Source organism: Scleropages formosus, chromosome 9 (genome assembly GCF_900964775.1).
Source record: "Scleropages formosus chromosome 9, fSclFor1.1, whole genome shotgun sequence".
NCBI classification, from domain to species: domain Eukaryota; kingdom Metazoa; phylum Chordata; class Actinopteri; order Osteoglossiformes; family Osteoglossidae; genus Scleropages; species Scleropages formosus.
In genome coordinates this window covers 28649518-28774921 of record NC_041814.1, presented here as the reverse complement: position 1 = coordinate 28774921, position 125404 = coordinate 28649518, and the positions used below count along the sequence as shown (strand labels likewise).

Below are 125404 nucleotides of genomic sequence, written 5' to 3'. Positions count from 1 at the left end.
AGGGAAATATCCAAACCACTCAGGAGTGGAGCTTCGCTTTCACCGTTTTTAAAAAATACTGTTTACTTTGGGATTTATCTGGAAAAGTAAATAGGCCTGAGAGCTCGAGCCACGAGGCAGCGTGCCGGACGTGTTTGCGGGGTACTTACTCTAGTAACCGGATGCCTGCTTGTTCCAGCACCGAGACAGACACCGCTAGAGTTGCCATTTGGCCCAAAAGGCACGTGAGCAGAACGGGAGACGGCGAGAAAGAGACTTTTCTTTTGTCCGTTCCTCGTGGGCCTTATTACTTAATCGCAATGACATCGCTGACCCAAAGGATATTTAAATGAAAACACACGAGAGGTCACATTTCAGCATAATGAATCAGGCCATAAATTACCTCTCCGGTAACTTACTTAAGACGTTCATACCAGGAATGGAGGTATGGATCAAGTCTTCATCATCTGCCACACTTTTTAATCATGTTACAGCACAAAAGTGCCCTTTCGCATATTTACCCTAATGGTACCGTCTCAGAGAGAGACTCGCAATCATCGACTCGGGAGGTTATGAGATAGCATGTAATAATCATCATCACCATGGTTACACTTCACAGAATGTCGGGTGACCACCGAATCAGGGTCACGTTACACCGTACGGAACGTTGGTCGCACAAAGGGAAAGTTTTACCACGCCCCCCCCCCCCCCCCACACACACACACATGTTCTGCAGAGGATTCGTATTAGAAAAAAACACTAAATAATGTCTTGTTTTACCAAACTCATTCTTGTAAGTGAGAGTCGAGTTCATTACTATGAATTACTATAATGACCTTGATTTATTGCTTCAGACGGTGCTTTATCAATCCTCGGCCTCTTTTAGGTACATGCAGGGGATGCGGCTGCCAAATGATTTCACTCACAAATGGGACAAACAAACAGCGGCGGCAGCCCACACCTCTCTCCGGAGACGACCTGTCATACGAGGTAATAAATGCCGCCCTGCCGGGCCACTAATGGCGCTCCACCTGAAAATGGACTGTCTCCTTGGATATCTCGCTTGTCCTCCGAGACGAACCTCCGGAGGAGCCGACGCACGGGCAGGGGGCTCGCTGTCACGCCGGAGGGTTCCGGGAAGGGCTCCGTCGTGGTACGTTTGATGTAAGGATCATCCATCCATCCATCGTCAACAACCGCTTGTCCGGAGCGGGGTCGCAGCGAGCCGGAGCCTGACCCGGCAAAACAGGGGGCAAGGCCGAAGGGGGAGGGGACACACCCAGGACGGGATGTAAAGGGATCGTTTTATCTCAGTTTCTCCAACTGGAGTCAAGACATGTAAATAAGTAAAAAGTTATGAGGGCTTCTTTTGAAAAAATAACCTTCTGTAAGATGTTAGAACCTCTGTTATCGGGTTCAGTGAGGAATAAATTCGGTTTCCTGCTGCTCTTTGTCTCAGTTAGTTTACACTTGTCTCCAAGGTAACTTGCATTTACATTACATTTATTTATTTATCAGACACTTTTCTCCAAAGCGACTTCCAATGAACCCTCTGTAGTGTTATCAGCCCACAGACCTTATTCACCGCGATGATTTACACTGCTAGATACACTACTTACAATGGGTCACTCATCCATACATCAGTGGAACACACACACTCTCTCTCTGTCACTCACACACTATGGGTGAACCTGAACAGCATGTCTTTGGACTGTGGGAGGAAACCAGAGCACCCGGAGGAAACCCACACAGACACGGGGAGAACATGTAAACTCACCATGTTGGGACTGTACACTAGACCACAGGTGGTCCTCCGCTTCCAACATGTTCGACTTACGACCAGCTGGATTTACAAGAGCCGTCCCCTGAACTGCATTGTAATATTTTCAAGGGCTGATGTTTGGCCATAACGTCTAACGGCGATCGTTCCCTATGCAGAAACCGCACTGCCGCAAGGACCCACATTTCTTACTGACTTGCTGAGTACACCTGTTACCAACTGTATTTTACTTACAAAAATGTGCTTTTATCCACAGAACGATTTCTTTGTGATTCCATTCATGTTACTTCTTACTTAAAATGCCAGCGAGTAAAAATGTGGGAACTCTGGTGGTGCAGGAAACGAAAAGAAGAAGGAAACACACTTTCTCCACACACAATTTACAATTATTTACACAGCTGGGTCATTTTTACTGGAGCAACTAAGAATCAGCACTTTGCTCAAGGACACTGTGGGTGGAGTTGGGACCGAAACCCACAACTTTGGGGTTGAAAAGCAGCAGTTGGGACCACTATGCCACCAGTCTTGGCTACTGGTCATACCAGAATATTTAAATAATAGCACAGCATGGAAATATCATCATAATCCTGTACCGTACTTATTCAGATAGTATTATAACAGATTGTATGTGTGTTTATTGTTTAATTGTCCGTTTCGTTTATATGTAATCCAGCGTAGGTACATTTGCAACTTGCAACCTGCAACAAAGTCATTGGAACGGAACTTCATGGTAACATGATTAACCTGTTTATTTTCACCGCATCAAATGAGTATAGAACCTCTCTCAAGGGTACAACAGCAGGAGCAATTGCTGTAACCACTACGCCACCTGCTGCGCCAGGCACGTCATCACATCCCCTTTTTGTTCCAGCTGTAGCCCTCCAAGAAAAGCAGGAGCACAGCAGGAGAGACCGATCCGTTTGTTCAAAGAACATCCTGTCATTGTGACACGACAGAAATTCCTATTAAACTGGAAGGTGAGTTTCGCTTTTGACGACGATACGTGGGTAAGATGAACGTATGTTGATTATTTGTACATTTCTGGAAATAAAAGTGGTCTTATTGCTGTCTTAAGCTTTTACTTGTACCTTTATGTTCCTGGGGTGTGGGTTCGATCCCCGCTCAGCCTGAGTGGAGTTTGCATGTTCTCCCCGTGTCTGCGTGGGTTTCCTCCGGGTGCTCTGGTTTCCCCCCACAGTCCAAAGACATGCTGTTCAGGTTCCCCCATAGTGTGTGAGTGACGGAGAGAGTGTGTTCCACTGATGTATGAATGAGTGACCCAGTGTAAGTAGTGTAAGTCACCGCGGTGAATTAGGTGTGTGGGCTCATAACACTACATCGATTTCACTGGAAGCTGCTTTGGAGGAAAATGTCTACTAAGTAAAAAAAATGTAGATGTAATGTGATGTGTGCAGTGAATCCTGGTACCCCTTACCATGCAGCCATCAAAGAACTCACACACACACACACTTTAAACATACCAAGCTGTAAAACACTCAAAGAGATTCTCATCATTTTCATTAATCCGAAAGTGATAAAACAAAATATTTAATTAGCAAATCACAGCCCCGCAGTGGGCTGCTGCTCCATCCAGGTTGTACCGCCTCTCTCGCTCCGTGCCCATCCAGGATAGGCTCCGGACCACCGCAACCCTGAACGAGACAAGCTATTAATGACTACAAATTAATGGTATTATACAGCATTAGGCAGCACGTAAGAAACACTGAGCTTGACTAGTTTGAAAAAAATAAAACAAAACTGCCAGAACAGCAGAGATAAACCACTGCCTACTTTCCACCAACCAGAGCTCAATTATTCTGCCCAATTAGTCAATCCGCTCTGTATTTCCCCATCAAGTTTCCATCTGTGAGTGGAAATACGGGCGGCGGTGGTCAATACAGAGGGGCATCCATCACGGGGGACCAGTCCATTTAGGCGGATGAGAAAGGCCAGGCAAACACAGGGCCATATGTGCCTCAGTCATTGCTCTCGGCGCTAATTGAATTCGTCCCACATGGAGCAGAAAGCCACATCAGGCTGATCGTGAAAACATTGCCCTTCGCTTCTTTTCACTCCGCCCTCGACGGCCTTGCGGACCGCAGTCTGGCGACAGCTCTCTCGGCACACCTTTGGACACGCAACCTGTAAAAGGTGCTGCTGTCACACTTGATTCCCGAGGCCCGTGAGGAGGAAGTCCTCTCTTTCCATACACGTTTGAGAAGAGCACGGGAACACTGCTCCGTTGCCGGATCTGTTCTGAAGGCTTGTGGTAGAAGGACAGGCCCATGCGTTTCACCGCAGTCCTCCTGGAGAGCTCGACAGACCCCGCGCACTTTTGGGCTCACGCGATCGCAGGCGTTTGTGCATAAGCACAAGCGCTACGCTGCGGATGAGATCCGCCTCGCCATCATATTCCCCTTGAGAATAAGACCCGAGGTTAGTTTTCACTAGAGGGAATCATTTCTGAAGTTGGTTCGAACCCAGTGACCTCAATGGCATCAAAGTCCAGAGCTCACCTGAGGAGCCGCTTTGCTTTTTCATCTCACAGCTCCTCACGCTCTCCATACACGTTAGTCATTTCTTGCAGCGCTCGTCTCACCGGCAGGAAGGAAGAGGAGAGCTGTCGGTATGGTTATCGGCACCTACATTTTCTTTTCTCCAAATCAACGCACATCTCGTAGAAAATACAATGTGTTCATTACATTAGCAGAAAGAGACACTTGGATGCAGATGCGTGATTCTTAAGTGCAGTTAGTTTGTTTCTTTCCACCATATGGATCAATGTTCATCACACGAGAAGCTGCATAAAACTTTCTCAGAATATCAATGATTCCTGATCACCTTCCTAGTAATTTTTTTTGAGATACATATAAACATTTATGTTACATTACAGGAGTAGCTGTGTAAAGGTTCATCTGGACATGATAATAAAGTTATGGTGCACGAACATTTACACCTTACATGAACTTGAGAGATGATGGGAGAAGTGAGTCTGGAAGAGGTGAGTTTTAAGAACCTTTTTAAATGTGGACAGAGATTCAGCAGTTCTGAGTGGGAGGGGGAGGTCGTTCCACCACAACTGAGCCAGAACCAAGAACATCCGTGCTTCACCTTTCATGCATGGAATCACCGAGCGGGTAGAAGCAGATGAGCGAAGGGGTCTGATTGGGGTATAGCAGTTGATCAAGTCTTGTAGATATCTGGGACCACTTCTATTCATGCATTTGTAGGCCATAACCAGGGTCTTCAATCTGATCCGGGCAGCTATGGGGAACCAGTGCAGAGAAATGAGTAGAGGAGATACGTGGGAACGCTTTGGCAAGTCAAACACAACTCGGGCAGCAGCAGCGTTCTGTATCAGCTGCAGAGGTTGGATGGCAGTAGCAGGAAGGCCGCACAGAAGAGAGTTGCGCTATCCAGACAAGATGTGTCACCATGGCCTGGACAAGTAGTTGCGCAGAGTCCGTTGTGACAATGAGTACCTTTCATAATCGTCGTGAGCCGCCGTAATTAGCACCTGAACTTTGGACGTCTGTATTTGCCCGAAGTCTGTTTTACATAGAATTTTCATTCCCCGTCTGTTTTTGTGCCGTCGCATAAGCAAATATTAGCAGTGTGATGTACGGTCTGACCTACCGCGCACCATTCAGCCCTTCACAATTATTTATCAGGGCTGAAATATTTATCAATAGCACAGCACACATTGTTTCATTTGTTCATTTTTCTCAGCTCGATGCTTTCTAAGGAAACCGGTGTGAGGACACACTCAGGTGTACAAGAGAAGTGCCTCTCCCAGGATTTGAACTTCCAAACCCGGGTCGCTTGTCTAACTTTCCATGCGTGAGTCAACATTGCTGCTCTTGACACATTCTTGCGCTCCCCTCGTAAGTCATTACTCTAGAGTCTAAAATCCACTATTATTCAAATAAAGGAGGGAAAAATGTACGGTAAGATATACAATCCGACGGTCGCGCCATTAGGGCAGCAATTAGGGGCAATATAAAAGAGGAATGGCTGAGAGGCTCTGGAATCGTGGAGCGCTGTTCATTAGCCGGGGGGCCGCTTACATCAGCCCTTCTGCAGGGAGCGCCGTTGGAATAAGACACCCTTGAGTTTTTACCGGCCCTTCAGGGACACGGGACCCTCTCTGCTCTCGTCGGCGTTACGCTGCTCTTCGGCGGCTGCGGTCGCTGGGCTAAAAGCACATCCGGTCGTAACGTTGCTTGCTGTGCTGCATTAATTTGCTAAGAAATGCGTGTATTTCAAAAGGGAGCACGTGCATAAAGGAGCGTACCGACGTAGCTTACGAAACACACGGAGAGTTGCACAGGACGGGCTAAGCAACGTCCGGCACGTTCGCGCTGCCCCGATTATAAGTTCCCCGGCGAGCGGTCTGTCCACGAGAGCTGTTATTAATCTGAAACCCTGGTTCGCAGCGTCTGGAGTCGCTAATAACCTCAAGTGCAAAACCCTGTAAAGCCAAGGCGATTGGTTTGGATTGCAGCTCGCCCTGACTTGTCGAATGAATAAGCATTCCTTAATTAGCCCATCGGGTTAAGTGCAGGTTCTAATGGGCCTCCCCCAAACTCCAGCATGACACGCTCTCCAAACATGGCCAAGAAGAAAGCTCCATTAGCAATATTAATACAAGCTTAGTTGATCATTTTCATTCAATTAACTTCTTTCAATTAAATAGATAGCTCGACAATAGCGGTGATAAAAGATCCGGAGGGAACGCCGATGACTCGGACCAAACATTAGTGTGTTAGGGGTCAGTGGTATTAAACGCACTGTAAATCCAGCATTCAATTTGGGAAATGCATTTTCCCTGCTCCTACTTCTTTAATGGGTCGTTTCAGCTGACAGGAGGCGTTTGCACCGATCTTTTATGAAATTTCAGCAGCGTTTATACACCTCCAGTGAAGCTCTATTCACTTCCTGGTCGCTTAACAACTTTCACTGCCCAGAACAAAACGCCTTAATTGCTGGGAGGGGGGCTGACAACTAATGACTTAATGTGGCGTGGTGGCTATCCGCCTGACTTCCTCTGCGCAAACAGTCTGGCGCTTTCGCCAGCTCGGACCTGCACTTTGCCACCTGAATGTTTGCGTCCCTGCTCTGCTCAAACACAGAACTTTACCCAGCGGTCGGCTTTGTGAGTGTGAAAACATGCAATAAAAATCCCATCTGATGGAGGGGAAACACGTCCTAAGTACAGCTTGTCACTGCATGGAGTTTGTATGAGTTCATGTTAAATGAAACGCACACAAGTTCAGCTGCGCATCAAGAAAACTAAGCTTTGTTTTTTTTCTCATTGCAAAGAGGGCATTTTCAGTGTCTGCCAAACTTTTACATTGGTTGACTAATGGAAAGGAACTTCCACCTCCTTCGGATTTGTTTAAAAGAACCCCAGGACAACATCCAAGGACGTGGAGGCTTTTCTTGCATTAGCTCACAGTCAGGGATCATGACTCCGCAATACTAAAGACACTGTACAAAATGGAATACGCACAGCAGTGGCAAAGTTTAAGCTCACTAGAAAGAATGTGGAAGCTTGTCGGCAGTCAGTCAAGAAACACTCAAAGGTCCCTCAAGATTTGTTCAACAATGTTTCGTGGTCTCATGACTCTCAAACAGAACGTTTTTGCACAATATGGACAATGTTACACCTGGCAAAACCAAATTTGGAAGTTACAAGTAAGAAACTTCTACCAGCAGTTAAGCATGGTGGTGTCAGTGTAATGCTCTGGGGACAACTTGCCGCTGCAGGACTTGGGCATCTTGCTATCATTGAAGGAGCCACAAATCCCTCTTTGTATCTGAGAACTCTAAAGGAGACTGTCAGGCCATCAATCTCCAGACTGACGCTGAAGTGCAGTTGGGTCATGCATCATGACAATGATGTGGAACATACCATCAAGTCAGCCACAGAACGGTTGAAAAAAGCCAAGTTAAAGTTACGGAATGGCCTGGTCAAAGTCCTGACCTGAATCCAGTGGAGATGCTGTAGCAAAACCTAAAAACTGGCAAATTTTGCTGAGTTAAAGCAGTTCAGTTTGAGGAAATAGACCTGAATTTCTCCACCATGATGTGAAACCCTGGTCAATAGCTAAAAGAAAAATTTAGATGCAGCAGAATTGTCCAGCTCTGATCTTTACAGAGGCACGGTGCTCTGACTCTTTCTGTGGATATTTCCATTTCTCAACCCAGAAAACCTGGGTCTTTCACAGTGCCACTATCATTGAGCAAACAGTGAGGCAAATGTGTACTGTGGTCTTAACAGAAGTCATCAGGACCTGAGCTTCCCAGGCACCTTGCATTGATAACAGCCAGTTACCACGAGAGGCACTGGTGTGACATTTTGAGCAAATGGACGAAAGGACGGATAGAGGGAGAACATACGTTGGACAGTAGATCCAACACATGCATTCAGATCAAAAACATCAGATGAGGAGGTGGATAAAATAGGGGAAACAGCCTAATGAGGGAGTTTTTAGCTTTACTCCTTCTTGCACTGCTGAAGAAAGAGCCTCCAGTTATGCGAGGGATGAGGGAGGTGGAAATCGGCTGCCCTCTCTGATCTAAAACTTCCCATAAAGGTTCAGTAAAGTTTCGATTTGCTGATTAGATCTCTCAAGTTGGCTTGCACACGATCAGCATCCTGCTCATAAAGAGACTGCGGCCGAATTGCATCTTACAGTAAACGCACTTACAGATCTTGGCATTATATGGCTGTTATTGACTTTATTGGTATTATTATTTATATGGGTTATACTGATTTTGTTTGTTTTTTTTGGTAAAAATAACAACAAACAAGAGCTGAGTTTCTTTAAAAGAGTTTATAAAGTTCAGGGAACATGTGAGTGATTGTGTACGGACATTTTTACACACCCGTGTGGCATATCAGTAACATTTTAAATGAGAATTAAACCTCAGTATGCGTGTCGCTAAGTTATTTGAACAATAATATAACGTATTACTTCTTCATATAAAGGAATCCTGCAATACTGTTGGGTGAAACGAACAGAACATTTATAATACTTCTTCAAAGTAACAAGGAATATATTACTGTACACAAACAGTGTACCCCAGAACATTTTTCGGTGAAAAACAGTAACAATGATCACATCACATCACATCACATCACCTGAAACCACATGTCCCACACGGGGTCTCGGCGAGCCAGAGCCTAACCCGGCAACAGAGGGTGTAAGGCTGGAGGGGGAGGGGACACACCCAGGACGGGATGCCAGTCCATGACAAGGTACCCCAAGGGGGACTTGAACCTGAGACCCACCAGAGAGCAGGACCTGGTCAAACCTGCTGCACCACCACACCCCCCAACAGTACATTTCTGAAGCTTTTGTCCCTATATGGGGTTGCGGGGAACCGGAGCCTAACCCGGCAACTCAGGGCATAAGGCTAGAGGGGGAAGGGAAATACCCAGGACGGGACGCCAGTCCACCGCAAGGCACCCCAAGCGGGATTTGAACCCCAGACCCACCGGAGAGCAGGACCCGCTCCAACCCATTGCATCACCGCGCCCCCCCGACAGTAATAATGTAGAATTAAATATCTCAGTAGTTGGACATTCTCTGCTCCTACTGGCTGCTGGGTCTGGGGGGGTCACCTTTGAGACCTTCAACTTGTGTTCAGCAACTGAGCTCCCTCACCTGCAGTCTATCTACACGAAGAGGTGCCGGACCAAGGCCTGGAGGACGGTGAAAGACCTCAGCCACCCGAATGACGCACTCTTCTCCCTGCTGCGGTCAGGGAAGCGTTTTCTCTCCCAGAAGACCAACACAGACAACGAGGAGGAGCTTCTGACCGCAGGCCATCCGGGCTCTTAACCAGGACAACGCCACGGAGCAGAGACTGGACCGTATGCCCAATAATCACTACCTGAGCCGAATATTGCACAGCATTTTTTTTACACAACGTTGCACTTTATTGTTATTTAACTTCTAATATGGGAGTTTACATTCACTTTATTTATATACTTGAATACATTCTGCATTTTTCCCCTCATATATATTCTATTTCCCTGTTCATTTCTATTACATTTTCATTATACATATGTATATATATATTTTTTTTTTAACTATATTACTATATTTCTAGATCATTATATTTTTCTCCTACTTTATTTTAATTTAGGGGTTGCGGTGGCACGGAGGGTTTGACCGGGTCCTGCTCTCTAGTGAGTCTGGGGATCGAGTCCTGCTTGGGGTGCCTTGCAATGGAGTAGTACCCCATCTTGGGTACGTCCCCTCCCCACCCGGCCTTGTGCCCTGTGTTGCCAGGTTAGGCTCCGGTTTGCCGCAACCCTCTTTGGGACCAGTGGTTTCAGACTGTGTATGTACTTTACTTTATCATGACATATTCTCTATATTTCTGCAGTATGTTTCTAATTTCTTTTATTTATATTTCCTTAGGGTGCGGTGGCGCAGTGGGTTGGACCGCAGTCCTGCTCTCCGGTGGGTCTGGGGTTCGAGTCCCGCTTGGGGTGCCTTGCGGCGGTCTGGCGTCCCGTCCTGGGTGTGTCCCCTTCCCCCTCCGCCTTATGCCCTGTGTTGCCGGGTTAGGCTCCGGTTCCCCGTGACCCTGTAAGGGACAAGCGGTTCTGAAAGTGTGTGTGTGTGTGTATTTCCTTATCTGTATTATCTCTACTATCAGTATGTATCACGGACAGTCGGAGAAGCATTTCACTGCACGTCGTACAAAGTATGGTTGCGTGTGTGAGAAATAAAATTTGAATTCGAACTTTCATTGACTGAATAAAGTTATTACACCTTCTATCCGATGGTAAAAATTAACAGCTGGCTGGAAAGGGGAGCAGTTAGCAAATGAAATCCAGGCAGGTACTTTAATAAGCGTAGCGCTCGGAGACCACGAGTGCCTCGGGACCCTGTGTCCCTCGGAGGACGCGACTGCCCGCCCCTCTTTAAATAGGGCAACTGTTCTGGGAGCGGAATAACACATAAATGCAACTTTACGCCTCGTTTCTTGCCTCTGTGCATCGGTTCACTTTAACAGAAGCCTTTGCTTGTTCCCTTCGCCAAGAGGACACATAAAAGAGGAAAAGTGCCGAACGGCGCGTAGCACAGGAATTCCAGTGTCCGCCGTCCATCCTTTCTCTGCTGCAGGAGAGGGCAGGAAAAAGATTAAATGAGCCATTAAGCTTTATTTAGGTGAAGCCCCTTCCATTAGTAAACTGGGCGCCGTCGATGACTGGCTTCCTGGGGGTCGTAAACACAACTGGGCTTCCTACGGCGGCCGTTTCATTTAATGATGAGGAGACAATGGGACGGCCGGGGTCCACGCAGTAGGACAGGCTTGACCCGAGTCGGCCGGCACGCTTCGACACTTTCAGGGAATTGCGAAGGAGGTGATGCGGGTGGGGAGGGGTAGGGAGGGGTAGGGAGGGGTGGGGTGCCGGACGGCTGCACTCAGTTCAACACGCTGCGGTTCTGCGGTCCGGCGCCATCAATGCACGCCAGTGATTTACTGGACGTTGACCCCCCGAGCCCGGCCGATGGGTCGAGAGACCCGGACGGGCGAGAATAAGCAACGGCACGATTTGATTTCCACCAGGAACCGTGATGCTCGGCATAAGCTTCAGCGTGAAGGTCAGAATATTTCATTTTTCCGCGTTCACGAGGAGAACAAGAGTCGGAGCAGTCAGCGATACGTCCGAGAGATGAAGACCCCTCGTGTGCCGTCAGCTTACCGTGCAAATTGCTGAGTGTGTGTCAGCGTGCGTTTCTGCAAATCTAATGAACGAATGCTAGTCCCCCCCCCCCCACCCTTTTGCAGGACGGTGGTGGGTGTTGGACTGAAATGAGAAAGAAAGCATTAAAAAAGGCCGACTGGCTGATTTACGGCCGGTCAGGCATAAAGTCCCACTTCAATCCCGACGAGAAGCCCCAGTAAACAGGGAGAGGTCACGGGGCAGGGGACAGGGAGCAGGGGGCCGGGGGTGCTTTGGGGGAACGTGTAAGCGCGCGATAAAAACAACCTTGATGGAAGCCCATGGTCATTTCATTCAAAGGTCACCGAAGAATCATCCGGAAAGGTATTAACAACAAATCACGTCCCTGCTGCTGACTGACTGGTATCTCTGTTCCTTTACGTCTTGTTCTCTTTTTAGAAGATTCACTTTGCTGTTATTGATCCATGCACTCCATCGCCTGAATAACTGCTCCATGCTGTGAGTAGCAACCACTTTTCTGGAGATGCTGCGCACTACCCGTGAAGCGTCTCACAACATGCGGTGAACCTTGCTAACCAGACGTCTCGGGTTTGGGAAGCTGCGATTAAGGTGAAGGGCGACTAGAGTGAGAAGTCTGATCTGACTGGGAAATGAGCTGTCCGGATGTACGATGACTTATTTAAAGGCCTTTTTCTACAAGCATTTACAGAACCTTACACGAGGTGTGGTAGAGTTGTCAGTTATGGAAAAAATAAATTCCGACAAGTGTACTCAAACTTTTGATTACTGCTGTATGTGCGACCTATAAAACACAACACAAGGAATACAGTTCACACCGACCTGCTGCACCTATACTGACATGACCCTCCGCTCTAACAGCCTCTTTCTGAAGACCAGAAGGGAGGGAGATCTACCAGAAGGTCTTCGATGGGACTGCTTTTCCATGAGCAGTTTGGCCAAATTGTTGGGAAGAAGAGGTTGGGTGGAGCGAATGTCCACAAGACGTGAGCGTTGCTCAGCTGGAAGCTTCTGGAAATAACCCGTGACACCGGTTCCTCTCGGGTAGCGAAAGTGAGCCGTTACGATCGCGTTCAAACGTCCTTTCGAAGTTTCGCCCTAAACGAGCGACGACTCGGAGTAAACAGGAAAGACCTGAGAGCTTGAGATCTCCGACCCGAGAGCAAACAAAGCTTCAGTTACCACATAGTGTCCTTTAGCAGAGCGGTTGTAGTGAAATGCCGTCGATGTGATGTTAACTCTTAGCGACCACATGTATGGAGCTCTTCCGGAACGTTCTGTCCTTCCTTTGGTGTTGAAAGGGGAGTGTCCTCTGTCACCGTGGTTGAGTCCATCCATCTGGTTGCTGCTTCTATGTCTTCATTCTCGTCCGACTTTGTCGTGTGTCACCATCTTTTTGAGAGAGTCCCGTCTTCTCACGACGCGTCCAAAGTTTGACAGCCGAAGTCTCATCATTTTTGCTTTAAAGTTCTACCCTGATTTGATCCAGCATCCATCTGTTTCATTCCTAGCTGTCCATGATGTCCTTAAGGTTCTCCTCCAGCACCACAGCTGACAAGGGCTCCATGTTTTCCCTGTCCTTCTTCTTGAGTGTCCAACGTTCATGTCCATATTCAGCACGAAATCTGACCTAAATCGATTACTGAAATATCCAGCTGTAGGAATCTGCAAAGGAAATTGAAAAAACTGTAACCGGCGATTCCGGGATAGGCTCCGGAGCACCGCGACTCCGATCGGGACAAGTGGTTCATGAAAACGGATGCGTGTAACCACGTCCGTCCTTTGGACAACGGAGCCCCGCAAAGAACCTAAATGAATAACGATTGTTGCTCACTTTCCGCCTTGAAGGCAGCGAGTCAGTAGGACTGCTTTATACATCATTTAGAGAGATTATTCTGAAATCAGCAGGTTCCAAACTCCATTTGCATCCCCCTTAGTAGCAACGCACATAAAACAAACAATCGTGGCATTTCTACTGCTTCGGATGCGGCGGAAACCCGTTTTAGAAGCTTATTTATTAAATTCGTCACGAAGATGATGGTACTTTTTGAAAAAAAAGGAAGGGGGGAAAAGGTTATAAATTACGGAGGAATGCAATTTGCTCCCCCCCGCCTCTTGTAAAGCTATCCTGTCCACTTGTGCAGTAATTAATCTTCTTCAGTGAGCTAATTATTTTGTACAGATATCCGATAATGATGGAGGGCAAGGCGGAGGATTTATGGTAAAAGCGTTAGCCCCGGAGAAGCTGTAAAAGGAGGGGATGGTGTATTCGAGCAAGTGACTTTGCTAAGCAGAATCCAGGCTCCTCCGGAGCTCCGATTCGATTCGTCCCTTATCGATAACCGTTGGCCCGGCGCAGGGCCGCGGTGGCGCGGAGCCTATGCCGAAAGCACGGGGCCTGAGGCCCGTGCCCCCCGGCTGGCATGCGGCGGCCCGTCCCAGCCGGAGCTCCCACGGACAGGGGAGGCGGCTGCGATTGCGGCACCACGACCTCCCCGTAAGACCCCCCTCGCACCCAGGCGTCAATTGGGACGCCGGGGCCGCGAGCAAAGTTCAGGGGATGCGGTGGCTTTCCGGAACCGACTGGACCTGGGGGCAGCGAGAAAGCCAAACGCAGACACGCACACACAGACCCGTAAAAAAGCAGGATAGGTGCACGGTATTTTTAACTCTGTTTTTACTTTATTGTTAAATGTTGTCATGCGAAGGAAGAATCAGCTTTCCTTTGTTCGGACAGGAATTCGGTTGTACCTTTTTCCATTTGTTAATTTGTAATATAATTCTGTTAATAAACAAATATTAAAGAAACAATAAATAACAATAAAATTATTATTATTATTATTATTATTATTATTATTATTATTATTATTATTCCTCCTGTCCAGGGTGTACCCCAAGCCTTGCACCCAGTGCTTCTGGGATAGGCTCCAGATCACCATGATCCTGGTTATTATGATTGGTTGGATGGATGGATTCATATTTCTGTTATTTCTGTTTATTATTTCTATTATTATTAATAACAATAGTGATTTATCTGACACCTTTCTCCACAGCAATTTACAATGCTAGATAATGAAATTTACAATTATTTACGTTTTTTCACTTCAGGGTATTCTTATGGTATCAGTTCAGGGTAAGTTTTCACTTATTCGGCCCACAGTTATTAATAGCACTTACTTCATTTACCCCGACATTTGCGACATTTTGCTTGGCTCAGAAAACTCAGAGCACTTCTGGCAGTTGTACCAAGCAGCTGTGTGAGGGGCTGTGACACACACAGAGAAGCTTCACGACCAGAATAAAAAATAAAAAAGAATTATTTTAAAATCATTTTTCGGGAACAGACTGCAAAAAAGTGTAGGTGGGTAAAAAAAAAAAAAAACAGGTGAACATGAAAGGCACAACAGGTAACGCTACAATGTCCCTACAATGGAGTATCGTGTTGTAATGTGAGATTCGTCCTGTTTGTCTGGAACGGGCCTGGAACAGACCAGCTTTCCTCCGTAGGGAATAATGGAGTAAATCATTTCATTCACTGCGTTTTTACGCATCCGCTCCGTTTTCCGCATCGATTTCGGACACATCCGTGGGGGGTGGGTGGGTGTACCTTGATCATGGGTACAAGAGCAGGAGGAACATTAGAAAACTCACAGCCCTTTAAAAGTCAAAAAGAGACAGAACATGAACGTCAACAATGGGGTAAAAACAAATTAATTATACTTATTATAGTAAATGATATTGTAATATATATAATTATACTTATTTTTATGCTACAAATATATATTTCTTATCCCTTTAAGAAACATCAGGGTAAATTGTTCTGCATTCCTGGGACAGGGCTCTAAATCAGACCTTCGGTGTGGTACAATGGAAGTCGAACTTGGAGAGTCCCCCCCCCCGGGCTGCCCCCCCCCCCGGGCTGCCCCCCCACCTGGACCGCTCAGTGACCAGGACCTCTCCATCTCTTGTCCTGCCCTAATGCAATTAGCCTAATCGAGCACTGACAGCAGCACTGACAAGCGCTTCCTCCAACAGCCATAAATGCCAGAGAGTGAAGACAGCGGCTAATTGGTTTGATTCCCCTTATTTACATTTGGGCCTCGATTCCTGTGAGCTTCGCCATCACGTCCTGGAGTCCAAACCGAGCGGCTCAACTTCCTGTCCCACGTGAGGCCATGTAACCCATACATTTCTGCTTAGTGTGATTTGTTATTCTTATTTAAACAATTTTTTTATTCATATTATGAAATATTATTTAATTTTATTTATTTTATTTTATAGCGGGTTTGGCCGGGAAGTGCTCTCCAGTGGGTCTGGGGTTCAAGCCAAACTGGGGTGCCCTGCAATGGACTGGCGTCCCGTCCTGGGTGTGTCCCCTCCCCCTCCAGCCTTGTGCCCTGTGTTGCTGGGTTAGACTCCGGTTCCCCATGACCCCATATGGGACAAGTGGTTCAGACGATGTGTGTGTGTGTGTATTATTTCAAAAGATTTGTTGTGACAGATTCCTAAGCCACACACACACACACACACACACACACACACACCTCTTCATACTTCTCAGCTAATGTGTCTGCAGCAGTGACGTATACGTATGCGAAATGTGTGAGTTTCGCCACTTTTCTTCAACGTCCAAATTCCCCTTCGGGAGGACAAACTGGGCGCAACACTAAGAATATTTACCACGGTAAGAAGACGGCCGCGTGTCTTGCGGGTTGGTTCCTCGGGGATTTTGAACCACTTCTGCTGCTCGCTGCAAATGAGCCCGTAACATCCGTCCTGGAACCGGCAGGACAAGGAGGAAGTCGGTGGACAAGTTGTCGGAAGTGCTTTGTCTCGAGCCGAGATTTGTCCCCGCGGGCGGAGGACGGGGCCGCAGCAGCCTGTCTTTGAAGGGAAGTTTCTCTGAGATGAGACCGCGTCTCTAGACCTTAAACATCTCGGAGCAGAGCAGTAGGTTTACGGTGGGAGCCAAGGCCAGAGTGTCTTAAGCGTTAAGTGTCATAACGTCATACGTGCGCATATACAGATACACACATATATAAATAAAAAATATATCTGTTATCCATAGTGTATATATACTGTATATGTGTGTACAGTCATATGTATGCAGAAATAGATATATATTTAAAAAATACGTACTGTATGTATATTTATAAAGTAGAATGTCTCAAATATATATATAAATATATCTATTATATCTATTATCATGTATATATGTGTGTGTGTACTGTATGTACAGTCATATGTATACATACATAGATATATATTTAAAAAAACATATATAATTAAATTAAAAATATACCTCTATTATGCACACTATGTGCGTCTGTGTGTGTGCATGTGTGTATGTACAGTCATGTATACATATATATTTAGAAAAAAATTATATATATTTGTAAAATAGAATGTCTCAAATATATATAAATAAAAATATATCTATTATGCATCGTGTATGTGTGTGTATGTACAGTCTTATGTATGCATATATAGATAAATATTTAAAAATACATATTGTAAATATATTTCTGAAATAGAATGTCTCAAAATATATATATAAATAAAAAATATATCTCTATTATCCACCGTGACCCTATTAGGACAAGCGGATGGATGGATGGATGGATGGATGGATGGATGGATCTCTATTATGCACACTATATGTGTGTGTATGTACATTGATTTATACATAGTATACAGTACATACATAAATGATTAGTGAAATTGTGCGAGAGCCCCAGCGAGGACGGAGCTGACACCCAAAGCTCCTCCTCGCTCTCGAAAGTCAACGTGTCGCCTGTTTGCACAGCAGGAGGAATCACTCCGAGTCCGTGGTGAGATGCGGCGCTAATTTAATGAGAGGAGCACATCGCACATCAGAAAGAGGACACGCTATTGTCTCCAGGGCCTCCGGCTCCACTCAGCAGGGCCCGTCTTTCGTGACGAGGATCTCCGTTTTGGCCTCCCTGGAGACGGAGAGCGTGGTCAGCGACAAATAATTAATAGTGCGGCTTAAACAAATCTTATTAATGCAGCTCAGCCTCATTTATACTTCGTCTCTGGAGAACATTACTTATATTCCCCCCAAGGGAGGGGGGGGTGTCATATATTTTCAAACAAAATGTTGAGGTAGTAAATGATATCTGTGTAAAGAAGACACACCCAAATCCTTGGCTCCCCTCCTCCTTCCCTCTGTTCTGTCCACGATGTACCCAGTTTTACAATATTTACTGCAACTCCACACCCAAACACGATGGTGGTGATTCGCGTTGGGCTACATGTGATGTCACCCAGTTACTGCGGTATTGTTACGGTGAGCCTGAGAGACCACGGTAAGACTGCGGGTGGCTCTCGTGTCTTCTTGCCCACGGACGGAGCGGGGGATGGGGGGCAGGGCACTCACAGTCTCCGGAAGCAGAGCGCGCACTCGTTGGCGTAGGTGTTGCCGTCGGTTCCGCACACTGGGACGTAGTTAAGGGGACACGCGCCCACCTTGCTCATGTCCGAGCAGACGGGCTGCAAACACAGGCCCATCGGTCATTCTGTGCTTCTTCGTTCATTTCACAGCCAGCCATTCACTTTTGTCCACTCTAGAGGACAAGTGTCTCCCTACTTGTTATGACGCTCCTTACAGGATGTTCCCTGCTTTTAAACAACAGCCCATGAGTGGGTGGGGCTTGGACAGCTTCCTGGAAATCATGGAAATATATCCAAAAACCTTCTGTTTTTGCTGGGCCTCAGGAGGATATAGATTATGGATAATACAGTACACATTATGGACAATGGACTATGGACTATAGATTTTAACTTCAGTGTCCTCTACAGTACATTGATCACATTGGACAAAAAAAGGCGGAAACTGAATTTACCAGCATGAAGAAAACTGGCAATTATTGCTGTCAGAAAGGGACTCGATACGATGGAAAGAAAGATCTTTAAAATACTGATTAGCCGCTAGGCGGCGAATACGGAAACAGCTGGCGGTACGTTTGCAGTGGGAAAGCGACCACCTGACCTGAGGTTCGCTTCTCAGAGTTGCACCTTCACGTTTCGAGGCTGAAAAAACAGTGGGTTGGGGTCGCTGCCCACTGGAGCCGTGCGGGGCAGGGCCGGCCGTACCGGTTGCAAAATAAGAGGAGAAAGGGGCGGAGCCTTATTATGCAAATAAAGAAAAACAGCCCACGTTTACCTTTCTGTACAGTCCAGGCTTGTCCTCCGCATCTAAAATAAGTGACAAGTTTGAAAAATTAGATCTACCGGATGATGTTTAGCTGCCATGTGACATGAAAAGTACTAATAAAAAATTTACTTCCGCCCACCACGGAGAACTGAGGTGGTGCATTTCTACTCCCGCTGCTCTTTCTTACACTTGCTCTTCTTTATACTACAGTTTGGTTACTGTCCACTCTAGAAGGAGACAGGAAAGAGATTTTTTTTGGTCTTTACCTGATGCAAAGGCGGCGGCCAAGGTGCACAGCAGCAGCACTTTGAAAGCCATGGTATTCCAGGAGCAAGTAGTTTCAGCTCTGAGATCAGGTGTGGGAAGTGCACCAGGTGATGGGGACGGCTCTTTATTGTCCCATCTCGATAGCATGGGTCAAAATCCAACAGCTTGGGCTCAGCCAATCAGATGTTGCTTTTGAGCACGTGTCCTGTTGCTGCACTGCTGGAGCTTGTGGTGAACGTTCACTGCGCTTCACAACAACGTTTCACAATGATCGTAAAGCAGATGATCATACAAGGCTGAGAGATGGAGCTGAGGGTTGTGGGTTCCAGTCCCACCTGGGTTGTCATGTCCTGCTTCAACCTGAAGCCTGTCAGGGGTTATGATGTCGTGTGTGTGCTTTAAGTACCATCTAATATGTGACATACTGGTAGAGCTGCAGATTTGAGTCCTGCTGCATTACCCTAAAACAAGGTACTTACCCCGAGTTGACTCCAGTAAAAACTACCAAGATGTAAAACCAAGTGAAAAATTCTAAGAAGCTTAACAGTGAAAATTACGTTGTCAACGTGTCTGATAAACAGAAAGGGTAAAAGCCTCATAATACAGACATCGCTCTGTTCACTCAGTTTACTCGCAGATCAGCTTTTATTAAACCCTTTAATATACCCTTTTTTCAGCTTTTTATTCATTTTTCTGATGCTTTTCTCCAAAGTGACTTTCAGTGTTACCTTTTATACTCAGCTGCTTACCATGATTTATTCATTTATATAGCTGTGTATTTTTTTTTCTTTTACCACATTATCAGTATCTTACTCAAGGTTACTATGGCAGGAAGTAGAATTTGACTCCAACTGTTTCATTCTGGGGGGGGCATGGTGGCACAGTAGGTTTGGCCAGGGCCCACTGTGTGGAGGGTCTGGGGTTTGAGTCCTGCTTGGGCTACCATGCGGCGGACTGGTGTCCCGTCCAGGGTGTGTCCCCTCCCCCCTCGGCCCTGCACCTTGCGCTGCTGGGCTAGGCTCTGACTTGCCACAGCCCCACTCGGAACAAGCAGTTGTAGACATTTTGTTTGTGTGTGTGTGTGTGTGTGTGTGTGTGTGTGTGTGTGTGTGTGTGTGTGTGTGTGTTTCATTACCAAAAGCCACTTCTCCAGTGCTGCCTCACAGTGGTCTAGAGTCTATTCCAGAAGCACTGGGGACAAAACAGAGTACACCCTGGACAGGATGCCTGTCCGCTGCAGCGTAACTTTTTCTTTTACGTAACTTCAAACTGCATTGAAATAAAACTACTTCAAAATGAGTGTAAATAAAAAATTTAAAAAAAAACAATCTTGTGTTCAATCCCTCACAAGTGTGTGTGCAGTGGTCATCAGCTTCACTGGGTCACTTTCACTAAGGTTTGTAAACCACTTCTCATTGTCAGGGTCATGGTGGTCAGGACCCTATCCTAGAAACACTGGGCACTGGGCTAGAACCTACACCAGAAAAGCCCAGAATTACCAGCTGTTCCTTATTATCAACCTAATCAATAAAAGGTATTAATAATATAAATGTCCTTTTATGCATTAGGTTAAGATATAGATAAATCTATATACAGTATATATTATATATATATATATATATATATATATATATGTATATGGTAAAGTTATGGTCAGGTTATTTAAAAATATTGGCTATGGTTACAATAAAAAAAAATACTTCATAAGACTCTTCACGGGAACACTTTTAACTTCAAGCAGCATTAAAATGAAAAGTAATTTATAATTACTGATCACAGACACCTGAGAACAGACAGGAGCTGTAAACGCTGCGGAACTAATTTTCATGAGGTGCTTTTGCGTTCCAATCCCCTTTCGCGTTTCAGTGCGTTTTACTGCCAACTACCGGCTGGATGTGGAAACGCAGGTCGCTTTTTTGCTCCGCGAAAAACTGCGATTTCGGAAAATAAAATTGTAAATAGAATGCTATTTAAAATTATATATAAATATTTTATAATTATAATTATATTATATTATTGATTTACATATATATATAGGATAACGTTAATAACGTATTATACTTTCAGAATTAGGCTTTTTTCATGCAATATGAATATGCCCCCATTCTTTATTACAGAAATATTGGCTACAGAGACAATTCACTGCAAAACAGCTTAAATGATTTAATATATACACACGTGTGTATGCGTGTGTATAGGGCTGACACGCTCATGGAAGCATCTGTCTTACATGTTAAATTTTATTTCACATTCATTTTTATATTCCACGTGCTTTTCCTCCATATTGTAACGGTATTAAAACCATTTTAAGGAATCATATTAAACTAAATTAACTGTAAAGGATTTTAAACGTGACATCCAGTAATTTATTTTCACAGCTACATTTTTATGTGTTTATTTCATTAAGCTTTTCTCTGTTGGGCATTTAATTATGAGCTGTGATTGTAAAAGCTAGTATTCGGGTGTTGTGATTAGTTATTTGTAACGACACGTATTAGTGGTAGCTGTTTTATTAGTTATTTATAAAGAATTCTGCATTTTTATAATGTATGGAAGTTAATACACTTTTGGTGTTTGGAACAGATTTTTGTTGTTGTGTCTTGATTTTGTGATTGCATTCAGTTATTAATTTCATATAAAATTTATAAAATGTTATAAAATGTATAATTCATTATATGCTAAATGTATTAAATTGCATAAATTGTATAAGATTTTAATTTTCTATATTAAACATATTATAATTATATACATTTTTATTGTAAAACGGTTGAAAAATAAATGTGTATTAACCTGAAACGTTAGATTAGTTCACGATACGAGTATGGGTCAAAGCAGCGAAGTGATATTAAAGAGGAAATTAAATTAAATTAATAAATGTTCGTGAAGAAAAATAAAAAGGCGTTGAAGAGTGACTGTATCGCAGCTGTTTCTATTGCTGGCAATATAGTTCGACCAAAAGGTCGCAGGTTCGAGTTTCACCTCCAGCTGTAGTTACCTTGAGCAGGGTTCTCGCCCTAAAACTGATCCAGTAAAAACCAGTAAAACCTGCCACGTTGTATAAAAGGGTAAATCACTGTAAGTGGCTGAACATGGTCATGGTGAGTCACTGTTGGAGAAAAGCGTCAGATAAGAGAATAAAAGCAAATCTCCACTTTTTTCCCATAAACTTTTTGAGAGCCCCATTTCTCCCTGCACGTGACACCCGGAAATGGAGCATCAGAGGGTGTGTGAGGGTGTGCAGCGCTACACACTTGGGACCGGGGTGCCAATTTAATCGAATGTATTTATTGCAATAAAAGAGACAGCGCGGATCGTCTTAAATTGCCTTTTTATAATGAACACATTTAGCTCGGGTAATTAATATATAAACTATTTCGATTTGTCACTTTGATTTGTATTTCAGTTAATTGTGAAAGTAATTATGGATCAAATTAACGGCTTTCAGGAAAGGCCGGGGTTTTGGGGTCTATTTCCATTGCAGGCAGTTATATTAATTTCCCCCTTGTGTTGATGTGATGAATAAGAGCCATAAATCGCGCGTGATCGGCGCGGGCCACCACTAAATGGCTTCATATTTCACATGTGCTTTAATAGAAATATTCATGTGATCTCTTAATGAAATTAAATTGGAGGAGAAGGAGGAGGAGGTGGTGGTTGGAGCGCAGAGCTGAGAGAGTAAAAGCAGCGAGAAATGCGAAGGGAGGGGGAGCTAAAAAAAAAAATGATAACCTCCCGAGAGGAGAAAATGAGAAGAAAAAAAAAAAAAAACATAAATTCACAAATAGAGACAAAACAGAGAGGAAAGTAAACAGGAGCGGAATAAAAAGAGAAGAGGAAAGAGTAACAGTAAAGAGGAGAACAGAGGAAATGAATCCAAAGGACATTCCGACACATTTCAAATTTTTAAAAACCTGTACATTTGTATCCACATATACACGTTTCATAAATGCATTTAGATACCTATATATATATATATATATACACACACACACACACACACACACACACACACACATTTTACATTGTATAAATGCATTTCTATACAGCAAAGAAACTTCACATGTCAAAAGGGTGTATTTTAATATGTCATTAATGTCATGAAAACAGTATCACCACAAACAGAACAGGAATGCGCGTAAAACATAAGTTATAAACCACTCGGTTTAAATTGCTATTATTAATGTAATTATTTATAATAATAAATAATGACAGCGAGTAATTAAATAACGGGCCTAGCAGCGAGCGCGCGGCTCCCTTTGAAGAGCGACTTCAATCAGCCGCCACTCATATCTGAGCTCCAAAGTGTCCGCCTCATATTTCATAATTGCCCTTAATACGATCCGATCCGCGGCTCCTCACGGACCGACAGCTCGCGTCCGACTGCTGGGGAATCGCAGTGAATCGCGGTGAATTCGTGGTGAATTCGTGGCGAATTGTCGTTGATTTCCCCCGAGACGGGTCATCTGATAGATTGGCTCGAGCTAATCAGCTTTATTGGGAGACGGGTTAAGGGCAACAGGGTGTCAATAATCCTCATCCGGAGCCCTTTTTGTCCATTAACTCCGAGTGGCTCGTTTAGGGGGAATTTCCACCGATACACAGTCTCTCCTCTCGATTGCTTTAATTAATTAATTGATTGCTGGATCAGTAAACAATCAAACATCTATCTATCTATCTATCTATCTATCTATCTATCTATCTATCTATCTATCCATCCTGTCCAAATCCTGGCCGTCGCGCGCCACCTTCATCGCGCATTTTCGTTGTAACAGCCTGCGTGTCGCGCGGTACGTGTCACGCGCCAGGGCTTTGACTCGCGACGACGCCGAGCGGTGCCTTTCAAGTGGATGTGCAGCTATAAATTGTCGGAATAATGTCGGTCGGTGGGAGACGGAGCCTCGACTGGTGCTGCTCCTGAACCCCCCTGCGCTGTAAACACAAGTGTTTATGAGATCATATTTAATGCAGTCGTTTCCTCCCGTGTAAACTGTGTTTTGCAGCAGTTTATAATATATTCATCGCACAGATGCGAAGAGAATTGTTCAGCCCAACATTTCTCAAAAAATACTCTTTCGCATTACACTATAAATTATAATATCACTTCTGATATTTTACTTGGTTTATCTGGTGAAACGCTTTTGCGTTCTGAAATATTACTTCTGCTCTGTACTGTACTGCTGCGCTACTGTATCGCATGACATTATTTCACAGTATACAGTGAAATATAAAAAAAATACAGTTAGTCCTCTAAACTGTGAAATGCATGTATTTCGAGATATTATTTATTGCATCTATTTATTGTTCCGGAGAGCTGGTTCCAGCATCATATGTGATAGAATGGCAAAATTTCAAATCTTGCATTATTATTATTATTAAAGGAGTATTTCTGCAGCAATAGAGGAGAAACTGTTGCGACACTTTGGAAAAGGATACATTGTATCTCTGCAATCCGTTGAGATGGAGGGTGATTGCGCGCGCGGCCACACACACACACACACACACACACACACACACACACAGAGCAGTGTATAGTGATGTATGTATTACCTCACACTCCGCGGTGTGTTTGTAAAGTGACGCACCGAGGCTCTCAGCTCCGTTTCCCAGCTGCTTATTTTAATCACTTAATTGCTCACATTACTTCTTCGAGCAACAATTGCTCTCCTGACGCCTCGAGCTCCCATTAAATCCCCGCACTGTGTGTGTGTGTGTGTGTGTGTGTGTGTGAGAGAGAGAGAGAGAGAGAGAGAGAGATTTAGGTATTGAGAAAATATGATATTATAATTTGGTGAATATTGCTTGTACCGCATAGGAGTGACGTAATATTAATATGAGTGTTACTGCAGTGGAATCACGTTTTTTTTTTTTTTATAACTTTTTTGTCGCTTTTGTTCCGTAGGACAAAACTTACCGAAGGAATTTCGCGCGAAAGAGTAAATTGTTTTATATAAATCTGTTGCGGCGAACACTGATTTACCCTTTTGTACAGCACATTTTTACTGGGATTCAGGGCAAGCGCCTTAATCGAAATACTGCAGCAGGAGGCGAAAATGGGTTTCGAACCAACAACTTTGAAGTTGTTAGTACAGCTCCCTCCCAGCTCCATTATCTTCTGTTAAAATAATATGACATATTTTAATAGAAATGTACACACTCCATCATAACCTCGATCTGTGCACCTCTGTCCAAATAAGGGAAGACTTCCGGTAACAGGAGAATAATTATAACTCCGAAAATACATTTATGTGTGTGTATAATATTTACATCTGCACAAGTACATAATATATAAAGTTTTATATATGTATATACGTAGCCTATATCCGTATTTATACGTTATATAGAGAGCATATATTTCCATATACATTGTGCGTGTGTTTAATTTCAGACAGAAAGTATTTTTATGTTTTTTTTTTCATATTCCACATGACTTTCTCGTATCCAGATGAGCATCTTTAGCGGTCAGTCCAGCGCCGCAGGAATCTCCAAATAAACAGCAGAGAATGAAGCCAATAAACACACACACGCACACACGAGCCCACGTGGGACCACCTGCAGGGCTCGAACCCTACACCTGTCCTACTCCATTCCCAGGTGAGCTGCCAAACATGGCGCGCGCTCTGGGTGGTCTGTTGGCGGCCACCTGCCGTTGCCATGGAAACGGGCGTCAACCCTCCCCCGGCCCGTCCTTTCATGTCACCGTGGGGGTTGGAGCGTCGGACCCCTGGAGGTGATGAAGGTGACGACGATGGACACGATGACCTCGGTACAGGAGTCAGAACACGTAGATAGAGGTATTGGCGGGGAGGGGGGGTCAGAGCTACCCTACTTGAACCCCGCCCCCCCCCAAAAGAACACAAACACACCTTTGGAAGAGGAGGTGTGAATGTGACACGGTCCTTCCCCCAAGACAAACTGTCAGTGAAAACATAGTGTGAGCCGCGGGTTTCGACCCCACACACCGTCACGCGCGCAAAGCTCTATACATTCAAGTTTGCATGTATATACACATATTTATATATATATAAAACATTAGAGACACGTGTCTGTGATGTAGAGCACAAGCGCAAGTACAGTACAGTGTACATAAAATGTGCTTCTGCAATATCTGCTGAGTAACATGCTGACCCTCCACACACACACACACACACACACACACTTCGGACGTGTCCTACAGCGTGACCCGCTCTACACAACTTTTGCATATTTTTTCTAAATTCGTCACTAACTTTCTGCTTCGATGCCACAAACCAAGACTCGAAGAATGAAAAAACAGGCAAAGCAATAAACGCGGAGAAAAATCCGTGCTGTTTCAATGTACAGTTATATGTCCCCGAGGTGCTGCGCTTTTAACGAAATAAACAGGCAAATACAGACATTCCAGATTGTTCTCCCTCCCAAGACAGTTTACAACCCATAATAATCAAGTGCACATAACCTGTGATAACGGGGTAAAAATAAAAATAATATCGTGGCTGACTGAAAGATTCTCGTCTTCTTATTATTATTATTATTATTATTATTTAGCAACTATAATTGTCATTTTTTCTTTTAATTACAATTATTATTATAAAATTAATAAAACATTTTCATTCACTATCATTATTGTTATTATTATTATGTGGAGGAAAATTAATAAATGGAAAAATCGAATGAGCTCCGGGATCCACTTTGAGCTGCTGGAAGAAAAACAAATGGAGACAGGATTGAGCGAACGGCTGGCATTTCAGTCTAGGATGGTTAAAGCACAGAGAATTTAAAAAAAAAAAAAAGAAAAAGAAAGGGATTAAAGGGGCTCGCTGTGGACGCGCACGCTGCTGACCAATCGGAGGGCGCCCGCGCGTGCACGCGCGCCGCCGGTCCTCCCGCCGAGAAGCGTTGAAGTGAGGAGCAGGGGGCGCGCGGCGCTCAGTCCGCCCTGGATCCACTGCAGGAGAAGAGAGGAGAGGAGAAGAGGGAGAGCGCAGGCAGGAGCGCGGGGACGAGCGGCACCGCCGACACCACCGGGACCACCGGGACCACCGGGACCCGAGGCCACATGGAGAAGTCCAACAACTTCCGCATCGACGCCCTGCTGGCCGTGGACCCCCCGAAGGCGCAGACCTCCCCCCTGGCACTGGTCACCTCCCTGTCGTCCTCATCGCTCTCGTCCTCGGGGGGCGCGAGCGCCTCGGACCTCACCTCCGCGGCCGACTCGCTGCGGAGCGAGACCCCGTCTCCCCCCCGCATCGGCCCCTGCGCGCTCATCCCCAAGCCGGGCTTCCTGGGCGGCCCCCACTCCGGCGTGGTCGGATTACCCCCCCCCAGCTCGGCGGGCATCCCGCCCCAGGCGCTCTACGGCCACCCCATGTACACGTACTCGGCGGCGGCGGCGGCGTTGGGTCAGCACCCGGCGCTCTCCTACTCGTACCAACACGGCAACCATCACCACCAGCACCAGCACCACGCCGGCGACCCCATCAAGGTGAGCGCCGGCTCCTTCCCGCTGGACCACTGGCTGCGCGTCTCCACGGCCGGCATGATGCTGCCCAAGATGTCCGACTTCAGCTGTGAGTACCGGCGGGGGCGGCGCGGGTCGTCTGAAGGGCCCCTTCGGCCCGCGCGCGTGTCGGGTGCGCGTTTCGGCCGTCCTCAAGGCCGCGCGCCAACGGGGAGTGATGCTGCTCACTGCCCTGCTGTCCTCAAAGGGCTCTTTAGCTCTCTGCTCCTCCCAAGGGCAGCAGGTAGATTGGCGCTCACACCCGTCCCCTTCAGCTCGAAGGACGTGGGGTCGAATCCCGCTCCTGCTGCAGTACCCTTGGTCGAAGCGCTTTACCTTTTGTGCACCGCTCGAAATGGGTAAATGGCTGCGAGGAGCTCAGGACACAAAGCAGCCACTGTTAGACACTTGTACGAATACATCCTGATGTGGTGGCCAGACCATGTAAAATGATGGTGAATTACCGCAGTGCTGTGTCTGCAGTCAGAGGCCTCTCGCTGGTCGAGCAGAAGCGCAGAGGAAGAAGGAGCTCTTTGACGGAGTGCGTGTGTGTGACCACATGACGGGCGGTGGGAAAGTGGCAGCTCCGTGAGACATTTTCGGGCAGCGAGTGTTTGCCCACGGCAGACTGGCCCTTTTGTCCCCCTGCGTTCCGGCGCTTTCTCTCCAAGGGGCTGGTAAACAGGCCGCCGGCGTGCCGAAACGCAGCGGCCGCAGCCGCCGACCGCCCTGTGACTAATGGTCCGAGCATGACTTGGCGTGTGTGTGTGTGTGTGTGTGTGTTCTCCAAGGGGCTCGGGGGACACCCTGCTTCATTTTGAAATGTTGGGAGTTTGCATCTTACAGCCAGGAAACAGACTGAACCCAGATTCATTATTATTATTATTATTATTAGAGGCACAGCAACATGTGATCAACACTTTTAATGAAACCACAAAAGGCAGTAAACACTATGATCGCAGGGAAGGTCGAACCCGTGACCCCTGAGCCCTGCCGGGCTGTAAACCCAGTGTGTTCCGGCACTTTCACGGGGTGCACATACAGAATTTCCCTCCCGCTCCAAACGCACCTGCTGTCTGCTGTCAGTGGAGGGGTTTCACACACTACAGAAGGGTGTTGGGTTAGCACTCCTCCAGGGACACTGACCTAAAACACTTGAGTGCTGAGTCAGCGGAATATTCAGTATTGCTCAGATCTTATAAAGTTCAGATGTGGAGTCCACTGATATAGAAACACATGGCACGTGATCTCCAATGTATACATTGTATAATAGCCACTGTCATTATGCAAATGAAGGCGCATCGCGCTCCTTGCTCGCTGTTCCCGCAGCTCAGGGCCAGTCCAACCTGCTGGGGAAGTGCCGGAGGCCGCGCACCGCGTTCACGAGCCAGCAGCTGCTCGAGCTCGAGCACCAGTTCAAACTGAACAAGTACCTGTCGCGACCCAAGAGGTTCGAGGTGGCCACGTCGCTCATGCTCACGGAAACACAGGTATGGAGAGGAAAAACAACGACGTGGATATTTCGTCACGCAGCTTGCAGTGAGCGGTGTGTTCCGCGCGCGCGCGTTAAAATAGGGAGAAGCAGTGATTTAAATACGGTAACTGTAGGAATGCATACATTAATATTTACACGGGCCAGTCGAATTATGTTGATTGTCATAAGATTTGCGTTTACACACTTTATTGTTTTATATTTCAAAAATGTAGCTGCAATAATAATAATAATAATAATAAAAGTGCATGCTTAATATTTACCTAAAATATTTAAGATATTTTAGATTTAAGATCCACAATAATATAACAAACATCTAGATTTAATTAATGCACTTTTATATAATAAATTGGAAATAAAGTAGAAAAAGTAAGTAATAAAATCGAAATAAATCTGGACGACGGGAATAAAATCAGTGCAGATGCGAAACAGTAAAATTGTGACTGGATTTGATGGCGTTGCTTCCATGCATCATTCTTCTAAAACTGTGTCTTTTTTTAGGAAGCTCTACACCTCATTAATAATAATAATAATAATAATAATAATAATAATAATAATAATACACGACTGTACGCAGGTGAAGATCTGGTTCCAGAACAGGAGGATGAAGTGGAAGCGCAGTAAGAAGGCCAAGGAACAGGCGGCCCAGGACGCCGACAAGCCCAAGGAGTCCAAAGCGGACCTGCGCGAGAGCACGGACTGTCCGCGTGCCGAGCCGCTCAAGAGCTCGCGGGTGCGCGCCTTGAGGGACAGTGACGAGGACGAGGGCGACGAGGGTTACCTGTACAACTCGTCCGAGTGCTCCTCGGAGGACGAGCGGGGCCCCAGGAGCCCGCGGGAGTAAGACCCCCAAACCCTCCCCCACCACCACCACCACCACCCCCCCGCTCCTCGTTTTTTTATCGGTAAAAATAACACGAGCGGACACGTCACACACTGTCCGTCCGCCACGTGCGCCGAGCCGCGCAGCGAAGTGTCCGTCACGGCCGGAGCGACACATCGGCGCTTCACGAGACGAGTGAGTCAGTCGTGTGACAAAAATGTGACAAAAATGTGACAAAATGTGCATAAACTGAGTGTAAACGCCGCACGTGTGACACAGCACTGAAGAAAAGCTCTTTACCGTGCTCTAGGAGTGTACCGTACCGCACTCTACTGTACCGTGTATTGTACTGTGCTTTACCGTATTGTACTATACTGTACTGCACTCTACCGTATTTGTACTGTACTCTACACTACTGCACCGTATTGTACTGTACTGCACTCTATTGTACCACATTGTACTGTACTCTAGTACACCGTACTGCACTCTACCGTGCTGTACTCTGCGGTACTTTGTTGTACTCCACTCTAATGTACTCTGGTAAATCGGACACTTTGCATGATTTCCACTGGACATGTTGTGTTTTACTCGCATCTCCGTGTCGGTCCATGAACCCGCCGACGGGTCACGAGCTCCAGTTTTGATACCAAACTCGGGATCCGTTGCCTTGGTAACCACTGCATTTTTTTTTTTTTTTTTTTTTTTTTACATTTTTTTTTTTTTATTATTATTTTTTGTGCGTGTGTTTGTGTTTGTTTCACCAAACAAACTGTGTGGTCGCACATGTGTAGTTGTGTCAAAGGCCCTTCACGTGTAGCAAATAAATGATAATATGTAACGTCTTTATTTTTGTATACGGTATTTATAGAGGGGGCGGCTACACGCGCATGGTAAATTATTGTTCAGCGTTTCTCATGGTGCACATGGCATACAATAAAAATGTTTTATTAAAAAAAGACCGCTGAACCCTGGATGGATTTCTGAGGAATTAGGCTATTTTTTGCATGTTCTTTTGCGAGCAGATCCTTAACTACGTTCCGCGCGCACGGCTGGGGATTTAAAAAGCCCTGTGCGATCATTATGTACATTATTTTTACACTGACCATCATCACTAGCAGTTTTAATTAAAACACAAAAAGCTCCCATCACCAGGCCCATATTTACTCCATTTTATTACAAAATGTTGCCATGTTTTTAAAATGTTAATTATTTCTAATAAATTATTTAATGTTTATTATTACTTCAATAGCACGCTGACTGTGCTGCTATATAATGCAGTATCCATAACAGCATATTTATTGATACAGTGAGTACAAGGCCGACTTGGATATTCGAACGTTGCCGTTTCGCAGTCCGCGGCGCGCGCCGCGCGGCCCCGCTGCCCTCGGTCACCCGCATCTGCGGCGCGCGCTCCGGGTCGCGGCGCGGTCGTTTCCGTTAATAGCGATCTCGAACCCGTGCAAATGTGCGCCGGAGCAAACAACCATCTCACACCACATGGGCAGTAAGGCAGCTATTAATAAACCCCTAAAAGGGGGGGGCTCAATCTCGGCGCGCGCTCCGGTGCGCGCGTTCGGCTCGAGAAAGTGGCGCAAACGCGAGAAAATGTGCAAAGTGTTCAATCAGTGCGACCGATTTTATTAGAGACACGGGGGGGGGGGGGGTCGCCAAAGCCTATTATTAGAATTAAGAAAAATGTAGCTCATATAATCACTGTCATTGTATATAAAAAAACACAGAAAGACATTTCTTACAGCGGAACGAGTGCACAACTTACGTCATATAATCTATTAAGAAATAAAATATTTCAGAAGCGCAACTGTCGTAGAGAAGAGAAACAGATTTTTTTTTTTAATTAAGGCAAGGATTTTTTGCACACAAAAACTACTTGTAAGCTCAGTATAATAAGCATCGTCTAAAGTCTCATTTTACATTGAAATTATTGCTGTTATCACCGGTTCAATAGTAGGAGCCGAGATTTTCTCGACCTGAAAACGATGACAGCAGGTGCACTTGGACTAATAACTCATATTATAGACAGCATTGCAGCCGGAAGCTGTAAAAACGGTGTAAACTGCGAATGTGTGAATTATATTCATACTGAGAAAATTATAACCTACGTTCAGTTTTTTTTTTTTTAAATCAATTATGAATAATGCAATAACAAGCAGAGACAAATGGGTTTATTTCCCGAAAATGAAACACACATTACATTCACATCACTGAACACGGCCGGCCGCCTGTACAATTGATCTCTTTTCGTTTTTAATTGATCAACGATTGAGTTTTTAATAAATTCATCAAATGTGTGTCGCTTTGGCATCTCGCCATTCTCTGGAGTTAAGTGGAATTTTAATGCGTTTTACTGCAATTATTATTGTACAGGATTGTGCACGAGTGCAAAATTTTCATCTTGTCATGATACGTTATCATAATATATTAAAATACATACGCACTCCAATATATTAAAGTGAAAGGAACTTCCTGGGTGCAGATGTCAGATTTCCCTTAAGTGGAGAAAATATAAAACAAATATAAAAATATTAACCTGTGAAATGTCAGCACACACAGCAGTGGCAGGATGTTCCCTGAAAGACTGAAACACTGCAGTGAAGAGTTGAGAAATACGGCGCAGATGAAGGTACACAAAATTCAATAAGTCAGTTGAAATATTGATAATATTGATAAAGCAGTAAACGGTTATTGCCACATAAAGAGTATATATACATGCATGTTTATAAATATAAACGATACGTGTGTAATGTAATTTAATTTAGCATTAGAGTTCATCTTGTGCTGCCCAGAGGGAACTTAATGATATATGTTACATATTTCATAATAAATTTGACAATATACAGTAAGTTCATTGAAGGAGAGTCACACGTGACCCAACTGTGACCAAAGGGGAGCTGTGATTTCACTGAGGTCACCTCGTGGACCTAAAAAGAGGGAAAGGGACTCGCCGCACTGTGTTCCTCATCAGTGTGCCTGGGGGGGGGGGGTGTAACATCCGTGGGGTTCGAGACCTGATCCCCCTCCTGCTCCCGGTCCGGACCCGCTCCGGCTGGAACCGGACGAGTCCTCGGGCCGGCTACCGGAGCTGAGGTTCCCGCCACGCCGGACGTGGCTGGAGCCAGCAGGGGCGTCACCACAGCTGGTTTGAGGAGCATCAGGTATTGATGGAGGTGCGAGTTGCCAAACAGGGCCTTGGTTTGCCCAGCTGGGGGAACACAAAGAGGGCGAGGCGCCGCGCTCCGTCGACGGAAAGCTCGGCCTTCGGAGGGCCGCGCAGAGTCAACAAGGCCCGAGCGCCTCCCTCGGGACCCAACCGGACGCGCACGTCCCTTACGGCTCGCTGCCGTAACACGTGAGGAGGTCACGGTGGGGGCGGCGTCAGTCCTTTAAGTAATTACACAGCAAGGGGGGGAGAAGGAGGGAGGCCGGCAAACAATAGTCGCAGCGCCCTCTTCATTTGGATACTTGTTTATTCTGCTGATTTATCTTCACAGGCCACTGTCCTCTTGCCACCTGACAATGTCCTCTTTGTTAAGGCTGAGGGGGCATAAATTACAAGGCCCCGCCCACCCATTGGGTAATTTGCCCAAGGTCCACGGAGCACATTAGCGCCCGCCGAGCCCGTGCCCTCCGCGACCAGTGCCGGATCTCCCCCGTAGCGCCTGGGGGATACGCGGTTTCTAGAGCCTACCATAGAGGGGAAACATTTCAAAGCAAAAAATCTTTAAGAACAATATTTAAAAATGAGGGAAAAAATATTGCGGGATAGAAATTCAAGGAGGTGAAAATTTTAAAACTGTTTTAAAACCATAATTCCAGAATTTCAAGGGATATCCCAAGAGAGTTTTGCTCTTCAGCTTCTCCATCGATCGAGCGGTTTAAGCATCGGAAGTTTAAAGAGCATCACGTCAATCGATTGCATGGCCCACATCACAAGGTCTTTTGCAAAAAAAAAATGCGCAGTAAGCAAAGGCTCAAAGCATTTTACTTTACAAAGGAACAAACTTCAACAGGTACATTCGTCCGAGAACCAACGCTGAGCCGGATTGTTCTTACAAACACACGCATTCAGCGAACACTTTTCTCTACAGCGACTTGCAAAGTTAAGATACTTACAATTATTTGTCAGTTTATACATCTGGGCAAATTTTACTGCAGCAATTTAGGGAAAGTACCTTGGTCAAGGGTACTACGGCTGGTGGTGGGATTCGAACCTGTGACCTTTGGGTCCAAACCCAGTTGAGCAATACAGGGTAAGCGAGAGCTCCAAAGCAGACGCACGCAATGCAAATTATGCAGCTCCATACAGCGATTAAATTAATAAAAAAGTTAAATCCTCAAACCCAACTGCGGCTTGTAAGCAACAGCTATGGAGCAGAGCGCCCGTCGTCTTTACCTTGTCTCACTTTCGCACCCCTTGCCATTACAAAATACGTGGGGGATCCGCAGATGAATCACAGCCCATGAAAGACCTTCCCTGACCTTATTTTTTAAAACTATTTAAACATTTAATAAAGTCGCGCAAAGAAAAACATCCCCAGTCGAGGTGCAACTAGTAAACTGAGTGAAGATGCAGTACGTGGGTTTCGATACAATCTTCTACGATGATATTGACGTTTCTATTGTCCAATTACAAATACATTTCAGGCTTCAGAAGAGTGCTGGGAGGGGTTTTAAAAAAAAAAAAAGTAACAAAGAAACCAGTGTAAAGTATTCCAATATTTTATGGTTGGTCAGGAAGTGTGTGTCCATTTACTCTTCTAGAATCGAAATGAAAAATGATTCAAATATCGAAACATTCCACCCAACAACTTTGACTCTACAGTCACTGAATTAATGACAGTGAAAGAGGACCAGTGCCTGGTACCCACCCCTTGGCTGTATTTACCCTGCAGAAATACATGGACATAAGTAAAAAAAATATATATATACACACACACACACACACACACACACACACACACACACACACATATATATATATATATATATATATATATATATATATATTACAATGTACTGAAAAAGGTCAAAGTCTTCACATGGTTTTGTGCTTGTGTGAGAAAACACTATATATGAAGACCCGGGGTGGGCGTGCAAGGAGGTGGCATCAGCGGAACCAGCAGCCATCTGCAGCTCCCAAAACCACTTTCACCTTTTAAAGATGCAAAAGAGCTGTAAACATTCACATGCAGAACATTAATTGTCAGTCTATATATATAAAAGTCATAAATGCTCTACAAAATACCGGAAACATCCTATGAAATATCTCGTGCTTTCTTTCTAAAACCCACTATAATTTTTCAATACGGTAAAAGTAGCTCCGCAAACACATTTAATTCTCTTTCAAACCTGTCTAGTGAACCTTAACTACCGTTTGCCTGAAACTTTTCTCCAATACGACTTAGCGCAAGGGTTTCACACAAAGTCAATTGGGGGGGACTCTTGGCTACACCTCTGAAGCCATTTACATCGATTTACTCAACTATACAGCTGAGTCATTTTTACTGTCCCCCCCCCGAGGATGAGTACTGTGACCAGGGGCACTACAACTAGAGTAGGGATTCGAACCACGATCCTTTCAGTGCAGGGACAGCTCTAGAACTACAATATCTGACATTATTCCAATACTATATTCACTCCAAAATATTATTTCTGTATGCAAATATGTACAAGTACTTTGTGTTATATAAATGCACTATTTTTACATATTCAACCCAATTTATTTTATTTTTATAGAGCGCTCATCAAAGTTCCAGAGATACAGTACAGAGTTGCAGTTCTAGTTCACTCTTCGGATAAGGCAGCTGACAGTCGAGGAGAGGAAAACAAAAGAAGAAAAACTGCAGAATGGGAGAAAATAAAAACATTTGGGGTTCATAGAAAATTTAAAAGAAAAAAAACTATTTACAGGTCAACGCATTTTTACGCATCGACATCCATTTACAGGACTTTATTTTTAGCCAACGATGCAATGAATCCTGCCTCTGGGACAGACTCTGGGCCACAGGGACACAGACTGTACATGTGCTAATGGAAAACCGGTGGCTCTATGGCACTCTGCCCCCTACAGGCCAGATGCACATGTCACCCAGCAGTTTTTAAAAGGGATGGAGGTCTCTCTGACTCACAGAGAGACAGGACCAGAGTCTGTCTCCCACACACACACACACACACACACACACACACACACACTCTCTCTGTAAACGGCGGGGCAGCAGGAGGGAAAGCAAACAGGAAGCAGCGGAGCACTGTGCACAATGGGGGCTGCGTGTGAGGAGAGGATGTTTGCTCTGGAGTGCGACTTCCAGCCTCGAATGCTGCAGGGGGGAGCGTGACAGGACCTGCTTTGATTTACTCCAAGCCCACCCTGGTAAACACGGTTTTAAAAAAAAAAAAAAAAAAAAAAAAAAGATTGATCACTAAAGAGATGGGCAGTGGTGTTTGCAGAGGGAGGGATGGTGCCCCCCACTGAGGAACACGGCCCTGGAGGGTGAAGGGTGTCTATAAAGGTGGAACAGCCACTGAAACAGAGCTTCGGTTCACATGTTTGACGCGAGTTGAAAGTTTTACGTATGAGGACACAACTGACCCTCATCTGGTGGGCACCACGCAAAAGTCCGTTGACCTCACGTGACCCCACAGGTCTGTACCTGCGTGACCCTTGGAAAGCTGTGAGTAAACGAATTTCGTTCCGTGTGGCGGAAGGGGCCCAGTTCCTTGGGACGGGTGTAAAATACTAACACTCTCAGTGTAAAAGCACGGTGAGGAAAAGGTCGACTTTCTTTTTACCCACTGCTCGATGACACCGGGCCTCGTCCGTTCTGGGACGGAATACCACAATTTCGCCTGGTGTACAGTGTTCACTTCAAAACAAAAGTACAACCCTGTAACACAGAACACACATAAAACACAACACTTCTGCTGATATCTGAAAACATGAGCTAATATTATTATGCATCACATTTCTGTAGTAATTAATGAATAAGAATTAATCCAACAGGTGAAGTTTTCTGTACCTGAGACCCATGAAAATATGGGTGTTTTAATTTTTACAGTAATTTACCTCTATGAACGACCAGTTACTTTAACTATATCCGCTGTCTGTGGACTGCTACGTATACAGCACATTTAAAAAAAAAAACATCTGTCGGCTAAATGAAATTAATTGTATTAATTACTGCTGATCAAACAAAGAAGCGCAGCAACTTCAGTTTACCACGGTAACTGTAACCTGTCTGTTTAGTGTCTTAAGAGGTACAGGCAGGAGTCCGTAGATGATACGTTCCCACTGTGGCTCGGCGATGGATCCCGAAAGCCGACGGGTCACCGAAACACTTCGCCCTCCAAGTCGGGCCGCTTCCCTTCATGGAACAAAGTCCTAGGAGTGCTTTCTGCTCCTCGAACCCTTTCACACCATCTGCGGAGCACCTTACACTTTCAGCTGCCAGAGTGTGCAGAACAACCCGGTCATCGCAATTGTGTCCTTAGCCCCTCCCCTTGACCATAATACAGTTTATCATTTCATTTCAGTCCTTGGCCCCGCCCTCAATTCATAGTACTTTGCAGAAATTGAATTTGGTGTCTTTGGCCCCACCTCCTAGTCCATGGTGCAGCTCGTAATTTCATCTCTGAGTTCGCACCCCTACCCTTGTGGTGTGTTGGATATATCGAATTTGGCATCTTTGGCTCCACCCCCATCCCTGATACAGCTTATAATTTGATCCTGGAGCGTTTGGGTCCACCCACCAATCATGGTGCTTTGCATAATTTGAACCCCATGTTTTCGGCTCCGCCCCCGACCGAGGCGGATCACAGCTTGAGCTTCGAGTCCTTGGCAACCAAGGCCTTGATGGCGACGTCCGCTGCCTTCGCGAGCCGCTGTGCCAACTCGGCGTTATCTTCGGGCGGCGCGCTTCTCAACAGGAAGTGGCCGATGAAGAGCTTCAGGGCCTCGCGGAGCATTGCGAGCTTGGGGATGCCCGAAATCCTGACACACACACACAAAAAAAAGAAAAAAAAAACCCCACAGGTATTCATATTCAAAATAGGGTCATGAACTTGTAACATGACGGCTGTTGGTTCAAGCCAAACAGTAGAGAACATGAGCACACAAATAAACACCCTACACCACACGAATATTGTCAGCAAATTTTAGTTTTCTGATTCATTCTTAGAACTGTGTTGTAGTTCTTAACATTAATTAACATTAAATGTGATCCAATGCGTTTTTAACTCCTTGCGTACAAATTTTATGAGTCGCTCAAAGGGTCGGGATGCTTCTTGTTGGTATTTGGATTTTTTTTGTGAAGATGATTTTAAGTGTATTTGGTTTCATAATTATATTAAAATTAAATTTTGGAGGGAAACAATGCGTTTATCAAAAGCAGTTTCCCCGGTTAACGTGGAGATTTTTTTAGCGCCGATTACCTCCCAAATATATCGGCGAGCTCTTCGTGCTCCGTTTCCGTCAGCAGTTTGCTGAGAACCTGGCGCAGGAACCGCACCTTCACCTTGTCCAGCTCTCCAAACTCTATCACCTGTATTGCAGGACCACCGAAATGAGCCGTCGTATGGATGTGGGTGGACGTGTCGCTGTCCTCCAATGTGCCATGAAGCCAGTGGTGGGTGAGCGAGCAAACACACACACACACACACACACACACACACACACACACACACACACACACACACACCACAATCCAAGAGCTAGAAGAACAGCAACATGATGCATCCCAACCTGTGGCCCAATATGCCCAGTAAGCAGTTAATCATAGACAGGGTGTCCCAAATGTCTCGAACCATAATGCTCTCTTTTTTAAAAATTTTTCTAAGCCTATGATGTCTAGATAATTCTGCTCGGGGGGAGTCAGGAGTCAGAAACTGGTTGCCGCGGAACAAAAGCATTTGTTGTGCATTATTGTATTTGTACTTTTTATTAGGCTGATAGTCCTGTTATTCTGGGACATCCTGTATTCATACCTTGTTATGAATAACTTCAGAGTCATTCATTTTCAAAGACATATAAGCAGAAAGATTTCGTAACAGCAGCATTTTTAAAATTTGTTCGAACCATGTAATTTACTGTAGCTACATCCAAGACTTTCACAGACCATAACCTGCAAATACATGAAGAATATCTGTCCCGATTATAACTTATGGAGTAAAAGCGATTTTGTATTTACACACAAAGTGAGGTACGAACAGACTTCTGCTGCCAGTTGCGTGTGTAAATGCCAGCATCCGTGTCACCCTCGCACCCTCTCCGGTGTCACCAGTGGAGAACGGCATTACATAGGTGTGGAACACAAAGAGCTCCAACCATCATTTTCCCATTTATGATTCTGAAAAGTCAAAGTGACTCTAATGAAGCGTGAGAAGCGGTACGAATGACCTTGAGGATGGACGGCGAGAGCGTCTTCTTCTGGAGCAGGCGCACGAGTAGCTGGACGAGGTTCCCGAACGAGCCGCTCGAGAGGCTCTGCAGCTCCTTCAGCTTATCCCACAGGCTGAACTGAAGGGTCATCTGGAGGGAGAGGTCAGGGGTTAGAGGTCACTCGCCGTTCCTCATGACCGCTACTGCCGCCTGCTGTGTCTCGACGGTCCCGGTGGGTTTTGTGTCGAACGCTAAGCTGCCAACCGCTGCCCCAACTCCCTCCCGCGCTTCCCAAGAGTTGGGGCACGATGGTCAACCCCTGACATTTTTTTTTCAATTTATCCCCTACTCAGCTTCGAAAAGTCGAGTCCTGTCATTTAATTATTTTATTACATTTCATCTGGACAAAGTGATGCATAATTCTACGGAAAGCGAATTATATTAGTCATATGTTCTAAATCTTGGTTTATTTTGTGCGGAACATGGTGACCAGGATGAAGACTTGTTCACGCTAGTGCATGTGGAATGCTTCCAAAAAAAAAAAAAAATCAAAATAATAAAATAAATGTAAATATCATGACCACATAATGGAATGTGTGTCCTGTTTTACGGCGCTATTTTTGTTGGCTCCTAAATTTATGAACATTTATTAACTAGGAGTCTCATCATAAATCACTTTGTTTACAATTCCAGAGTCACTTTTAACACTAAGACACAGAAAAATTATTACTAATACAGATGTCCTTTGATTTACTAGGGCTAGGCTCTGCAAAAAAAAAAAAAAAAAAAATTAGAGATAGCTCTATAATTAGTAGCTACAGAAAAAGTGTCAGAGTATTGTTCGGTTCAAGCCGTGTTGAAAATAAAATAAGTTGTAATCACAACGGAATAGATTTGAATTAATGTGGTTCTGTAGTCCTGCTGTGACTGGGAGCGCAAAGTTAAGGTACCAGTAATTATTTACCCATTTACAGAACTGAATAATTTCTACCAGAGTAATTTCAGGGTAAGGACTTTGCTCAAGGGTACTACAGCAGGAGGTGACAACTGAACGTGGGACCTTCAGATATTAATACAACAGCTCTAACCACTATACTGACCCGCTACCCAAATAAATTTGATTCATTTACATTCATTTTTAAATATTATTATTTTTTTTTAAACGTTTTCTTAAACAATACAGCTTGGCTTGAACCAGCAATCACGGCATTAGGAGGTCATGACCTCAACCGCTGCGCAATGACTGTACGAACACATCCGACATCCTGCTCATAAAGACGATGCACCGGAACGTCACTTGGATTGCAATACATAGCTATTTTATTTATTTTTTTTTAATTTTACCGAAAATTAAGTGATTTAAGTGTCCATTGAATGAAATCAAAGCAAAACCACACATTACCTTTTCACGGAAAATCACACCACAGTACATCCATTTTTCACAGTGACCGATAATATATTATACATATTAAACTTAAGTTTTTAATTAAATTTTCACTCATTTGCGGCAGCCAGCATATAAAATACATTTTTAGTGAGGCGCCTAACCGGAGAAGCTTAATGAACTCAATTGTATGAATTGTAGTTAATTTTATTAAGTGGCATTTTTCTATTTAATTCTTAATGAATTTTAATTTTCATTAACCCACCACTGACATCAAGTTCTAAGGATCCCTGATTAATGAACGAATGAATGAAAGAAAAACATTTTTCCCCATTACGGGACGGACTCAATTCGGCGACTCATTCATTCACGAGTAAAGGACCCCGAGGTTAGTCGTTACGAGGCCGACGATGCGACGCGGTGGCGACGCGAGCGATCCTGGGCGGACCGGGCCGTACCTGGAAGCGGCGGTCGTGAGCGCAGAACTTCTCCGTCAGCACGCTGTAGAAGGCGTTGAAGACCTTCTCCTGCAGGCAGCAGTCCAGGAGCACGCGGATGATCTCCCGCTCCTGCTGGTCCTTGAGGCCCAGCCTGCAGCCGCGTGCGCGTGTGTGGGGGGGGGCAGAGAAACGGGAGGTGCCGAGAGGAGCAATCGTCATGAATCACAGTCATGGAGACAGTAAAATAAATCAGCAGTGAGGAGAGCAAACAGACAGACACACAAAAGGATTTAAACGACATGGGCGGGGCGTCTTCCTTTGTTGTCTTTTTTGTTTTGCCCCCCCCCCCCCACGGTTCAGCAAAGGCGTGTTTGTCTCTGTCACACGCTAAGTGCTCTTTATCACGGGGCACCGGCTGCTTTGTTGTTGCCCTCGGTACGAGCGACGGGTAACGAATCCACGTCGCCCCCCCATCGACTGCTTAAGGAAGCGGCGTCAGCGCTTCACTCTCTATCTCTTCCTTCCTTTCCTTCACTCACTGCACTCGCATCGCACCCCGATTATGTTGTGCTCCCGAGCCCTCGGGCTTTACCGCACACTTTCCTCCTGAAGCACTCGCACTGTTCTGCAACTTACAGCAATTTACCCAGGTATACACAGCTGGGTCATTTTTGTTTACTGCATAAACTCGGGGTACGGCGGTAGGGGCTCGGATCCGGGTCCACAACAACAACAACAACAACAACCTGTATTATAACAACAACAAAAATAATAATAATAATTATTGCTATTACTACCAACTCCTCTGTTCACATTATTACACAGCTACATAATCAGCTATACAGTGATTCACCCATTGATACAGCAGCATCGTTTTTACTGTATCGATTCAGGGTAACTAGTGTCATCAAGGGCAAGACAGCAGGAGGCGGGATGCGAACCCAAAACGGTTGCACCCGCAGGGTCACGGCCCCAACTACCGTGGCACCTGCCGCCCAAGTGGTTTGTAACAGACGACAGCAGCTCTGAGTACCCGGGCCGACAGCGCAGCGCAGGTGCCACGGGAGCGAACGGCGCCCCCTAGGGAGGTGGTGGGGGGAGGGGGTGCTCTGGGAGACTGAGGGCTTCGCAAGTTTGTGCTGTGCCGCACACGTCTGGCAGGAATCACCTGAGCGTTCAGTTTCGCTCACAAGTAAACGCTGCGAGACCCAAAGCGCCTGCAGTGCAAGAGAGCAGCTCGGCACAGTTCTTTTTCACCGGATGAGTGCCGGTGACCGCGGTACGCACGGGCCCACCGGACCCCCCCCCCCAGCGAGGGGAGCGATTTCTCCTACCTGAGGAGCTTCTCGAAGGCGTCCAGGTAGTCCTCGCTGGTCATGATCACGCAGAAGATGTTCCTCCTGATGTCCGTGTTCATGCGCTGTTTGCGGGCGAGTTCCAGCACCTTGGCACTGAACTGGGGGGGGTTGGGGGGTATAGTGGAGATGATAAACAAAAAAGAAGAAAAAAAAAAAAAACCCCACACAGAATTGGGGAGTCGCCACATTGCTTATTTAATGGAAACGTTATTAATAATGGAATATTAATCAACAACTCCCTTATTTGCCTTAATTAAAAAGCGTTTAAGTTCCCTTTAACACATTTGATACATTGTGACCCCGTTTGTTGGCGTTTTCAACCCTCCACACTCAAACACCACGAATATGACAAAACACTGCTCTGATCACTCTTATTGATCGCGCTCTCTATATTCTAGTGTTTTTGTGACTTCGACAAGAAAGGCTGAGGCTCTTAATAGTACTTTCACCCCCAAAATAAGGCTCACTCACCCAACGAGCTCATATCAGAGAGTAAATTAATAGGACTGCATCGCGCACACACGCTGTCTGAAACTGCTAGTCTCATACGGGGTGGCGGCGAACCGGATCCTAACCCGGCAACGCAGGGCGTGAGGCTGGAGAGGGAGGGGACGCACCCAGGACGGGACGCCAGTCCATCGCAAAGCACCCCAAGCGGGACTCAAACTCGGGAAGTCGACCGTATCGCTCGCTTCTTTATTAAACTGCTGAGACGTGACCGGCAAAGCTGCCTAAGTAACACTAATTTTATTCATTAGAATTTTACTTTAAGACAAGGAATCATTATTTTATTTCTATCAATTTAATTTTTTTATATAAAATAAAATTAAGAAATAAAATTGTAAGTGTTGCTGTTTTTAACGGAATTTCTGAAATTCAGACCAAATTATTACTCTTATTATTATTATTATTTATTAATAGATTTCTGACTAATGTTTCTGCTTTAATAAATTATACACGTGTTTAACAAACAGCTCCACCAGTGACTATTAGGAAATGAGCTCCGACAAACAGGGGTTGCATACAGGGCTCTGCCACAATTCCAGAACCAACCAAACCCAAAGTTCATCCATCTCCTCATGGTGTTTTCTGGTGGGGGGGGGAGGCTACACACCTGTCCCCCGGAAGTGCTGGGCTCCCGCCTGCCGCCGGTCTCCTCGATCATGGGGGCTCCGCTCCAGGAAGAGCCCACGATCCACCAGCGGCCCACCTGCTCGGCCGCCAGCAGGTTCTCTAGTGACACGCGCAGCTTCACATCGCCCCCCCGGGAGCTCTGCTGCACCTGTGGGAAGGGGTTGGAAGGGGGGGAGCGGGGAAGCGGCCAGGCACAACCAAGGGCAGGTTCTCACTTCATGTCTAGTGAAACAGACGAAGGCCCTTGTGAGTGGCCTAGTGGCGCCCCCTAGTGGCGCACACTCGCGGTTCTCACCAGGCTCCTCTGCAGTTTGCGCAGCTTCTCCACAGGTTCGGGGTCGTAGCCCGGAATCTTCCTCATGTCGTTGTTCTTCAGAGCCAGCATGGTCTCCAGCATGAAGCGCACCTGGCAAGCACAGGTGTTACTTTTATTAATTATTATATTACTAATTAAAGAAAACTGCTGTGAGCTACAGTACTACACCCTGTGGCTGAAAAAATGCGACTGAAAAGCTACAGGAAGCATAAAGTGCATCTAAAATTTATTCATTTATCTGACACTTTTCCCCAAAGTGACTTACGATGTTAATCTACCTACAATTATTTACCCATTTGTACAGCTACCTAATTTTCACCGGAGCAATTCAGGGTAAGTACCTTGTTCAAGGGTACTGCAGCCAGAGGTGGGAGTCGAACCTGCAACCTTTCGGTCCAAAAGCAGCAGCTCTAACCACTACACTACCAGCTGTTTCTGTCCCACTTTAGAGCTGACACTAATGGTTCTTGGTTCGAATCCACACTCCTGCTCCAGTACCCTGGATCAAGGTACTTACCATAAACACAGTAAAATTTCCCCAGCTGTATAAATGAGTAAATTAGTGCAAGAAGCTGCGTATACAAACCTCACACTCCAAGTTGCTTTAATAAAAGTAGTTATAATAATAACAGTAAGAGGTTAAAACCGACCTCACTGGCTGCATTATGGATGGTTTCCGGGTCTCACCAACAGGGTAGAACAGAGTATTATTTATCGCCGTTTACGCCTGAGCAGCGAATTCGAAGCCCAGGGACAAGGTGTCGTACCCGGGTCTGATCCCGGAACTTGGGCCCCAGAGCGGCAGCCTGGCGCTGAGCATCGGCGATGAGCTCGCGGAGAGATGCGGCGTCATCCTTGCGCAGGGAGAAACCCACGTTCCTGAGCAGCAGCAGGATGAGCTCTATGTCCTTCTCGGTGAAGGCGGCCGCCAGACGGCGAAGGATGTCGAACACGAGCAGCGCGTGAACCACCTGGAAGTTGTAGAGGTGCGCCACCAGGGACAGCAGGTTGTCGCACTCCTTCCCGGCGGCAGGGCCGCGGTACGCCTCGTCGAAGCGCCGCACCACCGTCTCCAGAAAGTGGGCCCCCACCTGGAGAGGGACACGCAGTCAGGTTACCGTCATCGTCATCCTCCTCATCATCATCGCCGAACAGGCATCAGCCAGGTAAACTTTTAAAAATTTAAATTAAACACTAAATAATAAGTGTGACCATACAATGCAAATTTTACAGAAATTAAAAAAACACACACAATAAAAATCAGTCGCTTAGTAACAGTTCATTACCCCGAACGGAGCGCACCGCTCATTCTGAGCTAATATAATGACAATTACTCTGCTGTATACATAGGTAAATCACGGTAAGTGGCTCAGTGTACCAAGCAAACATTGTGAAGTGCTTTAGGGAAAAATTTTCAGATGTATGAACAAATAATCATACCTGTGTATTGAGGAAACTACACTTCGAAATCCCACAGAAAGCTATTTGAGACGTCAGAAACGAACACCTATCAATCAAGGCCCAAGCCCCGCCCCCAACACAAATCCAGGGAGCTGATTGGCTCACTCACCTCCAAACCCACAGTGTGGTGCAGCACGCTGACCAGGAGCACGTGCTCCATGAGCAGGCGGTCGGGGGTGAGGGCGGGGCCCGCGCAGGCGGCCAGCAGGATGGCGGTCAGCGTCTCGTTCATGTCCTTGCGGCTGTGGCTCATGTAGAGCTCCTCCAGCTGCCCGCTGATGGACGCCACGTTGGACTCGCTCAGCCTGCAGGTGGACGAGACCAGGACCGGGAAGGGTGAAGAGCGACAGACTCGACCTGGCTGTTCTCACTCAGACACACACTTGGTGGTCACCAAAACCGCACCTGTTCACCAGCCCCTTCACAGTCCTCGTGAGTCGTTCCAGCTCTGCCTTGCGCTTCGAACCCTCAACCTCTCGCAGGTGCGGGGGTACGTATTTGGTAGATGAGTCAGCGCTCTGGACAGGGGGGGAAGCGTTTGCACTGAATTAAACAGAATTTTCTCTCGCGGTTCTTATACACATTATACACTTATCTTTACTACGATTACCATCATTTACCCACATTTACTCATTTAGCTGATGCCTTCCTCAAAGCGACTTACTGTTAAGTTACTTATTTACCCTTTCATACAGCTGGGTAATTTTACTGGAGCAACTTTAAGGTAGGTATCTTGCTCAAGGATACTATAGCTGGTAGTGGGATTCGAACCTGTGACCTTTGGGTCTAGAGGCTCTCACCACTACACTACCAGCTGTCCCGGCATATCTGACAATTCTCTCTCAGGTGACTCAGAGTTTGTGCAGTAAGCTACTTAGAGATTTACCAATTTATACAGCAGGGTAAATTTTACTGCAGCAATTTAAAGTAAGGGCACTATAGCAGGAGATGGAATTCAAACCAACAACCTTCCGGTGTTGTCGTGGTTAAAGCTGAAGACTTCCACTCACAGGACCCAAGTTCGAGTGTCGCCTCCAGGTGCGGTACCCTAAATCAAGGTACTTGATCTCACTGGAGAAAGTAAAAATGACCCTGCTGTGTAAAGAGTAAATCAGTGTAAAGAGCCCAACAGATCAATGAATAGATGTTGATGTGAAAGTGGTGCTCGAGTCTCCTCCACACCTGTGGGCCCCCCGCTTCTTCTTCTTCATCATGATCATCTTCCTCCTCCTCCTCGCAGTCATGATCATCTTCCTCCTCTTCATCATCATCCTCCTCCTCAACAACATCCATCACGTCCACATCTCTTGTGCCGCTCTGAGCGTCTTCATCGCTGCCCTCCTCCTCCTCAGCCCGAGACCCCTCAGACATCGTCGCCTCCTCTTCGGCATCATCCTCCGCATCATCATCATCATCCTCCTTCTCCTCCTCTTCCTGCTCTGCCAGCTGGTCCAATTTGTCCTTGAGCTCCACCTCCTCGTCGCTGCCGCCCTCCCCGGACCCCAGCGCCCCCAGGATGTAGTCGAGGCCGTCGGCGACGAAGGCCTGAGGAAGACTCGTCTTGTTCTTCCTCCTGCGGAGGCCCAGGAGGCGCTCCAGCTTGCGGATCTCGCGCTCCTCCTGCACGTTGGCCTCGAGCAGCGCCTTCCTCCTGCTGCGCTGCACACCGGCGCCGCCCTGTTGGGGGTCCCGCGCCGCCTGCACGCGCACTCTCTTCTCGAGGCGGCCCGACTCAGCGCTCCCGGAGTCCTTCTTCAAAATGGACTTGGGTACCGTGTCTTCACCCGCCGGCGGCTTCGTCTGCGCGGCGGGGGCGGCGGCCGGGCACGCGCTCGTCTCAGCAGCGAGCGGACGCTCCTTCTTCCCCTCGTAGTGAAGCTTCATTCTGGCCTTCTTCTGCTTCCTCTTCTCCTTCCGCAGCTCCTTCCGACTTTTCTTCTTAACGGCCGCGTAGCCGCGGTCGCTCTCCAGCGAGTCCGATTTGCTCCGAAGAAACTCGTTCACCGAGTTCATCATCTTCTGCAACGTTCCAGCGCCGGGCGCTTTCTTTCTTCTTCGCCCCCCCTGCATCCTCCCCTTCATCTTGTTCTAAGTGTGAGTTGCAGCACTTTCCTCTTGGTGGTAGTTGGTTAACGTTAAACTAAACACATCAGCCCCGGCAAATCTTTATTAAAACCATCATCTGCGCTTTAGTACAGTTCACGCGTGTTAAACCTGGGCGCAGCCATCTTGGAACACCTGAACCGGAAGTCCGCCCCAAACGACAACAAAACTTCCGGTAGAGTCCCGCAACATGGTTACGTCACCGTGTTCTTGTATTGGGAGTGCCTGAATTATTCTTTTAACGATAAATTAAGAAAATACAAAACTTGAATAAGCAGGAAATTAACCGGAAAAATTGTTTATGTCACCATTTTCCTCGACTCTACTAGTCTCATTTCCACACAATTAATAAACAAGTCGTGAAATGCCAAGCGATTGATTATTTGACGTGTGTCTGACGTACACAGTGTTTGATAAAGGAAATTTATACTGATTTATCTATTTTTAAACCAGGGATATTTTTACTCTATCAATTTAGGTGTGGATCCGACCCACCAACCTTCTGGTTTAATTAATAGCAATAGACATGTCATATGAATTCCGATGAATAAAGACATCTTAGTTGCTAGAAAATTGCATTTTTTGTCTTACTAGTAATATGAGAATAAGAGATTTCCAACATAAATCTGGAGAGAAGATTAAATTTAGAAGAGTTTAAAAACAGGATTCCGGGAAAGGGGTATAATTTAATAGAGGTTGTCTGAAAATGTGTGTGTGTTTTTTCATGTAACCCGAGAGTGAGTGTTGAACCTGCAATCACTGAGTCAGCGTCCTTTAATCCCTGTGTAAAGTTTCTGCATCGTTACGACATTTGACCATATTTTCTCATGAAGTATACACACATTTAGTGATTTATTATTAAATTTCAACTAAGACGTATGTCTATAGCGCTGGATTTCCTTACAGGAGCAGCTCAGGTTCTGAACCACACTCGGGAGTTCCCTTTCGATGAATCAATTCAGATATTTCTGTTTTACACACTGAAAAATTTCATAGCATCTGAGTTGTTTACGGACGTGTTACGCGGAGTGTAAAATGACGTACAGCATATAGAAACACAAAGGAGATGCGGAATAACTACACGAGTCACATTAGTTTGTGTAATTTCATTAACTACACTTAACGTGTTTATTGCTGGTTTACTGCTCTTTATTCAACGAAACTGGAAAAACCAACACAAATCCGAGCATCGCTGAGTTGTTTAAATTTATATCTTCCCGCGGCGCGGACTGATGACGCACACCACATTGTCGCGCGTCGCGGCATGATGATGAAACTTATTTTGAGACCGTTTTTTTTTTTCCCTTGGCGTCAACGAAACGCGGAGGCTCCAGTTTCTGACTCTTGGGCGGTACTGTTGTGCTGTTTTGTGCCTTTGTCTGAATCGCCACTTTGTTTTTAAATGTGCTGCGATGGCGCGCTCGTCGCCGACAGCCGCGGTACGCCGACAGTGAGCGATTAATTTGTAAGAATATGAAGAATGGACGAGGACGAGGTGACCGTCAGAGAGCAGAATTTCCACAGCCAAGTGCGGGAGTACATCGTGAGTAAAAAATCTCAGTAACACTTTAGCCATGTGTTGTTGTACATTACTGTTCGTCAGAGTGCATTCGCGTGCGTTAGTGAGTGCTGCGCGCGCTGAGGAGGTGGCGTTCCCAACTGCTCCCATGATGCACTGCGGTTAACATTTTTTTTGTGTTTTTCAACCAACTTCATTTCATTTTCAGTTGTTTTTCCGTTTTAGTTTTATTGTACCAAAGACAACAACAACACAGCCGCGTGTTGTTTGCACGCCCAGTTTGCTGTGGTGCGTTAATGCCCCCCAGCAATGTGTCAACCATTAACGTGAACTATGTTAACTTTCGTCACTGGCGTGGTTCGTAAGGCCGCGTGAGCGCGGAGCTGATTTATTTGACTTATAAACACTGATAGTTTGGTTTGCAGTGCTAGTCTTCTGGTTTGTGTCTCCAGGCTGTGTAACATATATCTTATCCTCTAATTTGATCTGCAGCTCGTTTTAGGCTGAGGATGAATTAGGTTAGCAAACTGTATGATTTGTTAGTGTTAAAATATTTGAAGTACACACACACACACACACACATTTTCAGAACCGCTTGTCCCATACGGGGTCGCGGGGAACCGGAGCCAACCCGGTAACACGGGGCGTAAAGCCGGAGGGGGAGGGGACACACCCAGGACGGGACGCCAGTCCATCGCAAGGCACCCCAAGTGGGACTCGAACCCCAGACCCACCCGAAAGCAGGACCGTGGTCCAACCCACTGCGCATATTGTTGTAAAATGTACGCACTTCATAGTTGGATAGGCCAGCACCTGACATGTACCTTGGTGAGATAGGTGTTAAATTTTCCTGACACATTCGCACACTTTGATGACACACAGTATCATTCAGTTGAAGTGATCCAACTCAGAATGAAGATTACTAGAAGTGCTTGTTTCTGTGGGACCTTTTTCTCTTGCCAGAAGTTTTTTAATTTTAATGAATGTGACATGCATTGAGAAGAACCTTGGCAAGATTCTTTAAAATCAAGGAAGATACATGATGCACCTCTCCTCCAGTGACACACCATCAGACACCTTTTCCAGGGTTATAAACCCAGCTTTACTCCATTGACGCACCTCTTTCTCTTTCCCTGTGTGTGGGAGACTTCAGGGAGTAGCAGGCTTACTTGTCAGGCACCATCTCTGAATGCAAAAACCAATGTAAATTTCTGAAGGATATCTCCTGGATGCAAGACCAATTACCATGTTGGAATCTGTTCCCAGTCGCTGACGGTTAACAGACATTTGCTGCAGTATTCGCTCAAATGATGCAACGCTTATAAAGTGAGCTTTGTGGGCACTTTCTCTCAGATGTACCCAAAATAACTGGAATGTGTCTAATAAGGTAAATTTGGCTCTCTCTGTTCCCCGGCAGCGGCTGCTGTCATGACCCAGTGAAACTGTTCAGATCCCATCTGTTTGAATCCACTTAATGTTCCCTCTGAGCGACTCTCTGTGGGACACAGTTAGCCTAATATTCCCATGTGACTCCTATCGAAATGCTTACTTTGTTGCCTTCTGTCTGACTTTGGGGGAGGGTGGAACAAGTGGGATAATTCCTCACTTCAGCACCACTGCACCGTTCCGGGAAAAGGGGATTCTGTGACATGTAACAGCTTTTTGGGCATTTTATCATTTACTTCTATTATTTTGTTGCTTAGCAGACATTCCCCTCCCCCAAAAAGACCCTGAGGTATTTCTCGATCTAAATAACTTTGTATTTTACTGACGACGTTTACCTGGTTCAGTGGTACAGCAGCACGTCCTGTCATGACTTGAACGAGGAAACTTTTCTTGTGAAATAAAATGTTTCCTGCCTTTCAGGTTCAGCGCTTGCTCATGTCTTTGGAAAACAAACCCCAGAAAGTGCAGTGATGGAAAAACACACTCGGTGCCAGCAGCGCTTTGGAGTCGTCCTTTGTTAATATGTGCTAACAGTTACACATTAAAGACAGCAGTGCTTTTTGTGGTTCCAGGGTAGGACTTGTAAATAATACTATAGACAGTAACACCTCGTTCTAGAGTGTCATCTGTTCATTATGCGGATACCTTGTATGTACTTTTACTGTGGACAGCTGGCAGTGTAGAGATTATAGCTGCTGCCTTTGGACCTCAAGGTCGCAGGTTTGAATCCCACCTCTAGCTGCAGTACCCTTGAGCAAGAGACTTGCCTTAAATTGCTCCAGTAAAATTACCCAGCTGTATAAATGGGTAAATAATTGTAAGTAGCTTAACAGCGTAAGTCGCTTTGGAGGAAAAGTATCAGCTGAATGAATAAATTAAAATATTTTGTTTAAAGGTAACCTAACAGAACTAGGCAGAGTCGTCAGCTAAATAAAGATTAATAATACAAATAATTATACATCCTCCAGTGTAAATTGACTATCTGGGAGGTTGGTCTTGAAGGTCAGTCTGATCTCTCTCCTACTTGTCATTCTTGAACATTCTGCAGGACGTGTTTGATTTATTTAAATTATTTTCTGCAGTGCAAGAACCTCTGTATCCCACTGATACAAGAAGTAGTGTCTCCTCACAGCTGCGCATATCAAGAAGATTTTTTTTGTTTTCCTGTTTTATTTCTGCAGTGAGGGTTCTGTGCTGCTGCTCTGGTAGTTGATGCTTGGCAGGAAATCCTGCACCACCTTCTGAATGTCCTTCCTCTTTTTGCATACGACCACGATCGCCCGATATCTCTCAACACCTCACTATTTGCATTCATAAATGAGGTTTATAGATCACAATTGCACCATGAAAGAGACGTTCCCAGCAGGTGCAGTTGTGTAGCAGGGGGAAAAAAGCGAAGGCAAGATAACTGCTTCTTTTGAGAGTATTGGATTTGAAAGTCAGTGTGTTAAAGGTCTGCTCAAACCTTATCTCCTGCCACACAAAGTGTGTGTTTCTGCTACAGAGGCAGGCAGGCTGGAACACCTATGGAAGAGGCCACTTTTTTACCCTCCCTTTTCATTCTGCCATATTTGCAAGTTTTTGCCTTTCAATTGGGGTCTTAATCTGCACAATATATCCTCCTGAATGTTTCTGTTATGTGAAACTTCCATGGGCACCGGTTGTTGAACTCATTAGCAAGAACACAGGACTACAATTTGATGATAGAAAAAGGCAAAATAAAAATTAAACACGTGACAGAGACTCAGATGTGGTCTCCTCGCTCTCTCCACATTGGTCGTCATTTCTCACTGTGTTTTGGGGATTAGATGTGGAAATCCAGAGCCATGGCAACTAGGTGGTTGTTTACTTTAACTCGTGTCAGGCAGGCATGGTAGCTGGGTGTAGGTGCTGGTGTTTGTTGGTTTCTCCCCTTGCATGCCACATACTGTTATTATATTTATCATTGTATCGTAAGGGTAAATGCCGTCAAGTCGAAGTCGGCTGATGGCGACCCCTTTCGTGGTTATCCCAGTCCAGAAATGGTTTGCCTGCAGGCGGAAACACACACACGGGGAGAACCCACATTCGAGTCCACAGCCCATGTGCTCAGGCATCAGTGCTATCTGTTGAGGTGCCATACCACCTGACCTTAAAGGAAATCCTTATTATACTGGGCATCTAATAAACTCTGCTGCGAATATGAGAGGACAGCAAATGTTGAATAACAAAGTCAGAATTCGACCCATGTGGGACTTCAGCCCACAAGCTGCAGGAATCATATCCATTCATTTACACCTTTGCTCAAGTAGCCACCTTAACGCTCATTTACCCATTTATATAGAAGGGTAATTTTTACAGTGTCCGTACAGGGCATGTACCATGACTTGGGATACTACAGCTGGAGAGAGATTTGAACCCGGGTCCTTTCTTCCATGCTCACCTCAGTGACTACTGAGCGGGCTTGATATCATGATCCATGATGGGTGGTGACTTGAGGAGGAGGAGTTTGCTGATGTCACTGTATTAATTGGTTATTAAAATTGGGAACGAGGCAAATACTTTTTCACAGCACGCATGAATATTTCAGGCAACACACACAATAACATTTAATAGGTTATGCATGTTTTTGAGTACATCATTTTGAATGGTAAAATAAAGTGCGGTAAACCTGAACCTCCAAGCAAAGGGTAAAACTGCCACAAGCTAAGAAAGAAAGCAGATTAACGTGTAGTAATTCTACTGCATTTGTTTTATAGTGTTGGTAATTTTCACTGTATGAGAAGAAGTTTCTATGGTTAAAGTGTGCTTTGTGGTTCACAAAGTAGACTTGGGCTGTGCTGTGGACCGGGAGCGTTAACTGTCCTCTTTGAATCGCTCTTTGCAGATCTGCTTCCTGCTGTTTGCAGCACTCTACATCGTCTCATACTGCATCATCACGAGATACAAGAGGAAAACTGGTAACCTGGCTCCCCTTTCCTGTCTTTTACCTTACTTGAAGTGCACATTGTAGAAACCAGAGCGTGTGCTTTCTTGAATATTTAACCCAGTATGTTGTTTTTCCCACCATTGGTATATCAAAGATTGCAACAGGCCTTTTGTGTGCAAGATGTGGAAAACGCCGAGATCAGTAGTGTTTTTGTGGCTGTGTGGCTGCCTCGCAACCTGTGTGAAACTCCAGAATTTGATCTGATACTTTGGTGGTAGATGGATGGATGAGATCTCTTGTTCCCACTTCTGCTTAGGATCCCGTTCAGTTTTGTTTACAGTTAAATGCTGTTATTGATGTAAATCGGAGTGACTCGGCTATGCGCAGTGATTTGAGGACATTTAAAGAGAGAAGTATCCATCAGTGTATTAAAATATAAATTAATAGCCCTGGAAAAGAGCACCTGCTGGGCAGTTTTGTCACGATATAAACTAAGCAGCGTTTATCTTCTAACAAGCACCATTCCATGCAGAACATGTTCACAATATGTAGACTTAAAATTGTTCTTGTTTATGAGTGAACAGAGCTGTGGAGTGAACTGCGATACTGCAGCTTTACTTCTGTAGGTCTTGGCTGAAGGAGTGATTTGTTCAGCTTATTTCCTATGTAAGCTTCCTATGTAAAAGTTAAAATACTGAGTGGTGCAACCAGTAAGTCCTCTCCCATGTTTAATAGAAACGGCAAATAAATTAACAAATCGATCACTTTATAAAAATGTTTTCATCGTTCCCGCATTTGTCAGCTCTGGCAATAAGTGACTGTATTACAAATATGAAGCGTTGTTGTAGGTGCATTTAAAGACACCTGAAACTGGTGTGATTATATGGAACCTTCCTGGTGAGTTGAAAATGCCACACAGTAACTGTGAAGTGCCAGATGGCACCTTGTTAATCCAAGGTCTTACCGTACAGCTGGGTAAAGCGACGGTCACAGCAACACTTCGCCCTGCCTGGGTGCGCAGGGTCAGTTTCGTAGCTGTGGGACGAGCTGTAGAAATGATATCTATGGCCCCGCATCAGTGCTTTGGCATCGCTGCTGGTCCTACTCTTTATTTTTCCATTTGCCTTTGTTTGATTGAAAAAAGCTTCATTATTAAGGATGCAATGAAAAGGTGGAAGGTATCGCAATGGTTATAGAGCTTGTGCAGCCCTGCTGTTGTAATGATCACTGAGTAATTTAGTAGGTAGTATTTATTTATAAAGTGGCCGTGTAAATTAATAAAAGGGCCACCGCGAGCTACGTCACATGCGACTCTCGATGGCCGTCCCTTTAACCTTATTTTGTTATTTAAGTTCCGACACATGTAGCGCCAACCGCTGCGCCTGCTGTACAATAACAGGGGCCGGTCCCATATCTGTTACTCTGTTGCTCTCGCTCAGTGTTTGGGCGTCGATCAGCCGCTGCGTTTTCTTTACAAGACTCCTCGTTTGGTGCTTCCCTTCAATTCGCTTTATATCTAATATGCCCAGCAAGCAAAAACTGGGTGCTTATGCAGCACTGAAAAGAAAAGCCTGAAGGCAATGGATTTTGAAGTGAAATCAGTAGTGCAGCGTGAAAAATATAATTATAATGCTGTACTGCATTTATTACTTTATATTAGTATTTTAATATGAATCCTGTGAAATTTGTGGGAAAAAATAGAGAAGCCCTGTTATACAAGGAGACCTAAGTGAGTTCTGTTGTTAAAATACTTATTGTTTATATGTTTGTACGGCTGTGTTTTCTCTTACTTTAAAAGTTTATTTTATTTTATTTTAAAGTTAATGAAATCATGGAAGATGAGTTACTTAGCTAAGAGGAAAGGCAGTGACAGGATTATTGTGTATGTCACCGAGTTTCTTGATTGTGACTGATGCTGCTCTTCCCAGATGACCACGAAGATGAAGATGCTATAGTGAACAGAATCTCGTAAGTACATCCCCTTGTCTTCACACTGACACGCACGAAGATGTGGCCTGAATGGTGTTTCCGAACTGACGGGTCCCTGTAACGGTACAGAGTGCCAAGCGGCTCTAATGAACAACACACGCGCACACACACATGCACCAGTAGGGTTGCGAATGTACCGCTGGTCAAAGCCGGGAGTTTTCTCAACTCATTTGACGCTTGAAAACGGATCAGGCAGATTAGAACACAACACATGGCTCTATTTTAGTCTTTGAATTAATTCTACATCCAAAGAGTCCTGCAAATTAGCTGCTTTCCCCCAGCTTCTCATTCCACGCCACGTTTCTTCCTCATGACTTTAAGGATTTGTACATAAGCTCTTTATGAAAAGATGGCAGAAGGTTCTACCGGAGTGCGATGTTGAGACCCCGTTGGCATTAGCGCTCCGTTCCGGCGGGTCTCATGCGATCGATGGACCCCATGTGCTCACTCCCTTCTCGTTTCCATTGTATGGAAGAAGCTTGAGCCATTGGGCAAAGTGGATGGTCTCAGATTAATGCAAAAGGCTCGGAACTCATCCCAGCTGGCGGCGGACGGAGCTGGCACAGGTGGCACCGCTCCGTCTCGTGGGTCGATTCAGAGCGACTGCGCCAGGAATGCCAGCTTGTCCATTAGAGATTTCCCGGCAGGTTAAAGGCCTGGTTCCCATCCAGCAAGGCTCTGCCAGCGCTGGCGGCGCCATCCTCGTTTTGTAGCCCAGTTGGCAGCGACCGACGGGCTTCCTCAGCCTGTCCTCCATCCGGTTCTCATTGTCGCCCACACCTTCAGAGGGAACAGGAGGAAGCTCCTCTAAGCTGACATGGCCTCTGCCGCTTGCATTGGTCCAGGGTCCAGATCTCAAATTTCACTTAGCTCTTGTTCAACCTTTAGCTGGGTTTCCTTGTCGATGCTGCCACTCATCGCCCACGGCGATGCGACCATGCCTCGACAGCAGTACCTCCAACTGCAAGCCGCTCGGCCCGGTGGGTGAAAGTTCGATGATTGCATCCTGATCCACACTAAGACGGCACTCCGACCCTGTGTGTTCTGGTTGTTTGTTCCTCCTGCAGGCTGTACCTGTGCACCTTCACACTGGCTGTGTCTGCGGGCGCTGTGCTGCTGCTGCCCTTCTCCATAGTCAGTAACGAGATCCTGCTCTCCTTCCCCAAAAACTACTACATTCAGTGGCTCAATGGCTCGCTCATCCATGGTCAGTAACACACGATGCCGCCGCCTCCATCACCATTCCTACCGTATTGTGTGCTTTACTCAGCCTCTTTATCTTTGCAGGTTTAACGTGTTCTTTTGGGCAGGTGTAGCATGTGTTGCACTAATTCCTACTAACGTGAGATTTACTGTGCAAAAGGGAGGCCTTCAACTGTTGTTTCATTTATTGTTCAGTGTTTTCTTCAGCGTAACGTGTCCTCTCTATGAAAAATTGGCATAAAAATAATACACTGTGTGTCCTTCAGCTGGAAGATGCTGTGGGGTTCCCTTGCACTCAGCTGTTGACTTTGGTGAAGTAATTATGTGTCATTGTTTGTAGCATAATTTTACTGCATTTCAGCTGTCTGGAGTGACATGCTAAGCTTGTGGGGTTTAATCACCTTTAAGTTTTGTGCTGTTTACTGCTGTAGGAGTTCAGACTTTTCGATCCATCCCGATCGTTGGAGTTCAGTGCAGCAGACCTGTTTTAAACATTTTAAGCACCTGAATGTCATAGTGGCAGCTGTTTGCACATCTATGACATCCATAAGTGTAGCACAAGGCTGCCCTTTGTTTAGAGAAACATCACCGCACGAGGAGACTGTCTTCAGCTGTGTGTTGGACACTGAGTGATATCAGAGACACATTGTCCATTCAACGAAAGATGATTTCGTTATTTCTCTGAATATACTGTACTTGCACAGCTTATTATTTTTGTGTACCTGGAATACAGACCATCTGTGAAATCATGGAGTATCTGTCCTTTATGCTCTTTTGTTTAGTGTTTTTGGATGGACTTGTAGCCTGGAGGTGGTCAAACCCCACACCCTTGCCAGCTGATATTGCATGGTGCTCAGACCTGCACAGCTCAGCTGGGCTGATGTTTTGGACTTTCTGCGGAAGCTGTGCGTTCATTAATGAAACCCTTGGGGATTTACTTGTTGTTACAGGACCTCACACTGTGCTTATGGGTCAGAGTGTGAAATCCAGACTCAGTCTATTACCTTTTTCCACTTGCTGAAAATTCCCGGGCTTTTGAAAATGTTCTGTCGCTGCTGTCAGTCCAGTGTCCTTTGTGGAGCAGGACATCATAACTAATGTCATGGCGTATGGTGGCCTTATTTATTCTTTGGCAGTGCTGTAATAATCGCCTTTTAACAGGATCATAAACAGTGCACGAACTAGACTGTGATCAGGCCGGTTGCACCTGAAAACAAAGTAGCGTATGTGAAATTGTGGGGTACAGGGAGTAGAGTTCACAGAAGACCAAGGGTGACCCTCGAACCAGTGATGAATTTGTTCAGTTTAAAGGTACATTTCTACTTCTGAATACAGTAAAGTGGAGAAAAGGCAAGACCCCTGACAGCAACTTGTCTGGGTGTGAGCTGTGTGGTAACACACATGGGGAGACCAACAGGAGGGATGCAGCTGTTGTGGATGTCCCTCACGCTGCAGCCTTTCGCTGTTTACACTGAATTGCAGGAACACCTCTCATCTGTTTTCCCTCCAGATCTGTGCTGGCAGCTGGTTGCTTTTCTTCATGAGGCCGCAAGGTGGCGTTAGAACTCAATAGTTTGCAGGTCACCTCTCAGCGAGGCTTGGGCCACTGCTGGCAGTATCTCTGCATCATGGCCTGTTCCCGCGAGCAAGCGGTCATTCTCGGTGTGTGTGCTTCCGCTCTGTAGGGTCACGTTATGATAACATCTTTGTTATTTTTGTCTACTTATGACATTTGAATACATTCATATATGAGGTCAAATTACTGTGTCAGTTACATATTTGCTCAACCTCCACTGGTGTGGAATTGTGTACCATGTTACCGGTTCGCATCACTCTATTAGCTGCCCGTAGCAGTGACATTCATGTGGCAAATGCATAGCTAATCGCAGCGGATGAAGTGGCTTTCAAAGAGATGTGTTTGAGACCCTTCTTCTTGAATGTGGGAGGGATTCAGCAACTCTGAGGGACAGAAGGAGCTCATTCCACCTCATTGGAACCAAAATGGCACCAATAGACTTTCAGTTTTGGACTTCTGGTGTGTGTTACCACCAAGCCTACAGGTGTGGAGGAGTGTGATACTCTTGCTGGGGTGTAGGGACAGGTTGTGTAGGTGCTGGGTGCTAATCCATTGACCATTTTGGTTAACTGCTTTTTTCGAGGGTTGGGCATCTGAAAGACCGGGGGCTTGAACCTGCAACTGGCTGGTGTTCTCTCTGCTACTTGCCGTAGTGTCTCACAGTGACAGAGAAACTCTTTTCTTCCAGGCCTGTGGAACCTGGTGTCCCTTTTCTCCAACCTCTGCCTCTTCGTGCTCATGCCCTTCGCTTATTTCTTCCTGGAGTCCGAAGGATTTGCCGGATCAAAGAAGGTATGAGAGCTCTTCCGCCGTGTTGTGGTCGTCAAATTTTTTGCTATGGTGCCTTTTCAGGTCGTGTTGCACTTGGGTTCGTTTACCGTGATTGCACAGTACTGAACCCCCAGGCCATTTACCTAATGGTGTAATTTAGCTTAGTGTCAGAGAGAGCGACCGTTGCCAAATGAGCCCCTCAACTAATTTAATAATTCCTTCAGTGAGTGTGTTAATTCCCCCCAATTGCCCTTATCCTCACCTTGCTCCCACAGAATTAACCCCTAGCATCAGAAGTAAACCCAGGGGCTGTAGTGTTTGATGCTTGGCCCTTTTCTGTAGGTGGGCAGTTGAACACATCGGTAGTGGACATACTTGAGAATCATCTGTCTGCATCCCAGTCTCTCTCTCTCTCTCTCTGCTAATGTGATACACTCTTTATATTGTTCTTTGAGATGTATGGTAAAAATGTGTGTGTGTGTGTGTGTGTGTGTGTGTGTGTTTGCTATATTTTCACACTGTGTACGTGGCAGTGTTTTACAGTTTCCTTTGCTTAAACTAGTAAGTTTCTCGAATGGCAAAATTTGTCCTGCAGCTGGGGAATTGCCCACTCGAAGACCTTGATGAAAAGGCAAAGTAAGAGAGATTTGGCATCACTTTGAGTCCTTCCTTTTTCTCTAGTTGAGAGTCTACGTTTGGAGACAGAAATTAGGGGGGGAAGCAGGATGCGGTGCTGTTTTTATTGATGTCATCGCAGCTTCTCGGTATTGCGCTCGCTGCTGCACCCGTGATGCTTTGATGTTCTGTACTTTAGAGTGGGAGTTGTTAGCGGAGACCTGCAGATCGAGATGACTTCATTTATTAGCTTTTTTTGTTTTCCATGCTGATGGGTAACACAGGCTAGAAGTGGGACACATGCACTTACGTTTGTCTTAGGGTTTCTTTTGTGTTCCATTTAGGGCCAGAGTGTACTTTTCACTCTTGGTTAAACTTTTGTGTGTGTTGGCGGGGGGGGTGATGGGCTTCTGCAAAGGGGGGGGGGGGGGGGGGGGAATCTTTTTTTAAATTCCATTTCATTACTCATCGCAATGCAAACGGTGTGGTTGGGACTGTTTTCAGTTGAGCCGTGATGGGAAGAGCTCCTTCTCCTTACTGCGTGTGTGTAGCCAACGTACAGGTATGTTTTCACTGGAGCAGCTCAGCAAGCTCTGTCAGCGGCGGCCGGGTCCTGACCTGTCGCCTCGCTGTAATCCAGGCGCAGCAGACGTGTCAGCACCTCCGCAGCAGCCGTGTGATTTAGGAGTCCATTTCCCTTAAAATAAAACTTCAAACGGACTCTCTAATAATCGAGCATCAAGGCAGAAATGTAAAAATTAATCACCTTCCTGGTTTAACGAATTTGCGGGGGAGGCTAGCAACGAGGACGATCTGTAAAGTGGAGCGAGAGGACAACACAATGGAGCCGGGTTCTTTTAATGCCCCTCTGTCCTGTGTCGCAGTTTGAAATGCTCCTGCTTTTTGTCCCTCTTGGCAAGACACCATAAAACTGGCCTGTACTGTAGTTTACGACGCCCTTTCCGGTTCTGTTGCCAATTTGTATGAAGGCGTCTCGGTAATAAAGGACAGGCCCAAATGGGACGGAACTGAGAGCCGCCGCCCCCCGTCACTTACGATGTTGTCGTTCGTTTTAGCGAGGATTGTTCCTTCTGATCGTTGCTCCGCTCTTCCAGGGAAGGGCTGCTCAGTGTTAGCTACACGTTCGCAAGCAGCAGGAAGGGAGGAAGGGAGGAAGCGAGGAAGCGAAGGCCTCGCGCCCCGCAAAACACCAGGTGGCCTTGGATGTTGTGAAAGCTTCGTGTTCAGATTTGCGAGAGGAAAATTATTATGATTAGTATTATTAATCTTTATTCTTATTCGTCGTAATTACATAGCACGTTCTTAATTACATGGCACAATCCAAAGTGACTTACACAACTGACTCAGAGACACAGTTTGATCATTTTCACTGTAGCGATTGACGTCGGATTCCTTGCCCAAGGGTGCGAAAGCCAAGGCACTTGTTGGGACTTGAACCAGTCCTTAGCTGCTACATTAGCTGCTAGTTGGCTGCCAAGGCAGGCTGTTTAGGGGATGGACAGGAGCTAAAAGTTTTTTGAAAGGGCAGCTGTATGAGGGATGCATGTCTGAAAATGGATTGTGGATTTCATGATAGTCTAAATGAAATGATGTGATTAAAGGCACTTTTTGGCAAATTGGTTAATTCGGAAAGTATTTTCATCACTTTTGGGCTTCGGTGAGGTCCATTTGATGCATGGTGCTGCCGAAAGTGTTTTTCTGTCCTCGTAGAAAAAATAAAAGTGACATAATTTTAAATTTGCTTAAAAACATTGTTCAAATCAGTTTATTTGAAGTTGAGTATTTTTCTCACACAGTGACACGCCGTTGAATAAAGGATCTGAGATGTATAGCCGACCTTTTATTCATATTACATTAAGTTACTAAAATAACTAAATTAATAAAGCTTTGAGTAAACCAACTGGCCAAGGAGGAAAGGAACAAAACGACTAACTCCAAACCGAAAGGCGGGTGGGGGGACTCTGGGGTTCCAAGTGCCAGTGGCTGCCCACCCCATTCTAGATAGAGAAAAGATTTGTCAATTTACACAGCTATTTATAACATCATTGCTAGACACCAATAGCTTGATGATTCTCATAATTCTGGTCCATCACGTTGAGATTGGAACATGCTGTCGTATTCAATGGTCTCTAGTTAAAAATTTAAAGGCAGTTTAAAGAGTACAGTCCTGTAATTCCTGTACATGTGAGCCTCCTTCCCTCTTATGCCAGCAGTGAATGACCACCAGTAGATTACCCCCCCCTCCCGTCACACTCGACTGGAAGCATCCCGCAAGAACGTAACACCTTTATCTTCTGCTCTTTCTTACTCTTCCCCTGGAATGTCAGCTGCCGGGGTCTCTTGTCCTCTGTACTGTGCGTTGACTGTCTTGCATGCAGCAGCGGTGGGGTGGTGCTGGGGGCAGACAGTGTTGTGGCTGGCATTCCAGCCTCACTGCCCTTTCATCAGAGAAGGCACCCCGCTGAACTAATCCTTTTGCATCCAGATCTATTAGAGAGCACTTTGAGCGCCAGGACGCATCTACAGCTTTCCCTTCCTTACTCGCACCCTGGAGAAAAGCCCAAAACGTCAATGAAACATCGCATCACTGCCTACTGTGTCAGGGCTGCTCCTGGGAGGTTGGACGGCGTTTATGAATTCGCTCTGTGGAAGCTAATCTTGGAAATGTCATGTTCTGATTTCAGGTCTCTGCTTTTAATTTTTTTTTTTTTTTTTTTTTTTTTTTTTTTTTTTTACAAATTTATTGTACCGAGGTAGACCAAAAGTAGAAGGAGTAAGAGACTCATGGTTTCCCATTACCGGTCGCTGTGTACATTCTCCGCCCATTGTGACCCTTAACACGGCCCTGTGCTCCCATCTATCTCAGTCATTTCCTCATGCAGGGGTGTGTGTCTGTATCTGTGTGTCTGTCTGTCTCGCTGGGTGTTTTTTGTGAAGCTGTTTCGTGTTACTAAGATACCGCCTTTGTCAGGATACCACAATGGGCTGGATATTTATTTCGGATCAGCTGCACACAAGAACATATTTCCCAGGCCTCTTTCTCCCCCTGAGTGCGGGGATGAGCGTATAAAGTGATGTTTACATACCTTGCTTAAGGTCAGGATGTCTCCACAGGGCCTCTTTAACGGGCTGGATGCTTTGAATGCCTGTTGCTATGGAAACACATTAGTTTGCTGAGAATTTTGAAAAGTGCACTTTTGTTCTCTTGCGAAGCCCAAAAGTCTTAATGAAGATTTGTGATGAAGAACCGTGGTGTGTTTCACATCCTCTTCGGCTCCTCGGTTCATCCGAATCGAGCCCGAGTCCGTTTGGTTTGATGCGAGCGCCACCTGACAGTGGTGTAGCCTCAGCCTCTCACACACTCTAGATGTGTGTTGTATTTAAAGCCTGGGTAAGTATCTCATCCGTTGGTGTCCTGTTGGAAGAGGGCTCTTTAAAGCACTTCTGTATGGTTTCCAGAGTGCGGCTCATACAGTGATCTCATAGAGCGATACAGGAGGAACGGCACATCCGCTGCGTGATCGGTACTCGCTATGCAGAAATGCTCTCAAGGTATTGAGATGTTGAATGTTCCTGCATTCAACATAAGATTGAAACCGTGAGCATTGTTGACTTTCAAAGGTGCTGTTTTCATTCTGAAAGAAGCAGGAGCCTTTGTTTGCTGTTCGCAAAGGTGCGACAGGCCCGGAGCGAGGTGGCCGCTGCTTCCCGTCAGAGCGGCCGCTTCCTGTCAGGTCGTTGGAGCGGTCACATCTCCCGCCTCCGCCATCCCTCTCCCCCTCCCCTCGCTGAGCTGGCTTCTGTTTTCTGTCTTCGACACAGTCAGCACTTGGCTTCTGCGAAGGACGAGCCAATGAGCCGGCTTGCCATCTGGTGTACTTTGGTACCACTCACCCCCGTCACCCCGCCCGAGACTCGGGCTGCTCCGCTCCCACCCCTGCCTGTTAATAGAGGGAGTCGTCCAGGTCCTTGTGTGTGAGGTGACCTGGTTTAAGGCACAAGCCGATGAACAGCCCCAATGGATCGCCGTTATTCGCCGGGGGCTGGTAGTGCTCCCGTGACACTCCGCAGCAACTTCGTTCTCCATACTGCGCCGACTCGAGGCTGAATTCTCCACGGTTCACTATATTAAATACTACACAAGAGCCACTAATGAGACTTAGGTGACACCACACTTTTCTGTACCTTAGCCACTATAGGAAACTGTCCAGAGCTACGTTAGTTTTGTTGGTGGACGCACAATGGCGCACACACAGTTTATCTGGTGATACTCTATTCCACACAGCTTTCGCCCGGTTCCAGCCCTATAAGTACCCAGCAAACCATGTTTTTCACAGTGATCGATACAGGAGGGAGAATCTTGGCTGTGTCGCCCACCTTTACAGAACTATTTGTTGTCTCTGCTCCTCCTTTTCATATATTGCACAGGTGATGAAGCTGTATTCAAATTTTTCTTTTTCTGAGGCATATCAATATTTGCACATTACCTCTCCACCATTGACAGATTTGCATTTAGGAATTCCAGTTCATAATATGAAATTTTGAATGGCAGGACGGAGGAGTGGTGTGTGTATGTGAGCGCACAGTGGTCCTGCAGGAGCTCAACGCGTGTGTTGCTGAAGTGTGAGTCCAGGGCCCTGCCGGCTTTCTGCCTCTCCCAAGCCGCCTCCTGCTATTAATAGCCCCGGCTTCGTGCCGCATCGGCGCCCCAGTGGCTGATTGGACGAGAGCCGAGGGGAGCGGGCACGCGCGTCTCCGTGCTCCACCTGCCCCGCGTCGAGGTGAGGGATGGAGGATGAGTGGGAGGATGGCTCTTTGTCCCGAAGGTGACCTGCTAGGCTGCTGCTCCTTACCCTGCGTGCACATGTGTGTGGGGGAGTGAATAGTGCTGCCAAGGCTCGCGGAGAGAGATGGCAGCAGTGAGTGTCAGACACACGACACCCCAGCTCCAACTGATCTAAATAGGTAATGGTTTAAGCGCCATGAAACATTGATGGGGAGGAGAAAATAGACTGAGAGGAGAGCGCTCTCGGCACACGGAGGCGGAGGACTCACCAGCTCTCCGCTGTACGCTCCTCTGCGGGATTGACTCCCAGAGATGTCACTGTTCCTGTCACCTCTGCACATCCTGCGCCGTCTATGTATGCAGTCAACAGCCACAAACGTGCCGTTTGAAATGGCTGCGTGTTTCGAGCTCCGTGCCATTTGGTAGGATATACCGTTTTAAATGGTAGCCCCTCCCCGGCGTGCATGATACGCTCTCCTGGACACGGGGTGAGGCCGCGGGCGCGTGCGACGTGCATAACGTGTGCGTTGCCAGGAGAGACATGCCGTGGCTGCTACCGGAAGGGCGATGGCAGTGCGGCGTCCATCCACACGAGGGCACCTCACCGCCCGCCCTCTGGTCTCGCTGTGCTAGAATGTTCCCTGTGCCCGGCATGGGTTGACAAATCGAGACAGTGGACGGAGGAAATCGGATGAGAACCGTGGGGCAGCGACTTCAGACAAACGCACGCACGCATGCACACACATGCAGACACAGCGCTGACGGTGTGTTAAAAAGGCACGTAACAGCAGGTGTCAGTGCGGTAAAACACTTTGTCGGTGCCACCAGGCAGTATGGTGTCTGCCAGCGCACAGGACTCCGTACAACGTTCTCAGCAGTCCTTATGTTAGGTTTGTTTTATGGAAAGAGGTGTTTTTAACGTCTGCGGCACGGGAGCTTTGCCGTCTCGTTGGCTTTTGCACTGCAACACCACAGAGGGCCACCGGGTGGGGCTTGGCCCCTGACTGTAGAGAGTAGTCTTCATCACTGGGCCTGATAGCTACTACTTTTTTCACCACCTTCTGGGGCTTTGGTAGGACACTCAGAGCAAGGTGATGGGCGATGGGGTCCCGTTCGAGTGGCTCCTGCCATAAGACGAGGAAGGCCGTGTGACCGCGACAATAGACTAGACCGTCTTGGTGCCACAGGGCACACCGTTTGCCCTCTGTGTCGCCTCATGAGCAAAAGTGCCTCCTGGGTGAGAACCCGCCTCATGCTGTGCTCCAGGTGTCCAACTGTCATCGAGTGGCCAGTTTGAGTGGAGTGCCGCTCAGCTTGTGAGGTCCAGAATGTGCAGATCAAAGACACGGTAGCTGCCTTTTTCTCTGCCGTCACCGCTTGTATCAGAAAGGTACGAAAAGTCATTTGGCTCGTTGCTGTGCTGCCATGGTAAATGGAAAGATGCCGATTGTTAGATGTACATGGTAAGGATGTTTATGGAGTCTCTGGGGAGAACGTCAGAGGGCTTCGTCCTTCACAGGACCGTCTGTGCCATTGGCGCTTAACCACAGTGGAAATGCACCGTTACAAACCAATGTGGGGTCTTGTGCCGCAGGACACGTGGAGCTTCAAGCCGACAGTTTCCCCAGGTCTCTTCTGCATTCAGCTTGGTGTTGGAAAGTGAAACAGTCGGTGAAATGCAGAGATAAATGTCAGGCACCACTTCTCGAGAGCACATGGTGTAATCTGAAGGTCCTGGGATCAAATCCCACCTCCTGCTGTAGTACCCTTGAGAAGGTTCGTAGCCTGAATTGACGAAGCAAAATTTATCCAGCTGCATAAATGGGTAAAACGCTGCAAATACCTTAGTATACGAACTTAACGCTGTTAATTGCTTTGGAGAGAAGTCAAATAATGGTTATAATCATAGAAAGTAATTGCATCAGGTTGTAACTTTGAAAGTCATGTGGGTAAGAAATATTATTCCATCAGGTACTGTTAGTTGTGCATCTATTGTGTTCAGCTGGAGCAGCTGTCTGTGTATTTAGAGACTTGTGATCCATGCTGCCATGATGGAGGCGTCAACCGAGTGGGTGAAAGGCTGCACACATTTCTGCGTCCACCGGTTTTACCGACTCCACCTGGCTGCAGCTTGGCGTTCTGGGGCCCGTCCATCCACAGCTGCCTTTTGTTTGTTGTGTGTGTGTTTGTTTATTTTGACGGAGCGCTGCGTTCCTGTCAAAGAGGACAGTGAAGCATTTGTGTTTGTGCGCATGTCTCCAAAGCTGGAGATTGTTTGACTGCTTCAAGTTGATGGAACTTGTAATTTTATCAGCTTTCAGTGTTGCAGTTTCCCCCTTTGTTCACAGCTATTATGGACGCTTTATGATCTGATCATGAAGTAAAATTAAAAAAAGTACTTGTCCCTTTGGCCTCGATGGAAGGGTTTTAAAGCATCGGAATTGCAGGTGATAAAATTGTCATGTGGATAGATGACTATTGAAAGAGCTGAGATGATTTCCTTCTTATGACACCATCTCTGCTATTCATCTGGGAGCCAGGTGGATTGTGGGAAACATTAGACTGTCCCACCGACCCGCACGTGACAGGCACGCCACTGGTCGACCCATTTCACTTGTGCCCTCTCCCAGGGTTTGGAATCTTACTGGTTTAAACTCTGCTCTGTCCCAGGCTTCTCAGGCCTGCTGCTTATTGTCTTCTGTATGTTTCGTCTGTTTATGAGCCACGTGCCTTTGTATATGTGGTGTCCTGACCTGGTGGCCCACATTTAATCCAGTGGTTTGCTGCCGACCAAAGGGTGGTTCACGCTATCTGCTCTTCTACCTGAGGCTCTTTGAACATCTCACACACGAAGGCTGAAAGTGAAAGCCCTTTGGTTTTCCAGCACTGACTTTGGTGTGGTGTAGTCTTCAGTCTCAAAGAATTGAGTTTTTCCAAACAATCCCCTTTTAAGTACATTTCATCCTGGATGTCCTAATGAATTATTCTTACTGTTCAGTTTTATTAATTCCATGTAGTTCAAGTTGTTTTTGTCATTCATCTATATAGCTTGTATACAGTGGAGCGAAATGTTGTTTCTCCAGAGATCATGGTGCAACACAAAACAGGAGTACAAGACAGTAAATACACTGGACAAGATGTGGTTGTAGACATGGGCTGTGAACTGTAGGCAGTTTGTAGTGTATGGAGTCACAATTATCATATATCACATGTATATTTATTCACTACTCGCACACACACAATTGTCATGTATCGTATTATCAGTGATTAGCAGTAGTGCTGTGGTCGACAACAAACTACACTGTCGCACTCGTGCGCCTGTTCGTAGGTTACTTTGAAAGACCTCAAGGACCTGGAGCTACGGGGCCCCTGTGCCCCTGTCACTGAGCTTTGTGCTTCCGGTTCTCCTCCCCCCAGGGCATCAAGGCTCGTATTCTGGAGACCTTTGTCATGCTCTTCCTGCTTGCCCTGCTCATCTTGGGAATGGTGTGGGTGGCCTCGGCGCTCATCGACAACGACGCGGCCAGCATGGAGTCGCTGTATGGTGCGTACTTCTCTTTGTTCTCACATGCATTCAACTGTTTTACCTGTATGATTATTAACCGCTCTGCGATCTGTTTCCAGATCTTTGGGAGTTCTACCTGCCCTATTTGTACTCTTGTATATCCTTAATGGGCGGTTTACTGCTTCTCAGTGAGTAGCTTTCTTTCCATCTTAATCTGCTTATGGTGTGTGTGTGTGTGTGTGTGTGTGTGTGTGTGTGTGTGTGTTCATTCACATTTTCACTTACACAAACTGCTTGACTTTGTTCTAGTGTGCACGCCTGTGGGACTCTCCCGCATGTTTACTGTCTGGGGCCAGTTGCTGGTGAAGCCCACGGTGAGTACCTTCTGCCCATCCCAACCTTCACAGTTCTTGACACAAGCATCCAAACTGGATGTTGGTGTCTGTGGCAGTGCCTTTTAATGCTCTCCTTTTGGTTTTTTTTTCTTTGCTTTTTTTTTTTTTGGGGCCATATTCTGTATTAAAGTGTGTGTGTGTGTTTTTCCTTTTCAAAGCTAATTTAAGAATAAAGGTAACATTTCAGAATCTGTGAATGCCTGAAATTAGTCCCAGAATTTCAAATGTGCCTTGTATGGATCATCTATTATGTGCGATATACAGTGTAAGTGAAAGGTCTGCATAAACCTACTTCAAGCCAGGCCTGCAGCATAAAAGCAGAAAGTAGATGTTTGAGGAGTGGAAGTTGGTCTTATGGATCAATGACTCAAAATTTGAAATATTTGGGTCCAACCGAAGAGTGTTTGCAAAATGCAGAGGATGAGAACATTGGTAACCTGTACAGTTCTCTCCATGTCCACCGTGGAGGTGGCAGTGTGGTGATGTGGGTCTGCCTTGCTGGTCACACAGTTCCATGGTGATCTCAATCACCATGGCTGTGCTACTTCAGAGGCAGGCCGTTGCATCAGAAGTATGCCTAGTTGGACAGTTCTTTTGTTCTTCAGCAAGGTCTGCACCCAAAACAAACTGTGGATAAGAAGGAAATTGAAGGACAACTCAAGCTCATGACCTGGAAAAAGCTTCCAGCAAGTGTTACTGTATTGTCTGATCTGTTGGACCACAGGACTAGAGACTTGCTGGTTCTAAATCTGCCCCATGAAAGTATGCTTCACAGTGTCCCATCTTACAATGGTGTGTGTCCTGACTCCTGTGTTTGCGGTGCCCATTAATCAACATCCATCTGTATTTCCCTGGCCCTCTGAGCACTGTTCCGACTGTTTCCTTTCCTAGATCCTGGAAGACCTCGATGAGCAAATTTACTGCATCCACTTGCAAGAAGAGGCTCTCCAGAGGAGACTGAATGGTATGTTGGGGTATATGAAGGGTGGAGGAGACATGTGGGAAGATGAGTATGAGGTCAAGGGCCATCTTAAAGAACATGGCCAAGCCTCTCTGTGCAGGAATTCATCAAGTGCTGACAAAGACTCCCCTCCACCTCCCTCCCCTGGGAGCTGTCCTGCTTTCTCGCGAACCGGACTCTAGCTCTGTGTTCTCCTAGGAAATGCTGATTTCTGCTCATCAAGCCAGTGCAGGCTGAAGACCGTAGCTAGTCTCTGAGAGCGCATGACTAGCCACCATAGCCTTTGTGTTCAAATCCCACTGATACCCTTACTTTGCTCAAGAGATTTTACAATGCCATCATTTTGGAGACAGGGCAGTACACGTCCTACTGAGTGTTGAGTGGACAGACAGGAAGCTCTACGGTGAAGGCTCCAGTTGTCCTGTTTCAGAAGCCCCATTATTTTTGCATGGTCTTTCAAATCATGCCAATATGTGAAAAATCACCTTGCGCTACTTAACCTGATCAGCATACCTCTTTGTACAAAGAATTTTAGCATAGACTGTAGTCATGTGTGCTGTGGGGCTGGTGAAGTTCCTTGCTCAAGTCTGTAGAAAAGCCCCCTCCTTCGCTGGCTTTTTAACCCGCAAAGTACGTTTCCCTTGAATAACAACAGTAAAATTTTACAGGAATTTAGACTTACTGGCAGATAGATTTCGTATCCTAAAATTCACAGAACGAGAGATCGTCTCAGGCTTACGAAAAAGAAAAATCAATTCGAAATACAAGCCTCGGTGACACTGAGCATCAAAAAAGTCATGTAGCCCCCACCACACATGAGCAGTGTGACCTTTTCTCTGCAAGTCATTTGTCTCATAGCAGTGTCCCGGCTCGTACGCATCTTGCCAAAATGCCAATATAAGCCCTAAAATAAAAAAAAGTTTTAAAGTGCACAAAGATCTTGGAAAAAGTTTAAAAAAAAAAAAAAAAAAAAAGGCAAAGGAAAGTCTTACGTATTAGTTTAAAATATGGACTAAAATGGGTCAATTCATTATAAACATACTGTTAGCTGCACAGTTTTTTTTTAAAAATAATTCCCAAAGTGCTTTTAATTGTAAAATATATGGGTTAGAACTGTAACACAAAATTTACAATATAAGTATTTTACAAATGATAAAAACAAATATTTTATTAATAATATGATGATAATGATGATGATGGGGGGCAAGTCTACTGCAGGGCAACCACACACACACTCATTCACAACACGCATACATACGTCGTGGGCAAGTTAGTGTGACCAGTTTGCCTGAAACCATGTCTTTGGACTGTGGGAAGAAACAGGAGCGCTTTGTGAAAACCCCTGTGAACTGAGGGAGGATGTGTCATCTCGCATAGAATGAGCCAAGAGCCGTGAGGCACCAGAACAGCAAAATAAAATAAAAATAAAAGGAGAAAATAAGTATATTAATGATGAGCAGGACTTGCGAAAGGACTATGCAAGATCTTAAGTCTGTACTTAAGGGTGTCTATTATAGGCTTGCTTTTTGTTTAGATTTTCACTGTGTTAAAAAGATAAGGCAGGAATTTTGCATGTTCGTGGGGGGGTGGGTGAACCTTTTGTAGTTTTGGGAATGCATTATTTTTCTGATTTAACTTAAAATTCACTAATAGTAATTAAGAGTGTTTTGTAAAGATTATTTTCATGCTTCTTATGAGAGAAACATGTATTTGGTCACATGTTCACATTTCTGAACCCCCACACCAGCTGTTTCCAGCTGCAGGTTTGATTCCCACCTCCAGCTGTGTACCCTTGAGCAAGGTACTTCCCCTAAATTGCTCCAGTAAAATTATCCTGCTGTATAAATGGACAAATAATTGCATGTTGCTTAACATTGTAAGTCGATTTGAAGAAAAGCATCTGCTAAATGAATAAATGTACATGGTGTTCTGGTGGTGCAGAAAAGAAAAGGTGGAAGATAACATACATTGATTTAGATTTTTAAATAGAAGTGAAAATAACAATGCAGCTTGAAAATGTAATACTGTCCTTATTGTTAAATATTACTGATATAAAATATAAAGGATAAGGAACAAAACCGTGTTATACAATGTAAGATTTTGTGCATTATAGTTAATATTATGCAGCTTAAGGGAATTTCCCCGTCATAAATTGACGATCAGCTGCACAGAGGTGCTTGCGGTGTGTTTTTACATTACATTTATTCATTTAGCTGATGCTTTGACGCTTTTCTCCAAAGTGGGGCACAGTGGCACAGTGGGTTTGGCTGGGTCCTGCTCTGTGGTTGGTCTGGGGTTCCAGTCCTGTTTGGTGTGCCTTGCGACTGGCTTTCCATCCGGGATGTGTCCCCGTCCCCCTCCAGCCTTGCGCCCTGTCTTTCCAAGTTAGGCTCCGGTTTGCCGCGACCCACTCGGGACAAGTGGTCGTGGACAGCATGTGTGTGTTCTCCAAAGCGACTTAAAATGTTAAGGTCACAATAATTACAGGCTTACAGTTATTTTCCCAGTTATACAGCTGGGTAATTTTACTAGAGCACTTTAGGGTAAGTAGCTTGCTCAAAGCTACTACAACTGGAGGTGGGGTTCGAACCTGCGGCATTTGAATCCAGAGGCAGTGACTGTAACCGCTACGCTACCGGCAGTCCGGTCTTTTGCTTGAAGTTTTACATAGCAGTCTGCTAAGGACGCTGCAAACTGGTGATCTTCCGAATGTTTTTGCCCCTCATGAAATGTACCAGACGGCCTCTTCTAGCGTTCCGCGAGAAACCAGACCTGCGGAGAAGCTTTCGCCGTAACACGAGAGTAAAAGCGTCTGCGCGTTGTGTTCCCACGGACCCAAACCTCAGCAGGAGGCCGGTCGAGCTGCTGACGGAGCTGCTAACGGACGGAGAACGTTAACTTCCCCTTCGGGGCCTTCGGGAGGGTGTCGCTGTTCTCCACAGCCACGCTTTTCCTTTACCTTTCAAAAGTGACACGTCGGTGCCGTGCGGAGGGCTGCCCGGCGCGCTCTACTACGAAGCGAGGCGCGCAGATGCGAGGGAACTGAAAAGAAGAGAAGACTTCGTGCTCCGCGCTGGAAGATGTGCCTTCAGATAGCCTTGCTATTCGTAGGCTACGTTGCCTCTCAATAGGCTGCTTTCTCGCCAGTCTCCCTGCCTCTGAACACCTGATCAAGTAACTGTAATCGGTGTATCTGTATCTGCGCCGCCGTTTGATCTACGTGTGCCGCTACGGAGCGGCAGGGCATGGCATACGTGTGGGTTCCCCCCCCCCCTTCCCCCCTCCCCTGCCCCTTCATTCTTTTCTACATTCAGCTCTGTCCTCTGTATTTATTTCAGCACACCGGCCTGGTGTCGTATCCTCTCTCACGAGGACGAGTCGATTGGCGGTTCGCTTCCAGCTACTGTCCCGACATCAGCTGTCCCATAGGCTTAGACCTTAGACCTGTTGTGGTACTTGATGAGCATGAGGGCGTGCATCCGTGTTCCAGCGTTTGCATCCCCCCTCCACACTTCTCGTACAGGACGCCCCATGACTTGCAGGCACTTGTGCGTCCCGGTATCAGATCGGATGGGCTGCTGTCGACGTGCGGTCACGGCCCCTCGCTGCAAACCATTTCACGTTCTTCTTCGCGGGACCTGCTTTAACTCGTAATTTCGTCCACTTTTTTTCCCCCCCAGAACATTTAACCAGAGAAATGGCCACAGTGTTATTTAAAAAGAAATAAAATAACATTCACTACAGAATTCAGAATTCTTTGATTTCATAACATTGACATTCAAAGTCAAATATATACACAACAGAAGATTCTCAGCTTTAACCAGGGATTTAACGTGAGGGTTTATCTGCCTTTCCAGATGTACAACTTTTTTTTGTAAATCATCTTGTAACGATACGGTATAAGTGACATAATTAAATGACAAAAACGACGAAAGCCAATAAACTGAGAAGCCCTTGACTGGAGTAAGTCGCCTGCAGCTTTGACATTTAGCTTCGTACAAAGACATCAGATGGCAGTGCTGCTGAGTTCTGGTGTCTCACGGTTTTTAAAAAAAAAAAAAAAAAAAAAAAAATTTTTTTTTGAACATCATGGATAAATGGTCTGAAAACAGTGATGCAAACTAATATTTGGTAATATTAGTAACACAATAATTTGGTTCATCTAAATGGAGATGGCCACACATTTTTATGACAAAGTCACCTTGTGGCCATTGAACAGTGTGTCACCACAGCTGCACAAGGGGGACCTTGCAGGGGTGTGATCCTCAATAACTCATAACTGTATACCCTACGTTGCTTAGCAACGGCAACCTGTTTGGCAGACGTCCCCAAGCGTAGCAGAGGTGCAGCCTGATAATTGCTGAGCGGACGTCTATTCCGCTCAGTATCTCACTTCAAGCAGGTCAGGTCGAGCACCCTGTTGGCACTTTTGATCACCAGTATGGTACTGGATCCGGTCTCTACTGTCACCTTTAGTCAGGTGGCTCCGTGTCCACTGTCATGTAGCAATGCCACTGCCTCCTTCACTGCCGTTTGTTACTTTTGTCTGCAGACCCTCCACCAGGTGTCTCTGTTCGCTGTGCCCTCATTCATCGCAACTGTGGGTTGTAGGTTCAAATGCTGGGAGACAGAGTTACTTTACTGAGCTTATTTGAAAGGACAGACAGCAAAACATTTTTGTCACCATGAAGGACATTGTTGCAGATTCCAACGTTTGTGTAGCTAAAAGGTAGCTGTTGCACCTGCTTGTTTGGGATTTGACCCAATAACTGTCCAGCCACAGTCTCCTGCTTTAGACCCTTCCATTATAGCGAATACTTGTGGCAATTGTGATGCAGAGTTTTGACACTGAATGTGCACCACACTCCATGCTGACCTGGAATTAGTACTTTACAGCATCGAGTCCACCCAGTGTAGGACCCCCACGTAGACCCCCAGCCACTTTCGCCCATGAGCTGCGCTTCCTTCCCATTGGTTCAGACTCTTACCGACCGCTCCAGGTCTTTGTGTTCTTATCGATTTCCTGTTGCAACTTATCTGCAGCAACGGGGAGAACAGAAAGGTGCAGTTATTTGAAAGGCGTGGCCTTGGCGGTGATGATAGACCAGCAGGAGACGGGTTCTGCACGACCCTGTCAACGCGACAATGACGTTCTCTATTCTGTGGGACCGCTGCTCTGAGCAGACAGGATGTGGTGGAATTTTTAAAAAAAAGTTAATATACTGTATGCATATAATATATATGTAGAAAGCGCTTTGATCAAAGTGATTAGCTCTTCACCTGTGTAAGGAAGATGAAAGGTGCAGTTCCTGTCGCAGGCTGGTACGAGTGTAACGCCGGACTAATTGGTGTTGATCCGCCAGTCACCCAGGGGCGTGCAAGCGGATACCTTGCAGTCGGCGTCACGGCACTGCGAGACAAACAGCCGAGCGCACAGTTCACCTTAAACGAGCCGCCTTTGCGGTTGCGGGAGAATCCCCGTCCCGACCGGTTGGAGCACGCAGCGGCGCTCGCGAGACGGCGCTGGCGGGGGGATTAGTGCGACCTGCTTCGCGGGGCTCTCGCATCAGCCGGGATTAAGAGTTTGATGGGATTGCTTAATCGGCCAGGTGGAATTCCGCAGGTGAAGGAAAAGACGACGTGCAAAGAGGAGGCGGCGAAGCGCAGCTGGCCGTTTCGGGGAAAAGCGAGGCGCCCGTGACCTTTTTGTCCTCCCAAAGACACACGTGGCACGTAAAGTCAAGGCTCTTTGTTTTCCATGAAGTCAATAAGGAAAACATGCAGCTCCTGAGCTGACGGGTTGGACATGGGTTCCAGTCTGGCCCCGTCTATGTGGAGTTGGCATGTTCTTTCTGTGTTTGTGTGGGTTCCCTTTCTCCCACAGTCCAAAGACATGTTTTAAGGGGTGTTGCATGTGTGGTTGTCCTCTGACGGATTGGCACTCCATCCAGGGTGCACTCTACCTATGCCTTCTACCTTGTGCTTCTGGGGCATACAGGTTGCAGGTTCCAATCCCAGCTCTTACTGCTGTACCCCTGATCAATTGCTCCAGTAAAAATGACCCAACTGTGTAAAGGGGTAAACTGCTGTAAGTAGCTGTACGCCGTCGGTCAGTGTGTGGTGTTGCCTCGTGTGGCTCACGGGCTCTGCTCTCTCCTCCAGGGTTGTCGGCCCAGTGCAACATCACGCACCTGCACAAAGAACTTGAAGGCATCAGGAGTCAAAAGAATAAACTCGGTGAGCGTCTCTCATCTGCACAGGACAAGGGGAACGGCAGCAGGGGCACTTAGGATTTCGGAAGGGGTACATTTTATTGCGCCCAGACTTTTTAGCGACGTCATTAATTGAGCGGCATTGTCCGTGTGGGGGAATAACCGTCCCTAAAGTCGGTCCTTTGGCGAGTCATCCCCTACTGTTAGCTGTCCATCTCTCTGCCTGTCTCTGTATCTGTTTTATTTCATTGTTTCATTCGTTCAGAGAAGGGCCAACTCTCCACTCTCCTGTACCTGCAGTGTATCGGCTGTGTTTACTCGCCTGGTACGCGACTGCCAGCCCCAACAAAAGTGTTTTGGATAAGAAATTGTTAAAGTGATGCAATGGTTTAGACCAGCCTTTTTTTTTTTTTTTTAAATGTCAAGGCACACATAAATCATATGCTTCGTTTTCTCACCATTTCATCTCGCTGCCTTATAACCCAAAAAGGAAAGATAATTAAAGAGAATATGTGTAATTTATAGCAGTTGTGCAATCAATAATGCCTTCCTCGAGGGCAGCGTGTGCGAAGACCATGTTGGTACACACACACTACTGTGTGTTCTAACGAAACGAAGGGGGGAGGGGGTAATTAATCCCAGCAGGGGTGATTGCACACATCAGACACGCGGCACAGATTTTTTTAAAAAAATCCCCTCAACAGCTGGACCTCTGACACAGGTGGATGCCACAGGTGGCACAAGTGTGCTGCTTTATCCTCTATGAGCTTCTCGTACCGTTGGACGCCTCTGGAGGGTTCCTTATCCGTCTTTGTGTTTTACAGAGAGGCGAAAGAAGGCTTCGGCCTGGGAGAGGAATCTGCTTTACCCCGTCGTCATGCTCATACTGCTCACCGGAACTGTAAGTGTCCGCACATCATTCTCCCCTCACCGCCACAACCCCACCCAGAGTGCTGTGCTATCACTCTGGGATGAGTATGTTAGGGGCTTTGCTGCGACCTGCTGATGGCCACTGTGGTTCCCATCACCCCCCGTGCACCTTGGAGCGGGTCAGCCATCTCAGCGACTCCACAAAAGAGGAGCCCTGATGGGCTCAAACTGCTCAAACTCTCTTCACCACAGGACCAGCTCATCTCTCACGCTCAGCTGGCAGCACTGCTCTTTTAGCCGTTTCATCTGACAGGCCTGCTGAAACAGACCTGTTGACTGCATAGTCATTCAGCCAATGCTTTTCTTCACAGCAGCTTTAATTATTTACCCATTTATGCAGCTCAGTCATTTTTTCTTAGTCAATGTAGGGTAAATACCTTGATCAAGAGAGAGAACAGTAGATGCTGGGATTTGAACCCAGGTCCTTCATGTGTAGAGTGACGCCTCTAACCACTACTCCATCTGCTACCCAGTCTCCCATCGCTCTGCATTCACAGTTTCACACATGAATATATTTTGTCTTGTGATAATTTAATATGTTATAATCTGAACAAAATCTAATCATAATTGTGCTTCTGGAAATGAACAGTCTGAGATGCAGTACAGATGAGGATCATTTATAGCATAGTGGGTATAACAATCACCTTGAAATCAAGGTGTCCTGGGCTTGAGTCTCTGTTCTTGCTGTGCTGCCCTTGACCAAGGAACTTTACCTGAATTCATACAGTAAGAAAACTGACGTATAAATGGGTAAACCGTTGTAAAGTGGATTATCTGCACAATGCCACCCTACACAAAGGTGCCAGATAAATGAATGAATGTACATTGTTGGTTTTTTTTAAGTGAAATGAGGCTCTTCTGCTCTGTAGGTGTGGTAATAGTGGTGTGTCCCGTGGTATATGAATTAGTGTTTGAAACAGGAGTGCGGTGTTCCTCTGGCACAGCCATAATGCCCAGCGCCCCTGCATTCAGAAACGTGCATTTTGAAACCATCATATGAAACCATACCCCCCAATGCCCTCTCCATAGGCCATCTCCGTTCTTCTGGTCGCCCTCAACATTCTGTACCTGCTAGTGGACGAAACCGCCATGCCCAAAGGGTCGAAGGTGAGCTCCCGACAGCCTGTTACACAATGCACGTTGTGGTTCGAAAAAGCTGACCACTACCGCAGGCAGCGTTCTGGAAGCTTCTGCGCAATAGAAACGAAATTCCAGGTGTGCTCAGGTGCATGCTGAAAAGCCCAGGCTTGATTTTTATCTAACGGTTTTATCGCTGTTAGCATTTTTGTTGTTGTTGCCCTCCATAGGTGGCTTTCATTGAAAGTCATTTCAAAGGGCTGCACACGTTAAATAGGCTGCTTGATAAATGCGTACAGCTGCCAAACACAGTGCCTTTCCTGTCTTTTTATTCCTCTAAATTCCTCTAAATTGTTGCTCAGATTTTTTTAAAACGAAAGTATAATTGTTTTCTTTCTATGTTTCATTGCACAGGTTCTATAACATTTACCTTTTACACTAAAAAGTCCCCCCCTCCTCACACCTCCTTTTTCCTCCCCATTTGACTGGATATAAAACTAGACATTAATGTGTTTGTTGTCTCTCTCTTAATTTTTATTGACAGCAGAAATTATAATATTTTGTTTCTTGTTTCCCCTTGTGGTGACTGCCCTCAACTTTGCAGTTGTTTTATTTAGAAGTTATTTTCTTTGGCATGACGCATATGAGAAAATCCCCCAAATTATGGCTGTCATACACGGTGCGAGCCTCCCGACAGCCTTCTCCACCGTAATTGTTTTGAGCTGGATTTCTTCCACGCCTCTGATCTCATGTCAGATGTCTCGGCACATGGGTTCAGATAAACAGGCGGATCGCTACTGATGGGCAGTGCACCGCGCCGCGGAGTGCCTCGGCCGCCTTCCCACCTTGTGCCGCGGTGATGAACACCTGGATGTTATTTCAAGGAGAATGTAACACAATGTACAGGCAAAGAGTCAGGAAATAACAGAAACAAGTGGTGGTGGGTCAGGGATGGTGATGGTGTAAACAAAGGATTGGTATTTACGGAGAAGTGGTATTATTTCTACAGATTAATTAAAGACGTTTTTATAAATACAAGTTACAATTCTACAATTGCAGTTGCAAATGCAATTAATTCAACAATTATATAATGCGAGCTTTGAAGTTGTTTTTGGTACTTCGTTAAGGAATTTCGTTACACACACACACATTTTCTGAACCGCTTGTCCCATACGGGGTCGCGGGGGACCGGAGCCTACCCGGCAACAGAGGGCGTAGGGCCGGAGGGGGAGGGGACACACCCGGGACGGGACGCCAGTCCGTCGCAAGGCACCCCAAGCGGGACTCGAAACCCAGACCCACTGGAGAGCAGGACCTGGTCCAACCCACTGCGCCACCGCGTCCCCGCGGAATTCCATTATAATTCCACAAAAATACACTTATTGCTAAAATAATAAAACCATTTCAACACAACACTTGTTGCCTTCTGCACAGTCATCCAGTTTTTGAGCTCAAGTTGTGCCTGACTTGAATTTTCCAGTAGGTTTCAGAATTATTCTAAAATTAATAATGGCAGTAACAGAACGATGCTCGCTTTAGCAACCAACCTTAGGATCGCGAATGCTGGCTGAGATCGCACCTTTGCTAAGATTGTCTTTGGGGGCCTTTAAACTGTCTAATCGAGCCCAGTTCAGCCCTCTCCTTTATCAGGTCCCATCACAGCACCTTAGCAGGAGTACGATACACGGTTACTGGATCTAGAGACCTGGTGCCACTAGTTCCGATGCTGGGGCCCATCATGTGCCGCTGGCTTCACTTACCGCTCTCAAGCAGTGGCGGAAAATTGGCCGGTGGAGCAAAACGAGGACTGGGGCAGAGGGAGGTGTAACGCAAAAGCTCCACCCAGCATTCAGTTCAGATTCAGTGGCAGTAAATGACATCGGATTGACCGCGGTAAATCCCTGTGGAGTAGACAGAAACATCCGTTTGATTTCTGCACTAAGCTCGGAGATGACGGTTGCACGGAGGCATGAAACGACCTGTCAGTTTCCCATGTGCCCCGGCTTTCTGGGTGTGAAAACCTATTAAACTGCAGGTCCACTTCTGGCAGTGAGGTTAAATTGAATATTTCCTAACTTGTTTTTCTTATGTAATTAGACTTTTCATGTATTAATTTATTTTTTTCTGGCGAGCGCCACCGCCCCCGTTCCACCGGAGTTTCACCAAAGTGTTGAGCAACGAGCACCACTGCAGCGCCAACAAGTCCGACAAAAGCAAATATTTATCGCCTAACAACTGACTTCAAATAAAAAATGTGTGTTTACCGAAGTCTTTGTTTTGTTTCGTTTTTTTTTCCCCCTCCACGCTGACATGCATTCAACGTGTACCACGCTTTTATCGTAAGGAGTGTGGCTTTTTGTTTGAACACCTGTTCAATTATTATGTGATTAACGATGGTTGTAGAAAGGATTTGTCTGTTTTGGCCCAAACTGCCTGTTGCGTGCGGCTTGCGTCAGTTTGGCGATATTGTTTTCTAAATACACTTTAAAGCTTTGTTGTATGGATGTATGTGGAACGCATATTTGTTTGCACGCCTTTTTTTTTTTTTGCAGTGGTGTCTTGTGGAGGGGAAGAAAAAACTGGATTGTTGTTTTACTCTTAAACAAAACGCATGCGGTATGGGCAGTTTTTGAGTCGATCTGAACAGCTTTTTTCTTTTTTCTTCAGGAAAGAGGCATAGGAAACGCATCGCTGTCCCCCTTCGGAGTTGTGCAAGCAGCCATTGAAATAATAATGATGTTGTATCCTTTTGCTGACCCTCCCTCTCCCCCCCGTCGGAGGGCAGCTGCTTTTGCTTGCCGGGACCGAGCCATTTTTATCTCGCCTTCCGGCCTCTTGCCTTTCCTTGTGTGTGTGTGTGTGTGTGTGTGTGTGTGTGTGTGTGTGTGAGATGCTCAGTGGAAACCATCCTAAACCTTGACTCTCACAGCTACCTGCTGGTTTCGTCTGTTGTCGGATTCTATAGCCTACGCGTGTTTGAAGGCCTGACCCCCAGGAAGGACGACACCACGATGACCACAGTAAGGAAGGCTCGGCCCATGGCGTCTCTCCCCCTCCTCCCAATTTTTCCTTCTCCTCTTGTAACTGGCATACTGGTGTGGGTTACTTGCTGGCTATTGATGAGGGCGATGTAATGAAGCAGGGGGACCCCCACAAAAACACCCTGGTCATGAGCAACTTTAACACATTTTCTCACTGCTTCTCTGGGATCTGTTTGCTTTGAAGGTGTGTGTGTGTGTGTGTGTGTGTGTGTGTGTGTGTGTGTGTGTGTGTGTGTGTGTGTGTGTGTGTGTGTGTGTCTGTAAGACTGGAGAATTTAAGGGTAATGTTCTCAAATGGGTAGTAAACCCTAAAACATGGACCTTGCACCTGTAAAACAAAGTGCTTTTTGTAAAGTATATTTGCAGGGTGGGGGACTTAAACAGCACAAAGTTTGTTCATATGTATTTGAGATTCGCTATGGCTGGGAGTCATTTATTATATTAAAGTGGAACGTGTGTGTGAGACGGCTGCTTTTGGTGGATTTTGTTTAACTGTATATCAAACGGAGGATTTTTGAATTGAACTACAAGCTGATTTTAACTCACTACTGATTCATTACATTATTACATTGTTATTACTACAAATGGTGTCAGATGTGAATCATTTCTCTCCATCAGATCATTGGATGTTGCGTCTCGATTCTCGTGCTGAGCTCAGCTTTGCCAGTGATGTCCCGAACACTGGGTGAGTTTTGTCCTAGACCAATTATTCGATCCATTTTGATGATTATACAGCTTGATATTCTGTAATTTTTCATAAAGTGCTTTTAGTCAATATTTGAAGGGAAAGGAAAGAGGAGGTAATTTTTCCACTTGGAGAAAAGCCATCAAGTAGGATTCATGGGGAGAAGATCTTTTTTTTTATGTTTAAGTTAACCTTTATTTAGCTGGCATTTTTTTCCAAAGCAGTTTATAATTTATCTACACACTGATATGAAAAATTTACATTTAATACAGTAGGGTCATTTTTACTGGATTAGTTCAGGTAGCTACCTTGATCAAGGATATGACAGTGGGAGCAAGATTCAAGCATGGGCCCTTTAGTTAGATGGAGACAGCTGGAACCCACAGCAATTACTTGTTCACTTATTACTTAAAGAGTAGTTAATGAACATCCTGTGTGTGTGAGAGAGAGAGAGAGGCTGCCCTACGATGAACTGGGTATACAGCCCTTAGCTTGGGCCCAGTGCTTCCAGGACAGGCCCCAGTTCAACTCGACCCTACTCAAGACAAGCAGTTAGTGAAACTGGATGGATGGATGGACAGATGGATGTGTTTGGAGGGTCACTGTTCCCAGTGTGTGGCGTCACTCATTCGGTGTCACTAACACTTTGGCCAGGTCCAGATTTCATTAAAAGTGCGTTCCTTCGCACCAAAATAAAGCTGCCAATGGGTAATTTATTAAATAAAGCTACTTTGGAGGTGGGTCACACACAGGGCTGATGATGTATGAAGAATAATCCAGGAAACAGTCAAATGGGCAAAGACTGATGGGGAAAATAAAGTAAAAGGAGTTGCAGAATTTAAAAAAAAAAAAAGGCGAAACCGTTTGATAGGTCGAATAAAACGGTGGGGCAGGAGAAGCATGCGGAGCGAGCGATCAGCGTGTCACGAATGATCACGCAAGTCAGCAGCGACCCGAGACGTGCCATACACTCGACTCGACGACGAACTTGCTGCAGTGTTAGCACCGCCTGTCCGTGCCTGTAGCTTCTCCTCCCTCGTACCGTCACACGAACCCTCGGCTCGAGCCAACAGTCGCGTTTCATTCACCCTTTGTCTCGTAAAATGACCGGCGGGGGGGCCTGCGCAGTTTAATGAGCCGCCACTGAAAGCGGGACTGGGCCACCGGAGCCGAGCGAGTCAAATTCCTCGATAGTTTACCGTAGAGATTTGAAAAAGAATGGAGGGGTTGGTGGGGGGGGGGGATAGGACAGGATGGCGCAATCACAAAGGCACTGATAAATGTACAGAGCGCCGGGGCAGCTGTTCAAATAGCATTAATGGTGTGTACCGCAGCGCTGTGAGTCAACGGCGCGCTTTGCGGAATATCAACAGGGCGCTACTGCGCCGCTTCCCCCCGCTGACGCTGAATAGATGAAAAGGAATAAACACCCTAAACATATTCGCGGGAGCCCCTCGGCACCCTCTGAAAGGCCTTTCCGCAGAGAAAGCGGAGCGAGAGGTCCGCGTTTTAAAGGCTGATGGGAAAGGTAAACTGTAGACGGGCCCGTTCGCAGCTCCCCCGATGCTCGCCGGATTATCTTGTCACAGATAAACAGCCCCAGCCCTCCCTTCCCACCCCCCCAACTTGGCCTCTGTTAAAAGATGTGGCGTTAAAAGGAATTCCATATTCTCTTGTTCAATTACAGCAGAGCAAATTTGCCTTCTCCGACTTGCCGATTAATCAATGTCACGGCCATTTTTAAAATTCTTTGCACATTCGCGGGATTCCAGCACCGCTGCGAAGGAGACGATATGTTTAGATTTACATTTGTGCGATTGGCCGACAGTGCGATGAGCAAGCTGGTAAAGAAAAGTGCATTCCGAAGCAGACAAAAGGTTTTAGGTATAAGCTCGCACTTTTTTAAAGCCCAGCTCGCTGGTTTGACACCGTCACGTATTCCAGCGTCCGCTTGTAGAGCTGACGGTTCGATAAATACAAGAAACGGGCTGCAAAAGACTTGGGTACGAAGCTCTTGGGAGAGGCGAGAGCGAAAGCAACGGGTTTGGAGACCTTTCTTGAATGTTGGTGGGGGGGTGTCAGTAGTTGTGATACAACGAGCTCCCTCTGTCCCTCGCATCAGAAGCTCTTAGCTTTCGCTTTTGCTTCAGGAATGGGACCACCGACTGGGCAGAGGGGGCGATGAAGGAAGGGTGTATGTAGGCTTGGGCCGTTGGAGAGGGGAGCTACGTCCTTGGGTATGGGTGTGGGACCTACACCCGCTGTCCTCCCGAAGTTTTTCAAGCTTTTCACCATAGAGAGCAGGAACTCATGCAGCGTTTGGAGCCATTGGCGAGGGAACCCGAACGTGGCGGACCTTCATGGACGTCGGTTACGCAGTAGTCACATCAGGACATTTGATTTATAATTGATGCCTCTGGAGGCCTGTAATGGTATTGAAATATAGCCGTCCTGTTTCTATGGCAGACGAGGGAAGATGAGAATGAAGTTGCAGAATGTGGAGTTTACTTGGGGTAAAAAGAGGACTGTTGGGTGAGTGGAGGGTGTGTGTGTGTGTGTGTGTGTGTGTGTGTGTGTGTGTGTGTGTGTGTGTGTGTGTGAGAGGGAGGGAACAGATGGGCGTGCATTTGAGCGACTTACTAATGTATGGGACACAGTCCCAGCAAGGTGTGCTGTTTGGAGACCTTGCATTTGAGGAACACCTCTCTATGCAGTTTTTTAAACTCATTCGGTATCGATATTATTAATTTGTCTGATGCTTTTCTGTAATGTGATGTATAGTGGCAGGTTTGTACACTAAGCTACTTAGAATTTACCCATTTATACAGCAAGGTAATTTTTATTGTATGAGTTCATAGTAAATGCCTTGAGCAAGACTGCAACAGCAGGAGCTGGGATTTGAACCAGTGTGCTGCCCTGCATATCTGAAAGATTATCAAGGACAGTGACTGTTACATTAAATTTGCGCTTGTTAACCTTTGGTTGTTGTTGGACATCAATCTGGGTGTAAAATATGCTAAATATTACTGAATCATGATGTATCAACACATTTTAGAGAAGAACGCAAATGAAATGAAGACGGAGCCCTGTCAGCAGTTGCCCTTTTCAGAGGTCTTACTAGAGCACGAGTCTGGAATTTTGATCTCAAGAACCTGACGCCTGATTACATAATGCGGCCGCATGGCGCACGAGTAAAGTGCGCTGATGGCGATGGTGATGATGCCATTCAAAGCGTCCTCATTAGCATCTCATTTTGGCTCCTTTGAGCACCGGTGAAATTAAAACTTTGACACATGCACTTTGCAGGATTGCGGTGATACAGTGATCCTGAGACACGGGTGCAGTTGCTAGGTGAACGCAAACCGCACTACGTGCTAATGTACTAGAATGGTGGCCCCCAAAACCAATCTGTTTGAAGGAGTAACAGCAGATGAACAAACAGCGAACGCTGCAGTGTAGGTTTTGTTTCGTATTGCGACCCGGTTTTGCGCCTGTTTTTGGTGAGAGGAGTATCGCCGCGATGAGGGGAGGAGAGCGGACGTGAATTTGAGCCAAGGTTCAGCAGTGGAACTCCCTGTTCTCAGGCCTCCGGTGGAGTCTAGTTGCTGTGGGTGTCACGTCGGAGACTATCGGGTAAACACGGTTTCGGCACAAGCAGGCACCCGGCCGCTCAGGCTGACCGCAGTGCCGATACTTTTAATCAGACTCTGTACATACGCTGACTCCAAATTCTAGGAATACAGTTGGGACCAGAAGTCTAACTCATTTTTTTGGTATTTCCCAAGATGTTTCTTGGTATTTTTGCAGGCGGGTTTCTCATTAGGTCAGGCTAGTAAAAATTGTCAGTATATATCGTAAATGTATATTAAAACAAACACCATGGAGGGGAGTTGAATTAAGGTGGATCTACCCTGCTGTTCTCATCTTTACCGCCATCTCCTGGTTAGGCATCTAAACATGGGTTGTTTGCTCAGCTACAGGCAGAAGTTTTTAGAACATAAGTGTGGAAGATGGCATTAAAAAAATGAGTCTGCCTTTAGAAATTCCAGGAGCCTCAGAATCGCCTATCTTGCCTATGGGAGACAGACAGAACTCACGGCCATACGTTCAGTGCTGTTCGTCTCTCTGAAAACTCTGCTGGGACGATGGTTTGCGGAGGTCAGTAAACAAACGGTAAAAGGACAGGGTGATGATGGCCCTGCTGAGCCGCACACATCACCTTCCACACCAGATGCTCTCTGTCAACAGCCTGCCTCGTCTTGGGATTCCTCGACATGGACCTCAGACCCAGCGTCCTACTGGAAAGACACAGATGTGGGACACTGTCCTTATGCTCCCTTCAGCGGGACCCTGTGGAGTACGTCGTGACAGAGAGAGAAAGTTTACTTCCATCATCCCTGGTTGCTTAGTCTCTCAGAAAGTGAGAGGGAAGAGTTTATTTAGTTGGGTTTTTTTCCCAGGTGCTCCCGTTTCCTCCCACAGTCCAAAGATCTGATTCCGGTGGATTAGTGACGACAAATGGTACCTGTGTATGTCATTGCAAAGTGATGGGCTGGCATCCTGTCCTGGGTTTACCCTGTGTTTCCTGGGTGGACTGTGGACCACCGTGACCCACCATTGGATAAGCATGTATTGATAACGGATGGAACGGAGTGTGTGCGTGGTGGTGAGAGTGTTTCAGATGGCCAAAGTGAGAATGGTGACACTTGCAGAGCATCTCCTCTTTGCACACGTTTCAGTGGCCTGTTCTTAAGACTCACAGCAGTGGAGCGTCCAGTCCAGCACGTCTCATTTGAAGGTGTGGTCTCTACATCGGGATACTGCTGTGTGCAGCCCCATTGTTCACTTAGCTTGGGTGTGTCCACCAGAGCGCTCCTGAAAGAGAGAGTTCCGGAACGGATCCGATCTGAAGGCAGGAGGGCGCCTTCACTGCCACGCCGCAACCGAAACCTGCAAGATGCTGCCTGTTCATTGGCTCGGGTTGAAGTGTACTTTGGAGAAGTTGACTCAGGTGTATGTAAGCAGGTGACGCTTTTCCATTGAGGCCTGTTGAGTTCAAAGTGAAGTTGCCCCCCCCACTTCCGTTTCCATTCTCTGGATTTTATGCCAACGGGAGGTGTGGAAGAACATGATGTTAAGCTTTGCTTTTCAAATGCACCGATGGAGTGAATGGGCCTAATGACAAACAATACACCTTTGTGTTCTCACGGCGCTGTTGCTCTTAAATCTGCTAAATCATGATTTCCATATAAACACGCTGCACTTTTTCAGTAGCCAAAGGACAGGATTTTCACAAATCTTGAGTGTAGCACCCCCATCCCAAAAGGTTTGTTCTTGTGTACATGGTTTTTCCCTTAAACTTTTACTTTCTCTTTTTTTGTCACTTTTTATTATTGACCCAAGTAGCAGGATCAACCAAAAGCTTTGGTAAAAACAAGTTTTGACTTTCCAGTGGAGAGAATGACGGCGCAGCTGGGAATAAACCCCTCTTTAGACATGGATTGCTTCATTTTTGTGCCATCCTTCTCTTTGCTCCTTCTGAGTTTGCTTCCAAGCACGGACAGCGATGTTACAGCCCTGCCCTTCCAGGGAGGCCGTGGACACTCAACATGAGTCTGTTTTATGGTGCTATTAAATTGTGGGACTAATTGAAAACAGTAAAAGCTAGAGATGAGCTGATGGCAACCTGAGGGCTGGGGGAAGCACGGGGGAGGGCTTCTGTGAGAGCAGATACACAAAGGATTTTTCGTGTGACCTTGATGCTTTGACTCTCCCTACAGGGATTACCAGGTTCGATCTTCTCGGGGACTTCGGGAGATTTAACTGGCTGGGCAACTTCTACATCGTCCTGTCGTACAATCTGCTCTTCGCTGTGGTGACGACGCTCTGCCTGGTCCGGAAGTTCACCTCCGCCATCAGGGAAGCGCTCCTCAAGGCTTTAGGTACTGCATCCGGAGCTGTCAGACTCCCCCGCGACGGGGCTCAGCCTCGCCATTGAAATCGGTGTTTCTGTCGGAGCCGCGTGTTAACGTGCGCCACGCTGCGCACGGGGTGGTGGAGCAGGCAAAACGGTGCTCACGTCGTTGGCTGACTGATGTATGGCAGCAAGAGAAGGGCGGGAAATGGGCTTCAAGAACGTGTCCGAACAAGCAAAGGGCGTTTCAACTGTGCAGCTGTAGCGAAGGCTTTGAAAAGTCATGTGATAGCAGCGACTTCACGTATCGATTGGCCTTTAATGTGGCGTTTACGCTTCCCTGCTTATCTCTCCTCACCCAGGCCTGGATAAATTGCACCTGTCAAACAGCCCGACGGATGCAGAGACGTCCAAGCACTCGGCAAACGGGCACCAGAAGTCTCTGTGAAGGCTACGTGGCGGCGACTTCCAGCCGCCACGGAGAGATTTCAGCTCCATGACATTCCATCGCCCTCCTTGTCCCGAGTTCGCACTCTTCAGGGGAAGAGGGAGGCATCTCGGCCCCGGCGACGCCACGACGACTGTGAATCTCGCTTCTCGTTCCTTCGAACTCTCACTTCCAACCGCGCCAACGGAGAACGTTCCGAATCACCTGGTGCAAAAGCTGGCAGAACGTTCCAGAAGCCAGGCACATCACCGACCGGAGACCGAAGGGAGAATAAAGAACACAAGCGGCGGTTTGCCTTCCCATACGTTGTGGTTTGGTGGCAGCTGTCAGAGCCACATTTTTCTCGTCCGGTTTTAGCAGTTGTATGTTTGTGCGACGCGCTATCAGCAATCCATTACTTTTTCAGTGCTGTTACTTTTTTTGTGAAAGCGAAGCACTTTCTGGTGTCTCAAAGTGTGTGATTCACATTTTGTAAACATTGCGTTCGTCCCACCATTTGCAGTGCTGCTGTGAAGTGACACCTCTCACTATCGGACAGACATTTGCTGGCATTTAAGACACGCTTACGGTGAACTCTTATTAATACGTGCACGTGTGACGGCGTTGACAGCGACGGAGTTGAAGTTTTGCAGTTTTCTGGTGCTCAGTTTTAGGGAGTTGATTTGAGCAAGATTGTCTACTAGGAAAATTTTATGGTAAAAACTTCCCCACCAGGGCATTTTTTCCAGTCTTTATATTTTACCAGATTAATCCCATAGTTATGTATTCCATATATATTTAAAGAATGTATTTTGCCGTTTTGAGGTGAACAAATGGTGGTCATTCTATCGACAGTGGTGGTCAATCTTATTGCTGTTCATTTCAAGCTACCTTCTCGCTTAAGCACACTTGGACAAAAATTTTGGCTATTACAGTAGTTTACTAATGTGAGGCACATATGCTTCTGTGTCACAATGTCTCAAGAACTTTCCCGCGTCTTATTTGGAAGGAGTGGGGATTAAAGGTCTTAACTGAGTTACTCAGCTGAGTAGCTCATGTGACGTTCCAGGAGCCCGATAATGTGTTTATATGCATAATCTTCATTATTAATGTCATTATTATTGCCGTATTTAAACTTTTAAGTCTGGTATGAGAGGTGTCGATGGAAGGAGACCTCTTGGCTTTGTGCTGCCCAGGCTTTGCCACCTTCAATTTTTACCCATTTGTGGTTGAGCTGCAACCCCTCGGTATATGCTGGGCTATATCATAATGCAGGTTCCTTTTGGACCGTTGGTCCACATCTGTCAGCTCCCTGTTTCCTGACGCATTTGACCTCTCCACAAAAAGGATCTGCTTTGGTGCATTTTTAGTATACGCAGCCTGGTAGAGTACTTCTGATGTTCTGCAAGGGACTAAAATCAACTTAAAGAGAGGGAAACGCTGCCTCTAACAACTTATACGGGGCATTTTTTTTCCAGCAGCAAACCCATAATATCCTCAGTCTTTCGAGACGATATCTTGTTAAGCAACCGAGCCGTGAAGTACCCAGAAAGTGTCCCAGGAGGAATTGTCTCCATCTTAAAAGTTGCCTGTAAATGGGGGGGGGGATATAACTAAAAGGTTATTCTAATCTTGGGCGCACTCTGTAAATACCACTGGGGCAATTAGTGCAGTGGTATTTCGTGGAGCAGCGCTGGCCTTTCGCTTTGCTGTTTTCCGTGCAGAGACATGGAAACCACCGAGAGGCGACGGACGAACGGACACGGTCCGCAGGCTACGGAAGGCTTTGTTCTCGGAGTCTCCCGGAGTTCATGCTGATGTGCGGAAAGGACTCCCAGACCAAGCCAAACTGCTCTTGTGGAGTTCCCTCATCTTTCTACAGATATTTCGCTCTGCTCCGTTTAGCCGGTAGCGCTTTGTTAGTGTGCGCGAGCGTCACGAGGCTCGTGGGAACCCTGACGAGTGCGACTCTGGGCAGAAGTAGTCCTTTCTACAATGGTTTAAGGCTGTTGTACTGAAGCTGCGCGCATCCCTGTGCGATTCCTGCGTGAGCTCCGCGAGTCGTCCGAGAAGTTATGTACACGTTGTAAATAAGCCTGTAAACGATCTCTTCCATAATGCAGTGTTCTTTTCTCTATTTGCCTCTGTATGCCTTACAAATGAGAGTTGCAGTTGAAGGTTCCTGCTGTCTTGCTTGAAGGTGAGTGTGTGTGTGTGCGTGTGTGTGTGTGTGTGTGCGTGTGTGCACGCGCAAGCACACGTCCGTTTTTAAAAGACAACTTCACTGTGAACCCATTAACCGCAAACTCTGACCATGGATTCCTACCAGGCACCTTATGAAGACCGAGCAACAGTGGCGATCAGCGACTGGCGAGCACTTTGTGGCCAGAAGCTGGCAAATTCTCATCTCGTTTTTTTTTTTTTTTTTCTCTAGTCAGTATAAATGGTGAAGTACTTGGGTAAGCAAATAAACTCGGGAAGGGAAAAAAAAAAAAACAACAGTGACAGGGGAAGCTTCCTGCAAAATTGGGGTTTTAGGAGAAATTAAAAAAAAAAAATTTTAAAAAATTGCAGTGGCTGCTGCTTTAGAGCATCGCAGCGCTTCTGTACCTGCAGGCTGTGAGCTTTGCTTGGAGACGTAGAGCTGTCGAGAAACACTTAGGAACATTTATTGTAGGGCTTGTCGTAGGCCTGTGGGTGTTCAGTGTGCCTGGCAAGTAGGACGGTTGGTTGGGTTGAGTGCTCAACTTGGCACATGTTCTGTCCAGCATGCACACACCATCCGGAGGTACGCCTTCCTTTACAAATCCGCTATGAACAAGGGTTGTTCGGGTTTGTGAAGGAGTCATTTGATATTCGTCCCTGTTCCTGAAAAGCTAAAATTCACACACACTGAAATAAATTCAATTGAAAGTGAAAACTTTAGAAAATTAAAGCAGATATGCAGTGTTAAATGTGAAACGCTTGATTCCGGTTGGGAATTAAGTTCTTTGTTATCTCAGTTGTTTGGTTAGGAATCAACAATAACTGGGAAAAGCGCGTTTGTTTCTTTTAAATTTGCACAAGGAACTTTTTTTGTGCACCTTTGTCCTCAAAATGTTGAAGTGAACTGTGGAAGGAGCAATGGGCAATGTGAACACTTCACACACCACTGAGAACTTACCACACCGTTTAGTTTTTTACCATGATTAGATATCTTTGTAATTCCAAAGTGGGCAGATAATGGTGTAAAGCATCTGTAGCACTTTTAATCCAGTCTTACTTTTTACTCTCATCATCTTGGGTTTGTGTTTGACGTGTTTCATGCTGTTTTGAGCGTTGACAATGCTGCAGGGTTCGGGTTTCTAAAGTGACCGTTCTCGTAGCTCGCAAGCCAATCCCTGACCAAAACCGTTGCCCATCATTCCACGGCTCAAGAGAGCGGCCAGCTTTCCCAATGTGCCTGGGCTTGGATTCCGCCAGGCGAGGGCCTAATGCAGCGAGAACCCATATACCACCCGGTACCGCTCCTTGTGACAGGAATCGGCCTGTTTGGATGCCTTACTGCATTTCTCATTCGGTGAACTTCAAAGGTTGAGGACGAGCCCCTGGGTAAAACAGCTGCTGAAGTCTTTTTGCATGTTGTTTTTGCAATGAACGTGAATGTATTTTGTATCATGCCCATTTCTTTGTTGCAACCCCCCCTTTGTTTGCAAAACTTTCAGAATTCTTGTATCAGTTTACATTGTGTAATATTCAGTTTACAATAAAGTTTGTGACTTGTGGCTGTGTTTATTTGGTTTTCCCACACTTGGTAACCAGTTGTGTGATGCAGCTCGATAGCTGTCTATTATGACACGGCTGTTGTGGAAAGGCGTATGTAGGGAAGAAAAATTTTTTTTTTCTTTTTTTTTTTTTTGGAAGAACCAAAGTAAACATTTTTTGTAACTTTCCACTGTTGATATGCTTCAAGATGTACAGAATAAACTAGAAATGTATGAAATGTGAAATCTCGTTCCTGCGTCCCAAACATTCATCCGTTTATTAATGTCTTTTGGAATGTGTAGCTACTCTGCGCTTTTGTGGTTTTGGTGAGATTGCTTCCATTTGCATTTGTTTTATTTTATTTGTGTAAAAACAACTGGAGGAGTTCTGGAAACTGTTGACTGTTCACATAGCCTTTTGGAGGTTTTTAAGAACAATATAAACACCCCTCCCCAACCTACTCGCAGGCTGTCTAGACTGCCTGACTGTCGATGCTGAAGTCTTCTCCTCTTGTCCGAAATAAATACATGCAACAAATGCACAGGAGATGATTTATGGCCACGATGTCACCTCTGGCATTGTCACAATGGGAATTTTCTCCAATGTAGAGATGCCACCTGTCTTATATGGTCAAAATTATTAGTGGTTCACCATCATGTTCAACCAAAGTTATGATTCGTTAAAGCCAGGTGATCAAATTTTTTTTTCTTTTTTTATAAAAACTATAGTAACATGTCACATGATTTCAGGATTCACAGTAGATACAAGGGGAACAGAGGTCCGACCTGCCTGGATACTGGGAGACCAAAGTCAGATTGGGACCCGCAGCCTTGAGAATCAACTGTCACGCAAGCCCTGGTGTTCCTTAACTACATTTACTGCATTCAATATGTGAAAAGGTATCAAATGCTTGGTATTCACATTTCATTAGATACCAGTCATGAAAACGGAGCCGATTAAGGTGTTGAGGAAAGTGCGGTGCCGTCAGATGATCATCTTCTGATAAGGCGAACGGCACAAGGGGCACAGCAGGTTTTCATCCCAGCAAAAGACCTCAAAGGACTCCAGACAGCAAAGGTGGAAGAGGTGTGAGCAGGACAGCAGTGCCCGCACCCGGTGTCTGTCTCCACCCGTCTCTGCACCATCGAGTCCCAGCGGGGCAAGGCAGATGGGGCAGTCGAGAGTCTCTCTCTGAAGAGCCTGCAACAAAGGCAGCTGTGTTATGTGGAGCACAGTTCTCACCACCAACAAAACCCTTAATCTGAATTTTAATGAACAATATTATATAGTTAGATGATCTCCTATTCCAGACGACCTTCATACACAAGTCTAGACATGCAAGTTCACGTTTGTTCAAATACCGTGTCGCCCGTTGCCGTTGGTCGGGGACGATATCATCGTCGTTAACTCAAAGGCCGTCTTGGTTTATTTGACAAGTTGACACGATGTTTAATAATGGGATTTCAAATGTTTATTGAGTTACACTTCTCGTGAAGGTTCTTTAGCAAACAACCCTCGGCACTCCACGCTAGGTCAAGGTTGAGCAACCCAGACCTGCGCGTGACCCCAATGGCAGGTACTGGGCTGCACCTTTACCCATGTGGGCAACACTGTTCAACGCCATTGAGAAGATCAGTAAGAGACAAGGAACCCATGAAATCTTCAAGATCCTTTATATGCTTCCCAAGAGCTCAGGAGAGGGGGATAAAATAGGTGATGTGCCAGTGTACCTTCTGAACACGATAGGTTGTTCTCTTACATTTGTATTTCAATTAAGCATCTACAGTGAAGAATCATTTCTTAAGCCTGGGCATGTTGCAAAATGGAAAACCTACAAAGACCTTTATCGCTAATGTGAGGTGGTCATCGTGGACGGGAGTTTCAGTACGTGGTGTTCCGACTTCCCCACCTTTTGCCGAATCTCCTCCCAGCTTTGCCCCGTCGTCGTGGAAATGTGCTGCATCTCAAACTGACGGAACACGGTCCTGCTCAACTCCACCGAGTCATCGAGGGTGTCGAGAAACTCCTCAACGTTGGTGTTACAGGACTGAAGAAAGCTGTCGCTCACCTCCTGCAGCTGGGCAGAATGAAGGTACAGTCACATGCTGACAACCATTCTGGTGGACAGGGAAGATGGAAGATGTTCTCTCGTCGACAAACCGTATCTGGGAAGCCAGTCTGTCATAAGGCAATCACACATACTCAATCCTTCACACCCTCACGTACTATGGCCAGTTTAGATGGGTGGAAACGAGAGCACCTGGAGGAAACCCATGTGAACGCAGGGAGAACACGCAAATTCTAAGCAGAATGAGTTGGATTTGACCTCTGATCCTCAGAACAGCGAGGGACCAGTGCTACCCATGCCGCTATCATCGATGAAACATTGTTAGATAATATAGTTTTTTTTTTTTTCAGAAAATACAGGTTTGGGAAACTCGACCTGACTGACCCTGAAAGGTAAAGCCAAAAATCGGTGTCGGACAGGGGACATAAAAGGCAGGGAATCGGTTTGAGTGAAAGGACACACGGCGTCCCGTGGAGAGGACCGTGTCACCACGACATCACACAAGCTGACAACGTGATGTTATCGCTAATTAAACAAGCGAGTGTAAAGCCAACTTCTCCACGCAAACAGAAGGGGCCCAGGTGAACTTTGCCTGCCTCAGAAAGGACATTTCGAAGCAATCCATCTGCGTGTCAGCAAATTGCCTCCTAATGTGTTGACTTATGGTAGGACCTCAAAAGCAAAACGAATAGCCTGGTATTTATAGCATATCAACGGCGAAGCTGATAAGTGTTTTTTTCTCAACCGGTCTTATATGTCCTCTAAAGCCCTGCCACTTGGTGCCACCAAGAGCAACAAAGTGAGAGGGAATGTTTGCTGTGTCTGGGTGACAATGGAGAGCTGCAGGCTGAGCGAACCCCCCCGCACCGCTGTTTGCTTTGGGGCCACGTAAATCAAAACGGCCGGAGAGGATCACGTGGGAAGAATAGCGGCGGCGATCCCTTTCTCAAACGAGGCGTGACCACTTCCCCGCAAATTACTGTCAGGATGATGGGACAGGTTTCGCCGCAGCCATAAATGACAAGCCTGCGAATTATGTGACACGGGCGAGTCGAGTTTAGAGGCCAAGATCAACGTAATGAATGACTCGAGCTGGGAACAGCCATCTACCCAACGCGCTCGGCCTCGGCAACCGGCCCCATCGGTGCCGGATGGGACGCACTCAGCCTGATTACAGCACCGGGGAGGAAGTGATCACGTGTCCAAACTGGTGTTTCTTGAGCACGCTTGAGATTTTTTTCATCGACCAAAGGTCACCACAGCAAAATAAGTTAAATAGGATTAAAATGATGACACTAATGCGTCCGAGGTTCTCAACCTCAGCCAAAGATTAAGACCATGCATATGATGCGCTGTGGCAATGTCTTTAAACCGTTCGAAAAAGATCGTCTTTGACTCTGCAAGGGGAGTGGTCCAGATACGCATCTGATGAGAACGAGAGCGGTTGTAATATGTCACCGCATCAGAAAGTGGTCTTGATACACAGCCTAGAGAGAAGGAGAGAGGTAGTGATATCCAAACCCATCGAGCGGAGAGCGGTCCCGACATCCAAACCCATCGAAAGGAGAGCGGTCCTGATATCCAAACCCATCGAAAGGAGAGCGGTCCTGATATGCAACCACACAAGAAGGAGAGCAGTCCACATATACCATCAGACAAGAAGGAGAGTGGTCCTGGCTCGTAACCCCCCAGGAAGAAGAGTGGTTCTGGTATGTGAGTCCATCACAAAGAGAGTGGTTTCAATGAGACTTGGCAAACAGTCGCTCAACGGAGGACATCCTTTGCCGTTTTCCCTGCAATGGGTCACCTGTTTGACTAAAGCATGCGTTCATAAATAGTTTACAAACTGTGCATGATTCACTGGTTGCCCATACCAGCATCCCCTGCGTCTCCTCCACCCCATAGTTTTCCTGCACCAGTTTACCGCAGTGAGAGGAGAGCAGATGTAGTAACTGTTGAGTTGAACTGAAGTGCCATAAGGGAGCAGCTGTGGAGCCTCGGTCCATTCTGAGTGTGTTGTGTGACTCGGACATGTGGAAGAAAAGTGCAGCTCTAGAATGCCATGAGAACGAAGAACACCAGTTCGAACCAATTTGAGTCCTTGCCTTGAGTTTTCATGCCATGGTCCTAACAGTACACTATACATTGACCCCCAGAATGTAGGGGACAGAATTCTACGGTACTTGGAGTAAAGTACACTGAGAATTTCAGCACGATCTAACTATTGTAGAATGACAAACTCCAAATCCAGCCAGGTGGGATTTGAACCCACAGCCGTTAGGCCTGGAAGATTTAAGCCTTTAGACTGGCGAAAAAACTCTTATAAACCAAACATTGTATTACATCTTGTGGACATATTTGGTGTACTGAACATTATTGTGCTGCTTCAGTTTACATACCTTGCTTAAGGGTACAACAGCAGGCTCCAGGTAAAAAAAAAAAAATCTCAGGCTTTGCTATCGTCATGCTACTGACACACGTGTTACCTTGATCTCAAAGAACTTTCTTCTCAACAGCTTGTCCTTTGGCGGCACCGTTTTCCGTATTTCCTTGTACCACTTCCGAACAACGTGGCCTCTCCAGCACGCCTGGATCCTAACGAAGAGCAGAGAAAAAAGGTGGACCTCATGGGGGGGAGGGGGTTACTGGTGAAGGAAAGAGGAGAAAGTCCCAAGAAGTGCCCTTTCGCTGCACTGTTGAACGGCACCGTACCCGCGGTTGCACTTTACCTCACTGCGCACTTCTCCCTGTAGATCCGCGCGCCGTCGTGAATCACTCTGGTCTCGTACTGCTCCCTCCTGCACATGGGACAGCACTTCTTCCCAGAAAACCGCTCAAACGCGTGCAAGCAGGCCTGCCCAAGGGCATCGTGGGTAAGGGTATGGCAAGGTGTGACAGTAATGAGCACGCTGCACTGAGACCTGGGCGGCAGATAACTCACCCTGTGGAAAACGTGTGAGCAGGATAGCAGGACCTGTCAGAAATGAGAACAATTCTCATCAGCCGGAGCTCTTGTGCACATCGTTGGGCTGAATTCCGTAACTCATCTCAGCACGCCTCACCAGAGCAACACATGGAGGAAAAACCCGCATCCAGAAAGAACAACTAGGAATGATGCATAATTTATGTGTTGAGACAGTGGTGAGTAAATGTGGCCTTCCTGTTCCCCGTTTGGGTGTCACAGCGAGTAGGGCTGCTGTCTCAGTGCCTGTATGGTGCGAGAGGGCATGGGTTTGATCCCTGCTCAGTCTGTGTGGAGACTCTGGGTGCTCTGGTTTCCTCCCACAGTCCAGAGACAGGCTGTTCACCCATAGTGTGTGAGTGACAGAGAGAGTGTGTGTGTGTTCCACCTATGCATGGATGAGTGATCCAGTGTAAGTAGTGTATCTAGCGGTGTAAGTCACCACGGTGAATAAGGTGTGTGGGCTGATGACACTACATAGAGTTCATTGGAAGTGGCTTTGGACAAAAGTGTCTGATATATAAATGTATACATAGTTTATGACATGGGGTCATAAAGAAATTTTTCTTTAGAATAATTTCTCCTCCACAGTCGATTCAATCGGCAAACAACGAATCCTAATTGTTCTCCGTCTTGCTTCTCTTAAAAGAGGGAGAAACTTGAATACAAGGCGCTGCCATTGAGCACTGAAGTCATACTGTGGTCTTCATTGGGGTTCTGATGATTGATGACTATCATCCCATAATGTCTTCCTCTGGGAAGCGATAAGCACAAACTGTGATTCCGTTTTGAATTTCAGGGTTCTTCCCGAGCGAGTGCCGTCAGTCCATTTTCCACCTTGGGGTTCCAGTCTCTGAGTACTGCCATTCTTTCGGCTATCTTGGGATTCTAATGTCTTCCACGCTCCTTCTTTGGACTCTGATGACCTGTTGTGTGACTATTTTGGCTGGAATTTGGATGTTTAAATATGCTTCCCATCTCCTCCATCGAGCCAGTACTGGCATTCTGTATTTTTCCGTGGAATTACGATGAGCCAGGACTGGCATTCAACATGCTTCTGCCACATTCTAACAAGCGAGTGTCTGAATTCTCGATCTTTCCTGGAGAACTTCACGAATGACGATCAGCATTCCGTTTTCCGGCTGGGAGGTTTGCAGGCCCTGAGACGGCTTGTTGCTCGGGCCAATGGGCTACGCCCAAGTGAAAGGTGAAACTGAAGCTGGGGAATCATCCAGTCCCCCAAAGTCGCTCTTGCTGACCCGCAGCCAGGAGGCGGTCCTTTCAAAGCCGGTTAGGGAGACTGTCTCGCAGACGACTGCATCAATTTTGCATCGTCTCTTGTCCCAGTCGTATCCTCCGTCATCGGGAACAGGGCTGCCCTGCGGTGCACAATCTATACCGAGGAATCAGACAAGTCATTAGACCGCTGTCTGTTTTTTTTCCCCATTCCAGCATCGCCGAGGCCTGCGGGCTGGATGGGACTGTCGGGATGGAGCTCAGTGAGACAATTTTCTCAGCGTTATGTCTGAATATTTCACTGAGATCCATCACTATCAAGTCTGTGCGTGGTGTGATATGTAAGGTACAGTCTACACTCACGTTACAGAGGTTCAAAGGGGTCTACAGCATATTTGTGGTAACCCAAGAAATGATAGTTACATTTCTTTGCTTCGAAATAATTACGATTATCCATCCGTCATCAACCACCACTTGTCCCGAGCAGGGTTGCAGCGGGCCAGAGCCTTACCCAACAACACAGGGCACAAGGCCGAAGGGGGAGGGGACACACCCTGGACGGGACACCGGTCCGTTGCAAGACACCCCAAGCAGGGCTTGAACCCCACACCCACCACCCAGTGGGCCCCCAGCTGAACCTGCTGTGCTGCCACATCCCCGAACTGCGGTTCTTGCAGAATGTAGAGTATTCAAGTGCTTTGATTAACTGAGAGATTAATTTGAAAAGTTGTGCTTGTGTTGGGTTACGTAATTCTCTTCTTTGGCATGGTTGCTATGGCAACACAACACTTTATGCAAATGTGTCATTTCAACGGGGATGGCAAGTGTGCGCAGGTCACATGGCCCACGAGACCCCCGAGAGACCCACGGTCTGCTGTCAGAGGGGTCAGACAGTGAGGGCATGGTTCCTACCGTGGTGACAGCCAAAAATGCTCACCTGGGGCTGAAGGCGGAACTCCTCTCTACAGATGACGCAGGGTTGGACAGAGTCACCTTCCTGCACCGACCTGGCCTTGACGTGTTCCCACTCCTGTGTGGTCAGCGAAATGGGCGGGGCATCAACAAGACCAAGCCTCTGGGCTGCAAGCAGGAGCAGCAGCATACAAAACACACACGCTCGTATTAATGAAAACAACAACAATAATATACATTTTATGCTTTTTTCAAAAGTAACTTATGGTCTTTCTGTCCCACCACACCCTGCACCACCTTACCTCGCTCGTCATCTCACTTTAATCCACTCCTCCCCTCTCTTGCATTTAAATGTGATTGTCTATTAAATTTAGTTGCTAGGATTTAACCGTTTGGTCGCTTCATGTGTGTATTATGTCTTATGTGTGTATGTATGTATGTATGTATTTCGTACAATGAATGCTGATGTGACCGAATTGAATCTCCTTCTGGAATTAATGATATTTCATTCATTCATTCACTATAATAATAATGCTGATGAACTGAATTTATACAGCCATGCATGGAGAAAGGGTGTACGTTTTTTCATTTTTCATTGTATGGGATCCCGTTATGAGAAGGATGAGTGTAGATGTTGAGCAGAACTGACCAACTAACATTCTGGAAATGTAGCTTTCTCTAGGGGTCACCAATATTTCCCACCTTGGGGTTTGAACATGCAGCCTTCCGAGGGTGTCCCTTAACCCTTGCCTGACAAAGCTACACGTCCGGCAGTTGCGATTTGCCATACCCAACGTCAGTGGTTGAGGGCTCGGCCCGAGAACATACTCCTCCTCCAGTGAACAAGGCAACGGAAGGTTCTGGATGCTTGGGGTCTTTTCTCTATGCTTCCCTTTCTTCTGCACGCTGGAGCACCTTCTCCTCACAGGCTCCCGCAGCGACACGTTCTCCATGTGTAAAGTGCGTGCCATGTGATCCTGCAAAGCGACGGCCCTGATGGCCAGTCTCTCGTCCGTTTTCGAGCTCAGATTCTGTACAAAGGAAAACAAAACCATCAGATCTCTTGCTTCTTGCTGCTTTCACTTTTCTTGCAGTTTAGTAAATGGACAAAGAGACTCACGGCGCAGCGTCCTGCTCACCAAAAATGAGAAAACGGTTTGGGTGTAAAAACCAATCGAAGTTACTTCGTTAAGACGGGAAAAATGTACAAATCATCAGGCTACTGGTTTGAATCCCGCTCTTGCTGTAGTACCGTTGATCAAGGTATTTGATACAATAAGAATTTCACGAAACTGAGTTTGATCTCGAACCTCAAGAACAGAACCTCCTGTCCACCTGCAGGCTTCGCAAGTGTCAGATTATACTGCAAAATTCAGTACATTTAACACCGACGAACGTAGCACTTTTTATATTTATATGCGAGATGTTACGTGTCACACCCTGTCACTGAAATTATGAACAATGTAGCAGTTTCACACGAGAGAAGAGGAAACAAGCTAACCTTGTGCATTGTGCGTCTGGCCGTGTGCGTTCCCCGGTTGCTAGGCAACGGCGCTCTTCCTGGTTTGCGGCCGGTTCCACACGTGGTGCAAGGGTTCAAGGTGGGAGGGGGGCACAGGAGGAAACGAGCAGATTTTTTTTCTTCGCTCTTGGTTTTCCACCCCCCACCTCACCACCCAAAACCCTGGTTTTGCATTTTAACATTAAAAAGGCACCTTGAAAGCATTCAGCAGTGGCACTTGATCAGACCTTTCAGCTCCTAAATTACTGAGCCCGTGTGTTATGTCATTACACATTTTTCGGGGAGATTTAAATTCGGCGCTCGTCTGTTGCACTGCTCTTACCGGCATGAGGATCAGACACGAGACGATCGTGTTACCGTACAGTACATGCAAAATTGAGCGGTTTCTACGCTCTTTAAGAAATCTTTCAATGGTCTGGCGCCTCTTTCGGGTATTTAGGTTGTTTTTCTTTGCCAGCTCAAGTAGGGCTTGCAGCGTATTACAAATCGGGGGCCAGCGGCTCACGTGTGAAACCGTTCTCAGAGCTGTCATCGAAAGTGGGCTGAACAAAGACAAGGTGTTCATTCCTGCTCGCTGAGACACATCGAGCCCAGACCCCGTCGGAGCGATCGGGATTTTGCCGTTGCTTTTTACCGCCTTTTGGGCTGATGAAAGTAATCTCTTGTTTTTACCACCACAGAATGCTATTTACCGCGCTATGGTCTGGGCTGTTCAGAAGCGTTTCTCGCTTTGATGGACTTTGAAGCTGGAGGTAGACTTACCAAAACAGATGGCTGGGGTTACCGCCGGTGATGAGGAGTGTCACTCCAAAGGACGCCCGAAACGCAACACATCCTTAGTCATGGGTTCAAGAGGAGCCCTCGCATTCTTAGAGCGTCGTGCATTTTTGAGGTTGTCGCGAGGGCCGCCATCGCGCTCATCAAAGCCGGCCTGCTGTTAAGCGATCGCCGTTCCGTCTAAGCGGCGTGGCGGTTACAGCAGAATGAGGTACAGTACAGCAATTTACACTCAGCCATCAATACATGCCCAACAGTCACTTTTCTACAATACACTTTAAATTCTCAGATATAACACATATCATTAATTCATTTAACTGACAGTTCTCTCCCAGTGTCCCATGATGGACTGGTGCCTCATACCATGTTTCCGGAATAAACCCCAGAGCACCACAACCCTGCAATGGAGAATGTTTACAACATTAGGGTTGTGCACTAAGATACTTACCTGTTCATAGAGCAGGGTAATTTTTATTTAAGTAAAGTAAGTACCCAGTTTAAGGCAACTCCTGGTTGAGCCTGCAGGTCTAAAGGTAGGAGTTCTAACCACAATGCTACATGCACACTTCATTAATCCTGAAATGAAGGTATATCAGTCATTCAGGTCCTATTTACACCCCAGATGGGACTCGAACCCACAATCCCTGGCTTAGAAAGCCAATGCCTTATCCATTAGGCCACTGGGGCTGGGCATACAGCCCTGGGCACAACAGCACCTGCTTCCTCTACCTCCTTTCTTCTTTTAATAGCCGTACGAAAACGCATACAACACATCTTGATGCGCAAAGAGCCGACAACGAAAGAGCAACAACTACATTCCTTTAAAAAAGGCCTTTTACTGAACCTCAAATCCAAACCTCAAAATCAAAAATCCTCCGCAAATCCTCCTCCGGTGTATCCATCTCTAAAAAGGGGAGGAAACCAGAGCCATTTGTTTAAACACTGACACCATTCACGGAAACGGTTTAATTGTCGGAATGAGTTTCCGAGGACCGTATCGATCCGAGTGGCCTCATCACCTGTTGGATCGAATTGTCCGGCGTCACCCTCGCTCACATCGTGTGCCGTCAACCAATTTCGGCGCGGGTCCCTTTGACCGCACCGCCGGGTCACGTTAGACCAACAAGCGCGTGGAGATGTTTTCAATATTTATCTGAGTAACATTTGGAATACAAAGCTCACTCCAGCAAGGGCATTCAGAGTTTCGCCTTCAAAGGGAAGCAAAGAAAACGGTTTGTTTCGAAGCTCTGATTGATCCTAATGCTAGAACATATTACGTAATTGTTTGGCACACATCGCTCAGGTTCAGCTCGGCATAATTCACTTATTGGAAAGAAAAATGATTAGACTTATTGTCAAACTATATACAAATATTGACATTTAAGGCTTTGGCATCTCTGCGGGGCATATTTAATCACTCTGAGTCATCTTATCAGGTAGCCTATTACAGTGCTCAATGTGACATTTTCATTTAGATAATGTGTTGGCTCATTGCAAGGCCATTTCTTATACAATTTCACATAAATGCTGCAAAAACCCTGGCGCAGCTATAGAACGAAGGCATTAGGGTTAGTAAGTATAACACAGTATAACAATGATTCTTTTTAAAGATAAAAAAAAAAAGTCTCTTGGCTTTTGAAGAGAAAAACAGATAAAGCGTCTGCAGTTTAAATATTTGGTTCAGCGACCTTTTCTCTAAGCGATTCAATTGCCGAAAGGGAAAAAAAATATTTAATTAGGGATTTAATAAGTATCCACTCAAAGTGCCGGTTTAATAAAACTTATCTGTGCTGATGACAATAACAATTCATAAACATCAAAAGTGTGTTAGAAAATGAATGGATGCAGTGTGTGTTTAGGGCAGAACGGTTATGCAGAGGGGAAGCGATAGCAACCTCACGGCACATGGGATACTGGGGTTTGAATGCGGCTCAGTTCGCATCCTCTCTGTGGCCGCGTGGGTTTACGTGGGCGCTCTGGTTTCCGCCCGCAGTTCAAAGGCTTGCGACTCAGGTATGCTTTAAGTTGCCTCTAGTGTGTGAATGAGGCTCTGGACCATCACGACTCTGAGAAGGATAAGTAGCTGTGGAAAGTAGGGTGGCACAGCAAGTAGGGCTGCTGTCTTATAGTGCCTGGGTGGTGCAAGAGAGTGTGGGTTTGATGCCTGCTCAGTCTGTGTAGAGTGTGCATGTTCTCCCATGTATGCATGGGTTTTCTCCAGGTGCTCTGGTTTCCTCCCACACTCCAAAGACATGCTGTTCAGGTTTGTGTGTGTGTGTGGGTGGATGAGTGACCCATTGTAAGTAGTGTATCTAGCAGTGTAAGTCACCATGGTGAATAAGGTGTGTGGGCTCATAACACTACATAGATTCACTGGAAGCTGTTTTGGACAAAAGTGTGGGATAAACGTAATAAGTGAGTTAGTGTTTTGAAGACAAGAAGTCTGTGTGATGAGGGTAGAGAATGAAACTGAGCTCTTGTCTGGCATGGTTTCATCAGGTGTTACTACAGCACACACCTCTCCTCAGGTGAGTGTGGAATCACACACCAAGTAAAGCTTTGCGTCGATGGGGTCAAGCAACTGCATGCTTTCGACTCTCTATTTAAAGTCCCTTCTTTCCTTTCACGTTGGAATTGAACCAGATTTCTATGATTAGGAACACAATTTTATTTTATAGGACACGTAGCAGTCTGTCACACACCACTTTAATCACTCTTAATCTAATTGTTTTTTTTAAATCTTCAGTTTATATACATTAATTTAGCTGACTTAAGTGGCCAAGATGCGACCTTCTCTTAATGGAACAAAGAAACACTAATAGAACCCAGACACCAATATTTAACTTCAGTCATTTACTGGTCGGCTGAAAGGCTTCTGGTTACGAGAAAACGTCACCCAGTTCGAAAAAAGTATGAAATGCGTCCTGCTCTCCTCCTTCTATTTCCGTCTGATCTTGGCCTCGACAGTCTGCAGGTGTGCAATGAGCCACAGAATATACCTCAGTTATACCTCAGATGTGGTACAGCGCACCACAGTACTCACAGACCCACCGCAGACCCCCTGACTCTTTGTCGTTTCAGGACAAAACGCATCAAGTTAAAAAATGCGACGGTGCGTCAGTCCATCGTGGCTTTGTGGAGGCCTTGCACATCATAAATACGCAGAAAGGTGAATAGATAGACAGATGAGAACGTTATTAATGCTTAAGGAATTTGCACAATTGAGGAGGATGTTAGGCCACACCCACTTCTAACCAGCTGACAGCTCTGCTTATGAAGACGAGCACCAGGCATGGCCAATTTAAGCAAATTTTGGGCTACATTACAATGCGAATGGCTGAAGTGGTCATGGAAGCCTTGGTCTTCTGAGTTTTTCCTGGAACAGACAGGTTTGTGTGTCTTTCGGGTAATTATATATAGAAAAAGTAATAAAACTTGTAAATTCACTCGCTCACAGCTTGTTGTCTCATGTCTGGTCACTTCCTGGACCAGACCCCCCCCCCCCCCCCCAGTCTGTTGAGAATCAGTGTTGCGGTGCTTCACAAATGGAAGGATATTTAAAATGTTACAGAAAGACAACAAATATTGGTGTGGGGGCTGAAAAATTGAAATGTTTGCCGTTTAGCATGAAGGTTTTCCGCAAGAGCTGTACGATTTCTTATTGGGTTTCCAGGATTTCCAGCAATGCGCCTGTCTCCCACGGCCTTCTCCACCAGGCTGAGTCTTCGTCTAGGAGAAAGAACTCTCAACGCCCCCACGTTCGTCTTTCTTCATGTTCCGCTGTTCTTTTCGTTTTCGAGCCTTTCGGTGCATGCGCTGTCCCTTTCTGGCGCTGTCCAAGGTCCTTCCGGACGCCTTCATGGTGTTCGGATGCTGCTGAGTCGATATTCTCGGTTTTCTTGGTAAGGGAGGGTACAGAAGTGCTTTACCACTGCCTTCCTCCACACATGGAGAGAACATGCAAATTCGAACCCACAGCCTAACTAGCAGCTCAGGAGTAATAGAATTTACTTCTGTTCTGGGTGACGGTGCTGCCGGTGGCATAGCTGTTACAGCAATCTCTTTGCATTTGGAAGGCTGGGGTTTAAAACCCTGAATTACTGCGGTAAAAATTACCCTGCTGTATGAATGGGTAAATCACTGCAAGTAGCTTAGTGCACACGCCTAATATTGTAAGTAGAACAAAGGCATCAGCTAAATAAATAAAGTATTAGTACTCTGGTAAGTTATAAAGTGTTTCTTCAGCTGAAACATTTTCACATATTTTATTAGTTCATTAATATAGTTTTTGTCAATTCTATTTTATTATGGGGAGTGCGATAGTGCAGCGGGTTTGGCTGGGGCCCGCTCTCTGGTGGGCCTGGGGTTCGAGTCCTGTTTGGGGTGCCTTGTGATAGACTGGCGTCCCATCCTGGGTGTGTCCCCTTACGCCCTGTGTTGCTGGGTTAGGCTCTGGCTTGCTGCGACCCCACTTGGGACGAGCGGCTTCAGCCAGTGTGTGTGTGTAGTTTATTAGTAAAATAATTGCATTAATGTGTTTCAACTGATGGGGGGCGCGGTGGCGCTGTGGGTTGGACCGGGTCCTGCTCTCTGGTGGGTCTGGGATTCGAGTCCCACTTGGGGTGCCTTGCGACGGACTGGCGTCCCGTCCTGGGTGTGTCCTCTCCCCCTCCGACCTTACGCCCTGTGTTACCGGGTTAGGCTCCGGTTCCCCCGCGACCCCGTATGGGACAAGCGGTTCTGAAAATGTGTGTGTGTTTCAACTGATGTGGAATTCCTTTCCTGGAGTGAATTATGTGGATTTATTATATTAATTTCCGCATGAGACCATGTTCGTTGCAGATGTAGGTTGAGTACGTTTTTCTCAAAATAAATAATTGAAATCTGAAACGAGACAAATCGAAAGGGAAGGTTTATGCAAATGTCAGGTGTTGCGGCACAGCGGAGGTGGCCGTTGTTGTGTCTGAATGACTGTTGAAACGGCGCAAAACCTCTCCGTTTCTCCACCGTGCCCACGGAGCCCGAGCTGAATTTGGTACAGGTAACAATGGCTCCACATCACCGGGAAGAGCTCTCCTCCAGCTTCCGGGATGCGCAACTCATGATAGGGGACCGCTGTCATCGACTACTAGTATGGATGAGAATTATTATACAACTTACACAGAGTCAAAGCCCTATTATATGGTGTGTGCATTCAGCATACGTGCAGTCCCCGGGTTATGAACGTCCGACTTACATACAACCCGCAGTTACGAACCACTCCTCGTAAAGCCTATTATATTAAAAATTTGAGTTACATACAATTGTTCGTAACAAACGACACTACTTTGTGGCGCTCATCAAAACATTGTGCATCTACAGAGGTTCGTCACATCTTGGGTGGGGGGGTGCGTGAGCCCGAGGTAGGACAAAGACTTCCTTCTTTTCAGTCGGACCACGTTGCTGTTAACAGCGTCTCGTGCGTTACTGTATTTGGCTTTAATTTTTTTTATTTTTACCCTCCTAACCATGGCACCAGAGCGTAAATGTGATGCAAGTGATGGTGATGCATCAAAGAAAACGGAAATGATCACGATTGAAACTAACGTGGAAATAATAAAGTGATCGGAAAAAGGTGAAACGCCAACGAACAATGAAAAAGCAAACATTAAAGTTTCTGTAATGTTTTTTATGCCAACACACACACACACACACACACACACACACACACACACACACACACATTCTCTCTCTCCTCATCCTCCTCTCGCTATCATAAATACTGTAGTAACATTTATTATTATCTCTTTCTGTGTCTCTTTCTATTATAAATACTGTAGTTACGTGTATTATTATTATTATCATTATTATTATGTTAAAGATATTTTAGTGTATCCGGAAGTGTTTCTTTAATGTTTTTTATGCATAGAAAGGTACACGATACTAAGACAAACATTTGACAACCTGACTTTAAATACCCACCATACCTAACTGTTCCAACTTACGTACAAATTCGACTTGAAAATGAATGGAACTCGTTCATAATCCAGAGGCTGCCTGTACAGGACAAGAACGGGTCTATTTTCCTTTCAACATGCTTTAAAACATTTTGTCTAAGTCTTGTCCAAATTACGCTTCATTTAAAGATACTTTAAAAGCCCCTCAGCTTTCAAACACTTTTGGGAATGATAGTCTGTACATAACTGCAAAGTCATTTTAAGTAGTAAATCACAGTCCATAGTAGGGCAATAATACAGTGATCCTTTCATTGTTTGCAGGTTAATTCTCTAAACACCTTGGTTTTTGCTATAATAAATTGAAATCCATTGTACGGCTTGTTTCGATGTTTGTATTACCTTTGAGCTACAAGAAAAAAACCGACACAGTGTAGAAGAACGCATTCGCTCCACAGACTTGTTCTCAGTTCCACTTGTTGATCGATTCATCCGGAAAATACGTTCGATATTCAGTGCTGCGGAGTTGGAGTCGGAGTCAGAAGCAATTATTGGGTTACTGGAGTCAGAGTCGCTAGAAATGTACCGACTCTGACTAACGGTACCGTATATACCGGTGTATGAGTCGATCCGGCGTATAAGTGGACCCCCAAAAATGAGAGGTGTAATTTAGGGTTAGGAAGCAATTCTTGGGTTACTGGAGTTGCAGTGAGAGTCAAAGGTTTTATGTACCGACCTCAGAGCCCTGGTGCTGTTCCTCATGTTGCTACTGATCATCAACACCCCGGAAGACCAGACACAAACGTTGAACACTGTGGAAATGACTTAAATGAAGACGGCCCCACGCTCCTTTTTGGTCTGTTCTCTGCTGCCAACCGACAGCTGGGTATCGAAATGCGGGATGTAGAAAACAGGTTTGTGAAGAATGTACGACTAAAAGTAAAGAGGAGAAAAGTTAATATTTTTTGAAAAACCATAACTGTGTTTGACATGACCGTACATAACACAGGGAGGCATAGTATCTGGAAAAACTCTCAGGTTTCATAGTACAGCCTGGCCCTCTCGTCCACGGCGCGCACTGCCTTACGCCCCACGCTCCTGACGACAAACTCCCGATCTCCATAAAACAGATCACGTACCCGTACGTGATAACTGAGACTGGGAGGACGGTTGAAACACGCAAGTGTTTTAAAATGAATTACGGCCACGGGATCGCAGCTCCGGAACAAGAGAGCAAGTGTCCGCCACTTAATTAACCATTATGTCCGGCCGGAATATGGCCTGCAACCCAAGCACTTTTCGGAGACGGTGCGGATTCGACAAGGGATCAAATAATCGAAGAAAGCGACTCTAAGTGATTCCTGATATTCCTTTAATCGTCTCACCATTAGCCCTCTGCCCCCCAGCCTACTGCCGCGAAAGAGCAAATGAGCAGAGGAGAAAAGCGGGGTCTGCAGGGCTCCGCAGTGACGAGCGCCATGCTGACTCAGAAAAGCCCAGAGCCTTGTTCAGCAGCGGGGCTCTGAAAGCGTCTGGGAAAGGGGGCGATTCCAATGATTACACACGTCTTTTGTAAATGAAATACACATCATTGCAGACTTTGGTTTTTACTTCATTTACTAAGTGCTACATTACCTCATGCTTTGGTCTCAACAATGGATTTTCGATAAATCCTCGTGCAGTTCGGATGACAAAGCGCTCCACATATCACGCAAAGTGGCACTGCTTATTAGCACTTGAGAAGTTATTGATCGCCCGTTTTGATTAATTGTTCTACACGCCGACGCGTTTCTTCTATTTCCCAACGCCGGGCCCAGGAGGCTCGGCCGAGCGACCCTTCCGGACTTTTCGTTTTCGTTCAGCTGTCGCTTTTGAGCCCCTCTTGCGCACAACGTGCGATAAATGATTCTCGAAATTAAATTATTCTGCGGATCGAGGCAATGCCCTCAGTCTATTTATTCACATTTACATTTGGATTTGTGCGTTCGGGAAAGGCTTTTTTCCAAAACGACGCACAGCTCAGAAAAAACAGAAGGGCATTAACAGCAGACGAAGAGCTTTAGACACAGACGTAGGATTATTGACGCGGAGCTCATCTGTCTGACACCAAAGTGTTGCTGGTTCACATCCCTCAAGTAGCAGCCAGTAGAAGTGAGATTCAAATAGCAAATACAAAGATAATCATAAGAGATGGAATTGTTCTATGACGGGTGAAGGAGGTGCAAATGTACCTTGAACAATGTACCGTGCCATGAATTTCCCTTGGAGATTCAGTTACGGTTGGAAATAGTGACTGGAGAGGCAATGGAAGGGGTTTGACTTCATCCCGATCTTCATAGTGGCATTATCCTCCTGGAATTTGGGTGCATCATGAAGCAACGGATTTACACCATAGGGTGCACTTGGTCCAGTAAACTAGCCTCATTTTCATTGGCTCTTATACATCCATGCAGCGCAATCATTGCACCCAATGATCCCCCATATGATTACGGATCCACCTCCATGTAACTGCTGGCAACAAACATTGTGGTTTGAAGGCATCCTTTGACTTTCTCCAAATGTAAACCTGTCCGGATGTAGGAAAGGAGGTGAACGATGACTCATCAGACCACGCTGCTTTTTCCACTGCTCAGCCGTGTGTCATTATACCCTATTATGTTTGCTGGCCTGATACCAGCAGTTTGTAATTGTGATTTAATTACTTGAGGGTCACATTCATTCATTTTGCAAGCATTTTCTCCAAAGTGGCTTACAGTGTTAAGGTTACAGTTAATAGAATTACAAGCTTACAAATATTTACCTGTTTATGCAGGTGTGAAATTTCACTGAAGCAATTTAGGGTAAGTACATTGCTCAAGGGTACTATAACCAGAAGAGTCAAGGTTGAACCTGCAACCTCTGGATGTGAAGGCAGCAGCTCTAACCACTACACTACCAACTGTCTCCACTGAAGAGTCACTCAAAGTGATTCTACCTGCACAGGTGGTTTTTATTGTGCTGTTCAGTGTTTTCAGCTGATGCTTTTTACTAAGTTAACCAACAATGTTGAAGCTGTACACCAAGCTATTTACTATGATTTACACCACAAGCTAGTTTTAGCTAAGTACCTTGATCAGATGTGTTACAGTAGAAGGAGGGGTTGAAACTAAGGTCCTCAGATTACAAGGTGATACTTTAGACCACCAGCAGAGCTGATGTTCTGGACCTCTTGGTTCTCACATACAGATATGGCTGGTAGTGCATGTTTTTCAGTGTAAGAACTGTCAATCACAGTGTCACATGGGGGGGACTTGAACCCACAACTCCCAGCTCCAGCAGCTGATGCCACAGCCATTAGACCCCTCGGTTTATTTAAACTCCTTTCTCACATTGTGGTTATTTTGTCATAAGTAAAACTGCAAATAATAATAATAATAATAATAATAATGTCTCCTACACAAATGTCTCAGTTTGTAACATTTTGTTTTTATTTGTGTGTCCATGTGTGTGTTTCTGGGTTCGGTTGCAGCCACCCCTGTTCTTACAGCAGGCGCGTGAGTTCTCTGATGCCAATTTCACACAGTCCTTTCCTTTACCTTAATAAGTAGGGTACTAGGTCCTTGTCTCTTACATTTTGGTAATCGGTACAATATTTATACAATTGTTGGGAAATATTTGTCTCTGAATTTTTAAAATAATTTTTTCTGGCTGGTAAAGAAGGGTACCTCTGTGTCCAACTCACTCACTCACTCGCTCGCTCTCTTTCTCTCTCTCTAGCTCTTTTTTTCTCTGTGGCTGTGTTTCACCATAATGGACAATAATTGAGTCCATCATCAAAATTGTAGGCAAAAATAGAACATGATAATGGGCGCAAACGGCACCCCGCGACGCTTTGGCTCGGGGAGTGTGGCGGTACTTGGACGCAGCAGCCGTTTCCGTTGGTCGACTAAGGTTTTCCGTTTACCAGGTTCCCCTTAGTGGGGAGCATTTGGTCGCTGCTAATGTGTACTGACCTGCGACTGCATGCTGATTTTTATAATAACTACAATCATTGCACTTTGCAGGAAAAGCCAATGAAAATCTAGTAAAATGTAAAATCTGAGAGGGGAATCGGGAAATTTCACTTACATTCACTGAATGTTTAAATGTATTTATTTAGCTGGCACTCCTGTCTAAAGTGACTTGTACTTTTAAACCGCTCAGTTTACTCATTTATACAGCAGGATAATTTTTTAAAGAAATTACATATTTTTTCAGTTTTTTTTTTTTCATTTATTTATACTTAGCTGTAAAGAGTGTTTTTAGAGAACAGTTTCTTGAGAGAGATACAGTGGACAGTCGGGATCCAAGGGTGTGTTAGGGTTAGGGCAAAATCTCGACCGGAAGAATCAAAAGAACCCAATTATTTTGAGTTGTGAAGGTTTGGCTTAAGACCACATTTACATTTATTTATTTATCAGACACTTTTCTCCAAAATAACTTCCAATGAACTCTATGTAGTATCAGCCCACACACCTTATTTACCACAGTGACTTACACTGCTAGATACACTACTTACACTGGGTCACTCATCTATACATAGGTGGAACACACACACACACTCTCTGTGGGTGAACAGCCTGTTTCTGGATTGTGGGAGGAAACCAGAGCACCCAGAAGAAACCCACGCAGACACAGGGGAAATATGCAAACTCCACAGAGACTGAGCGGGGATCGAACCCACCTCCTCTTGCACCACCCGCGTTCTGTGAGACGTGTACATGTATTCTTGACCGTCGTTCTCCATGAGTGTCAGTTGTAACTGTTGCACAATCAGGATGCTGCAAAAAGAAGAGAAGCCAAACAATGTAATGTTAACGTTAATAATGTTTAAGACTTAATTACACCGTGAAATTCCTCTTTTATCTCAAAGTACAAGGAGGCCCTCGAGTTTCGGTGTCACGGCTGAACCCCTACAAACCACCAGATAGAGACAAGGCTACCTGGCAGAATCTGTTCTTTTTTGATGTGGCAGAGAATATAAATAGTGCAGCCTTTTCTAGAAAGTTCCCTCGGCTCCGCGAGGCTTGGTTTTCAAAACGGTGTGTGAAACGACCGGTTTCCTCGCCACACGGGATCCCGGTCAGAGGAGTCGCTGTTGAAAAGGGTCTTTTCCACTGAATGGAGCTATAAAATTACAACTACTCCTTAAAAAAACAACGCTCATGTGCTTCGTTTGTACCCCCCCCAAAGGGTAATTAACTCTTTTAATTTTTTCAAAAGGGCTGGAATGAAAAGGCCTGGAGACTTCCTCAAAGAGGCGCCGTAAATCACCTTTCATCCTCTCTCGGCAGCAAATGAGTGAGTTTGCCTCTACTTAGCGGGAAGTGTTTTGCGGTGGATCTTCCAAATGCCAACGTCTTTGGGCAACGAGTATAAATATCACAGCCGCTCACTTGAGTTACCGCATAATTTGGGACTTTCCACCTCCTCACAGGAAGCAACTCCCCCCCCGACCCCACCCCACCCCACCCCACCCCCCGTCCCTTTCTTCCCCCCACCTGAATGGTTTTGTGCGCACATTTGGAAGGCTGGCGATTTAATTCGGAAAAGAAGGGGCGGAGGGAGTTCACGTGCCAGTCAAAGTTGCAGTTACTCCTGTAATGTAACATAAATGTCTATATGTATCTCCAAAAAAAAAATTCTTTTAGTTTTTTAGCAGATGCTTTTTTCCAAAGCGACTTCCAATGAACTCTATGCAGTGTTATCAGCTCACACACCTTATTCACCAAGGTGACTTACACTGCTAGATACACTACTTACACTGGGTCACTCATCCATACATCAGTGGAAAACACACACTCTCTCTGTCACACACACACTATAGGTGAACCTCAACAGCAAGTCTTTGGAGTGTGGGAGGAAACCAGAGCACCCAAAGGAAACATGATAATTCCACACAGAGTGAGCAGGGATCAAACCCCTCTCCTCTCACACCACCCAGGTGCTGTGAGGCAGCAGCGCTACTTGCTGTGCCACCATCCCACCCTGCTTTCTCAGTTACTAGGAAGGTGATCAGGAATTGCTGATGTTCTAATAAAGTTTTATGCAGCTACTCATATGATGAACATCTTAGCCTACATCCATCAATAAGTTACTGTTTGCGTCATCATTTTACACACACATTGACTGAGGGTGCTTGTCTCAAGCTGGCGGCAAAGGGGACACACTCAGAGCAGGATGCCAGTCCATCACAAGGTACCCCGAGCAGGATTTGAACCCCAGCCCCACTAGACAGCAGGCACAGGCCAAGTCTGCTGCACCACTGCACCACTGCACCCCCCCCCCCCCTTATCGTTTCGTTTCACATTTACATTTTATTCATGTAACTGACGCTTTTCTCCAAAGCAACTTACAGTGTTAATGCAATTATGCAATCATGATAATTATGTAAATTATCACCTTCATGTGACAGGTTGATGTCAAGAAATCACATCAACATATTTGCTTTCTGCTTTTCTATGCTTGCATTGTAAAAACACTCAGGTTTTCCAGCATTTTATTATTGCTTATCTAAGACTTTTAGAAAAGGAGACTTAAAATGTTTTGCACACTGAGCTGCTCAAACCGATTTACTAATTTTTACAGCCTCAGTTCAGTGTAAGTACCTTCATTAAGGGCACTGGAGTGAGAGCAGGGATTTGAACATATGTCCTTCAGATTTTTGAAGCATCAGCCCAAGCCACTATCAAAACTGTTTCAGCAAATAGCCAGAGTACAGAACACATCGTGAATTTCTCCCATCATAATTAAATGTGAATTTTCCGGCACTGTGAAAAAGCAGCGCAAATGTTTCTTTGGATAACAACGCCTGCTAAGCAACGACAACAATGTCAGACATCATCATTTCTTTCTTGACAGGACTTCATGGGTCCGTGAAAAGACTCATTATTATTACATGAATAGGCCTATTATGAATACTTGACAAGTTTAACCAATGAATTTACTATTGAATTATGTCACATTAATGGTCATAGGAATGGGGGGGGTGGGCATTTATGCCAGCAATGTAAATATTTTCCATTAACGATTTTACAAACAGCTTTTAAATTTTATTTTTGTACAGCACTACTGCCTAACAAATAGCCTTGGTCCATTTAACAAAGGATTGTGCAAACGTTCAGAGAAATACTTAAATGCAGATTCAGTGATTCTAGGAATCATAAGAAGGCCTGCGATTCAAGATTACATTATGGATTTTACATACCGCAGATGAGCTCAAATAATTCACCAGGGACTAAAACACTTCAGAGCAGTGAAAGTAAACGCTAATATTTTAAAGCATGCCATCCATTTCTTTTTGAGCCAGTGGATATGAGGACTGTCGGAATATGGTCGTGCCTGGTGGGTATTGTTTTAGTCCTTTCCACTGCATTGGTTCATATGCAGAAAGAGTGAAAAACTGAGTAAAGCACTGCAGTGGTTTGCCCTGCTGTAGACGAGCACGTCCTGATTTCCCTGCGTCCAGGTTTTGCTTCATTTTGCCAGGAACCCATAAGGTAATCTCTCACTCTCATTCAAAGTTCACTACAGTCATGCACCACTTAACGTCATTTTGCTTAATGACAGAGCATATACGATGGTGGTCCCATAACATCATAACAGAGCTGGACAATTCTTATCGACTAGCAACGTTGCAGCCGTCGTAGCGCAACGTGTTACTCACGTGTTCGTGGTGGTGCTGCTGCAAACAAACCTACTGCGCTGCCAGTCATATAAAAGTATAGCATATACAATTATCTACAGGGCATAATTCTTGATAATGATAATAAACACCTATGTTACTGGTTTGTCTGTTTACTGTACTGTACTTTTTATTGATATTTTACAGTGTACTCTTTTTACTTTTAAAAAAAAAGTTTGCTGTAAAACAGTATGCTGTGTTACGCCAGTAGCAGCATCATAAATCTTGTGTTTACCATCTCTCTTGCCTGCACTGAGGCTATACCATCTAGGTTTGTATAAGTACACTCTATGTTCAAGGCTATATCATCTAGGTGTGTATAAGTACACTGTGTTCAAGGCTATACCATCTAGGTGTGTATAAGCACACTCTATGATCGAGGCTATATCATCTAGGTGTGTATAAGTACACTCTATGATCGAGGCTATATCATCTAGGTTTGTATAAGTACACTCTATGTTCAAGGCTATACCATCTAGGTTTGTATAAGTACACGCTATGATCGAGGCCATACCATCTAGGTGTGTATAAGTACACTCTATGTTCAAGGCTATACCATCTAGGTTTGTATAAGAACTCTCTATGTTCAAGGCTATACCATATAGGTTTGTATAAGAACTCTCTATGTTCAAGGCTATACCATATAGGTTTGTATAAGTACACTCTATGATGTTTTACACAATGATGAATTTGCCTAACGATTCAATTCTCAGAACATATCCCATCGTTAAGCGACGCATGTCTGTACTCCTTTTCATAGGACAAAATAATGTTCTACAGCCTGGATCAGTACTCAGCTACATGACTCAGCCCTCAGCTGCTTGGGTCAATACCCAACTCACCTGCAAGGATCAGCACCCAACTGCATGGATTGGTGCTCGACCGCATAGGTCAACACAGCAGTCTGCTGCATCGATCGGCGCTCAACGGCATGGATTAGCACCGCACCGCATGGGTGTTGCTGGATGGGGTTTTGGGGTTTTTCGGAGACATCCAGAGCTTGAGTCAATTCCGTCACCTTTCCCGCTAAATTTTCTCCCCATTCTTCTTTAAAGTATTGCTCAGTTTACCACACGTCTCCTTCCATTTCATTACCATTGCTTTTAGTGATGATATGCAGAAGCCCCCAAGTGTCTGAAGCTTCTTTCATCTTTTATCTCTGTGTCACAGATGTGGACATGGTGTCCTAAACTATGACACCTGGTGGACTTTGGGTGATCATTTTCTGGCCTCACAGAAGATGCCTTCACTTGGGTATCAGGTTTATCAGCCAAGGCATTGGGGGTGTTGTCAGCCAAGGTCAGAGTTTCCCTGTGAAGTGCGTTTTTTCTCCACTTTCCTCTTCTCCAAAACATCCACCTGTACATGTTAGACAACTGAAAAAGTAGTTTTTGCATTAATAGAACTATATGCAGAACTATGGGGACAGCTGGTAGCATAGGGCTTAGCGCTGTTACCTTTGGCCCCAAAAGTTGCAGGTTTGATCCCCACCTGTAGCTGTCATACTCTTGAGTAAGGTGCTTACCCTAAATTACCCAGCTGTATAAATAGGTAAGTAATTGTAGGTAGACTACCATTCTCAGTGGCTTTGGAGAAAAGCATCAGATAAATATCAATATCTGCATTTAGCTGAATTAATTTTGGACCGAGTTTCAAGATGAGCTCGCTTCAGCTCTCTAAAAACGTATTTCAGGGTCCCGAACTCATCATGTGGCAAAAATGTTTCAATGTGATGGAAAACCGATGAGTCGGAACAATTGTTTGGCAGAAAAAAAGTCCATTACAAGTAAATAAAATTTACAGATAAAGAGACATAAATCTTATCTTTGTATTTTATTATGTGTATTTTTATTAGTGTAATTGTTCTCCATCACAGTAGATTTTTCAGTACCATAGTGAAATAGAGTCCTCTACTTCTGACATCCATGGAAGCCTCAAAACCATATGTTGTTGTTTTTAATTAACGACGATTGGTCATCCAGTTAACATCCGGGTAGCATGTGGAATAATACCAGCTGTATTAGCCTATCAGATGAGTGGCCACGTTCGTTTTGATCATGTTTTTCTTCTGGTTCTACTCTTTGTCTTGGGTGACGCCACACTGCGTTTCCAGTCGATTTTGTCTCCATGCTTCCGTAGAAGATTTTAAGATTTTGGTTCGCTGTTATTCATTGTTTGTCGTGATCATCAGTCGATAGCTACAGCATTCGGGCATTTTCGACTTTCGCAACATCGACTCACTTTCCACCTGCCTTTCACTCCTATCACTAGCCTCTTGTGTAGGTAACATGTTGCCTCAAGCACCGCACGGCAAAGACCGGCGCGTTCCTCTCACTTTATATTCACCGCTCTATAAACCCTCACCTGTGTGCAGGATGAGTGCGAATGAGAGGCCTTGTGTAACTCTTTCCTTTTAAAAGCGGTTACGACACCCTGTGCCGGAACCTTCCATGAGCCGGGACCCGAAACGCGTCAGAGCGCCTGCTCACGTCACGGCTCGACAAGAACGCCGACCACAGACCGGACCGAAATAACGATCGCTTATCCGCACGAATGGACCTCATTTATTTCTACATGTCATACATCCTAACCTGGAGGTGAAGGTCGTGGGGAGTCATGCAGGTGTTTTTCAATGGAAGTGCAGCTTAAGGTAAAGCACTCAGTGATCAAGCCTGTTTTTTAAATGCACTTTAAAGATACAGGCTGTGGAAACCAAGCCAAGAAAACAGAGGGTGACGGGGGAGGGGGGTGGAGAAAGAAAAACCTCGAGCCTAAATGACACATGTTGCTTAACTGTTCAGGAGGCAACTCCTTCAACACGGCTTTGCAGCATCAAAGGCTCCTGGGAAGCTGCCAGATGAGAACTGTCTTCTGGCCCCTTGTTGTAATTTCAGATGGCGTTGACAGGTTAACTAGCACTCCATATTTACTTGTTTTCCCGTGTGCCGCGGGAACAACAAGAGACATTTGCATTTCCGCTATCTGCTTGATCTGGGTGAGCGACCTGCTTTTTCTTTAGCGTGTGACTCTCGTGATTTATGAAGCGCTGGGGTTTGTGGGCAGGGTTTAAATGAGGTCCACATATTAAATTCTTTTTTATAGATCGATTAAATCATCTGCACGGCGGTAATGACAACCCTCCCCGCTGCAGAAAGGAAGTTCAAGACGTGTTTTTTGGCCCCTTCGAGGACTTTGCCGGGAGGACCAGTCAAGAAATGTGACTCGATTTTTCTTTCACGTGAACCTTTCGCTTGGGTGTGGACAGAATCGATGGGATGCTCTGGATGCCACGGCTGCTGTTGGTGATTTTTTCATGCTTGTTTTTCATTCCTACTTTTAATTTTTATATTCTGCTAAAACTAGGTAAAGTTTGGTTTAAAAAAAAAAATCAAATTCAGAATCAGAATCAGAACGAGCTTTATTGCCAAGTATGTTCACACATACAAGGAATTTGTCTCGGTGACAGAAACTTCCACAGCACAGACAGAATGACAGTGACAAGATGCAGATGAGAAGATAGAATGTGTGAATAAAGGATAAAAAATATAAAAAAATACAAAGTACACAATATACAAAAAATAGTCACTAGACATTCAGCTATGATAAATGAAAAAAATCACTTTTTGGGTGCGGTTTACTGCCACCTATTGGCTCGGCAGGAAAAAACAGGTTGCATTCAAAATACAGACGGTCCCCGACTTACGATGGGGTTATGTTCTGATAAATCCGTCGTAAGTCGAAAATATCCTAAGTATAACAAGCCGAAAATGCATTAAATACACCTAACCTACTGAACATCATCGCTTCTTATCCTTTAAGATGGTCGAGATCGTCGATTGCGAAAGCCGTTATGGGCTTGTTGCCTTCATGCTGGGCAATTATCTTGAGTTTCTCCTCAAGAGTAACTGCCCTCCTCTTCTTCTTCTCACCAGTAGCAGGAGACACAGATGGACATTTCACAGACATGACGGATGCACAAAACACAACGTAAAGCTGGGGGGGTATCCAACAAACCGCTGGAAACACAGAACGCTGTAGAGTATCAGTTGTGTACACTATCGATCGCGTGGCAGACTGGGAGATGCGGACTGCTGATGCTGCCCAGCATCACGGGAAAGTATCGTACCGCACATCACTTGCCCGGGAGAAAATCGAAATTCAAAGTATCGTTTCTACCGAATGCATCTTGCTATCGCACCATCGTAAAGTTGAAAAATTGGAAGTCAGACCATCGTAACCTGGGGATGTCTGCACTCAGCAAAGGCCACGGTTTTCAGTGCAAAGTGAATCCTTTGCTCTTTGCATTCACTCTGCGACAAACAGGAACAGAAAAGGAATGGAAATAGAAATGCTACAAAATAGGTAAGTGAAGAAAACACAAAATGTAGCGGAGCAATTTGATTGAGCAATAGCAATGATACAGGGCAGACCGCTGAGCTGGTGGCTTTCTTTACACAACGCCGACGATAAAACTGCTTTTATTTAGCTGATGCTTTTTTTCCCAAAGTGACTCACAGTGTTAATATACTTACAGTTATTTACCCGCTTATAAAGTTGAGTAATTTTTGTTGGTGCAAATCAGCATTAATTTCGCATTTCGTTTGTGCTGACGGCGCAAATACAAAATTTAAAACAAGATGGGAATTATGGCTGTGAAATCAATGTGAATGAATAAATAGAAGATGTACTATAAACAGTAGGTCCTTTATTTGATTTAGCTGAGACCCACATGTATTTAAGTGTCTGATATTTTTTCCAAAGCAACTTCCTGTATTAAGATACTCATTTACCATATGAAGCTACTTTTTTACAGCGGTATAATTTTTTACTGTGTGAAATAAGGGTAATTACCTTGATCAAGGGTAATGCAGCAAGTGGGATTCAAACCTGGGTCTTTCATGCAGCAGCTCTAACCACTACGCCACCTAATGGAAAACTACCTGCAGCCCACACACATACACAGAGTCTGAAACCACTCATCCCAAGCAGGGTCGCGGTGAACCGAAGCCTAAACCGGCAACACAGGGCGCGAGGCTGGAGGGGGAGGGGACACACCCGGGACGGGACACCGGTCGGTTGCAAGGCACCCCATGCGGGACTCGAACCCCAGACCTGCAGCCATAAACAGAAATATTTTCAAATCTCAATATTAATTTGAAATTGGGACTCTGAGGAGTCCTCCTGCACATCTGCACATTTGATGCGAGTAGCGTTCCATTTGCTGGCTTCAGGTGAGCAGCACAGAGCTCCCGTGACATTTGATTGTCATCCCTTAATTGGTGCTGGCGTGGCGCGCGATGACATGTCCTTCAGCAACGCCACGGCGCCGCGGCGCTTGGCTCGGCGGCTCAAAGCGGCCGGGAACGTTTGATATGCTTCGCTGCAGACTGTTAGTGCTGGAAAAACAAAGATCCCGGCTTGAGCGGGGCCAGCGATCGCTCACGCGGAGCACGCCGGAGACTCCGAATGTGTCGGCGGCGATGCCTCGCGCTCATCACGCGATTGCGGCCAAGTCAGACGTGCTTCTGTGCCCCGTCACTCCGACGTTCACACGCATACCTGACATATATGGGCCTGGTGACGCCCTGACTCTGTCATGACTCTTTAGCGGCGTTTCAGACATGAACGGACTCAAGAACACATTTAGTCACAGCATCTTCACACCACAGGTAGACCGTAGGCATTGTACTTCTTCAAAACACTCTAACAGTGAATTTTTGTAGTTTTTTTTTACTTTGTTGTTTTGTTATGGGGGGCGTGGTGGCGCAGTGGCGCAGTGGGTTGGACCAGGTCCTGCTATCTGGTGGGTCTGGGGTTTGAGTCCCACTTGGGGTGCCTTGCGATGGACTGGCGTCCTGTCCTGGGTGTGTCCCCTCCCCCTCCAGCCTTATGCCCTGAGTTGCTGGGTTAGGCTCTGGTTCCCCATGACCCTGTATAGGATGAGTGGTTCAGAAAGTGTGTGTGTGTGTGTGTGTGTGTGTTATGTAATTTTTGTTATCTTGATCATCCGCTACACCCCAACCAGACTGCTTCACTCGTCCACATCTGCCCGCTTGGTGGTCCCGTGCACGAAAGGTAAAACACGGAGGTTCTCGGTTCTGGCTCCGTTGTGGTGGAACGACCTCCCCCTCTCACTCAGAACTGCTGAATCTCTGTCCACATTTACAAAGGGTCTTCAAACTCACCTCTTCCAGACTCACTTCTCCCATCATCTCTGAAGTTCATGTAAGGTGTAAATGTTCGTGCATCATAACTTTAAGATGATGCCGGATAAACCTTTACACAGCTACTCCTGTAATGTAACGTAAATGTTTATATGTTTATAGTGTTTTAAAAAAATATTACTAGGAAGACGATCAGGAATCGTCGAGATTCGGATGAAGTTTTATGCAGCTACTCGTGTGATGAACATTGGTTTATATGGTGGAAAGAAACAAACTAACTGCACTTAAGAATCACACGTTTGCATCCAAGTGTCTCTTTCGGCTCCTGTTCTATCCGAACCTGTATTATAGAGCTTTTTGATTTAAGGCCCCATAAAATGAACAAGACAGAAGTGAACATGTCATTTGTCAAGTCGTGTTGGAAGACACATGAGAACAATAAAGGGAATTACTGTTTCTAAACCAAAGTGAAACTCATTTCTGATCCATCAAACAGTTTGTAGTGCAAACAAAACGTCTCAATGCCATCGATTCAACTCACCTATATTGTCATTATACCAGCAGAACGAAATTCAATTTCTGCAACTCCCTGCTTGTGATGCAACATACAGATACAGAATATAAAGTACAGCAAAATACAAAAGAAAAATAAACAGTAGAATAAAAAGCATAAATAGTTGTCGCAAATGAAAGTGAACTCATTTACATTTATTTACTTAGCAGACACTTTTCTCCAAAGTGACCTCCAATGAACTCAATGCAGTGTTATCAGCCCACACACCTTACTCCCCATGGTGACTTACACTGCTAGATACACTACTTACGATGGGTCATTCATCCATACATCAGTGGAACACACACACACTCTCTCTCTGTCACTCACACACTATGGGGGAACCTGAACAGCATGTCTTTGGAATGTGGGAGGAAACCAGAGCACCCAGAGGAAACCCATGCAGACACAGGAAGAACATGCAAACTCCACACAGACTGAGTGGGGATCAAACCCACGTTCTCTCGCACCACCAAGGCGGCACTACTCACTGTGCCACCATACTCTCGCTCTTATTTCTTTCGAAATACTCTATATAAGTGATGGTTTGTCAATTCGTTTTACCTGTAACCCTACGAAGTGACCCCAGGTTTTGAGAGCAGCGCTCAGGACAGCAGTGCTGTGAGGGGCTCGTAACCACTTACTGTCCATGTGAACGATAGCAGAGGCCCTTTGGCACTAATCCTCCTTTCGAAGCACATACCCCATGGAACTGGACGCACGAACTCGCTGTTAAACCTGATCGAGACAGATGGAGAAACCGCCCTGGGGCAAAACATGACCGTGTGATAGGAAGCAAGTAGTAAGAAGGTTCACAGTAAGTGTTGGATGGAGACACCGTGGCGGCACAAGAGTAACCTTCTGAGCGTCCTGTGGCAGGGAACTGTCTTTGTATTAATTTAACTGACTCTTTTCTCCAAAGCTACTTACTGTGATTTACCCATTTGTACAGCTGTGTAATTCTCACTGTATCAATACAGAATAACTACCTTGATCAAGGGTACCCAGCGGGTTCTAATCCCACTTCCTGCTGTAGGACCCTTGACCAAGGTGGGGTGTGGTGGTGCAGCAGGTTTGGCTAAGGTCTGCTTTCCTGTGGGTGTGGGGTTCAAGTCCCCCTTGGGGTGCCTTGTGATGGTGTAGCATCCTGTCCTGGGTGTGTCCCCTCCAGCCTTGTGTCCTGTGTTGCTGGGTTAGGTGCTGCCTTGCTGTGACCCTGCTTGGGACAAGTGGCTTCAAATTGTGTGTGTGTGTGTGTGTGTCCTTTGAGGGAAAAGTTCTTACTCCTATTTCACCTGCTGCCCAGAATAATCAGACACTTTGAACTCTGTAGAACCCAAAATCCACCAATTTAGCAACAAATTGTTGATCCATCAGGCCAGTAGGTTTGAATCCCCTCTAGGTCATGTGAGGAGCATAAGCTTCAATACCCAGTGTCTGACTGACACCAACCCACACACACACACTCCTGTACTCAACAGAACACCATTCCACTCCCTTTCTAGTTTTTTTTTTGCAATCATGTTTCCATTTTACAGCATTTATTATTATATTATACACACACACTTTCTGAACTGCTTGTCCCATACAGGGTCATGGGGAACAGGAGACTAACCCAGCAACTCAGGGTGTAAGGCTGGAAGGGGAGGGGACACACCCAGGACAGGACACCAATCTGGCGCAAGGCACCCCAAGTGGGACTTGAACCCCAGGCCTTCCAGAGAGCAGAACCCGATCCAACCCACTGCACCACCACACCCCCCACATTATAATGTAACACACACACACACACACACACACACACACACACACACACACACACACACACACACACACACACACACACACACACACACACACACTTTCTGAGCTGCTTGTCCCATACGGGGTCGCAGGGAGCCGGAGCCCAACCTGGCAACTCAGGGCGTAAGGCTGGAGGGGGAAGGGACACACCCAGGACAGGACACCAATCTGGCGCAAGGCACCCCAAGTGGGACTTGAACCCCAGGCCTTCCAGAGAGCAGGACCCGGTCCAACCCACTGCGCCACTGTGCCCCCCTCTATATTGTAATATACTGTTTTTATTGTCTGGGGGATGCGGTGGCGCAGTGGGTTGGACTAGGTCTTGCTCTCCAGTGGGTCTGGGGTTCAAATCCCGCTTGGGGTGCCTTGCGATGGACTGGCATCCCATCCTGGGTGTGTCCCCTCTGGCCTTATGCCGTGAGTGGCCAGGTTAGGCTCCGGTTTCCCGCGACCCTGTATGGGACAAGCAGTTCAGAAAGTGTGTGTTTTTATTGAATATATTATAATATTTTGTAATAAATAGTTTCTTATGTAGCACCATGGTCCTGGAGGAACATTGTTTCGTTTCACTGTACACTGTACTACCTGTATATGGTTCAAATGACAATGAAGCCACTTTGACTTGACTTTCACGTTGCCCCTTGGATGGCTGATATGGCTGGGGGTTCATCCACCTCTCTGCTCACAACCACCTCGATGCTGACCGAATGAATGACCCACGAAGGTCTGCACCCTGCGGAGAAGAAAAAGTAGCAGGCAGCTCGATGTGATTTTTTTTTAAGGAATGGGTAAATCGGCAAACCTCTAATGTAATCTGAACGCATCCAGCAAGTAGTTCAATAATAGAAAAATAAAAACAGAAGCGTGACTAAGGCAGTATATTTTAGAAGAGCAGATGCCAAGGTCTAGGTGACCATCTGCATGTCTCCTCATACACTTTATTTCTAGCTTTGCCACCATTGCAGACACATCCATTTACATAAGCTGCAGTACAATGAACTGAACACTGGTTATCACGTCCTGTGTGTTCAACGTTCAGCATGTTTATTTCCACATGCCCCCCAGAACTGTGCTGTACTCCACACTATTTATCCATTTTCACCTCTGCTTATCATGATCCTGAGGATCTTGATCCAGTTGTGGGAATAAGGGCAAATCGGGTGGGTGCACCAGGAGCACCAGAGGATACACACATTATTCGGAGTCACACTTATTCACTTATCTGGCATATAGTTACATAGCTGAGTAATTTTTACTGTTCACTTCAAGGTGAGTATCGTGCTCAAGGGTATTGATGCGGCAAGTGGGGGATTCAAACCCATATCCTTCTACTGCAAGGTGATGTCTCTAAACACTGCGCCACCTGCTGCCCCAAACCGGCAACTTTTTCCACTGTCAAAGCTATTAATTGTATAATCCCACCTGTATGAATAAAACTGGAGCTTTGAATGTAAATTACCAGCATGACACCATAACGGGGAGACACCTGGGCTATATTTTGTGTGCAGTTCAGAAAAAACACTCCATCTAGAATGAGGGCTGATAACATGAGAAAAAAAGACAAAATAATAGAAACAAGACCGACATTCGTAAGCATTTTTATTACGCGTCGCCATACATTTTTATTGTTGGCTTAAAATTATAGCAGATATACAGACAAGAGTGAGTCTCCAGTATGTGTCGCACGGTGGCACAGTGATAGTGCCTGGGTGGTGCGAGAGGACAAGGGGTTCGATCCCCGCTCAGTCTGTGTGGAGTTTGCATGTTCTCCCCGTGTCTGCATGTGTTTCCTCTTGGTGCTCTGGTTTCCTCCCACACTCCAAAGAGCTGCTGTTCAGGTTCCCCGTAGTGTGTGAGTGAGAGAGAGAATGCGTGTGTGTTCCACTGATGTATGGATGAGTGACCCAGTGTAAGTAGTGTATCTACCAGTGTAAGTTACCGCGGTGAATAAGGCGTGTGGGCTCATAACACTACATAGAGTTCGTTGGAAGTCGATTTGGAGAAAAGTGTCTGCTAAATGAATAAATGTAAATATGTATCGCACCTAGAAAGCGTCATCTGCTGCCTCCTGAGGGTCTTATTGTTTAGTCCTCATCTGATACGTTTGTCCAAAGCAGTTTACAAGACGACCGCTTCTGCTGCTGGGTGTTTCACTGAAACCATTCAGACTAAGTACTTCGCCCGAGGGCTGTAACAGTGACAGTAGGGAAGTTCCTGGGACGTGAACCCGCGATCTGTCTGTCACACCCGGTGCCTGAACCACTGCGCTATCAGCTTGATCCTGACAGATCTCTCCGAAGCAGCAGGCCCCTAGGCGTTGGACAGGAAGTTTAAACGTGCAGCCGCAGTGACGGGATACTAATGTGTGTTATGAAGCGACTAATCGCACCGAGCTGCCAAAGCGCACAAATGTATATCTGACCGATCACTTTGAGTCGTTCAAATATCCGACCGACCGCACTGAGCTGATTCGGTACAATTCAATATATTTTTATAGAGCTCTTCTCACTCGGTGACACGGAGCCATAAGGCAAAGGAATAAATACATGCGGCTGCAGACGAGCGTAGTACATTATTAATGCTTTTATTACACTATAAGTTTGCCTCCTGGCCACGGAGGAAAGGAACAAAAACTCCCAAGTGAAAATCGAAGGAGAAATAAAAACCTCTGGGGGTCCAAGGGCCAGTGGCTGCCCACCCCTCCTGGGCATCCTAGATTAAGTAACAGTTCTAAAC

At 45.9% G+C, this 125404-nt stretch overlaps 4 protein-coding genes and 1 non-coding gene across 5 annotated transcripts; 2 read left to right on the top strand and 3 right to left on the bottom strand.

Annotated features, from left to right (window-relative positions):
• Positions 1–26968: 26968 nt before the first annotated feature.
• Positions 26969–29745, top strand: mnx1 (motor neuron and pancreas homeobox 1). Its single transcript, XM_029255158.1, has 3 exons — positions 26969–27479; positions 28739–28899; positions 29479–29745. The coding sequence occupies exons 1-3, from the start codon at positions 26969–26971 to the stop codon at positions 29743–29745; spliced, it is 939 nt and encodes a 312-aa protein (XP_029110991.1).
• Positions 29746–36137: 6392 nt separating this feature from the next.
• On the bottom strand, positions 36138–47446 carry nom1 (nucleolar protein with MIF4G domain 1). Its single transcript, XM_029255105.1, has 11 exons — positions 46391–47446; positions 45614–45726; positions 45318–45513; positions 44515–44838; positions 43727–43837; positions 43412–43579; positions 42274–42395; positions 40958–41090; positions 39134–39265; positions 38170–38279; positions 36138–37729 (listed from the first exon to the last, which is right to left on the bottom strand). The coding sequence occupies exons 1-11, from the start codon at positions 47288–47290 to the stop codon at positions 37552–37554; spliced, it is 2487 nt and encodes an 828-aa protein (XP_029110938.1). The 5' UTR covers positions 47291–47446; the 3' UTR covers positions 36138–37551.
• A 1167-nt stretch (positions 47447–48613) lies between these two features.
• Positions 48614–88710, top strand: lmbr1 (limb development membrane protein 1). Its single transcript, XM_018756863.2, has 17 exons — positions 48614–48854; positions 53143–53215; positions 55113–55152; positions 56241–56380; positions 58641–58744; positions 67563–67689; positions 67770–67838; positions 67960–68024; positions 68937–69009; positions 75169–75243; positions 76043–76119; positions 77178–77255; positions 79893–79966; positions 80155–80245; positions 80885–80951; positions 86732–86893; positions 87228–88710. The coding sequence occupies exons 1-17, from the start codon at positions 48792–48794 to the stop codon at positions 87311–87313; spliced, it is 1464 nt and encodes a 487-aa protein (XP_018612379.1). The 5' UTR covers positions 48614–48791; the 3' UTR covers positions 87314–88710.
• Positions 88711–92020: 3310 nt separating this feature from the next.
• On the bottom strand, positions 92021–100064 carry rnf32 (ring finger protein 32). Its single transcript, XM_029254860.1, has 8 exons — positions 100059–100064; positions 99005–99245; positions 98240–98382; positions 96046–96078; positions 95834–95958; positions 95591–95699; positions 92946–93113; positions 92021–92236 (listed from the first exon to the last, which is right to left on the bottom strand). The coding sequence occupies exons 1-8, from the start codon at positions 100062–100064 to the stop codon at positions 92021–92023; spliced, it is 1041 nt and encodes a 346-aa protein (XP_029110693.1).
• A 1063-nt stretch (positions 100065–101127) lies between these two features.
• Positions 101128–101200, bottom strand: trnar-ucu (transfer RNA arginine (anticodon UCU)). The gene has a single exon. It is a non-coding gene; the product is annotated as a tRNA-Arg (tRNA).
• Between the last annotated feature and the right edge of the window lie 24204 nt (positions 101201–125404).

Bases quoted from the DNA above. Each gene is read 5' to 3' on its own strand.
- mnx1 (XM_029255158.1), top strand. From the start codon at position 26,969: ATGGAGAAGTCCAACAACTTCCGCATCGACGCCCTGCTGGCCGTGGAC. The intron at 27,480-28,738 runs GTGAGTACCGGC...CTGTTCCCGCAG, and splicing joins CAAGATGTCCGACTTCAGCT to CTCAGGGCCAGTCCAACCTG. The intron at 28,900-29,478 runs GTATGGAGAGGA...GACTGTACGCAG, and splicing joins TCATGCTCACGGAAACACAG to GTGAAGATCTGGTTCCAGAA.
- nom1 (XM_029255105.1), bottom strand. From the start codon at position 47,290: ATGAAGGGGAGGATGCAGGGGGGGCGAAGAAGAAAGAAAGCGCCCGGC. The intron at 44,839-45,317 runs GTGAGTGAGCCA...GTCCCTCTCCAG, and splicing joins ACCACACTGTGGGTTTGGAG to GTGGGGGCCCACTTTCTGGA. The intron at 37,730-38,169 runs GTAATCGGCGCT...TGTGTGTGTCAG, and splicing joins CTCGCCGATATATTTGGGAG to GATTTCGGGCATCCCCAAGC.
- lmbr1 (XM_018756863.2), top strand. From the start codon at position 48,792: ATGGACGAGGACGAGGTGACCGTCAGAGAGCAGAATTTCCACAGCCAA. The intron at 55,153-56,240 runs GTAAGTACATCC...TTCCTCCTGCAG, and splicing joins GCTATAGTGAACAGAATCTC to GCTGTACCTGTGCACCTTCA. The intron at 76,120-77,177 runs GTAAGTGTCCGC...CCCTCTCCATAG, and splicing joins TCATACTGCTCACCGGAACT to GCCATCTCCGTTCTTCTGGT.
- rnf32 (XM_029254860.1), bottom strand. The intron at 98,383-99,004 runs GTATGGCAAATC...TCCTGCTTGCAG, and splicing joins CCCTCAACCACTGACGTTGG to CCCAGAGGCTTGGTCTTGTT. The intron at 93,114-95,590 runs GTAACACGTGTG...CATTCTGCCCAG, and splicing joins GAAAGTTCTTTGAGATCAAG to CTGCAGGAGGTGAGCGACAG.